General features: G+C 35.5%; 1 protein-coding gene across 3 annotated transcripts; it reads left to right on the top strand.

Annotated features, from left to right (window-relative positions):
• The first annotated feature begins 40989 nt into the window (after positions 1-40989).
• Positions 40990-142597, top strand: LOC149533332 (uncharacterized). Of its 3 annotated transcripts, XM_089804186.1 has the most exons (5): positions 40990-43459; positions 69675-70087; positions 70531-70740; positions 140570-140649; positions 142119-142597. In XM_089804186.1, exons 1-5 carry the CDS (start codon positions 41173-41175, stop codon positions 142135-142137), a joined length of 3009 nt encoding a protein of 1002 aa, XP_089660312.1. In that variant the 5' UTR covers positions 40990-41172; the 3' UTR covers positions 142138-142597. The 3 variants fall into 3 exon arrangements, with proteins under 3 accessions (XP_089660312.1, XP_089660311.1, XP_089660313.1); XM_089804185.1 differs by lacking the exon at positions 140570-140649; XM_089804187.1 differs by lacking the exons at positions 70531-70740; positions 140570-140649.
• Positions 142598-144179: the final 1582 nt, after the last annotated feature.

The following is a 144179-nucleotide window of genomic DNA, read 5'->3' as shown; positions in this document are numbered from 1 at the left end:
ATCACCTAATAGTGACTACTATTAATCAACTACTAATTTTAATCTCCTATGTATCAAATAAAAAAAGGGGAAATACAGGAGATCTACTTTGTACCTTTGAAAAGAGAGGTCTATATCATTTACACTTAATGTCTACTACAAATTTATAAAAATAGAATTTATAATAGAATTTATTTATTTTCAATGTAGGTACTTATTGACACAATTTACGAAAAAGGAAACAATGTAAATTGAAAGAAGTTAGCTCTCCCATAATTCAACATCAATTGTGGTCATAAAACCTTGAAAATCTCCCAAATGAAAAGTGTACAAGGTATAGTTTACTTCTTGAACTAAAATTTTTATATTTCACAACCATGTTAATGATATATTTAATATTTAAATATGCCTAATTTCTAATATTTTATATTCATTTTCAAAAATAGGATAATTTGAACAAGACTGCCAAAAGGAAGACATTACCAAATACAAAGAAAAATCTTGCTTCTTAGTAGTGGAAAAGATGGTTATGAGCTGGAAAAGTTAATTATATTGCAAGAAAACTATCAATAATATTTACATATAAGACTACAAAACTAAATATTGACTACTATAATATTTTCTACAATTATAGCTCATCAAGTCATCCAACATGCACAAATTTTGTGTTATTGAAAATCAATTGATGGAGTAATCCTCATACACCAAGGGAATGTACCCAAGGACACAAATCTCTTCACTCATACCCAAATTAGGAATTGGAATATCTTTACAATCTACATAATTAATCCTTCCTCTAAGCTTTGCACACCAAAGAAGTGTCATTTCTTAGATTGTTTATGACATAGGATTTTGTTTGACATTGTTAGCCTATAAAATCTTGCATCATTTGAGTAGACTTATTATGTGTTACATCAAATTTAATGGACATCATTCATTCATCTTTTGAGAAATATATACCAAATCCTAATATGAGCTAGTGTATCGTTGATCTACAGAATTGTACTAAGTGAAAAGTCAAAAGGTCATTCCTTGACAAAATAATAGTTTTCAACTTGGAAATGACTTCAATGTCTACATTTCTACAATTCAACTAACTGAAAAGGAAATGTTGAGAAAATCAAGTAATACAAGTAACTCTATTGGGGCTATTGATGCTTAATTGGTAGTAGAGCAATGCCATGTGGAAACTGAGACAGTATCATCCTCGGACCTACGAATGATTTTCTTGCAATAAGGCACTATTTGACTTTGTATTGGGAAAGGCCAAACTATATAGCTTACTATGACAATAGATTTAAAATCATGCTCTCTCCAAAGAGGAATGTTTAATTCACATGCACACGCTAGAATGAATGCTCCATTCAACTTCTCTAATGGAACATCATAAGAAATCTACCTCTTAACCTATGAATTTGTAGCTTGATAGTGTCATTACTAATCTTACCTACTAAGGTTGTCAAATATTATGTATTGTGGTTACCACCACACTCTTCCCCTCGATTGTACAACCATTTAACTATTCATTCTACACCATAATTCTTATACTTTCTTGATTTTCCATTAATATAGGTATTTATTTCTTCCCATCCTTGCACCACCCTTTCACACCTCATATTTCTTCATCCAGGCCTTGGGACTGCACAAATATATTATAAGAAAAAAGAGATTATGTGAATCTGAAAAAGGTAGTCTTCATTGATATATTCTACACATATTGGGTACAACAACCCATTGTAATATAGTTGTTCACAAACTTCTTATTGCATGATAAAAAATATTATGTGTATTCAATTAAAATGTATACAAACTATTACTTTAAGATTTAGGTCTATTGTATAATCTAGTAGCTAGTAGTAAATATATTTGGATTTATATTTGATGATAACATATAATATCATATCCAAATATTATAATTTTAAAATTGCATTCCAATTACTATGACAAATGTGTTAATATTAATTACTATTACTAATTAAACATGTAAATTAAAAAAATTATCATAAACCCCAATGATACTTTTCCAAAATTTTGCTAAACATTATAAATGCAAAAAAAAATCTTCATTTTGATTATATAATATTTTTTCCTTCAAAGTTGTACAACATAAAATAACAACATATTCAAAGATTAAAAAAAAATACTCCAACACGCAATGAATCAATCTTTATTTTATTGAACACACATGACAAATATTTTATATTTAAAAATTAGTGTTAAGTAGTTCAAGCATCGAAATATTTTCAAAGGGATTAAAAGTTTTAATAAGTTAACAATTATCAAAATTGTCACATCCAAAGTTGTCTATCAGTTGTTCCCTTGCACGTGTTATGGCACAAGTGCTAGTATGTATGTATGTACTAATAATTGTATTATTTTTTTCATTTAATCTAAATCTATTGTAAAAAATTAGCCGATATATAACTTTTTTAATAGTTATAAATTTGCTACATAACTATAAATAGTATAATATAAATTTTTTTTAAATTAAATGGAAAAACAAAATTAATAAAAATATTAAAATGTAGATTACATCAAATTTTAACTATATACATTACTTAAATTATTTATAAAATTTATTTATATTTACTTTTTGTTAAATTAAGTTAGACGAAAACTTTTAAATTTCTTATATGAATTATTTTCCTATACCAAAATTTAAATAAAGCTATGTGAAATTCCTATCATCTATAATAGCATATAAAATTTATGAATAATAATATATTTATTATGTAGTAAACTCAAATGAAATAATTCAATTTAAATATCATGTATGTTTTTTTTAAATAACAATAACAAACAAAAAACCACTTTGTAAAATCAATGTTAAGTATGAACAATTTAATGTTAGCAATCTCACATTAGTATGCAATGGGTACCTCAAAGAGATATGAAAGATCAACTTGGTATCTCTCATATTGTTTGTATGACCCTCTCATCCTCTTATATCTACCTTCTTATCCTCTATTGTATATTTATATATTCATCTTCTCTATCAAACACATGGTCGCTCTCTCTCTCTCTCTCTCTCCTCTCTCTCTCTCTCTCTCTCTCTCTCTTCTCTCTCTCTCTCAAAACTTGCAACTCTCTCTCTCTCTCTCTCTCTCTCTCTTCCTCTCTCTCCTCTCTCTCTCTCCTCTCTCTCCTCTCTCTCTCTCTCTCCTCTTCTCTCTCTCCTCTCAAAACTTGCAACTCTCTCTCTCTCTCCTCCTCTCTCTCTCTCTCTCTCTCTCTCTCTCTCTCTCTCTCTCTCTCTCTCTCTCTCTCTCTCTCTTCTCAAAACTTGCAACTTTCCTTTTAGGGTTTCTTATTTATATTAGAGTTTGACAAATTTATACTTTTGATAGTTACATTTCAACACTCTGGCTTATCAAATATTCATTAATGTTATGTTATGACATTTTTTTTAGCACGTAGATTGTGTCATCATCTTAACTTACCAACCTCGTCTTTAACAACTCAATTAAGATTATGTTTCTACTTTCAATATTTTTTCTTTTTCAATATAAATGTCTAACTTCTAGAGTCATTTTGTGCTCTTCTATTTATCCATGAATTATTTATAGTCCATTATCCTCCTTTGAAATAATGTAACAAGACCCAAATCAAAGAGAATGAGATCTATTTTTATGCTTATAATTATGATCATAAAGTTTATTTAAAATAGAAATAATGTTAATAGGCTCATAATATGTAAAAATTGTAAACAAGGCAGTAGATGCATTTTATTAGGAATATAGTGGAGATAGATTATTAAGAATACAATAACCAATAAATAAATTATTATCAATAATTAATAAATAACATTTTCTATATACTGCAATCAATTGATTATAAACATATTTTGCCTTTTTTTAATTGTACATTAATTTATAAAATTATTTAGTTTCAAATACTTTACTAATTTCAAATCAATTTTTATGTTATATTATTATTAAATATAACATAGTATTTACTTTTTAGAATAAACAAAAGATACTAACTCAATTATAAAGATGGTATTTCAGTCTTTACTCTACTACTTTCTTAACATTTACATACCAACTATGATATATACCTATTTACAAACTAATAGATATGCTTATAGATTTTTTATGTATCCACCGTTTTTCACTTTTGAACTTGTTCTAGTTTTCACTCCCGCTGGCTTACAAACCAAATAGTGTTGTTCCAAACTCCTTTGTGTTACATAAGAAACTAGAACATGTTAGAAGGCTTAAAAATTTGAAGATGTTTGATTTAACAGTATACAGTATTTAGCACTTCTAATTTTTAGATTTGATTGCATAAAATTTATTTTGTATTAAGATTGTAGATTACCCTATGTGATCCATCATTAGAATGATCTCATAATAGAATTAACTAAATTACTAATAACTAGTTATCTTTAAATCTACAAAAGAAATTTTAATAACTTTTAGAAATTCTCTCTTGCATCATATGTCTACCCAAGAGCATATTTTTCCTTTCTACATCTCAATAAAGGCTTCACATTATTCTAATCTTGAACTAAAACTTGTAGATAATAGAAATTGAATATCAGATGATTGAGACTCGTTTCTTCATCTCTTCTACATATAGTGGTAAAAGGAGATTCACACTTGCAATCTGTGGAACCCTTGGCCTCAAATGTGATTGGATACAAAAATATCACAAATTTCATACAAACAAGATGGCTTGATATATCATTGCACAATGCATACCATGCTATACTGGCCAATGACATCTTCACAATAATTCAGTCTTGGCTCAACATCAAACTCAGTTCCCTCCACATCCATCTTCATCCCAAAAAAAAGTGTCTGTAGAAATTATGTTCTTTAGCCACTACAAAAATTGAAACTTGGATTGTTTCAACATTATTATTGCCTGCAAAAACATTGGGGTTGTTGGTGTTTCTAGGCTAGATTCTGCTCATTCTTTTAGCTTCATGGTAGTTCCAACATCCCTGTTTATTTCTAAGCTCAGGCTCTCATTTCTCACTCAAGTCACATAGGGAAAAATATTAACCCCCTTTTTCTTCCTGTAATTTTCATACAAGGACTCAAGTGTACACATTGAATGTCATGTTTTGCTTTGGATACCTTTTCTTGAATCAATTGTTGATGTTGTATCCGTATGACTTAGCACCAACATCTACATAATGTTAATTTCTTTAGCTTCCAATATCTGCAAGCATTGAAAGGTATTTTATTTTCTTCACATTTCCATTCAAGCTCTGGATATAGGCAAAACTTAACCTAGCTATTATTTATCTAATCCAAAATCGTGAGATGTTGAAGTATCTTATCCACTTAGAGAAATAGTTTGGTAACAATGTCAAACATGAGTTTGAAAGTCACGTTGACCACCTCGTAGGCTTGCTCTTTTGATTCTTTTCGTATTCTACAAAAATGAATGAACAAGATGTATTTGATGGTCATCCGTGTCTATGGAGAAACATACATCGTTGAATGCTTCTCATTTTCAATTGTGTCAATTTTAATATCCACATTGTAGATCACATTCAGTGTGCTATTTTGATGATGGATCACAAAGTGTGATCTGAAATGTTGATTCAAAAACTTGACACAATTGAAAACCAAAAGCATTAAAATAAATAAAATGAATTATGAAAAATTGATGTTCTTTTTTTTTTGGTCGGTAATTTAATTTTATTAATATAAGGGTGTTAACATTACTTCAAAAAAGGCTCCAAACTTAGTCTTATAATCCTTATACATATCACTAAAACTTCTCCTATCTAAACCTTCTAAAGCTTTTTACAACATTTACCACTATATCCACAATATCAATTACATTGTTCACCATTTCAATATAACTCTACCAAAACAAAGGTCTTTAAACCTTTACACTAGTTGTCCATCTATTCATTCCCCGCTTCTGCCATCTTCAACTTGCATGAATTTCTATATTTTCCAAGAGGCTACACTGCATTTCCATCAATTTTCATAGCTTCTGCCTTTGTGCAGAAAAATTTAATTTTTTCCATCCTACCCAAACCTGTTTAGCATTGCCCAAAAAACTACACGTGCAAGGAACTCCCAAAACTATGTTGCAGGGATTTTGTTTATTGCATGCCCTTTATAGATTTTCTTATCATTATTTACAAGCTTGTGAAGACCAAAAACTAAACTAGACAAAATTTCATCACCTCTGAACATGACCACCACCTATCAATCCTCCACACTTACTAGGAATTTGACATGCACCACCCTTCGGCTTTTCCTATTCCTAGCACTTCTCCACTACTTTGGATGGGAAATAAGGAAACCCAACACCTTTCTTCCCTTCCCTTCATTAAAATTTCTGATTTCCTCCACTAGCTTGGCCCATGCCATTTTGATCTTGGCCTTATAAGTGTCTTTGTCAACCCCTATTGGCCACCAAACAAACCCAAATTTCCCCCATTTTCTGCCCTCCTCTATATTCTCAAAGCATTCACTATAGTCAAAACCCTTTCTTGGCCACACCCATTCTAGCAAGGAATCAATCCCTACAATCAAGTCTATTAGTAACAACATCTTTATTACCCATTCGACCTCCTCTATAGGAAAGGCCAACTCTAAGCCCCAAGCCATCACCATCGTCACTATGTCAACATTGATTTTCCAATGGTGGGAAGAGATTTGAAACAACTTCCTTGTTGTTTCCTTCAATGCTTCTATAACACCTTGTGTCAGGCACTTTAGCAGCAGTTTCAACGTCATATTTTGAACCAGACCAAACAGAGCTTTTTGTTGCCTATTTATTTTGAAAGTAAAGGTAGCTCTCATCCTTTCTATCTATTCTGTCACTTTTAGCACTATTTTGATTTACTATTTAGAATGTTGAAAAAGGCCTTTTTAACTCCTCTATTTAAAGCTTGTCAATGGTTTCCTTTCTTGTAAATATTTCCGTCACCACTCTAGTTAATCATGCTTTTTTTCTGTTTGCACATGCTTTTATTATGAGTTCATTTATTATAGATCTCCAAAATCTTGCTTATTTTGCTTTTACTAACAATCCTTTATGATGTCATTCTCCTTGCATTCGCACACCATCACATAACACATTGACTTCTAAAAGCATTATTCAATTTCACCTATTCCATCCTAATGGCTATACTATTTGAAACTTGACATTCCTTCCACATCAAAACTTGCCACCCATTTTGAAAGGGTGTCTGCTTCTTTATTAGCTTCTCTATAGACATGACAAATTTGAAACTCCTCTTGAGCATTTAACTCTTCATTTACACACACCAAAAAATTACCTAAGTGCCATGTTGCAATCAAGTTTTTTCTTACGACTTACACTACAACCATCAAGTCACCCTCTAAAATCACTTTACCTGCACCTACCTTTTTTGCATATTTTATTGCTAGGAGTGCAGCCTGAAACTCTACTTCATTGTTTGTTCCATCAGGTAATCTTAATGTGCCATAAGCCAATGTCACCCTGAAATGATCCTTGATAATACATCTTATACCTAATTTTCCAAGGTTTCCCTTCGACGCTCCATCAAATTTTACTTTGATCCAACCTTCTACTGGAGCTTCCCACTTTGCAAATTCCCTCTTATTTGCCTTAGAGAAAGACTTCCTTGTTGCTCCTACTACCCCAATTTTAATTCCAGACCATTCTTTCTGAATAGGTCTATCATAACTCATAAACACACATTTTGATAGATACTTCCCAAATACTACAGCATTAATAACTTCTTCTATTAAATGATCAATCCTTTTTATTAGTTGGTCAATTGTCTCTGACACTTCCTGAAAAATCCTCCTATTCTTCTCCTTCCATATTTCACAAATAATGATTGATGGACTCACCCACCATACACATTCAAGCATATCTTTCCTCCTCATTCATGGCCATGAGGTAAAGAACACCTTGAGAGAAGGGCTCCATAGTCCAAAGCACCCCAATTTTCCTTGAAGATGACTCCAACATTTAGTTGCAAAGTCACAATTTAAAAGTAGATGATCAACACTTTCCTCCTCTTTTCCACACATAACACATTTTGTAGGACCCTGGAAGCCAAATTTCCTTCTTCTATCCCCAGTTAGGATTCTACCTTGTATTGCTAGCCATGAAATTTTTTTTTCTTTTGGAAGTATTTATTTCTTCCAACATAAATCCCCACCTTCAAAACACGCTTCCTCATTATTATCAATTATTTCATAACCAAGTTTAACTCAAAACTTACCAGATGTTGACACACACCAACTTATCATATCTTCTCAATTACTGATGTGCATTTTTCTTCTATTAAAAATCTCCCTCAAAGATTGATACTATCCTTAAGAGAGACTATCAACTCTCCAATCTTTCCACACCCATTCTTTACCAAGGATTCCCTCTTTTTCCACAACTTAGTTTTTTACATTCTTTCCCCATAAATCACAAAACTTTCCCCATAAATCACAGAGTTTCTATTTCAGCTCTCTATCCACACCCTCTCCCTTTAGAGATTTATAACCATTCTAGGAGTCCTCCCAAAACTTTGCACGATTACCATCCCCTATGACCCATGAAATATGGTCTGTTATGACACGCCTACAAGATAAAATAAAGTTCCAGATTGATGAACCTCTTATCAAATTTTAAATTGTTAAAATCTTTGTGTTTTCATTTGAGTCTAAATATTTGGCCTTTAGGATCTTAATCCACATTTGATCACCATCATTTGACATTTTCCAAACCATCTTAGCACCTAGGGTAGTGTTCATAGTGTTCCAGTCTTGAATTCCTATTCCTCCAAACTTTTTTGGTCTACAAATTTTCTTCCACTTAAGCAATGGCCATTTTTTATCCTCTCCTGCACCATTCCAAAAGAATTTTTTAATCTTCTTTTCCACAATATTAATCACCTTCTTCAGGATTTTTAAGAACATCATTGAGAAAATAGGCACTGCTAAGACAACTGATTTTAGCATCAAAATTATGGCTAAAGAAGATAGCCATTTACCCTTCCACCCATCCATTTTCTTGAAACATTTTTTGGCTAGACCCTTCCACACTTCACTTTTATTCCTCCCTTGAAATAAATAGATCCCCAAATACCGACTTGGAAAACATCCTTATTTTATATTCAGAACTCTACCGCTTGCTATTATTTTATTAAAAGGAGTGTTAAAGAAAAAAATTCAAACTTTCCCTAGTTAATCTTTTGCCCTGAAACTTTCTCATAGATTTCTAGAGTCTTTCTTATGGGTCTTACTTCCTGCTCTAAAGCTTCTCAAGTTAAAAAAGTGTCATCCACAAATTGCAAATGTGAAATTGGGTCTACACCCTTAGGCACTTTAACCCCTTTCCAAACTCCACACACTTTTTTTTCTTTGATCAATGTCCCTAAAACTTTTGCCAAAATTATAAAGAGGGATGGGGATAAAGGGTCCCCTTACCTAATACCTTTTTTCTAATTCAAAGAAACCTTGGGGGCTTCTATTTACTAGAATAGAGAATCTAATAGAGCTTAGGCATCCCTTCACCCATTTTATCCATTCCTCATTTAAACCAATTTTTTTTAAAACTTTGAACATAAATTCTTTATTTACCTCATTATAGGTTCTCCTTCTATTCATTTTCACCATCATTTTGTTGATTTTTTTTGTTCTTATTGAATGGATCATTTCATAAGCAATTACCACTCCTTCAAAAATAGATCTTCCTAGAGCATATCCACTTTGTTCTTCTGAGATGACATCACCAAGAACTAACTTTAGCCTATTGGCAATCACCTTCAAAATGATTTTATATCAAATATTGCACAAAGAAATAGGTCTAAAGTCCTCAAAGGTTATACACTCTTCTTTTTTTGCAACTAAAGCAATAAAAGTATTATTTATATCTTTTTAGAACAAACCCCCCTCTTTTGGACTCTTCCACCATCTCCCAAATTTCCTCCTCTATGCAATACCATATTAATATGAAAAAACTCTTTATAAAGCCATCTGGTCCTAGGCTTTTATCATTTCCTAATCCCCATAAAGCCTTTTTAACCTCCTCTCTTGAGACTTCAACACTTAATGTTAAATTCTACCTATATGTTACACAAACTGGAATGCACTCCAAAACCTCCTCTACTAAAGCCTCCCCTCATCCTCCACCCTCCCTGTTTCTTTGAAAAATTATACTGCTTCTTGCTTTATAAACTTTGGATCACTTAGCACTATCCCTTTTGCATTCTTGATAGAGAAGATCTTATTATGGGCTCTTCTAATTGTAACTGAGTTATGGAAAAACTTTGTGTTCCTATCACCCTCCTTCAACCAAGTTTCTCTAGATTTCTATCTCCAAAACACTTCTTCTCTTAGAAAGATTTCATCATATTCCTTTTTCAACCTCATTTCTTCTAGGAAAATCTCCTCATTCACCGCTTGTAGAATTATCCCTTCATTCAAAGTTTTAAGAGATTCTTCCAATTCACCTTTTCTCTTAAAAATATTTTTGAAAGACTCTTTATTCTAGACCTTCAACTTTCCCTTTATATGTTGTAACTTCTTTAAAAAGTTGAAAGTCTTACTACCTTCCCATAATAGGGCCTCTTTCCACCATTGTTCAACCATCTCCTTAAACCCGTATGCTCTTAGCCACATTGTCTCAAATTTGAAAGGGCAACAATCAGAAGCACATTCTTCTTGAATTATCAAGCTTATAGGAAAGTGGTCTGAACCATAGATAGGTAAATTTCAACTTCTGCCAACTAGTCCACCCTTGTCCAGTCTCCCCCTAAAAGGAACCTATCAAGTTTTTTAGCTATATTAACAAACCCTAGCCTTTTGTTATTCCAAGTAAAATCACCCTATTTAAAGGGAATATTAATGAGACCATTTTCAATTACAAAGGATGAAAAATCTTCTTTTTTGGTCATTTTCCACCCCTTTGCTCCTTTTTTTTCTTCCGGGTAGAGGATAGCATTGAAATCCCCCCCCCCCCCCCCCCCCCACAAAAAAAATAGTAATTTCATCTTGCAGAATTTCTAAAACATATGTTAAAGTTTTCCATAATTTTCTTTTCTATCTACTTTGAACTAGGCCATATACATTAAGAACATTAAATTCATATCCTAATTGTTTGGAGGTTACCTTAATCCATTGCCAATTCTTTCCCATCTACATTACAATTCCAGCCACTATATCCATATTCCACAAGACACAAATCCCCCCTCAAGCTCCCTCTATTGTAGCCCACTCACTATGCCATTTTCCAAGCTTTCTCGTTGCACCTTCCACACTTTCCACCTTTATCTTTGTTTCTTGCATTAGGACCACATCTGGTTTTGATTGATCATTACCTCTCCTAATCAAGCACATTTTGTCAAGGGCATTACATCCATTGATATTCCATGAAAGGATCTTCATCCTTTCCAGGAGGGGTTCTTCCCCCTTCCCGATTTCAATTTTCTCTAGCTCCTTGCACTTCCTACAATTTGGATCAGTGCTTTTAGAGTTCTTCTTCCCCTTTTTTGGCTCTCCCCAATTTGGGCTTTATGTTTTTTACTTTGCCTTTTCAATGATTCTTTTTTCTTTGAGGGCCATAGTCTTCTTTACACCAAAAAAATATTCTCCCCCTTCAGCCTCCCTTTTTGAATCTTCCTCATTCAAACTTTCTTCGAGCTTGACTCCCGTGAGCCTCCTTTCAAGTTTTAAATTGAAGAGATTTCAATATCCTTAAAAATCTCTCCCATCCCTCTTTCTTCCTCCCCTTCCATAACCATCTGATATTCTTCATCTTTTTCCCACCCCTATTGTGTTCCCTCCATCCTTTCAGACATCTCTTCCTCCCTTACCCCATCTCCTTGGGGCATTTGAGGTTATTCTTGATCCTTACCCTCACTTTTTTCTCCCCTTACTAAAGCCCTGCTAACAACCCCAACATCCACCACTGGCCCTTGCCCCTACTCTACCCCTAGTTCTTTACTATCATGTATAACCCCCCCCCGGCCCATTGAGCCTCGTGCCCAAATTTTTCCTATTGTAATGTCTGTTGGGAGAAACTCCCATTAACATCCCCAAGGTCCTTCTCTTGTGCCACTTTCATACTCTCATATGACCTTTTCCCAATTTCTTGACAGTTATTTGCTTCTTCTTTTTAACATCATTTCATTTTCCACCTCTGCATTATCCTTTTTTTTGAGGTTTGCTACTGTATCTTTCTCCTCTACCCTTATTCAAGCCATCTCTATTACCTTATAGATTAACCTTTCCTCTTCTTTACCTTTTTGATGGCCTTCTTGCTTACAACATTTTGAATTGTGTTCCTCACACAAACAAAACTCACACACCATTAGACCTTATTCCAAAGACACTGGTTGTCTCCATAGTACCCCTTCAATGAAGATCTCAACCATTTCAGAATTGGGTGGCAGTCATTCCACATTATGAATAATCTTGGGAACATTTGGAGAGTTTCTTTATCCACCATTTCAAAATCTTTAATAAATGTGCCTAGCTTATTTCCAATAGCTTTATAATAGCGTTCCTGCCACTATTCATGAGGTAAATTTCTCAACCCCACCCATAGAGGGAATTCCCTTATTATTTCCTTTGTAGGATCAAAGTTTGGGACCCATTTTTTCATATAAAAACCAAACCCTTCCAAGAAATAAGGCCCACTATTCATAATCCAATCTCTATCTTGAGCCATTTCCACCATTTTCTAAAGTTTTGAAATCTTGCACCTTTCGCCACTTCTCATCACACCAAGTTTTAATCTTACCTACTGCTGGTCACAGTCCTCCCCATTTCAATAAAAAGGCATTTCCCTCCAACAAATCTTTCTTCTCCTTCATAGGGCTTCTATCGAGGATCACCCTTTCTACAGTGCATCTTGTCATTTGTTGTTCCTCTATTAGTTGCTTCTCTTGGTTTTCCACAATTTGTGGTTTCCTTAGTCTTTTGGAAATATTTTCAAAAACCACTTTCCCTCCAAGATTTATTGATGTGAATCTTTGCATTGGGTGATTTCTCTAGCCATTTAAACTATGACTCTCTCTTTCATTTTTCTATTTACCACCACTGTGTTTTCCCATTCTTTTCCATTGAAAACTTCCTTGAAAGTTTTAGCTCCCATTTTGCCACCTCCCATTCCTATTCCCCCAATAGTTCATGTCTTCATGTCTTCTAAATTGCTCTGAGTATCCCTATATTGACCAACACTTCCATTATTTTTGTAACCCTCAAAAAACCTCTTCTAGAAACCATTCCTCCAGCGCTCCGCTATTGTGGAAAATTTTCGAGAGGAAAACCACCAAAAAAGTTACAATTATGTATTTCTAGAAAATTGATGTTCTTATTTCTTCATATTTCTCTTCAAATAAGATTGTATTTGATATATATATAAAGAGGGAGGCAGGGGGGGGTGGGGTTAATTTCATTTCATTTATTAAATTACCTTTTCTCCCTTCTTTAGATTTCACTTTATACACCTTTTTTTGCATTCACATTTAATAATTAATTAGTAATTATTAAATAGCATTTTCCCCTTTTACCTTTTAGATTACCCTTTTTGGGTTTCGATCTCCTTCTATAAGGATAGATCTTTTGTAATTATCTCTTATCTTTTTCATTTCTGAGAATACAATTTGCATATTTTTAGAGAAAACTCTTGCCTCTTCTTGTCTTTTTCTTCTCTATGATAGGTTTTTACATGCAGGTATTTGTTAGACTTTGTGGATTTGTATTTGGTATTGTTAGAAATAATAAAATTGAAATGAACTAAAAAGTAAAGAATTATAAATTAATCCAAGAGAGTTTGTGATGAACATAATTACCATACTTTAAAGAGCTTTCCAAGATCAACACAAGAATGGAGGCACAAATTTTGAAAGGGGAAAGCAAAGAAAACCCCTTGTGAATTATATGAATGAGGCAAATTCCTAAGAATGAAGAGAGAGAGAGAGAGAGAGAGAGAGAGAGAGAGAGAGAGAGAGAGAGAGAGAGAGAGAGAGATAATGAGGAGCCATAGTGCTCGTTACATGAACTACATTATGATTGTGTGTTTAGAATGAGAGAGAAGCATCTCTTATAAAGAGATGAGAAGAGGAGTTATTTGTAACTCCCATGTGAATGATTGCCACATTCATAAATGTGTGCATAACAAGTGTCATAATCCTCTTAAGGAGGAATAAACTATTTTCCTTAATAAAGGAATTACAAAAAAGACTTGTCCTCACATGTGAACTAGAGGACAAACAACATAAGGGATACCCTGGTTTATCCCATTTAATAAATACAACCAAGGAAAGATTATAAATTCTAACACCCTCGTTTAATCTTTACTTGGGGAAATTACATCAAAGGGTATTAAACCCAACTTTTTGAAATGAAATTCTAAATAGCAGCAACTTGATCTTTGAGAATGTCTTCAATTATGCAAAAGGTCTCTTGTGAGTGTAGGCAAATCTTCATAGAGCCAAGAGAGAAGTGGATAGGTCATTAAAGTACACCAAATAATACTATCTTGTATGTGCCTGGATGGATTACCTAAAAAATATAGACACAAGAAACAAGACAACTATCCACAAGAAGTATTTCATGTTATATTCAAATTAGAAATCCTTTTGAATAAGGATTATAAAACTCTCATGGAGAAACAATGAGGAAAATAGAACATGTTACCACAAAGCAATGGAGATAACCTAATATCAAGATAAAGTATATGCTCAAAATATTATCAATAAGTACAAAAAAGTTTGATCAGTGTTCTCATGAAAAGTATATTATGCTAATGTACTAATGACCACAGACAAGGCCAACTAATGATACTTGCATCAATATTGCACCAATTACATGGATATAGACAATCCACTTAATGATTCATCCCACTACAAGTTAATGGTTGATCAATCCATAACATGCATGACTCATGATCTAAGCAATAAAGTATGCAGATCATTATCACATTAATATATGAAAATAAATTAAAAGGAGAGAAATACTGATCAAATTAGTATTATCATGATTTTTGTTAAGATACTCAAAGGAATGGATTATGAGGATTTAACAACATATTGCCTTCAAATTGAATCAAATCATCTAAATTTGGAGGGAAAACTCCAATAATAACATCCTCTTCATTGAGGAACAAAATGAAACAACATGGAGGGAAACTCCATAAATATCAACCTTTCAAAGTAGAGCATATAGAATCAAAATGGAGGGAATCTCCATATAAATATCAATCTTTCAAAGTGGAACCAATAGAACCAAATGGAGGGAAACTCCATAAAGATATTATCCTTTCAAAGTGGAATAGATAGAACCAAATGGAGGGAAACTCCATAAAATATCATCTTTTTTGTTAAAAATAACATAACCAAATTTTCAGAATGATGAAAGCCGAAAAAACATATTACATGAACAACAAAAAAAACTCTTATTTTTATGCATACATGGACAGAGACGTTAAAGAAATGATAGAAAAGTTTAGCAGTTACAAAAGAATATAACTAGAATAGATAGTGTAACAAGTGAATAATAATACAGTCCTGCAAGAAAATGTTAGAGGAATAATAATCCTACAACATAAGGAATCTAAATGATGCAAAACCATTATTAAATTACTAAGAAATCTGCAAATATCCTTTTTTTTTAAACTTTAAAGAAAACTATTTTAAAAGACTTGAAGTCAGACATATCTGAATATGAATTATAATTATAAAAGTCAAATGAATAAGTTATAAATGATTTAATAATGTAATAATTTATAACTTATATAAAATGAAATAAAATAAAGTAAATAACCAAACTTATACATTAATTTTATAACGGAGTTATAAATGTGATCAAAGGCCAAGTATAGAGGTTATAAATTTGGTTTTATAACCTACAATATGACCATTTGAAACTTATAAACGCTTAATGAAAGAAAAAATAAAATAAAATTACTACTAAAACTTGGTTAATAAATCAATTGCTCCTGAAGTCTTATTATGACATTGTTAGGAAACGTTCTAAGACTCTATACCTAAAGCAATAATACAATTTTTTGGTAAATTATGAGAAATGAGATTTACATGGGATTCTCATCAAGAAACTGTATAGGCAGAGAGAATCTATCTGAAGAGGTGCTGCAAAAGCGAGAAGAAATAGCAATAAGAAGAAAATGTAATAGGGAATTTCAGGTTTTGCAACAAGCAATATGGACATTTGGTGAATTGCCTCTGGTGAATTGCCTCTGAATTGCCTTTGGACATTTTGTAACTCCCATGTGAATGATTGCCACATTCATAAGTGTGTGCATAACAAGTGTCATAATCCTCTTAAGGAGGAATAAACTATTTTCCTTAATAAAGGAATTACAAAAAAGACTTGTCCTCACATGTGAACTAGAGGACAAACAACATAAGGGATACCTTGGTTTATCCCATTTAATAAATACAACCAAGGAAAGATTATAAATTCTAACAGGTATTGCTCAAATCCTTCATGGTATCAGAGTCAGATCTGCTATAACTTGTTCAATATTTGGAGAAAAAGGAGAATGAGAGTTTGACATATTAGATCTAGTGTCTTTTAGGTATTTTTTGTGAAAATAGGGGTCTCTAATTTTCATAGCACTTTGAGGCCAAACAGACCTCATGGTTGGATTTAGAAGACGTCAAAACCCTCATTTTCATATAAATTTCATCTATTTTGGATAACATTGATCTAGGAGGCAAAAAAAATTGCTTAGTAAGGTTATATGGCCTCCTGCATGCGTTACAAGGCATTTTTTTAAAACTAATTTTTTTTTTAAATGGCCGCAATGCCATTTTCCATCGCCATAGCCATTTTTCGGTGACACAAGGTGCCTTTTGGCACTACAAAAGTGCCTTTTGGCACCACTGCAAAGCTCCAACATCGACTTCTTCTACCGTCGATAACTCCTAGTCTGGTCGCTGTCAAACTGCACTCCAACTATTGTGATTTTTGTCAGCCTACCACTGTTACTCCACTGCAATCACCACTGCCGCTCATACCCACCACCGCCACTGGTGGCTTTACCCCTTCATCGCTTCGGCACCATTCAACCAAATGGTGATTTTTGTGGTGCATTTTTTTTAAATAATTTTTTTAATTCATTTCTAAGGGCCCTATCTTGTTTTTGTGATATCTTTTGCATATAGGGGTATATTTTTTATCTAAAAGAAGTGCTGGAAAGCTAGTTCCAAGATGGAGATGATGGATTAGGTATTTTTTGGAATGTTTTCCAATTTGATACCTATTTTTGTGCTTGAAGTTTGTTAATGACTTATATCTTCCAAGGGCATAACTTCTTTGTTATAGCTTTATTTTCTGATTCGAAAAAAGTGTCGAAAAGCTCTTCTTGAGAACTTTCTAAAAATTTTGTCATTTCACCATTATTTTGTACTAGGTATTTTTTATCGATTTCTAAATCTTTTTTTCTCTTCACACATTTTTGCATTCCTTCTAGTAGTTGGGGTTCAATTTTTGTATTGTGGGGGGTATTTTGTATTATTGTTTATGTTATTTACATCAGTAAATTAGAAAAAAATTATGAAGGTTCATCTTTTTTTCTACCTAACCTCTTTACTTAAGAACCAAGGACTAAGGGGTATCCATTCTGCCAAATTTGCCCAGGGCACGATCCTGGCCTCATCCCTTTTAGATGTTAGGGGGGCCTACACTCAGCAAGACTTGATCCCTGGTGGGCTCTTTGTGAGCCTTTCAACTTCACCAATAGACCAAGGGCCCTTTGACATCTAAAAGGGATGAGGTCAAGATCGTGCCTTGATGAATTTGGTGGAATGGATACCCCTCAATCCTTGGTTCTTAACCAAAGAGGTTAGGCAAAATAAAGGTTGAACCTCCATAAAAAATATTTATGGTTTACTAATGTAAATAACTAAAACAATAATACAAAACACCCCCCTCCCCCATAATACAAAAATTGAATGCCAGGTACTAGAAGGAATGCAAAAATGAGTGAAGAGCAAAAAAGCTTCAAAAATGAATCACAGATACCTGGTACCAAATACTAGTGAAATGATAGAGAATATGGAAAGTGCTCAAGAAGAGCTTTTCAGATTCTCTATCATTTCACCAATATTTGGTACCAGGTATTTGTGATTCATTTCTGAAGCTTTTTTTCTCTTCACTCATTTTTGAATTCCTTCTAGTAGCTAGGGTTCAATTTTTGTATTGTGGCGGGTGTTCGGTATTATTGTTTCTATTATTTACATTAGTAAACCAAAAATATTTTCAAAAACAATTCAACACCTTATAAAACAATGGTCGAGACCTCTTCTTCCTTAGAACTTTTGACCCCTTATAACTATCACACATGGAATACCTTAATGACATGACTTCTCCAGTCAAAAGGGTTGTGGTCTTGTTTAGATCTAGTGCAACTAGTTTTACAGAGGCCTTTTGAGGTCATACAACACAGGAACAAGATGGATGAGGCAATAGGATTGATTTTCTTATAGGTCTCCAATAGTCTACAATTTCATCTTGATGGGTGCAATACCCCTCTAGCTATGTGGACCAAGCTTGAAGGATTGTTTGGTATAGTGAATGAGTTTAGGGCACTTTAGATTAAGACATAGCTTACCTCTCTTATACCGCATTATTTTCCTTTCATTTGAGGACTTCTTGATGAAGTTCAATCAACAAAGATCTTTATTACAAGGTTGTGGAAAGATGAAGACTAACACTGAGTGTATCTACTTGATTCTTTCTATGCTTCATGGAAATTTCCAATTTTTTTCTTTTACCTTCTATTCCACCAAAGATGCTTTGGGTAATAGATTTGTCATGCCATCCTTTGAGGTTTTTTATGATCAGTTGACTCGAGAGAAAGCTATTCTCTGTCAATTGGATTCTCTCATAGGCTCACAGAATCATGCATTGGTAGCTCGCCCATCTTTAAGTATGAAGGAGAAGACTCAAAAATCTCATTCTACAAAGTCCCAGATTGATTCTAACACTCACAATTCATCAGGGACACCTCCTCCTAAAGAGGGTAAATCAAAACCAAAAATATCAAAGTGTGCTTATTGTAATAAGCCCAATCATGATGAGTCACATTGCTATGAGAAGAAGTTAGATGGCTATGCCAAATAGGTTTCAAATTTGATAGATCTTCTTTAGAAGAGCAACATTGATATTCCTTCTACTTCTAATAGACCTTCTTCATCATCATCATTTCAGTCAGATGGTAAAGATACAGGAAAGGGTCATGCACTATGTGCAATCACTCTTCCTCATTCTTTTAGATGGTTATTGGATTCAGGTGCTTCACACCCTATGTCATCTTCTCAGGATTTGCTCTCTTCTTTTGAGAGTTCTCCTACTCCACACACTTTGATGGGGAACAACACTGTTATGATTGTATGTGGGAAAGGTTCTATTAACATTGATGATGGTACATTTCATGATGTACTTTGTCTTCCATCTTTTTCCTCTAACCTTCTCTTTATTTATCAGATCACACACAGTGGGATAGGGAAGACAGTTAAGTTTGTATATGATTCAATGCACATTAGAGATAGTGATACAGACAATATTATTGCTACAAGGATTGTTGATCATGCTTCCCACTTATATTCCTTCTCACATTTTGGTCCACCATCTCCACTATCAGAGACTTGCTCTATTTTTTCACAAGAGTCTACTGAGTGAAGTCAGGTTGCTTGAACTTATGTGTTGTTCCTGAGACCAATGTTGTGACTTCTACATCTATGCTTCCTATTCAGATTCCATATCTTGCACAAGATTACTCTTTAGTATTGCCTATTATTGAAGCTCTAGTCATTGAGCCACCTATTGCAGTTGTTGAGGATATATCAAAGGAGACACATCTCCTCATCGATGACAGATTCAACACACATGTTATTCCACCTTCATTGGAGATTCCATTTTAGGATTCTCATGCTTTCTCCTTTGAACATCAGCTAGGACTTCCAATTGCACCTTACATACATGGCTTTTATCATCCTTTTCCATTGCCTTTTTTCCTTCATATTGTTTCCACATTGGTATGTTCATTGACACAGGAGTTCTACCATTTTGGAGGGGCTATGGAGTCTCAAGCTTCTATCATGGAGGCTTTCAGTGTATTTATGGTCTTGAGAGATTCTCTTGAGATGTTTCATTTGTGCATCCTTTTCTATCTCTTTTTAGAGTTCGATTTTTTCCCACTAGGTTTTCTCTATTTCTCTATTTCAGAGAGATTTAATTGTGATTGGGTACCTTACCAAGCCTTGTTACCAGGACCCACATTTGTTTTCAGTATTGTAGTTTTGTTGCATTGTTTGTTGCTTATCTTATTAAGCAAGGGTGTTAGAGAAAAAGGTTAATTTCATTTCATTTATTAAATTACTTTTTCTCCCTTCTTAAGATTTCACTTTATGCACTTTTTTTTTGCATTGACATTTAATAATTAATTAGTAATTATTAAATAGCATTTCCCCTTTTACCTTTTAGGTTACCCTTTTTGGGTTTCGATCTCCTTCTATAAGGATAGATCTTTTGTAATTATCTCTTATCTTTTTCATTTCTAAGAATACAATTTGCATATTTTCAGAGTAAACTCTTACCTCTTCTTGTCTTTTCTTCTATGTGGCAGGTTTTTACATGCTGGTATTCGTTGGGCTTTATGGATTTGTATTGCGTATTGCTCAAATCCTTCATATATATATATATATATATATATATATATATATATATATATATATATATATATATATATATATATATATATATATATATAATACAAATTAGTATTTTAAAAATTGTAATGAGAAAGAAAAAACTTGTCCTTTATACATTTCACACAAGCATTGCAGATAAATTAGGAATAATTTCGGTACAACATAGCACTGAGTTATTTGCAAGGGGGAGTCCTATCATAGGTGCAAGTATAACCATCGCTCCAAGATCTTGGCCTTTCTCACTTTGGCTATGAAACCACAAAGTATCTGTAGACAACTTGAAACATCAATTTCTTCAAAAAGTACTTGAAAAGGAAGGAAGCATTCCAACTTGATGGGCTTCATGTTTGTGGTAGCAAAGAAGAAATATTTTTTAAAAAAAATTTGGCCAAAACAATTGTATGCCTAACTGGTAGTAGAGAAATGCCATGTGGAAACTAAGACAATATCATCCATGGGCCTACAGATCCCTTTTTGGTAATAAGGTACTATATGATTTAATATTGGGAAAGGCCAAACTATGTAGCTTACTATGACAATAGATTTTAGATCATGCTCTCTCCAAAGATGAATGTTTAATTCACATGCACACACTAGAGTGAATGCTCCATTCAACTTCTCTAATGGAATGACATATGAAATCAACCTCTTGATCTATGAATTTTTAGCTTGACAATGTCATTACTAATATTACCCACTAAGCTTGTCAAATATTATGTAGTGTAGTTACCAGCACACTCTTCCCCTCGTTTGTACAACCATTTAGTTGTTCATTCTACACCACAATTATTATACTTTCTTGACTTTCCATTATTACAGGTATATATTTCTTCCCATCCTTGCACTACCCTTACACAACTCATATTTCTCCATCCAAGTCTTGGGGTTGCACAAGGATGTAAGAAAAAAGAGATTGTGTGAATCTAAAAAAGGTAGTCTTCAATGATACATTCTACAAATATTGGGTACAACAACCCATTGTAATATAGTTGTTCACAAACTTCCTATTCATAATGAAAAATATCATGTGTATTCAATTAAAATGTATACAAACTATCCCTTTAAAATTTAGGGCTATTGGAAAATCAAGTAGATAATAATAAATATATTTAGATTTATATTTGATGATAACATATAATATCATATCCAAATATTATAATTTTGAAATTGCATTCGAATTACTATGACAAATGTGTTGATATTAACTTAATATTTACTAATTGAACATGTAAATAAAACAAATATCACAAACCCCAATGATACTTACTTTTCCAAAATTTTGCTAAATATTATAAATGCAAAAAAGTATCATTCTAATTATATGATAATGTTTTCTTCGAAGTTGTACAACATAAAACAACAAAATCAAATTTATTCAAAGATAAAAAATACTCCAACATGCAATGAATCAATGTTTATATATTGATCACACATGACAAATATTTTGTACTTAACAATTAGTGTTAATTAGTTCAATCATTATAATATTTCCAAAAGGATTAAAAGTTTTAATAAGTTAACAATCATCAAAACTATCACATCCAACACCTCCTATGGCGCAAGTGCTAATATATATACTATATTAAATATGTTACATATTTTATTGGTGCGATTTAAATAGTTTTTCTTTAAAAAAATGAAAAAGAAAGTATATTATTTGTTAAAAATAATAATGATGTTTATTAGTATTCTTTGGAAAACAAGTCAATGAGTATTATGAAAGAAAGTATTTACTTATTAAACAATATGAACTAAATCAAACTTTTACAACCAATAATTGATTCTTATATTTCTTGACTGAAAATTATTAATAATTTAAAATAATAGTTTTCAATGTTAATATTATTTAACATGGTTGCTTTCTTTTAAAGAAAATATAAGTCATGTTGAAGTTAAATATTTAGTGACGAATCTTTGTCAAATTTCAATTTGAAATAAGAATTAACTAAATATTCAATTAAATAAATTATGTATACGAATCTAGTCATAAATAAGGAATTTATAATGAATGATTGAGTGTTTTTAAATAATAACATTATTCAATGATTTAGATTTAAATGTGTAAAAGTTTATAAAATTATATCAATAATGAAATTAGAATTTTAGATTTGATTATATTTGAACAACCAAACATTTACTTTAAGTGAAGGATTTGATGACAACAAATCCACAGATCTAGTAGAACACCTACATGCAAGAACCTGTAAGAGAGAAGAAAAAGACAAGAGAAGGCAAGGGTTTGGCTTTGAAAATATGCAAGAATATATTATCAGATTGAAAAAATGAGTAAAAATTTACAATTGATCAATCCTTATAGAAGGAGATCGTAAAACCTAAGAGGTAAATGCCATTTAATAATTAATATTTAATTATTAAATGGGAATGCATGTGCATAAAGGGAAATCTTAAGAAGGGAGTAAAGGAAATTTAATGAAATTAAATTAAATTAATCATTTACTCTAACACATCCCCCACTTAAGATGACCAATAATGTAACTACAAACAATGCAATAAAAGCAAGGAAACTACAATGTTGAAAGAAAAAATGGGTCTCGACGACATGGCCTGATGAGATACTTAGCACAACCAAATCTCTAAAAAATGGAGAAATAGGAAAAACCCCTACTCTAGAAAAAGATAGAAGAATGCTAAAAACAAAAGAAGGAAGGAATAACTCATCACTGAGACCCCCCAAGGACAACTTCCTTCACCCCAAGCATAGAACGCATCTAAAGATACCTCAAGGATCTAAAAAGTTTAGTGAAGATGCCTACAACTTTCTTAGTAGTAGGATATACTCCAAGCTAAGACATACATCCTAAATCAAATGTGTGATGAAATGCATGTGAAACTCAATGTGCTTGGTCCTCTGATGCTCAATTGGGTTGCAAGATATGTGTATAGCACTCTAATTGTCACACTAAAGAAAGGTAAAACTATCAAAGGGGAAATCCAAACTCTGTCATCAACTGTCAAAGCCATAAAACCTCCTAACTAGCTAGCATAGTTTCCCTGTATTATGCCTATATAGATGATAATGCATGAGCATTCTGCTTCTTACAAGACCATGAGATAAGACCCGAATCAAGACAAAAAAATAAAACTAGAAGTAGACTTATGATCATCAATATCACCAACCCAATCTGAGTCTATATAACCAGCAATGTGAGGTCCCCTTGATGTATAGTGAATGCCATAACATGTAGTACCTTGAATGTACCTCAAAATACATTTGGCATATTGCCAATGACTCTCATGAGGATCATGTGAGAAATGACACACAAGTACAACTGCAAATGAATTATTAGTACATGTATGTGTTAGGTACAATAAACTACCCACAAGCTGTCTATATAAAGTGTAATCCACTATAGGAGTAGAGCAAGTAGTAGATAAAATAACACCTAACTAAAAAGGTGGGGGAGAAGGCTTACAATCAAGCATGTTGAATCCCTAAAGCATATCAAGAGAATACTTATGCTGGAGTATGGCTATCCCATTCGAAGACTAAACAACCTTGAAGACTGAACAACCTATAGACCCAAAAAATAGTGCAAAAGTCCAAGATCTATCATCTCAAACTACTCTCTCAAAGCTCGTTGAACACTCAGAATCATAGAAGGTGAGCTACCTGTACTAATGAGATCATCAAAATATAGCACTAGTATAAATAGATCAGCTACATGATGTTGAATGTACACTATAGGATCAAAATTACAATGTGTAAAGTGTGATGCAAGGAAGAAGGAATCCATCTTCTCATACCAAACCTGAGGGGCTTGTTTGAGACCATATAATGACCTATAAAGTTTGCACACCATAGAAGTGTTCTTCATAAAACCTTGAGGTTGCTCCATATAGATCTCCTCATGAAGGTCTCCATGCAAAAAGACACTCTTCACATCCATCTAAAATATTGTCCATACCTAAGAAGTTACAAAAGAGAGTACAAGGTGAATAGAATTCATCTTGGCAACAAAAGAAAAGGTCTTAGAGTAATCAATACCCTCCACCTATGAAAAACCCTTCACAACAAGATGTGCTTTGTACCTATTAATAGAACCATCTGCAACATATTGGGTATGGTACACCCACCTACACAAAACCAAATTTCTTCATTTTGGAAGAGGACAAAGATCCCATGTGTGGATCTTTATCAAAGAAGAGTACTCCTCATTCATAGTCCAATTCCAATCTAAGTGTCTTGTCATATGTGAAAAACTTTGTCAATCATCTGAAATGGAATGACTCAAAAGTCTAGTACCAGATGTATGAGCACGAGTGCAACAAGAATCTAATGGATCTCCTATCATAGGTCCAACTACATGAACAATATTACAAGTCCACTTGGGTACTTGCAGAATATCAAGGGGATAAGGGTAAGGTGGATCATCATCAAAATATTCCTCAAATGATAAAGAACCTTTTAGAGAATAGGAGGAAGTACTAGGTAGTGATGAAGAAGTTGGCAATGGAGGCTCCATCAAAGGATAACACTCATCAAATTGGACATCTCATCGAAATAAGACTTCTCTAGAATCAAGATCAACCAATCTATACACCTTCACATCCTCACAGTAGCTAGCAAATGTGAGTGGTCATCTCTTACTCTCCATGGATTTATATTGTGCATCTAGAATAAATGCCCAAGCCTCACTACCAAAAATACATAATGTAGAAATATTGGGCTTGACATGAGTCCAAGCCTCCTCAGGACTCAAATGTCACAATGCCTTGTAAGGCATCCAATTTTGAATATAATTGGCACAATTGATAGCCTTATCCTAGAAGGTAGGACTCATATCTCAAGATTGTATCATACAATTAGCCATCTCTCATAATGTTATGTTCTTTCTCTTAGCAACCCCATTCTATTGAGGGGTGTGTAGAACTGTGAACTAATGTTGCAAACCATGCTCAATGCAAAAATATCTAAAAGGTTGATTCACATATTCCCTATAGTTGTCAATGCATATACACCTGATGGAAAGATCATATTGCTTCTCCACAAATGTCTTAAAGATTCAAAATTAATCAAAGATATCAGACTTGTACTTCAAAAAGTACACTCATGTGTGTCTAGAGAAGTCATCTATGAAGGTAAGTACATAGCGAGCACCATAAAAAGATGGAGTGGGGAAAGACATAATATTACCATGTATCAATTTTAATGGTGCCTTAACACATGTGGATCTACCTGTTGGAAAGAGATCTATGTGATGTTTTCCAAGTTCACAACCTTGACAAACACTGCCAATACCAAAGATCTAAGGTAGCCTAGTCACCAATTCCTATGTACTCATCTCTTGTAGATATCTATAGTTAACATGGCCAAAATGCTCATGCCAAATTTTTTCACTGTATCTATATGAGCAACAAGAGAAACACTTTTAGAATCAGAGCTCTTGAAGTCATCAAAATGATATAAGCGAGTCTGTAAATAAACACTCCCAATAGAAACAACCAAATAAGGATTGTGGAGGTCTCAAATAACCACATCATGTGGTGAGAACTCAATCGTCTTACCAGAGCTAGAATGAAAAATCTAATAGATAGAGAAGAAGTTTGTAGAGTTAGCCCCAATAGAACATCCTATACGAAACCACCCTCCAAAGAGACAATGCCAGAACCTGAAATTAAAAGTTGCACAGAGTCACCAACTACAACATGCGTAGTAAGACTCTAAGCAAATGAGGCAACCAAATCAAGTGAGTGTTTTATATGGTGGGAAGAGCCTCAATCAATAATCCAAGTAGAAAAAGAAGACAAAGCTTGTCTAGGAAGAGCATGCCCTTTCCTTGAAGTGGTAGGTGGTAGCTTCATAGAAATAATACTACATTGTTGGATGGCCTCCTCTAAAGTTTCAAGATGTCTCCAATACCTAGAAATTGGATGTCCTTCCTTACCACAAAAACTGCAAGGATCACCTAAAAATTTCTTAGTCTTGGAGGAAGACTCATGAGACTTTGAAGGTTTACCCTTCAGAGTGGATTTCCAAGAAGTTGATCTAGGAGATGGCTTGGAGGAACTCTCACTACCAATTGAACTTGTTTTCCAATTTGATTTTTGCTTTGGTTTCCCTGTAGATGTCTAAGCAAATGATGCCTAGTTCTTTGACCCTATTAGAGAGTCCAACTATGTAAGCTTAGCTTGCTCTCTAGTCAATCAATCAGAAAATACCTCAAATGTGGGCATGGTAAATTTGGGTCCCAAAGCATCCATGGTGGAATGAAAGGTAGAAGAGAAAATATGAAAGTTCCCTTAAAGCTTTGACAAAATCATATAAATGCACTCCTTATTAGTCTTTACTTTCCCACTACCATGTAATTAAGTTCTCTATTATTTAAATTTCATCAGAGAGTCATCAATTGAGGGAAAAGCATCTGGTACAAGTGATGCAAGCTCTGCCTCAATTTGAAGTGCCCTGAACTCATTCATTGTACCAAATAAGCCCTCTAGCTTAGTCCACATATCTTAAGGAGTAGTGCAACCATCAAGATGAAACTAAAAATTGTCAGATACCTACAAAGCAATTAGCCCCATGGCCTCATCCATCTTGTTCCTGTGTTGCATGACCTCAAAGGCCCTCTGTAAAACCAACTACAAATCATTTAAACAAGAGCACAATTATTTTGAAGGGAGAAGCCATATCACAAGGTTTTCCATGTGTGATAGTTATGTGGGGTTACAAGTGCTAGACAAGAAGAGGTCTTGTCCATTTGTATATAAGGTGTTATATATATATATATATATATATATATATATATGGTTTATTGAAGTAAATGGTAGAAACAAGCATATAAAACATCCCCCACAATGCAAAAAAAAAGTAGGAAAGCATATACAAGAATAGAGTGTAAAAGATTCACTTTAGAATAATGTGTAACTTTTGAAAAATATTGATGAAACTAACAGATAATCTAGAGAGTGGTCAAGAAGAGCTTTCTAGTGCTTCTTTTAGATAAAAAAATGGAACTAAAATGAGCAAGTTATGCCTCCTAGAATGCAAAAAGAATCATCAAACTTAAAAGTAGGTACCAAACTAGCAAAGAATCCAAAAAATACCTTTACCATCACGTCTTTCTCATAATCATCTTTTTTATGATATCTCATTTGCCCAAAAGTGCCTCTATATGTTCAAGTTAACATAAAACAACCAATAGGTACCCTGTTATGCCAAACAAAATGGAAACCCCCATTAGATGCCACAAAATTAGCCCCTTTGGCACTCATGTGACTGTGGGATGGGCTTGGGTAGAGTCGGAATGGTCACAGGGCAACAGTGTTGGTGGTGGCAGAGCGACGGTGGTCGCAAAGCAGAGGGAGCCAATATCAATGCAATAGGGTTCTGGCGTGTGTGGGGGTTGCTAGAGGGTTGCTTAGTGGTGCAATATTTTTAATATCCTCCACATCTTTTTAAAAATGTGTTTATATATATATATATATATATATATATATATATATATATATATATATATATATATATATATATATATATATATATATATATATATATATATATATATATATATATATTATTTTCAATAAAGAATGCATTGAAATGTGTACCAAGGGTTGTACGACTCTAGTAGGCAAAATCTTTTTGCCTCCCCTATCAACTATGGCCAAAATTGAAGTATTTTACATGAAATAAGGGTTTCAACATGCTCTGAATCCAACTGTGAGGTCTTTTTGGACTCAAAGTGCCCCAAACTTCAGAGACCTCTCTATTTCCATATAAAATACCTAAAAAATGTCAGATCTGTTATGTCAAACCCTCATTCCTCTTTTCCTCCAAATAAGAACAAGTTACAACAAATCTGATTCTGATACCACAAAGGATTTGATGAGAACAAATCCACATATCCAATAGAACACCTGCATGCAAGAACCTATCAGAGAGAAGAAAAAGACAAGAGAAGGCAAGGGTTTGACTCTGAAAATATGCAATAATATATTATTAGACTAAAAGAATGAATATAAATTTACAATTGATCAATCATTATAGAAGGAGATTGTAAAACCTAAAAGGGAAACCCTAAGAGGTAAATGACATTTAATAATTAATATTTAATTATTAAATAAGAATGCATGTGCATAAATGGAAATCTTAAGAAGGGAATAAAGGTAATTTAATTTTATTTAATTTAATTAATCCATTACTCTAACAATACTATAATACCTATGTGTGATTTTTGCATTCTTAATGTTGGGTATCAGGGATTATAGTATACTTATTAGGAATGTAATCCAAGGGCTCAAGAAGTTTATTTTGGGTGATATAATTATAACCATTTTTAGTGTCAATTGGATCATTAATTATTATGTGATTTCTTGAAGTGTTTTCATGTACGTAATTGTGCATCGATCTTTATTTCTTTTGGCCATTAAAAGGTGAAAACCATTATTGTGTTGTATATGATTTACTCAGTCACCTTCTGTGCAATATTGCAATAATCCTATTGCATGACTATTTATCTCTATGAAATTTCAACACTTCATGTATGGAGATAAATTTTATGATGCTCTAGTTTGGAATTATGTAGCCATGAATTGTTGTTAAACTTGAGATGTCCATTATGGGATGGATGTACATTAATTATGTCTATAATGAGATAAACAGTTTGGATCCCTATATAGGATGTGAGAATTGGACTTGCTCCATTATTTTACTTGATGAGTATGATGATCTTTGATTTATGAAAGTTTTTATAAACTTTGATTTTGTTTTCTCTTTTACTTAATTGAACCTATGGTGAGTAGTCTAGGTGTGTAAAGGGGGAGTGGCTTACAATGAGAGTTGACCCACTAAGTGGAAAACCATAACAATTCATTACAAGTTACTTAATATAAGTGATAGAAAAATATTCATGTGGTTTTGGATTTTAAAAAGAATTAAAAAGATGTGTTCCTCGCTCATGCCTTGAGTGCTTGTAAAGACTAGGATGGGAGTGGGAGAAGATGTTAGGATTAACCACAAATAGAAATAACAATTACATGCAAATATAACCAATATCAAAAAATAATAAATCACACAAGATTTAACGTGGTTAACCCAAACTATGGGCTATGTCCACCAAACAATAAGTCTAATATTATTATGATCCAATGATTACTACTTGATTACAATTTGTAATCACTTACAACTCAATACCATCGTAAGAAGTAATTTTCGCATCACATATTATGAAATCCCTAACCCTAAGCCTTTTTTATACAAGATTTTTGCCATTGTAGAGTTATAATTAATTATAACATGTTGGCCCAAAGTTCTTGATAAAATAGATGAAGTATGTACAATACTTCCCTTATCAGTCACCACAAACTAACATAAGATGCTTGCCTATCTAGAGAGACATTTAGAAAGCATAGTTGGTGACCTTGGCTATATGAAAGGTTACTAATGCCACATAGAGTCACTTGGAGTAGGGGTCTAGAGAGACTGTAGGGTTATCATAAATTTGACCCATGTGATGACATTTCCCCTTATGCATCATCGATTCATGCATGTGTTGTTACCTTTGGAAAAGTGAAGTTATCATCCTTATTATGTTTATATAACCATTGTGTAGAAAACTTTCAAGATTGTGAAACCTAGTTACCTAGTTGTCTTTTGTGGATTGATTCTAAGAAGAACCTAATGTTATCTCCTTGGCATGGTGGGAGTGGACCATTTAGGCTCACGAGTTCAGGTGGTAGTGGATATCTTATCATATGAGTTTTGACATGGTTGTACTAATGCTAGTGCTCAAGATTCCTTAATTCATGCTAACCTTACTTGGAAACGTGTTCCTTTCTCTTGATGTATTTAATTTATGTAAAAGGTTGTATAATTGAAGTACTTTGGATATTATTTTTTCTGTGCACTTGTATGATTCTGGCATACCTTGTGACTTGTGTAGTGGATGTCATGTATTGAGATTATTTTGTGGAATCAATTTAAAGATGAAACTTATATTGCAATAATGGTTCATTAAGTAAGATGATTTATTTATAATCTTTATGGTTGTGTAACAATGGTCTTGTAATGAATGTAGACACTTAATTTATCAAAACTTGATGCATATGGTACCTTGTTTAGGATTCTCAAAGGGATGTAACCTATGTTGATGACATTAATTATGTGATTGTGATATGTTATTTTTGCATTGCTTCCAAACTCTATTAAATGATGTTATATAAACTTTAAAAAAAAAAATTAGTCAACTTAGTGACTTTAAATGATTAATTCCTCTAGGCTCTCAATTAAGGCTCTACAGAGATGAGGGAGGGAGGGAGGGAAATAGGAGAAAGAGGGAAAGTCTAAGGAGTAGAACATAAAGAAGGGTGGGTGACCCAACAGGGATAAAGGGAGACAAAAGGGCTAGGGGGAGAAGCTAAGGCCCAAGGAGAAAGACAAGGAGAGATATTTAAGGAGAATAACAAGGGTTACCACAAACCGCGTAAGCTCAACCATTCATCATGATTAAGGTTGGAGGGGAACTTGTTGATAATAATTGCCTCTTTGGGATTACGATTGTAAAAATGATCTACCTTGAACATGATTTGAGTATCCTCTAAATATATATGATGTTTTGTAGTTGGCAGAATGCTCAATCAGGGTAGATTTAATAATGTGCTCATGCTTAATATCAACACTATGCTCCTTGAATTTGGTGCACAAAGAGCGACTCATTTCCCTAATATAAGGGGTACCACAAAAGCAAGGAATTTTATATACACCAAATTCCAAGAATATATCCCTATGGTCTTTGAGGCAAGGTATATGTTTCCTCAACATGGACAAGGGATGTAAGGAACTAAGAAGATCATTCTTGTTAAGAATTTTAGAGATATGATGGATGTTAGAGTAAAGTGTTAATTTAATTTCTTTTATTAAATGCTCTTTACTCCCTTCTTAATATTTTACTTTATGCACCATTTTGCATTCTCATTTAATAATTAATTAGTAATTATAAAATAAAATTTACCTTTTAGATTACCCTTTTTGGGTTTCGATCTCCTTCTATAAGGATAGATTGTTTGTAATTATCTCATTGTCTTTTTCATTTGTGAGAATACAATTTACATATTTTTAGAGCAAAAGCCTTGCCTCCTCTTGTCTTTTTCTTTTATGACAAGTTTTTACATATAGGTAATCTTCAGGCTTTTTGGATTTGTATTGATCAAATTCATCATGGTATCATAGCCAAATCTATTGTAGCTTGTTCATTATTTGGAGAAAAAGGAGAACAAGGTTTTGACATAATAGATTTGGAGTTTTTCAGGTATTTCTTGTGAAAGTAGGGGATCACTAATTTTTAGAGTAGTTTAAGTCCAAATAGACCTCATGAATGGATTCAGAAGGCATCAAAACCCCCATTTTCATATAAAGTTTGTCAATTTTGGACAACATTGATCTGAGAGGCAAAACAATTTTGCCCAACAGGGTCATATGACCTCTGCACGCACTCTAATGTGATTTTAAAAAGAAAATTGAAAAAAATTATCAAGTGCCACCACCATGGCTAGAAAACTGCTAGCAAATGCCGATGTGATTAGTTAACTGCATCGGCACCGCCGTAGTCACCGCAGCAGCTACCATAAGTGGTATGTGGTTTAACAAATCACACTGCCAACCACCATTAGCGACAACTCTTTCCTGCCACTGTGGCGTCACCTCCATTTGTAGTGTCACCAATAAGCTTTTCTTCGCTTGGGGGTGTTGAATTTTTTTCATTTTTATGCTCATACGGGGGCCCTGTCCTTCATTTTGTGATATCTTGAGCATACGAGGGTCTTTTTTCGATCCAAAAGAAGTGTTGGAAAGTCGGTTCTGAGACGCAGACGATGGAGTAGGTATTTTTGGGAAATTTTTCTAGTTTGGTACCTATTTTTGTGCTTTAAGTCCATTGATGACTTCTATCTTTTGGAGGACATAACTTCTTCGTCATAGCTCTGTTTTTCGTTCCAAAAAATGTGCCAGAAAGCTCTTCTCAAGCACTTTCTAGATTCTCTGTCATTTCACCAATATTTTGTACTAGGTATTTATGATTCATATCTAAATATTTTTTTCTCTTTTCTTGTTTACACTTTCCTTCTATAAGTTGGGGTTCGGTTATTTGCATTATGGGGGTGTTTTTATTACTTTTTGTTATTATATCAATATATCAGGAAAAAATAAAAAACCCCTTCTAAAACAATGGCTGAGACCTCTTCTTGTCTAGTACTTTTAAGCCTGTACAACTATCATACATGGAAAACCCATATGTAGTGGCTTCTCCTTTCAAAGGGTTTGTGGTCTTGTCTAGAATTAGAGTAGCCAATATTTACATGTCAATAGCAAACTTTGCAGAACATGAATAAGATGGGTGAAGCCATGGATATGATTTCTTTGAGTGTTTAAGACAACGTAGAGTTTCATCTTGAAGAGTGTACCACTCCTAAAGAAATGTGGGACAGGTTTAGAAACTTGTTTGGCACCATCAACAAATTCAAAGCACTTCAGACTGATGCAAATCTTACTTCTCTTGTACCCGATGCTTTTCCCTCTATTGAAGGCTTTCTTATGAGGTTCAAACAGTAGAGGATTTTGTTACTAGGATGCAGGAAAGAGAAGACAGACAAGGAGTGCATCTATCTGATTCTCTCAAAGCTTCAAAGAAAATTTTAGATTTTCTCTTCTACCTTCCATTCCACTATGGATGTCTTGGGTCCTACATTTACCATGCCTACTTTTGAGGTCTTATGTGACCAGTTGACTAAAGAGTAGTCCAAACTTACATAGCTAGATTCTATTACAAGTTCACAGACTCAGGCATTGGTTGCTCAAACATCTACAGGGAAATAGAAGAAGAAACCAAAGCCCAAGAGAGATTTAGTAGGCAGTGAGAGTTCCTCCAAGCCTACTCCTAAATCAGATGCTAAGAAACCCTCTTAGAAGGGTAAATCTTCTAAGTCTAGCGTGTTTTCCTCCGAGACTAAGAAGTTCATAGGTGATCCTTGCAATTTTTGTGGCAAGGAAGAACATCCAATTTCCGGGTGTTGGAAACTTCTTGAGGCTTTAAAGGAGGCCATGCAACAACATAGTATTACTTCTTCGAAGCCACCACCTCCTCCCTTAGGGAAAGGACATGCTCTTTCTGCACAAGCATTGTCTTCTATAGCTACTTGGATTCTTGATTTCGAAGCTTCACACCATATGTCACACTTACCTAATTTGGTTACCTCACTTGCTCAGAGTGTTACTACATAGATTGCAGTTGATGATTCTACATAGCTTTCAGTCACAAGTTTAGGAACAAGCTCTTTAGAAGGTGGTTCACTACAGGATGTTCTCTTAGTTCCAACCATTTCTACAAACCTCATGCCTGTCTTTCAGATTTGTCATTCAGGCTCTAGAAAGACAATTGAGTTCTCACCACATGATGTGGTTATTCAAGATGTCCATGATATTGACATGGTTATTGCTATAGGGAGTGTTGATCTTCAGTCTTACTTATATCAATTTGATGGCTTTGAGAGTTCTAATTATACAAGTGTTTCTCTCATTACTCATGTAGACTCAGTGAGAAAAGTTTGGCATGAATATTTTGGTCATGTCAACTATAGATATCTACAATAGATGAGTACATAGGAGCTAGTGACTAGGTTGCCTCCAATCTCTTGTACTGATAGTATGTGTCAAGGTTTTGCACTTGGCAAACACCACATAGATCCTTTTCTGGTAGGTAGATCCACATGTGCTAAGGCACCGCTAGAGTTGATACATAGTGATCTTATGTCATTTCTGACTCCATTTTTTTTAGGTGCTCGATATGTGCTCACCTTCATAGATGACTTCTCTAGATGCACATGGGTGTATTTTTTGAAGTACAAGTCTGATGTCTTTGATTCTTTTCAAATCTTTAAGATATTTGTGGAGAAGCAATCTAGTCTTTATGTTAGGCATATACACACTGACAATGAGAGGGAATATGTGAATCAATCTTTTAGAGATTTTTTCACTGAGTATGGTTTACAACATCAATTCGCAGTTCTCCACACCCCTTAGAAGAATGGGGTTGTAGAGACAAAGAACAAGACATTACGAGAGATGGCCAATTGTATAATTCAATCACGATCTATGAGTTCATCATTCTGGGTTGAAGCTATCAATTATGCCAATTATATTCAAAATCTGATGCCTCATAAAGCATTGCGACACTTAACTCCTGAGGAGGCTTGGACTCATGTCAAGCTTGATGTTTCTTCTTTTTGCATTTTTTGTAGTGAGGCTTGGGCATTTATTCCAGATTCTCAGCAGAAAACCATGGAGAAGAAGAGCCAACCACTCATCTTTGTTGGCTACTATGAGGATGTGAAGGCATACAGGTTGTTTAACCCTAATTCCAGAGATGTCTTGTTTTGGCTAGATGTTTAATTTGATTAGTGTTATCCTCACATGGACCCACCATCACCAGCTTCTTCCTCACTACCGAGTACTTCCTCTAGTCCTCCATAAGATTATGAATCCTCTAAGGATGGTCTTGATATTCATCCCCCTTCACCACCTCCACTAGTTGTCCAGTGAGTGCCCAAGTGGACTCGTGATATTGTTGATGCAGCTAGACCTTTGGCAAGTGATCCTACAGATGCTTGTCACACTCGATCTCAGACTGCAAGTAGTGGCCTTTTGAGTCATCCCATTTTAGATGATCCATAGAGTTTTTCACATACAATAGGACACTTAGAGTGGGATAGGGCTATGGATGAGGAGTACTCTTCTTTGATGAAGAACTACACTTGGGATATTTGTCTTCTTTTGAAAGGAAGAAAGTTGGTTTGGTGCCAGTGGGTGTATCGTACCAAGTATGCTATAGATGGTTCTATTGATAGGTGCAAGGCACGTCTTGTTGCAAAGTATTTTTCATAGGTTGAGGGTATTGATTACACTGAGACCTTTACCCCTATTGCCAAAATGAATTCTATTCACCTTGTACTCTCTCTTGCAGCTTCACAAGGATGGACAATTTTTTAGATGGATGTAAAGAGTGCCTTTTGCATGGAGACCTTCATGAGGAGATCTATATAGAGCAACCTCATGGATTTGTGCAGGACTCTTCATTAGTATGTCGACTTCAAAGGTCTTTATATAGTCTCAAACAAACCCTTAGGGCTTGGTATGAGAAGATGGATGCCTTCTTGCTAGCTTCACAGTTCATTTAGTGTTATTTTGATCCTACCATTTACATTGAGCTTCATGGGGTTGACTTATTGATACTTGTGCTTTATGTCGATGACCTCATCATCACAAGAAGCTCAGTCTCCATGATACAAAGTGTTCAATAAGTATTGAGAGAGGAGTTTGAGATGACATACCTCAGACTTTTATACTATTTTTTGGGCCTACAGATTGTTCACTCTTCAGATGGGATAGCCATACTCCAGTAGAAGTATGCTATTGATATGCTTCAGAGATTCGACATGCTTGATTGCAAGCCTACTCCCATACCTTTTCAGTCAGGTGTTGTCTTATCTACCACTTGCTCTACTCCTATAGTGGATTCCACTCTATAAAAATAGCTCGTGGGCAGTTCGTGTTGACATTAAGGTTAATTTGTCTATTAGTGACTCACACTTAGTCAATATACAGTTGCTACCAAGCTTCATAACCTATGTACAATTTATGTCGAGTGTAGCAGTATTTATCAAGTTGTTTAGTGCAAGTGATGGAAACTATAGTGTTGACTAAGTTCCAGTGTTAACTGAGTTTCATAGTGTTAACCGAGTTAACCATGTTCTCCAATGTCTACTGAGCCAACAATGTTAATGATGTGAATCTAGTGTTGATTAAGCCATGGAGTGTATGTTGAGTTTCTTAGTGTCCACCGAGTCACATGGTGTTGACCAAGTTCAAGCTACTTGGAAGTGATCAGTATGAACCAAGCCTCTTTGTCAATCAATTGCCAAACAATGCCGAGTGTTGACAGTGGTTGCCAAATATCATAACATCACCTAGTTTGTTTTTAGAACTTGAGTTATAGTGGTTGGGCCGACTTTGTGGATTTTGGTGAAACTTGTATTGTAGTTGACTATAGAAAGTTGTGATTTGGATTGGTATAGATGTAATGCATTGTATCATATCCAAACATGAAGAAGTGTAAGCATATGACGAGCATAAGTGTGAATTAAAGAAGGCTATAAGAAGTATAAGGGACAACAAAGCATTATCTATCACAACAAGGTGATCATTACAATTCAAGGAATCTCAACTAGCAAATCAAAGTTGTAGATCAGGGATCAGTCATTGGTTCATCCTAATAGGTGCATCAGTCAAATCCTTTAACAGGGTAGACTTAACAATCTTTGATAAATCTCTTTACCGAGTGCATGCTTCATTGTATGTTTTGTAAATCCTTTAACAAGGTGGGCCTCACAGTCCTTATTTCTCCTAATAGGGCAGATCATCAGAAGTGATCAATTGTAAGCCTTAACAAGTTAACTTTATACTGCAGTACTAAAGCTTGTGGGTATCATCCCCACCCCAGTTTTACTTTCTATTTGGAAGGTTTCTGGGTCACCATATCTTATGTCAAATTGCTATGAATGTTTATTTTCTTTCATTCTTTCATGCACACAATTAGATCATAATATTGTATGAAGGATTAATTGGTGAAATAAGAATAAGTTTTATTGGTTCCTGATTCACCCCCCCTCTTAGTAACCTTGCCTACCTCATATTTTCAACAGTTTGTTGTACCTTACACATACTCGTCCTGATATTTCCTTTGTTGTTGGACTTGTCTCTCGATTCTCCCATGATCCTCATGAGAGTCATTGGCAAGCATCCAAACATATCTTGAGGTACATTAGGGTTACAACAAGTTATGACATTCACTACACATCAGAGGATCCTCACATTATTGGTTACACAGATTCATATTGGGCTGGTGATATTGATGATCGCAAGTCTACTTCTAGTTTTGTCTTTTATCTTGGTTCTGGTCCTATCACATGGTCTTGCAAGAAGCAACATGCTCACACATTATCATCTACAGAGGCAGAATACCGTGCAGTTGTTTTGGCTAATCAAGAGGTTTTGTGGCTTCGATAGTTGATGACAGAGTTTGGATTTCCTCCTGATAGTCCCACCTTTCTATGGTGTGACAATCAGAGTGCTATACACATTTCCTGCAATCTAGTTGAGCATTAGCGGACCAAGCACATCGAGCTTCACATGCATTTCATCAAACATCTTATTCAGGATGGTTCTTATTCTTACTACTTAATAGGTTGCATACACCTTCACTGAACCTTTTGCAACCCTGCAATATCTTGAATTGTGTTTTATGCTTGGGGTGAAGGAAGTTGTCCTTGGGGGGTCTTAGTGATTAGTCCTTCCTTTCTTCTTTTTCACGCTATCTCTTTTTGGAGTAGAGTTTTTCCCACTGGGTTTTCTCTATTTCTCTGTTTCATAGAGATTTGGTTGTGATTGGGTGCCTCATCAAGCCTTGTTGTTGTGACCCACGTTTGCTTTCAGCATTTGCATTATAGTTTCCTTGCTCTTTCTACATTGTTTGTAGTTGCATTGTTGCTCATCTTAAGGGGGGGTGTTAGAGTAAATTGCTAATTGGTTTTCATTTATTAAATGTGCTATACTCCCTTCTTAATATTTTACTTTATGCACCTTTTTGCATTCTCATTTAATAATTCATTAGTAATTATTAAGTAACATTTACCTTTTAGGTTACCCTTTTTGGATTTCAATCTCCTTCTATAAGGATAGATCATTTGTAATTATCTCATTATCTTTTTCATTTCTAAGAATACAATTTGCATATTATCAAAGCAAAACCCTTGCCTCCTCTTGTCTTTTTCTTCTGTGATAGGTTTTTACATGTAGGTATTCTTCGGGTGGATCTGTATTGATCAAATCTTTCAATGGGAAAGGCCTTTGACATAAGGGAGGGTGACAAACAAATGCCATCCTTTTAGGAGGAAAGAGGACAAGAGGAGACAAGAAAATATAATTTGGCTTACTAGAAAGCTCTAGAGATATACCTATCTAAAAATTCATTCCACTCCAAAACTTGTTGGAGGTGTATGCTTTCTTGGTCCAAGCTATCATCACCACAAACCCTATAAACCCTCATAGTAATGGTTTTAAGGACCCCTCGACTTTTGGCTAGGGTGGCAGTGAGAAGAAGCATGAAGATAAAGGTTGGTACAAATGGCTTTATGAAAGACATAATGACCAAGAACTATTGGGCTTCTTGATGATAACAACATCAAGGAAAGGTAATTGGTTGTCTAATTCGATCTCTTTGGTGAATGAAATGCAAGGGGAAATATTGTGATATTGCTATCAGGGTTGAATTGTGTAGTTTTTGAGTCAAACTCATTGAACCATGTTTTGTGAGTAGCAATTTATATGAAAGCATCTCTCATAAGAATAATGGAACACTTAACACTCATTGGATCTAGGTGATTGCTCACAGAGATAAAGCATCGTGACTTCCCGAGAGGTCACCCATCCTAGTACTACTCTAGAGCTTGAGCACACTTAATTATGGAGTTTCCTAATGATTAAACCCATTCTACTTGCAACCTCATTTGCAAATCCTTCACTTGCTATTGAAAATATCTCCTACTTATCAATTGATGAGCTTAAGGAACTTTCTAATGAATGGTTCATAACGCACAACACTTGGTGAAGGTTTTGCAAATTTGACTTGTGGAAAATATATCCCACTTATCAATTGATGAGCTTAAGAGGCTCTCTAATGAATGGTTCACAAGACACAACACTTGGTGAAGGTTTTGCAAATGGGGTTGCAAGCAAAGTGAGTTTAACCATGTAGGGAACTCCATAGTTAAGCGTGCTCATGTTGGAGTAGTACTGGGATGGGTGACCTCTCGAGAAGTCCTGATGCTTCACCTCTTGAGCATCACTTAGAACCAATGAGTGTTAAATGCCCCATTTATTTTCATGAGAGGTGGATTCATGTGAATCACTACTCATTTAACATGGGTCAATAAGTTTGTCTCAAAAACTACACAATTTAATCCTAATAGCAATACCACAATTTGACTTGTTGTAGAAAATATCTCTTACTTATTAGGGGAAATATTGTTGATATGAGCATGGAAATCTTCTAAGGCATCTAGACCATACGACCAACAAACATAGGTGCCATACAAAAATCTCTTCCATCACTTAGGCATGAGAGGGAATGAATGGAGGACCACCTTCTTAAAGTGCTCTATATATAGGTTACCAATTATTGGATATAGAGGGGAACCCATGGCAACACCACCAACTTTTTCATAAATGACACATTGGAAGGAAAAGAGGGTGGATCTCAAACACAACTCAACTCAAGAGGCTACCTCCGCATTGGTCTTACATTTGACAATCTCAATGGAGTTGGGAATAAACACTTTGGTGAAAAGGGACATGACATCAAAGCTGACCAAAATGTCAATGTTCTCAAGCCTCTTGTTCTTGATAAATTGGACAAAATGGTTGGAATGTTTGATATGAGAATCTGGATTACTAATAAGAAGGACAAAAACTTGGCCAAATAGGAAGCTAACATGTAGGTTGGTGAATCCATTATGTCGATAATAGGTCTCAATAAAACATTAGCTTTGTGAATCAACCTCATAAATACGTGGCAATCAAGTTTTTAGAAAATAAGAGACATCTTTTGGTGGATGCATTAAGAGAGAACCCCAAAATAACCACATAACTTATATAATTAATATCATTTAATTTTAGAAAATTTAAAAGTGCAATTTTTTATAGATAGGGTTTAGACCTACAAGGCAACCCAACAGAGGCACAAAGTCTACGAGTTACCAATCAACAAAGGCCACCACAAAGGCATTTTAGCAACTAGTTACAAATGCACTCGTACTTGAAACTAGTTCGACTTAGAGCTAAGGACCAAGGGTATCTATACTACCAAAATCGTCAGAGACACAATCCTGGTCTCATCCCTTATGAAGATAAAGACTTGCATTCGACAAAGACTTCATCCCTTGTAGGCCCATTGATAACTTTTCAAGACCAAGGACCCATTGACTAAAAATACAATATTAAACTATAGTGACTAACAATTTCTCAACGATTGCTCAAGAGAAACTAAACCCTATTATGCGTGGATGCGACAGAGAAATTGTAAGTTGACCAATTATAAAAAAAAATTAAAAACATCATAGATTTTCTGAAAATTTCAGCATTCCATCTTCATGCTCTAATAGTTTGTAGTCGAAAATAACAAAAAATTTAGAAAAAAATCACTGTCGTAATTCTGGAAAAACAGGCTCGACTTGTTTTGTCTTTAGTGTTTTAGCCTCTCCCATTATGCGTCCCTTGTTATCATTACCACAATCATCTCTCCTACTTTTCTAAATTAATTAATTTAAAAAATTGAGTAGCGTGGATTCTTCTCGACGGGAAAATCTACCGAGCTACTCCTTTCTCGACCTCCTCCTCCATCTCTTCTCAGTATGCAGTGTACGCAGGTTTCTTCCTTCCATGAAGGTAAGAGACCCGCCTAATATCCTTTCTCGCATTTGCAATGCAAGCCCATGGCTCTTTTGTGTTCAAATCATATTCATTCTCTTTTTGTAACGGAGCAACTCTTCCTGTGCAATCTCACAAGGGGTTTTCCAAGGTTCCCTTTCGAATTCAATCTGGAGGACATCTTAAACAGAGGTCTGTTGCCAAGGTAAACATTACTTCAGCTTTCTCCGCAAATACAAATGCAAATTCTTCTCAACGCGTTGCAGAATACAGGCGTTATGGCAGCAAACGCACCAGACGAAGAAACAAATTACGCCCAAAACTATTAAAAACATTGCCGAAAACCCAAACAGAAACTATTATTCACACCGGTCAAAGGACAGAGGTAGAATCAGACAATTCTGATTCAAGAAGTATGGGTTTTAAGAATTTAGAGGCGAGTACATCTTGTGGTGAGTTTATGATAGCAGCCATGGATGAAACATTTAGCGCGGAGGCCGTGACAGCAACTATTGATGAGACATGTAGTAGACTAAATCTACAGGATGAAGATTTTATTAATGACTTCACAGATAAAGATAGATATATTACTGATTATGATATACATGAGATTAATGTTGAAAAAGAAGCTTTGCAAGATGACTCGAGCTTACAAGATAAACTGGGAAAATTGTTGGGGTCATGGAAAGATTGGTATGTACAATACAAGAGAGATGTTCTGGCATGGGGTGTTGGTAATACTCCTATTTTTGTGGTGTATGAAAGTGAAAATGGAGAGGTCAAGGTTTCCATTAACGAGGATGAGATTTGTAATCGTTTTGCAGCTTATCCTTTTGAGAAGCATGAAACCAGGACAACGAGTTTAAGGTTGAAAATAGCAGAAGCCAAACAACATGCGCGTGCGATAGAAAGAGGAGTAGTCAAACCGCCAAGAAACAGTAGTACATACCAATTTTTAAGTATAAGTAAGGAAAAAGGGGGGATATTGGAGTCTGTTATCAATCGAACTACTTTTAGTTCTGTAATTGGTACTCTCCCTGCGCGGCGTGTACTGGGAAATTTGCAGTTTGGCTTTTTTGTGCTCTCTGGATTGGTTTTGGTTTGGGCAGCTTGGAAAGTTGCTTTGGGATATGGCAGGTTCTCAGCAGAAAAAGATAAAGTGAAGAAGAAACAATTGGCTCGAGAGTCATTAAGGTCCTATATGGTTAAGAATAGGGTTGAGTTCGAGAATAGGATTCTGCAGGTTCAGGATATGGCGAGGCAGGTTCGCAAGATAGAACAAAATAGTTTTGAGAAGTGTGATTTGAAAACAGTGGGAACAAATGGCAATGAGGGGAGAAAAGAGGGAGGCAAGCCATTAGATTCTAAGCAATTGAGTAAAAACAGTCACGATGTTAGCGACCCAGATGCATCAGATTTAAGTAATATAGGTGGCAATGACAGATCGGCAATGCCAAAGGAAGTGAATATACACGTGGAGAATAGACATTCATTTCAGCAAGGAAGTGGTTCTATTGATTTCAGAGAAGATAGAAATAGAAACCAGAAATCCAAAAAGTCTATGCAGCCAAATATAGATTTATCACAACATAGACAAAGTTCTGTAGAAAAGGGTGCTTGCAATGCAACAAAAGAAACAGTGAGTGCGCTACATACCGATAAAGGCTTAGACAAGGATAAACATTTTAGTCGGAAGAGACCTGTAAATGGTTCACAGAAAAGCACGCTGCCAGTGATTACAGGTGCAAAACAACCCCGGGAAACAGTAAGAGAAAAATATGGAAAATGCAATAACAAATTCACAGATGCCTCAAAATTAAGTAACAAGAGTACTTTTTATGTGGATCCAGAGTGTACCAAACCAAAGGATGCAATATTCAAAGAAAAAATGAATTCAAATGGGAGGATTAAGAGAAAGAAAAACAGAAAGCTGAAGCCTCTGTTCAGAAAAGGAGCACATGTGTTTGAAGAGAATATTGGTGGTAAGAAAATATTGGAGAATGTTTCGGCAAGTTGTTTAGGAATTGCTGAAAGCAAGACGAAACTGGATTTGATAAATACAATGGGTAAGAGATTACAGATTGAACCAGAAAATGGTGTTCTAAGTGGAGATTATGTTTTGTTGCAGAAAGAAGAGTTTAAGTGGATGCGGGATGAAGTTTTGAGAAAAATTGTCTCCAAGGTCCAGACTAATAATATTGCTGGAAGAGAGCTGTCGGATGGCTTAGACTCTGAGGAAGAACTGCTATTTTTTAAAGGTCTGCAGAGAAAACTTGAGCGGGAAGGGGAGAGCGTTCAAGCATGGATTGAGAAGAGAGTGGAGAATCTGGACTATGACAAAGGTAAACATTAAAAGTAAAATGTACCTTTGCAAGAGGTAAGTTTTCATATTGAACATGTATTACATGGAGACATTTAGAACTGTTCATAGGTCAATGGTCTATTATATATGTGTCCTGTAAAACAGTAAGGTTAAGTGTCTGTCTAGTTTTAGTAGCCGGTATTCTTCCTATGGCCAATTCTAAAAGGCATGGCCATGCATTGATAAAAGATTGAAACACTCAGAAGAATATCATAGGCAATTTTGGCTCTCCACATCAATGTCGTGAGTGTTAACATTTCTTCAGAACCTTCCTATGCATTTAAAGCTGAGATAGCTTCGGTATTCAGTATTTTTCCTATAGTCAGTTCAAATTGTTAAAGCATGTAGCTTTGATCAGACAAAAACAATGTGAATAACAAATCTGAACTGTATATGTATATACATATCAGTATGACTTGCATACTGACATGTATATACATGTACTGATCATTTATATGTTTGATGTTTTTCTGATATTATTCGGAATGTCTGATGCATTCCATATATATTTCATTGAGACAAGTTCACATATATTTGATATCATTATCGGCTTGTCTGAAGATGCCAATCATTGTCTATTCATATGTTTATTGGCCTGTTTGAATAATGCTGATTTATCATTATCGATCATGCAAGTTCTATGTGCGGGCAATGCACAATATTGAATCGGTGCTTATACTTATTGATTATCATTAGCATTTGTTAAGTGCTAAATATCTATGAATAGTTATGGTGATGAATGGTCATGTCTCTATTTAGATAAATGGCCATTCACCCCCGTACCTACACATACGATATATATATTCAAAGGAACTCATTCTTTCTGGCATCGAAATCTATTAATGCCAGCAGATCCGAAGGAACTTTTAGGATCACAGTTTATAAAGAAAATCTCATACATATTACTGTAGAGTATCACATATATTCTGAAGTAAATCAGTGTTCATTGTCATTAGAGTTTGAACCTGCAAATTAAATCATACAAAGTCATTACTATTTTGAAATCTGACAGAAACTTTACGGAAATTTTATGACAATGCATTGATAAACAGTTGAAGCGAATTCAGAAGAAAATCCCAGGCAGCATTTGCTTTCCACATGAATGTTATGAAATTTAACATTCTTCAGAACCTCTCTGTGCACTTAAAACTAACTTCAAAAGATGGTTTTGACTTGATGGCTCCCTAGACCATTTTGTTTGTGTGGAGTTGGTGAAGGTATTTCATTTTGTTAGATATCAACGCTTCCAGGCTTTCTCTGTTAGCTTGGCCCTCATTATGTAACTGCTTACGATGGCACATTGATGACTCATATATTGAGTATAATGTATGTTAAGGAAGCTTGCAGAAGCAGTTCCAAATGTAAGGCTATTGTATCCTGTATTATATGTATTAAATGGAATTTCTATATTGCATTTATGTGACGTATGAATGCAATATGTCACTAGTGGCATGATTTTATTCAAATGTCAGATTATGAAATTTTGAATGAGGTTTCATTTTCCCTTGTAGGCCAATGATGGTGTGAGGTGGTATGCAGACTAGATAGAATAATTTGTTGGAAGTCCAATTATTTGGATGAGTAGGCACGAGAAGTGGAGCAAACACTTTTCTTCTCAGGCAAGCCAATTGACAACGGTCAGAACTCACATAAGTTGTCAGAGACTAAGTTATCTAGGCAAAGCAGTCAGACACGGGAAACAGCTATTAGCCAAGTAAGCCTCCTTAAGGCGATTCTTTATTCCAAACCTTTACCAAACAAAGTTTGGCAAGTGCTTTTGCTTCCTATAGTCTTCATGCTCATTTTGGCAGGTTGATGCATGAAAAGAAGTAGGTTGCACGGAAGTGCTTTTTATATTAAAATTCTGAGGAGGTAGCTGTGCAAATTTCAATCTTTTAACAATTATAGAAAGTAGAAGCACATTTAAACATAAAATAAAACGATATATACCATAATATAGGTGTATGTGGAAGAAACCTGTTTAAAAGAAAATCTGAGACTTTAAAGCATCTCAATGCATTATTCAGTGAACTACAATTACAATACAGTTGTAGAGAAAGCCTTTATAAGAGTATCATCAACTAGAGATTTGGAGCGGCTGAAAAATATCTACAAAATTCTACACAACCTCTATCTTAAGAGCTTAATAAATAGAAGATACAAAAACTGAAAATGATTAAATGGTAGTAAAAAATCTATGACCTAAAACCACCCAAAAGTGGTACTCAAGTTATTTTTCAATCAAAGATACCTTACGATGTGTCTTAACATGCAACATAAGTTGGTCAATAGCTGTAACTTTTTACATTTCCTATGCAAACTATTGGAGGCTATAACTTTTGTTCTGGTAGGCCATTTAGGCCTTCTTAGTTTTTTTAAATTGAAATACTCAAAGAGAACTTTGCAATCAGGAAAATATACTTTTCCGAAAAATCAACTCTATGCCCTAAAAATTGAGTTTTAAAAGTTTTTCCTTTTGGTTTTATATTTGAAAACCACAGTATATATAATCTTAACGTTAGCAGCAAGTTTGAGATACCTTTCTCAGCATCCTCCCACTTTTTGAATACCTTGCAAGAGCAAAAGGATTATGAACACCATTACCAGATTGCTAGGGGCTAAGAGGCCCATAAGCTAATAGCACCACTTCAATTTTTCTGTGCTCACTAGCTTCATTAGTGCATCAAAACATTCTTCAAAGTATCAACATTTTTACAATCACCACCTCACATCTTCTACATATCTCAAACAAAATGGTACTGACATCAATATGCTTAGTCTTCACATGAAAGGTTGGGTTCTCTAGTAGACATATGACGTTTTGACAGTCCCAATGAACTATAATGGTTCCAACTATTATGATATTAGATAGTTTCTATTTACTATCTCTTCCGTCTTTTTCTAATGGTCACTCTTTTTGTAATGTTTCATTAAACTCCTTTTGTTCATTATGGAAACTTTCTCTCTCTCTTCAGAATGTTTCTATTTCTCTCTCTTTTTTCGTTATAGAAACATTTTTGTGTATACATGTATATATAGATCATTTATGATCTTTGTTTGATAACACATTCATTATTTTACCATAATATGGTATCAGAGCAAATTCTTGGTCTCTTCGAATTTTTTTAATTTCTTTTAGAAATTACTAGTTCAAAATTTTCAAAATATTTTCCGAAGTGTGTTCAAAATTTACATCTTTTTTTCCTCCAAGCCCAACTAGGGATTAAGCGTCTAGATTTATTTGCAATTTTCTTTGAGCATAATTTAAAATCTGCAATTTTTTTTTCCAAATCCGTTCTCTGTTGAAGAACTCTGCGAAATTTTCAAGTTTTTTAATCCGGCTTAGGTTTTTTTGAAAACCCTCGATTCTTGTGTCATATTAACAACATTTTTACATACTTCTATTGGTTTTTTGTAGATCTCAACTGTGTTAGTCTCGCTTTTTTCTAGGTGCATCATTATTAGTGCCTCAATTTTTGAACCAGCGGAATAAAAAATTGGCAGTAGATTCTATGTGCATTATTTGAGCTCTTATTTGGGTGTCTTCAAATTTTATGGGTCTTTCCTCGATCTATCTCTAAGTTCGTGCCATTTTTGATATTCACATTTTTTTGCATCGATAAACATGTCATAGCATCTCTCACCAATCTTCTCTTGGAAGGCAGTCAATGATTCAACGAAAAGAGCTACAACACCTACAAGTAGAGAATGATGACGATCTTCAAGTACCGTCACCTTGAGGCGCTTGTTCTGGGTACCGAGACTTGTCCTACCATAGTTGATGCTACTCAAGAGAAGTTTGATGAGCATAATCGTGAAGTGGTTATGCTTATTAAGATTTCAGTTACTAATGATTGACTGCCTCAAGAATCGTTTGACATTACAACTGCAGAGATCTAAACACTGAAGGACCTCCATGAGACATCGGATAAAAGCAGAGTCTTCTTTCTGAAGAATCGAAAATTCTTTATTCTCATGGATGAGTACATGACCTTACAGGAACATCTTCTAAAGATTAAGGACATCAAAGATCAGCTTGAGGCCATTGGCCATACAATGGAGGAAGAGGATATGGTGGTCATTACTTTGAAAAGTCTACCATCATCCTATGAGCACTTTATTGAGATGGTCAACATTACTGCAACTAATGTTGACCTCAAATTTCCAGATTTGTGCACCAAATTTCTGCAGAAGGACTATTGGAAACAACTGTTTGGCAGTAGTGCTCCTTCATCCTCCTCTGAACAAGAATTTTCAACCTACTCCTTTAACAAGGATAAAGGTCCATCTCAGTCATTTGCTCAATTTCGGAATAGCTCCAAGAAGAAGCAAATCCGGTGCAACTATTGCCACAAATTTGGTCATGTGATCGAAGAATGCAGGACTCGCAATGCTTTTGATCAGCGGAAGTAGGATGAATCCTAGTCACAGGCCAACATTGGAGAACATGTAGGCCTCTCTGATCAACTAGAGGCTGCCTTTTATGCTTTTTGAGGACATTGAAATTTCTGTTTTTTGACAATAGGTTGACCATTAAGGGAGGGTATTACAATATTAGATAGTTTCTATTTACTTTCTCTTTCGTCTTTTTTAAATGGTCACTCTTTCTGTAATGTTTCCATAAACTCCTTATGTTGTTATGGAAATTCTCTCTCTCTCTCTCTCTATCTTCAAAATGTTTGTATTTCTCTCTCTTTGTTCGTTATAGAAACATTCTTGTGTATACATGTATATATAGATCATTTATGATCTTTGTTTGATAACACATTCATTATTTTACCATAATACCAACCACTAGTCCAACATTTGAACACTCTCTCTTAATTTAGATAGCTTTGTTACTAGTATGAGCTGTTGCCATTTACTATGCTTCATAGTGGACAAAGTGACCACAACTTGTCACTCGCTCATTTAATTGATTGCATCACCAAACATAGTGAAAACATATCCACTGGTGGATATTCTATTAGCGATATCTCTAGCCCAATCTAAATCCACAAATCCTATAAGTTAAATGGAATGTCAATCCTCTACAGGATAACCGTGCTAGTATAAGGAATACTTATAGCTACCACACAAATACTTTAATACCGCAGAGTTAACCTTACAAGGTCAAGCAACCAACTCTATTTGACATAACACTCACAACTTCCCTACTCATGGGAACAATCACCCTAAATAGTATTCACAACAAGACCTTACTTCCCAGCATGTTCTTTATTGATTCAACCCACTCTTGACCACTACAAGAATGTGACTTCACAAAGGAGTTTTGGCAGACTCAAAGACTCCCATATCTGCCAAGTATATGAACTCTAAAACTATTCAATCTTTCCTGTTGTTTTTCCTTCCAAGACAACAACCTAGAAACTTGGTATTATGGGGTTTAGACACCTTAGCACAACCAACATGACACGGACATGGAACAATATGTTTTTATTCTCAAATGGACCATTACAACTTTGTATCACCCATCAAACAAGACCCAGTGACCCCTTTTATGCTACTTGCTTCTAAATAGGCCTATTTCCTTGAAGCTCTATTCAGCGGGTAATTTGACAATAACTTGCAGACCCCTGATCTTATGACCAAACAAATCACCTTTCTTGATATGATTTTGGGAGTTGTTTAACATATGTTAGAACCAACTTTTGGCTCTTTGTTCTGATGGGCTAGTTCAATCAAGGCATGTAACACCTTTTGATCAATCCGACAGCACATTATCTATCATGGATCAATGCCTAAACCCCTCGGAATTACTTCTGCAACACCAATTGTATCAAAACCCTTAACTAGGCCTGCAACATAGAGAAATCAGAATGTAAAATGCCAAAAACATGGTTTCCACCTTATTCGTCCACTCCAAAACCTCTAGAATCCTAAAATAAATAGTACAACCTTACGTTCCCCTAAAACTTTGGAAATTTTCAACTGTGGAGCGTCATGTTTTTAGGCATTTCTTCTTCAAAACCCTTGTTTTGAGGTTTCCAGAGCATTTTGCAGTAAAATAGCTATAACTTGCACCAATCAAAAGGAAATGAATTCTAAGCAACACCAAAATAAAATTACATCAACAGATTATCTGATCATGTTCATTGCAACACCATGCCAATCCGCACAACACAACTGTTTGCAAGAAAAAATGGGAAATTCTGAGTATTTTATTGAATAGCAATCACAAACACTTCATCATTGCCTCGACCCAAAGAGGTGTACATAGACATAATCTAACTTCTGCAACTAATTCCAACCGGTTTTTGAACCATTTGACTGCTGGGACCAAAGTTGCATAATTTTGCTTGAAAGTTGCTCAACAACTTTTTATTTGCAACTTTGCAACTGTTTGAGATTTTGTCACCTTATTACATCTCATATGTGCCAAACGTGGTCCAAATGACTCAAAAACACTATGCTTACACTATTCCTTAATGTTTGACCAATATTGACCCACGAGGTCCTGATTAGCCTTACAAGAACAATTTGGCTCATTGCCTTCCAAAGTGACTTCATGTGTTTCCAAAAGACTCAAAAATGGTCCTAAGGACATTGTTACTTGCTTGATCAACTATAAGAAATTAAAACCCTTAATAGGCCTTTTGACTTATAGGTGCTCCTGCACCATGCTCCCCAGGTGGAAAGATCTCAAGTTCTCTTGGAGAGAGTTCTTAAATACTGGTTCCGTGTTGTTTGATATCATCTTCTGACATCTTTGCTGCATCTTCTTTAGGCAATCCCTGCCACTTAACCAGGTGTTCTTTATAAATCTTCCTCCTAGTCTTCTTGGCGTCGCTACTATCCACAATACATTCCAACTTCATAGGTTGGTTTGTAGGCAAGTAACCAATCCTATCCTGAGCGTCTTTGGCTTCTTCACCTGTGTCTGTACCTGCAATCTTAGTGTTTTTGTAGGAAGACAGATCAGATACATAAAAAATGGGGGAAATAGCAATGTTTGGGGGTAGTTCAATTTCATGGGCATTTTGGCCATATTTGTGCACTACTCTGCAAGGCCCAATCCTTTTCATCATCAATTGTGTATCTCCCTTTAGGAATTCTGTCTTTGTTTAGGTAAACCATGACCAAGGCCCCAACTTTGAACTGCAAGTCTCTTTTCCTGATATCTACCTTTCCTTATTTCTTTCCACATTACCTTGGAGCATCTCTTTCACCTATTGATGAATGTCCTGCATTACGTCATCAAAATCTTCTGCCTAAGTACTTCTTTTGTCCATTCCTTGCAAATCTCTGAGCTCAAAGACCCCTCTTAGATGAATGCCATAGACTACCTCAAAAGGGCTACTTTCTGTGCTTCTATTAGTAGAATCATAGTAGGCATACTTTGCTAATGTATTATCATATCCCAAGCCTGCCCATGCTCTTTTATCAGGCATCTGAGGAGATTGCCCAAAGACCTATTGACCACCTCAATTTGACCATCTGCCTGAGGGTGGTATGTAGTAGTTGGTTGTAGTTTGTGTATAAATATGCATTGCTTATGCCATTTTCAATAGACAAAATCAGTGAGCTCTTCATTTGCTTTGATACCATATTGGAAAATAGAAAACAAAGACAATGATGCAGTCAGATTAATAAAATACATTTATTATCTACTGTCACCATTGTCTTTGTTTTCTATTTTCCAATAGTATGCAGAACTGAATGCTAGATTAGTTCCCAACTTCTTCCACAGAGCTCTTCAAAAGTGCCCTAAAAACTTGGAGTCTCTATCAGACACAATGTTAAGTGGCAACCCATGTATCATGACAACCTCCTTGAAGAATAACCCTGCTATGCATGATGCATCCTTTGTGCATTTACATGGGAGAAAATGAGCCATTTTCTTTAATGTCTCTACCACAATGAAAACACTGTCATAGCCTGCTTTGGTCCAAGGAAAACCTAATACAAAACCCATGCCAATACTTTTCCATGGTCTACTGGGAATTGGGAGGGGTGGGTATAAACCTGCATTGAATGAAGACCCCTTTGCCATTTGATGAACAATACAACTTTCCACAAATCTTTTATCATCATTTTGCATTTAGGCCAGTAATAAAACCTTCTTACCTGGTCTAAGGTCTTATTAAAGCCGAAGTGCCCTCCTAGGCTTCTACTGTGCGTTTCTTTTATCAGATTTTCCCTCATAGAACATCCTGGAACACACAACTGACTGCCCTTAAACAGTAATGCATCTTGTAACATATATTCAGAATATTCATTATGAAATGAGTTAGAAAGCTTATCACAAACCTCATATACCTCATGGAAGTCCACATCATCCTTGTGCATATCTTTGAGTGACTCAACTCGTATGCTCTGCAACTGGATCTCTTGGACTGCAAGCACTTTCCTGCTCAATGCATCTTTCACCTTGTTGGCCTGCCCCTTTTTGTGTTTTATAGTTAAGGTATATGCCTGCAATTGTTTGACCCATTTAATGTCTTTGACTTAATTTGTCCTGCCCATACAAGAAGCTTAAGGTGTGATTATCAGTATGTACAATAAATTCTTCGAGTAGCAGGTAGTGCCTCCATTTTTTAAGTGCTTGTACAATGGCATATAATTCTAGGTCATATGAAGAGTATCTTCTTTTTGTTCTATTGAGCTTCTCACTAAAGAAAGCTACTGGCCTCCCCTCTTGACTCAAGACTGCGCCTATTGCTTGGTTACTAGCATCATATTCTATGGTAAATAGCTTATTGAAATCAGGCAAAACCAAAATGGGTCGTTGGGCTACCTTTTGTTTCAGGTATTCAAAACCCTTACCTGCAACATTTGTCCAAGAAAATTTGCATTTGCCTCCTCCATTGATGGTGTACAAAATGGGTGCACAGATATGGCCAAAGTTCAAGGTTCCTAATGAACTTCCTATAAAAGGTAGCCAATCCATGGAAACTCCTCACATCACTGACTGATCTTAGAGTAGGCCAGTTTAATATAACTTCCACTTTTGAGGGGTCCATCTTTAGATTCCCCTTGGAGATGACAAAACCAAGGTATACAAGTTCTTGCTTCATAAAATCACACTTCTCTAGATTAATCATTAGCCTTTGTTCATGTAGTCTCCTCAAGACCAAATCCAAGTGCTTCAAGTGCTCCTTCTTAGACCCATTACACAAGAATGTCATGTAAATATACGACCACAAATTTCCCGGTGAAATCGTGCAATACCTCATTCATTATTCTCATAAATTTACTTGGTATATTGGAGAGCCTAAAGGGCATAATCAAACATTCATAGAGACCCTCATTAGTTTTAAAAGGTGCCTTCCATTCATCTCTCTCTCTCTCTCTCTCTCTCTCTCTCTCTCACACTCTCATTCTTATCTTATGGTAGCCACTTTTTAAGTCAATTTTGGAGAAATAAGTTGCCCCTCCTAGACAATCCATTAGGTCTTCCATTCTAGGCATTGGAAACCTATACCTTATGGTGATTCTATTTATTGCTCTAGAATTAGTGCATAATCTCCATTTCCCATCCTTCTTTGGTGCTAGAATAATTGGTACTGCACATGAACTCATTCTTTTCCTTCCAATCTCCTCATTTTGTGCTTTGGTCATCTTATATGCTGCCTTATTAGTGAGTGTAGCTCCTGGTTCGAAGTCTATCTGATGGCTTATGTCTCTAATTGGGGGCAAAGAGTTAGGGTCTCTTTCAAACACTATACCTATGTATTTGTCCAACAAGTCTTTCACTTCCCTAGGAACCTCCCTTTGTTTACAGTTTTTGGTTTCAAGATTAAAGCAAATCCTTGGTTACCTTCTTTGATTGCCTCCAAGAATTTTCTCTCTCCAACCATCATTATGCTAGGTCCTTCTTGTTCTGGTCTATCCCCTTCTTTGAGTGGCAACAAGTTGTAGGCTACCCCATTCTTTAGGATTGAATTAGTATTCTTCTCTCCATCATGCTTTGCCTTCATATCAAACTGCCAAGGTCTTCCTAGTAGAAAATGACATGCATCCACATGGATGATGTCACACAAGAGTTTGTCCTTGTAGGCCCCCTATATTAATTCTATGCATGCTTTTTCACCCACTAATACTTTTTGCCTCTTGTTCAACCGGGAGACCCTATAAGGATTAGGGTGAGAAATTCTTCTTAGATTCAACTTCTTTACTGAAACAAGATTGTTTGTGGAACCAGAGTATATTATTACCTTGAAAATGGTACCTTGCACCTTGCATTTGATTCTAAACAATGCCTTTTTGTGTGGTGCTCTTTGATGATGTAGACCTTGAGCAATGTTCTTCTGAACATAAGAGCTTCCCCAACCTCTGGAGCAACATTCACTATAGGTGAGGTTACACTTTCGTCATCCTCTTGTATCAGGTGGCTCCTTCTCTCTCCTCCATTAGAGGTAGATGCTTATTTTTTAGGACATTTGACTGCAATATGGCCCACTTGGCTACAAGTGTAACATCTAGTAACAAAACGATTTTAACCCCTATTTGGCCCATCAAAACTTCCTCTCCCATTTGGTCTCCTTCTCCTATAGCCCCCTCTAGTGTTTGAATCCCCACTTTGCTCACTGTAGTTGGATTCACCATTAGACCTTTGGTTTTGGTTCCTTCCTCCAAAACTGCCTCTGCTCCTTAAGTTTCTTCCACTTTTGCCTCTACCACTTTGTTCGCTCATTCTCTTTAATTTGTCCTCTTCTCTCAAAGCTATCTAAAAATATTGATCTACTATTCTAGGTGTCATCAAACTGATCTCATCTTGAATGGCGAACTTTAGTCCATTTAAATACGTCACGACCTTCTCCTTGCCATCTTCATAATGGTCAGATGTAAGGTTCAATTTGTGAAATTCCTTTGTATATAATGCTTACATCTAGATCCCTTTCCTTTTGGTTCTGCAATCTTCTATAGACTTGCACCTCATAGTCTGCAAGCATAAGGCGAGATCTTATTTTTGCCACCATCCTATCCCAGGAATTGATCATGCTTCTTCTATTCTTCACTCTCTCACCTTGAGCATAATTCCACCATCAACCCCTTTCAATTTAGTCTTGGCAAGTTTTACTTTTCTGTCACTTGATACCTCATTTTACTAAAGCCTCTATCCACTACATAACTTCCTCTGCATTCATCTGTCCATTGTACATAGTGAGATAAATCTTCATATCAAAGGATTCCTTGCTGACTATTTTGAAAACATTGATGAGCCTTCTTTCATCAGCAGGTATCTTTTCTTCCTACTCCTGGGGTCCACCATCTCCCCATTCCGCTTCTTTTCCCCCGGTCCCACTATTCTCCTCTTCACCTCTTTCTTTTCTCCTCTCCTTGGTCTTCCACTTGGCAATCTCCTCTTCTAAGGTCTTTAGCCTTCTGTCATATCTGCCCATGTAGCCTTTTGGAGGCATCCTTGTCAACTTCTTACCTCCTCACAATTTTCTTCTCAACCCAAACATTTCAGGCTTTGATACCAATATGATGTAGAGTGAACCTTACAAGGTCAAGCAACCAACTCTTTGACATAATGCTCACAACCTTCCTACTCATGGGAAAAATCACCCTAAATAGTATTCACAACAAGAGCTCACTTCCTAACATGTTCTTCATTGATTCAATCTACTCTTGACTACTTCAAGAATGGCTCTAATACCAATATGATGGAGAGTGAACCTTACAAGGTCAAGCAACCAACTTGTTGACATAACACTCGCAACCTTCCTATTCATGGGAAAAATCGCCCTAAATAGTATTCACAACAAGACCTTGCTTCGCAGCATGTTCTTCATTGATTCAATGCACACTACAAGAATGTTACTTCACAAAGGAGTTATGATAGAATCAAAGACTCCTATACCTCCCAAGTATTTGAACTCTAAAACAACTTAATCTTTGCCAAGATTTTTCTTTCTAAGACAACACCCTCCAAACTTGGTATTATGGGGTTTAGATACCTTAGCACAACCAACATAAAAATGACATGAAACAATATGTTTTTATTCTCAAATGGACCATTACAACATTATATCACCCATCAAACAAGACCCAATAGCTCCTTTTATGACACTTGGTTCTAAATAGGTTTAATTCCTTGTAGCCCTATTCAATGGGTAATTTGGCAGTAATTTGCAGACTCTTGATCTCATGACCAAACAAATTTCTTGATACCCTTTTGGGAGTTGTTTAACAGATATTAGAACCATTTTTTTGATTTTTCGTTTTGACAGGTTAACACTTGTTTTAGTGACCTTATTGGGCTATTAGGTCTCCCTTAACAAAGCTACTCCCCTTGTAACTCCTTAAGTCCTTCAACCAAGGCATGGAACACCTTCTGATCAATTCTAAAACACATTATTATTATGAAGTAATTGGAAAATATTTGCTTGTTTTAAACAGTGATCAACAGATCAATTTATACAAGAGACTAAACGATGTTTTCTTAAGAAACAATCATAAAGAATAGAAACATTCTATTCTAGAAACAAAAAACTAAATGTTAGAAACATTCTAATATTTACAAAAGATTACAATAGATAACCATTAGTTACTAAACAACGATAATAGAAACTATCTATTATTGTAATACCCTCCCTTATTGGTTAATCTATCCAGAGCACGAAGTTGTCAAAAAGCTTAAAAGGAAGATTCTATTTGCTCAAGAATGCTCCACATTGTTCGGTATGGGTTGCGAACCAGATTGCTTAGATAGGGCAGCTAAGCGCTTTCGACATTTAACCTTCAGATGCCCATACTTGTCGCAATAGTTGCATTGAATGTTCTTTTTCTTGGAGCCTTATGAAGTTGGAGCAGAGGACCTTTGCTGAGAAGACTACTGATGGTACTTTGGATAATGCTCCAAAACTTTGCAGATGAGCATAATGCTCCAAAATGCTCCAAAACAAACCGCAAAAGCCATAATTTTTTAGGTGAAAAATCAATCAAAACCCAACTTGATTTTTATGTTGAAAAATCAATCAGAACTCAACATGATTTTTGAGGTGAAAAATTAATCAAAACCTAACATGATTTTTGAGGTGAAAAATCAATCAAAACCCAACATGATTTTTGTGGTGAAAAATAAATCAAAACCCAACATTATAAAGCTTAGTTTTTTTATAGGAAAAACAATAAAACCCAAAAGATAATTTTTGAGGAAAAATTAACAAACCCACAGAGGAATCTCACACAACTTTGTAGATTACAGAATCATAAATTTTTAAGGGAAAATTTATAGAAACCCATAAAAAAAATGAAAACCCATTAGAAATATTTTTTGAGGAAAAACTTTATGAAAACCCACTAGAATTTTTTTTTGAAGAAAAAAATTATGAAAACCCACTAGAATTTTTAAGGGAGGCAAAACATGAGACTTTGCATGGTAAAACAACATATGCAAACAACATGCAAGCACATGCAACCCTAAAAAAGTAGAGCTTTAAAAAATTTGAAGGGTGAGCCAAAAGAGAGTTTGGAAACCCCAAAAAGAATATGTTGTTGGTTTTTCGATCAGCTGGCTCGAAAATTCAGGCACAAAAATCGGGGCATCCAAAAAAATAGACAACCCAGTTGAGATCTCAAAAAACCCGCCAATACTCTGTAAAAAAGATTTTGATCCAGTACAAAAAATTAGGGTTTTGAACAAAAACGACCTTGCTGCAAAGAAAACCACAAAAAATGGTGGAATGTGCAAAAACTAGACGGATTTGGATAGGAATGGGTTGCAAAACTGAACTAGAAGTCGGTGGATTCAGATCTCTCATAATAGAAACCCTAGTCGGATTATAGAGAGTTGGAAGCAAATATTCATGTAAATAATTTAAAAAACAAAAGGCAGATAATTTCAACCAAGAAATTATAATTATTTTTGGAAAAATTTAGAGTATTGGCTCTTATACCATATTATGAAGTAATTGGAAAATATTTGCTTGTTATTAACAGTGATCAAAAGACCAATTTATACAAGAGACTAAACGATGTTTCCTTAAGAAACAATTGTAAAGAATAGAAACATTTTATTCTAGAAACAGAAAACTAAATATTAGAAACATTCTAATATTTATAGAAGATTACAATAGATAACCATTAGATACTAAACAAAGATAATAGAAACTATCTATTGTTGTAATATTTATCAATCATGGGGCAATGCCTAAACCCCGTGGAATTACTTCTGCAACACCAATTGTTTCAAAACCCTTATCACTAGGTTTGCCACATAGAGATATCAGACCTTGAAATGCCAAAAATTTGGTTGCCACCTTATGGGTCTACTCCAATCCTTCAAAATTCTGAAATGCATAGTACAACCTACATTCCCTTTTCAATGTTAGGTTTGTAGGCATTTCTTCTTTAAAACCCTAGTTATGAGGGTTTCAAAACAATTTGCAGTAAAATGGCTATAACTTGCACCAATCAAAAGGAAATGAATTCGAACCAGCGTGACGGGAGATCAAAAGGTTATTTGATCATGTTCATTGCAACACCATGCCAATCCTTACAACTTTGTACAACAAAATTGTTTGCGAGAAAAAAATGGAAATTCTAAGTATTTTATTGAATGGAAATCACAAAACCTTCAACAACCTAATTGCACAATTACGCCTAAATGTTTCTCAACAGCAATTTTTTTGCACTTATTGACATTTTGTCATTTTGACAATACAATGAACCTTATTACACCACATGTTCCAAACAAATCAAAAACATCATTTCTACACTATTCCTTCATGTTTGACCAGTTTCACCAATTTTGACCTACTAGGTCTTGATTGGCCTTACAAGAACAATTTGGCTCATGGCCTTACAAAACGACTTTATGCATTTACAAATGACTTCAAAATGGTCCTAAGGACCTTAGTGCATGCTCGATCTTAGAAATTAAAAAACCCTTAATATGCTCTTTGACCTATAGGTGCTCTTGCACCAAATACCCTCTTTGATGTAATCTTATGTACTTGTCCAAGATTAGCCATAAATCAAATAAGGACTACCATTTCTCAAGCAATGTTTGGTCTTGTACAAATCATAGTATACATCAAACTCTAGATGGTTCTAGCATAAGATGCTCTACTTGTATCCTCCATCTTACTAGGAGAAATTAGACATTTCTCAAAGATAATGTCTCCATCGTAAGAGGAACACATAGTGCCTTGCAATTTGTCATATTAAATATGTCTCCAACATTGAGTTCACATACTTTGGTCCAACCAAAGTTTGTTGTTCAGTCAATCTCTTCTGATATTGATGCCTATGATGCACCTGATTGCCTCTAAGTACTACATCAAATCTTGTCAACTACCAAAAACCAACATATTATCAACATATCACACAATAATTAGATTACCGTCTCATAGAAAATGCAATGATTTGTTTGGGATCTTAGAAATCCCAAAAAACTTAAATGCAAATTTTTTAATCTTTCGGGACCACATCCTATGTTCTTTTCCGACTATACAAAGATTTCTTCAATTTGCAAACCAAATGTTTTTTTCTTTTTTCAATATAGTGCTTCAAGTGTGTTATGAATCTCTTCCTTCAAATCACTATGAAGGAATTCTGTCTTTACATCTGTTTGCTCAACCTCAAGATCTTTTGTTGCAACAGGAGACAATTTAAATCAAATAGATAGCTTTTGTATTGGCTAGAATATCTCACATTATCTATTCCCTTGACATGGAAATGACCCTCTGCTACAAAATGTTGCTGTGTACTTCTCAATGTTGCAATCAGACCCTATTTTTGTTTTGAATACCCATTTGCAGCCAATAGGATTTTGTCTATCAAACAAAGATACTAGGTTTCATGTGTTATTTTCTTCAAAGTAGCCATCTTGCATTCACGAGCAACTTCTAGTACTCTACATCATCCACACCTATAGCCCACTTTATGTCCCAGACTGTTAAATGTTAGCAATCAAAGCAAAAGAACACCTCCAATCAGGAGTATATCTTTCTGGTTGCTGTTTTTGTGGAGTGGATCTCCTCAATAATTGGGGTGGAGGTTGTATCTATTCTTCAGAACTATCTGAGCTCTTTTCATTTCGAGGTTTTTTGTGATCTTCTGGTTTGAGTTTTAACTTTCTCAAACTTTGGTGTTAGTTGAATTGCATTATTTTTTCAGTCCGTCTCTGATTACAATGCTATGGAAGAAGACTCTTAAGGATAACATTTTTGCTATACAAAACTCTCTCAGCTGTAAGGTTCCAAAGTTTGTATCCTTTTATACCAACATCATATCCAATGAAGATACATTTTACAGCCTTATTCTCCAACTTTGATAGTTTCTCTCTAGGCACATGTGCATATACCTCACAACTAAAGACTTAAATATGTCTCAATGAGTGTTTTCTTTTCATGCACACTTTACTTAGGCATTTTACTAACAAGAGATGATGTAGGAGACTTGCTCGCTAGGTAAGAAGCTGTGGTGACTGCTTCTGCCCAAAACATTTGTTTCAGACCAGTGCTGCTAAGCATACTCTTAGCCCTCTCTGACAAAATCTTGTTCATTTTTTCTGCAACTCCATTCTGTTGAGGAGTGTAAAGTTGTCTTATATCTTTCTATCCCATTGCTCTTACATAGTCTATCAAAATTTGGTAAACAAAACTCCTGCCATTATCAGTCCTCCTAAGTCTTGATCTGTCTAACAATTTGATTCTTTACAAGATCTTATAGCTCCTTACAATCTTTGAAGGCTTCATATTTACTTGAGGAAATACTCTCGTGTCATACTATATCACCTCTAAAAGAAAAATAACATAGATTTGGGTATTGAAGGAACAATTTGATGACCAAATACATTAAACTGGATAAAGTTGAACAGTCTAGTTTTGTTTTCTATGTACATAGTGTTCGTATAAATCAAATCCAAAATTACAAGCATCTAACCGCTCACCAAGGTTTTTGATTTTCAGGGTCCTTAATCCCTTCTTACCTGTTTAAACCATCTTTTGGTGCCATACCGTTATTATTTTTGCTTGTAAAAGCTCGAGCACCCTTAGGTATCCAGCCATTAGAATAAACACGATACACCTCTTTGTCATTTGTTCATGTGAGGTCATGTGTGGCCTCAACAGATGCAGAGAGAATGGTTCTTGATGAAGACCTTAGAGACAGGATTTTGGAAGAGTTGTAAGTTTACAAGGAAATTGAAGGAAGCTTATTTTCTCATATCTATGCATTCAAAAGGACTATGACTAGGTGAAAAATATGAATGCTCATTGTTAAGTAAATCTTTATTTTAATCACTTTAAATTTTAGTTTATTTATCAGTTTACTGAATGACTTACAAGTTATAAATTTTTCCCTTATAGATTTATGGTGGGAAACTAATGGTACAAAAAGCACCCAATATTTTTAAATGTCACCATGTGCTTTTTCCAACTCTATAGCAATTTAGGGCGTGGTGCATCTGGAGCACACTTGAGGTCATTCACACCAAGAATGAAATTGTTAAGAACAGAATTAAGAATTGTATTATCAATGCACAATTAAATTGAGTTTTAGAGATGCTGATAATAGCGTGAACCAAAAAGAAAGTTTTCTAAATAACGGCTACATCTAAAATAGACTAAATTAAGACAATAAAAAAAGAAATCCTAAATGACAGTTAACTAAGATTCTAGAAGAACTAGCTAAAAATGGCAAGAACCTAGGAGGCTGAAAATATAAAAAATATTCTAACACCCTCTCTTGATCGTTTTTATATTAACTACACGAAGTTGCTCCCTAAAATTGACAATTTTTTCTGGACTGAGAGACTTGGTGAGAATGTTTGCAGTATTGTCCTCAGTGCGGACATACTTCAACATCACAGATCCATCTCTGACAAGCTGGCAGTTGCGACAATGAAGGTCTGCATGCTTTGTCCATTCATGGGAAGATTGGATTCTCGGCTAACTTTAAAACTCCCTAATTATGACATAACAAGGGGGTACATCCTGTTTGAGGCATAGGCAAGTTGGCAAGTATCTGTGGATGACAAACTACCTCACAAGCTGTCTTAACTATTCCTCTATATTCAACTTCGGTAGAGAAGAGTGATACGACCTGCTGCTTCTTGTTAGTCCATGTGACTATGCACAAACTGGAAACATACCCAGAAGTAGACTTTCAATGATGAACAAAACCTCTCAAATCTGATTTTGTATAACCAATGATCTGAGGATCTTGACTTATGTTTTAGAAAATACCAAAATCAGAAGTGCCCTACACATATCGCAGCACATGCTTTGCGACAACCCAATGTTCAGGCTTAGGGGCTGTCTTAAAGTGAGAAATGTAACTGACATCATAGCTGGTGTTAGGTCTAGTGGTAGTGAGATAGATAAGGCTGCCCACTAGTTTCTTGAATGTTGACTCATTCTCCACCACTGGTTTAGTTGAAAATGTCAGCCCTTTCTCCATAGGTGTAGAGGTGGGGTTGCAATCATGCATCCAAAATTTCTCCAATTTTTTTTGGCATATTTTGACTGAGAGATGACCATGGAAATATTTGTCTTAATAGGGGAGTCTCAAATCTGTCATTTCAAATGTCTAGCACAATTTTTTTGGCCCGCTCAACCAAATGTGCTACACAACCAGTACTGATCAGATCATCAACGTAGATGACAAGAGTAAGAATCTCACAATTGACATGCTTGATGTGCAGATTAGAATTAGAAGGATTGTACTGAAACTCTTGATCAGTCAAATAATTGCGTTACTGGATTCGTCCCCTACTGCTTGGATTCGGGTCCGAGTTTGGGTTTAGATTCATGTCCGGGTTTGCTGTGGGTCTGGGCAGGGTCCTTATTTCGGACTATGGGTTTGCCCGAGTTCGTGCTCGAGTGAACTGGGGTGAACCCACAACGAACCCATGGTGAACCCACAACAAACCCATGGTGAACTTGGGAGGACCCAGGGTAGTAGGGTCCAAAATGTGAAATAAAACAACTTTGAAGAGTTTTAAATTTTTATTTTTTATGTAACCCTAAAAGGAACCTAATAAAAAAATATTTCACTCGTTTAATCTCTAATGTTGAGGAAGAGGAGGATGATATAGCAGCATATGGGACTAGTGGAACTGGTTTGGGTTCCAATGATGAGGATCTAGATATAGTTGCAGCCAGGGATGAAGCCATTGATCCCTCATTTTTTGATGACCCATTTGACTCTTGAAAGGGATTTGATACTATGATCATTCATAAACTACTAAATGCTTGTCATTTATCATTATGTTTCAAACTTTATTATTTGATGAACTAGTCTATGTTTTGCTACTTTGTTTTGTAATTTAGTAATTCAATGTGTGATTTTCGTTAGAATCATGAAGATAGATTAATGAGTGAGTATTTAATGTTTATCGTTGACATTTGGCATTGATCAATGATCAAGCAACATATATTCATACTGTGAAATGACTTAGTTTTGCAATTATGCAAGTTTCTCTTATTTTTTTGTATACACACACACACATATGTTTATGTATATGTATATATACTTACGAACCCTCCCACGAACCCAAATGTGAATTTTTTTTTGCTTGAATCCATGAACCCGAACGCGAACGCGAACCTGAATTTGTCCTCGAACCCGAATCGACAACTTAGTCAATTACTTATTCTTGATGTACCATGCATGGATTGTACCTATTTGAGGCCATATAGAGCTTTTACCAATTCAAAGACCTGATGTTCGTTACCCGCAGCCTAAAATCTTGGAGATTGTGTCATATAAGCCTCTTCTTTCAAATCACCTTTGAGAAAAGCACCCTTGACATCCATGTGGATGCACTAACCAAACTGAGCTAAAAGGGCTAGGACAAGATGGATGGTACTCATTTTGGCAGTGGGACCAATTGTCTCCTCATATTCCATTCCCTCTATGAAAACCCTTCAGCAGCTAACTGTACCTTTACTTATCAAGCATGCCATCAACTTTATACTTGACCTTATAGATCATTTTGCAGCCAATGGGCTTCTTCCCTAATGGAAGATTGGACGACATCCTAGTGTTGTATTTCAGGAGAGTTTGATGTTCAACTGCCATAGCCTATGCCCACTCGGGTATACCCTTAGCCTCTGAATATGTTTGGGGCTGAAAAATACTGCGAATATTGGGCATAAGAGCAAAATTGACTATAGTATGCTTCTTGCTCTTATTCTGAACAGATCTACCCCCACCTAGCTCATCATCATGGAGATTACCAATAGTCTCGGCCTACCACTTGGGTTAGAGTGTAGAAGAACCAACATCCATTGTAGTAAGAACAACATGACCTAGAATCACTGGATGTGGACCTTGAATATCCCACGAAGGGACTGGTGACACACCATCAACTAGATCCCTCGCATTAGGAGATCCAAATCAAAGACGAACATCCTTACCTAAAGCCTGTGGAGGCTAATCCTCATGGCTAGAAATTGGAGAAGACTGAAATAGACCTCAGTCTTCATTAAATATCACATGTTGACTGAATATTAGACGATCAATATCAACATCAATTAATTGATAAGCCTTATGTGTATCACAATATCTTATGAACATCAATTCCCGAGTCTTGGAATCCCATTTGGTGCACTTGGCATTTGGGATCAAAACGTATCTTGTAGAGCTAAGACCCTACAGATGACCGATTTTGGGCTTTCATCCAAACCAAGCTTCCCATGGAGTCATTATCTTAACGACTTTTATGGGAGACTGATTGAGAAGATAAACAACTATAAAGATTGCCTTTGCCCAAAAATTCTTTGGAACATTGTGATGCTCCAACATTGATTGAGCCATCTCAGTGACTATATGATTCTTGTGCTCAACAATATTCTAATGTAAGGTGTAAGGTGTAGTACGCTGATGTTTAATCCCATGCGATGCATAGAAGTTAGGGAACTCAAATGAACAATATTCTCCAACGTTGTTGGACCTAAGAGCAACGATCTGACAACTTGACTCTTTTTCCACTAAGGCCTTGAACGTTTGAAACATGCCGAACGCTTCTGATTTATGCTGAAGAAAACACACCCACATTTTCCTATTGAAATCATCAACAAACAAGAGAAAATACTTGCATCTTGTGATTGATGGACTGTTCATGGGCCCACAAACATCTACATGGACCAACTGCAAGAGCTTAGATGCCCTCCAAGCATCGTCATCTAAAAACAGAGTCTGATGCTGCTTCTTAACTTGACATGTTCCACAAACTCCATGATTTTGTGCCTGAATCTCAAGTAACCCAACTACTAGATTCTCTCGTGCCATCTGAGAGAGATAGTGAATATTCAAATGCCCATATTATTGGTGCTGATTGCTGATGGAAGTAATTTTGGCTGTCATGGCCTACTTTGAAGATTCATATGTAACAATGAGTCTATATAGACCATGATCTTCAAGACCAGTTGCTACTGTAGTGTGTCGCTGTCAACAATAGTACACCTATGCAAAGTGAAAACAACTGTAAGATGAGGAGAACAAAGCATAATTTGAATGATTGACAATAAATTGAGCTTCATACTTGGAACAAAGTACACATTGAGAAATGTCAACTCCCTCCCATAAAGTGAAATTTGTATATTTCCTTTGCCAACAATTGTATGCTCGCCTCCTCCGAAAATAAAAAAATTAGAGAAAGGCGTGAACTTTGTGAACCAATCCTCACAATATGTGAAATGCCAAGACACACCAGAGTCAATGTACCAAGCTAAGGATGTTGCATGATCTGATGGGCATGTGGCCATGAATGCATATGAGGTACGCTCCTAATCAAAATGCATTGCAACTTGGGCCTTCTGTTGATACCCTTCCTTGTGCCGCTACCAACTGTTTTTTGCAGTCAATCTTCATGCGACCAAACTTGTGACATAATTGCACTGAACATTCTTCTTCTTGGAAGAGGCTTGAGGTTTACCTTTATTCTTATTTGAGGCTTAGGTTATGAAGGCCACTTGTTCAGAAGATAAGGAACTAAAATGACTTCTAAACTATTACTTCCATCTATTTTGCTACAAAACCTTGGTGCAAAGATCGAAGAATGTCGTATTGAGCATCTCTTTGAAGTTCTTGTAGTATCAAGACAGGGGTTTTCATTGTGATCACTACCATATCTTCTTCCTCCATCTTGCGACCAATAGCCTCTAACTGGTCACATATGTCCTTGATTTTCACAAGATGTGTTTAAAGAGATTCCTCATCATCCATCATAATAGAAAACGACATATTCTTTAGAAAGAAAGCTAGGCTCTTGTTGGATGTCTCATTAAGAACCTTCAAGATGTCCTAGATCTCTTTAGCTATTTTATCAGAGGGTACCTAAGGGCGCTGATCATTGGTATTAGAAAAGTATCGTGTGGCCCTGCTTAGTATTAGAAAATCGCTAATAAAAAACGACTGAAAATTGCGTGCTGGTTTTTTGTAAGTCGCACGGGTTTTATTGCCGAAAACACATAATGGTGCAGCGGAAATAGGGGATAAATGAAGACAATGACAACACTAGTGTGTGAAGAGAATTGCGTTGTTAGCTGGAAGAGAATATTGCCAAAAATGTGGTGCTTAGACAAAAAGACAAAAGCCCATGCGATTTTTTCTGCTAACACAATTTTATTTCAGAATGCTTGGACCTTTAATATTTGGTGGCAGACTCGTGATTTTGACCCACATATTGACATGCAATTATAATTTGGATGTGCAGTAAGTCCAAAACAGGTTTGACCTAGATTGCATAAAATGTGGTGAAAAATTAATTTCAAATTTCACCTCAAGGAAATTCGCCCAAAAAAATTTACTCTCCTATACCTTGAAATTCTAACAAACGGAATGAGGAATTGTAATAACAATGCACAATTAAATAGAGTTTTATAGATGCTAATAATAACATGAACCAAAAAGCCGATTTTCTAAAACAGAGACATCTAAAAATAGACTAAATTAAGAAAATTAATAAAGGAAGCCTAAATGACCATCAACTAAGATTCTAGAACAACTAGCTAAAAATAGCAAAAACCTAAGCTACTAAAAATATTAAAAATACTTTAATAAAGAAGTGTAATAGGTTGACTAAAAAAACACATGAATGACCTTGTTTTCGTATCATGCAACTTTTATTTGTATACCAAGTGGTGTAGGGAAGAGACATGCCATTCCATTGACCTTGATGATATAGATCCACATATAGATTTGATTTCTGATGCTGTGTCAATAGTAAATACACACACCAACACGTGTAACTTCGTTTTATCACTCATTTTTGTGTCCAACATGTAGTTACTTTTTCAATTTCAGGAGATCCAACTTCTAGGGGTCATAAATTTTGAACTGTGTACCTCTTTTGGGAAACCTCTTTAGACGCTCTACAATCGAGACTGCATAATGTTGTCGTGAACAAGTTTTGATCCCTTCTAGAACCTCTAAGGCCTTTGCAGTCGAGTTCAAAGTTTTACACCTAAAAAAATGCCCCTAGGCCTCCAAATTTGAGTTCAAAGTTTTATACCTCTTAAAACTGGCTGCCACTTGTGACCAAAAGGTTGAGACGTTTTCCTAAGAATCTCCCCCTTGTCGAACACTTTGCAAGAGAAAATGGAGCATCTACACCATGGTTTAATTGCTTGGGTTCGTGAGTACTATAGACTCTGAAGACGATCTGAACTTCTCTGTGCTCACAACCTTTGTTAATGAATTTGCAACATTCATCAAAGTCTCTACCTTCACTAGCTTTATCCTACCTTCCTCAACCATATCTCTGTCAAGATGATATTGAACATCAATGTTCTTGGTTTTGGCATGAAAAGTTAGGTTCCTTGCTAGGCAGATTGCACTTTGTCAATCACAATGGGCTGTTACCGCTCCTTGTTTTAGTCCAACATCTGAACACAATCTCTGATCTCAAATGACTTCTTTATAAGCATGAGTAGCTGCCATATACTCTGCTTCTATAGTGGACAAATCAACTACAACCCATTGCTTACTTTTGTTCGTTCTCAAAAAGAGGTCAACTGATAATTTTCTTGGAGTGAACAATGCTTTGCATGTGGAATTCCATCCATGGTGATTAAGAGAGCCATAGATGGATTGTTGAGAAAAGTGAAATCCTGTTGAGCTAGGCAGTTGACGACTAGGCCTTGATATTTGTACCTTCCTAGAATCTTAGTGGTAGCAATTCTCTGCAACATTTTGCATTGAGTGTAAATGGACATGGATCCCACTTTCAATATCCAAATGAATCTGTGCTTGTTGGTTCCAGCCTCAAGGCGAGCTCTCTGATTTTCTTTGTGAACTAGTCACTAGACAGTGGAGCCCATGAAAACAAACAAGATTGAACATTCAAGCTTGTTTTCAAGCCATTGCTCACACATCAATATCTCAAAGTTTGATCCATAGTTGGAAAACGCGGACTCGACAACCTACCAAAATTGGACTCAGGGTCAACAAAAACTCTAGAAAGGATTCGACAAAAGAAAAAACAGCATTTTTACTAAAAATGAAAAGAAATTAATGCATTTAGAGAACATAAGAGCCATAAGTGAAACACTACACATCATATGAAATCCAAACACTCAATATTTGAAATTTCATCATTCATATTCATAGCTTTTAATAGCAGCATAAGTTTATAAATGTTTACAAAGTTACATATATTGATATGGCCAAATGTAAAAATCGCGAACTAAAGACTGCATCTTCCTCTTTCCTCTCCTAGCGGCATCTTAATGATGAGTTGATTCTTCTTCTTCAAGATCAAAGTCCTCATCTTTGTCTTCTTCCATTTCATCATATCATTTAATGTTGTTGTTTCTACTTCTGCCACTCCTTGTAATTCCCCCATTTTTGCCAGCATCATAATTATTGCAAAAAAAACTTTATTGCCTTTGATTGATATGTCAACAAAGTTATAAACTTTATAACTTTTATTTTATAATTTTATTTTAAGTCTGACTTCCAAGTGCAGAGCCCACAAATGGGTCAAAATGTTTCTTTTAATGTTTTTTTGGGTTTAATATATATTTTTAAATTAGAAACTTTTAACAGTCCCTGGGACGGATAGGAAACTTCAACATAGTTCTCAGGACAGTCAACATGATTTGGAAACTCGTCGACCATTTCTAAAGTTTTTGGGAGGTGTTTCTAATTATTCTATTTGAGTGGGGACGGCTTGGAAACGTCCCCGACTGCCCCCCTGTCCCTGTTTCTGAAACCTAGGGCTTAGGGCTGGAAACGTGTCCCTAGGTAACATAGATCTTATATAAAGTTTGTGTTTTTTACTGGCCCCAAACAAGCTTTGCGGAACCCATAAAAAATAATACTTGTAATCTTTTTCGCCTCAGCTCTTTAGATAATGCATATGTCAACTAAGCATCAGACACAAACATTTGCATAAGATGAGAAATGCGACCAAGAATGTTTTGCAATGTGAGGAAATTACTAACAAATCGTGTTACTCCTGGTCGAACAAGGTCTTTGCCATTTCCGTGTTTTCTGATCAAAGAAAGAACCCAAGTATGGTAGTAGATGAATTTGGTGGCACTCTAAGCATCTTTGACTACCCTTTTTACCTATCCAATCTTCTCAATGTCCAGAAATGCGTAGCACAAGGACTCCATGTAATCGTGGGATCCCTCTTCATAAGCATTTTAACTTTAGCTACATATGCAGCTGCATTGTCTATGATAATTTTGATAACATTCTCAACTCCAACATCTTGTATCACCCTATCTAATAGAATACACAAAGTCTCAGTGGTTTTGATTTCACGTGAGACATCAGTGAACTTTAGGAATACCATTGCACCATTAGAAACCACCAAGAAGTTGATGAGGGCTCTATTTTGTCGATCTGTCCATCCATCCGATAAAATGCTACATCCTTTTTTCCTCCAAAATCTTTTTTGATCAATCACAACTTGTGTATTTTTTATGGATTGCTCTAACAATGTCCCACTGAAATCTTTAGTTGTTAGGGTCTTAAACCACTTGCCCACAACTGTAACTGCACAAAGCAAACCTTCCCAATATGGGCTGCTTGCTGAACTGAAAGATAAATTTTTATAATACCCAAAATTTGCTGCTTCTATTATTTCTTTCTCACATTTTTCTCTATTCTTTTGGATACCTTCAACTGAAGGTTGTGCTCTCGGAACATTGCATGGAACAAAGTAATGTACCTTATATGTCTTGTGTAAGAGTCTTACATGATGGTTTTAGTTATAAATTCAGGTAGCATTTGAGAAAAATTAAAAAATGAACACTAAAATTCATGTTTCCTTTGCATTTCAGGTGTATCTTGGGTTAATGCGCCATCTATGTTCTCTGCAATATTTTTGAAGCATGCTACAAATGAAAACAGATCTATTGTGTCTAGTAAAAACAAGGATCAGAAGATATTAACAACAGAGAAGATGAGAGTGGATAAAGAAAGGCCATCTTTTATTTCAATGCCAATGTTGACTTCAACAGGCTTTTCGAGCATGAGAATGAATGCAAACTGCACTTCTCATAGTACGCTGGATATGCCACCTGCAGAAGAATTAGTAGAGTATGCTTCATTTCCTACAGAAGAGAAACTTAAAAATAGTGAAATTATTAGAGACCCTGAGATGTTTGTGCAGAAAACAGCGATTAGTAAAAACCTTGAATATAAGCAAGAAATGAAGAAACTTCCATGGTGGCTGGATCTTCCGTACATGTTGGTATGTGTAAATTTTTAGTTTATTGATGAACATAAAATTTTCCAAGTCCATGGAATTTATGCAACAAGTGTTTTTGGATACAACTGTAATTTTTGGTAAGTTGTCTTGAATGTGTTTTATTTTTCCCTGCACTTCATTCAAATCCCTGTTTCTTGAAATATCTTCACTTGAAAATAATTTTGATGTTTTATAGCACAACCCTTTGATTTTGGTAGTTTCTGAGCTACAATAATTTTTGGTCAACCCTTTCAATTTTGATCCCTTTTGTTATCACTTATCCATCTGCCATTTCCTGGTCTTTAATGTTCATAAACCTAGCCTTCTCCAACCAAAATATTTAGTGATGCATCACTACTTTAAAACTCTACTCAATTATTTATTGTAAGGTTTTCCAATCATCCTATATCACTTGTTGATGACATTATATCTGCTGTCATTTGCAGTGCATTGGTCTCCATAGAAATGATGATGATAATGCGCTGAAAGGCTTATATTCTCTACAAATGGCCTCAGTTTCTGAATGTCCCTCTAGGCCTCGGCACACTATTACTTTTGAGGATCATGCCGATGCTAGAAATTTCTGCTGCATCCTGCAATCACATTTTCATGAACTGGGAGATACCAGTGCACTTGTTATTCCTCTGTCAACTAAGGTAACAAACAGTGAAATTTTATGCATCACTCCTAAGTATTCTGTGTTCAAAGTTTTGTTTGCATTCACATCTCATCCCTAAACATTGAGAAAAAATGAAAAACCTTCAGATGTTACAAGCAGAATGTACCTACTTGAAAGCCTAAATCTCAAAGCAGTTATTGTGATCTTTATTTTCTCGTTTAATGTCGTAATGAATATGGATAGTTAAAAGTGATGGTTTGGAAATATTATTTACTTTAAAATTCTGCACCAAGGCTATTGAACTCTTAGATTCCAGAGTCTATCCACCAATAAGTCGTTATGATCTCTTAAGAGAAACCCCTCAAATAGAAGAGACTTAATAGTATTTGCAATTTAAATCAATTAATGGTAAAACCAACTGTAACTACCCTGTTAATTTTAATTTCCTTAGTTAATAGAAAAATCAAGATCGTTCCACATGCAAAAGATATGAAATGCAACGTGATCTGAGGGCAAAGGGGTGACACGCACACTTTCATACTGGTGCTATCTGATCGGTTTCCCTGTTTAATCCCAACTTTAGCTGGCCACTTCAGTGTCAATCCCTAGCTTGATTGGCACTCTTAAGCTGGCTCATGACATAGAAGGATGGAGCTTAGGTGAGGCTCACTGCCAAACCTTGATGTCACCCTTTGTTGGCACTCAAATCTATTGGCCCATCCCTAGTTGGCACTCTGCATCAAAGTGTTTGTTGATGCGAGTTTTGTGTCACTACATAACATATTAGTAATTGGATGCTTGATACAGAATATCAAATACACAATTCCTCTCTTGAAAAGTTATCTCTCATGGGACATGAGTATAACTCCAATGTTCCTTACACCGTTGGATACTCGCTCAGTTTTATCAATGTGATTTGCTGGTAATCACGTAGGCGGCCTTACGTTTTCTTGTTTGAGAAAAATTTGGATCTTGGTGAGAAAATGGAGATGGTGGTTCGGTGTGAATGCTAGATGATGTTGATGGCGCGATGATGGCAATGTAGGGTGAATGGCGATGGAAGGTGAGAATGCCGATGTTTTGGTTTACTTCTCCAACTAACCTCTTCTAAGCATGAAATTAGGCTACTCAACTACTCCTACTCCTAAGAATGGAAGGTTAGCAGATGGACGGGGATCGAATCTAATGAAGGCTAACCAGCGGCCCTACCTCCATAGATGCAACGCTTCAAAGGAAAGTAAACTAGATCACCACACAAAGCCTCCCAACCGGCCGCTAGGATGCTAGTGGCCTAGTGTTGACCCCTATCAAACATCTACCAAAGCTACCATGCAACTATCCATTTTATTTTACTCTTACTCTAACAACTTGAAATGAAATTGCTTCAACTTGAAAAGAAAATTTAACTATGTGGAAGTAGAAAACATGCAATAACACCCAATGTTCTTAGTCAACATGCAATGAAAAAGAGAGCACTTTGGTATTATTTTCGCAACAATTTCTCCAACCCCCCCCTACTACAAATGAGAGCCAATGGCCTTATATAGAGGTCCAAAATACAATGGACGGTAGAGATCAAAACAAGATCGACGATCCAGATTGGATCCCAAAACCCTAATTAGGGTTGCCACCCCATCGGCCAATGAGAAGATGCCACCTCATCAATGGACCAATGAAAAAAGTGCAAAAGTGGCAACCAATGAGAAGGCACCAAAATGGTGGCCAATCAGAAACAAACACTTGTCCTATTCTAGAAGAAAGAGAAAGTTGCCACTTGGGCTTACATAAGATGATCTTCTAATATAATTCTTCCTTTTTCTTTTGTTCTTTTAGCTAAGGCAATGAACTTAGCTAGCCTTTCGTTAACTTCTTCCATAGGAGGACAAGGTGTGTGCTTCGCTCGGAGTTCTGCTGACTTTGCCACGCTGTTTGCTGCTTGTAGTATCCTTTCGTGATCCTTCTCATATTCCTTTGCAAACCCAATAAAAGCATTGAGGGAGGAAAGGGTGTTCAGATGTTTCCTTTTGACGGCAGCCTTTCCTAACTCATCCAATCTCGATCCAAATCCTGTCTCACTGACATCCTCCTCTCTAATACCCTCAAAATCAAGCGCCACCCCAACGTCGCTCATCATGGTCGAAATGGAAGTGTCGACGCTTGGGCCGTGTTGTGCAATCTCATCATGAATTTCTTCAAGTGTTCTGAATCTGGTAGTCAATGCGACATACCAAGATTCAACTATGCTCAATCCTCTCTCATCAACCAACCAGGCTCTTTCCAAATATGCCTCCGGTAGCCTAATGAACACCTGCAGCCTAGGAATAACCAAATCCTTGATGGGAAGAAAATTCTTCCATTCCTCTTCAAATAATCTGAATTTGTTTCTAACAGTCACCAATGACTGGAATGTTGAGATGAAGGAGGGCAAGAAATTTCGCCCATCTTGGATTGTATCATAGATCCAACCCCTTACTTCATGTAAGTGAGCTGATACCTCTTCTGAATTGCTCCCGCTGTCTTGAGGAAGGGCTGCCTGATGCAGCTGTTGGATTGGCTGGCAATCTCTCCAATATTTGTTTTCGGCCTCCAACTTTACTATCTTTTCGTTTGCCTTCCTCAATCTCTCTCTGATTGATGCTATGCCTTCCTGAACCTCCTCACATTCCATATCATCTGTATTTCTTCCCAAATTATGTTCTACTATTTCGTACTCCTGGGCTGCAATCTCATCCGCTGCCTTATTGACTGTTGGTATAGCAATCGGAACCCTTTGGTGACCATCACTGTCGCTTCTGATTACCCTTGCCACCGTATTTGCCATCTGTTTTTGGTTCTCGCTATCATCCTTTTCTATTAGTCCTTGGATATCATCAACTACGTGAGCCATTACCACCTCGCCTCTCGGCATAAGCATTTGCCTTAACCATAGTGGTGCAGTGCATCTCCCCAAATCCGGATTCGGTTCGACCAACAAAGCATCACCAACGGCCTTAGAGGCCTGACTTATCTCTTCAATATCAATCGGCCCATCTTCTTCTCTACTAGTTTCTGCCATATTTCCTTGCTGGTTCTCCGAGAGAGGGGAGTACTCCGTACTTTCACTGTAGCCACTTGATTCCGAATCAGAGCTCACCTCCACTGCGGCCCCTTTATCACTCGAATTGACCTCTTGGCTTCTAGCCTTAGTTATACTCTCCCTTGACAGCGCTGCCCGCTGTCTCTTGGCTGGAGGTTCCGAACGTTTTTGGCTTTTCTCTACCTCCAAAGCCCTCTTCTTGCTATTTCTAACTGTCTCCGATTGCCGGCCACTTCCTTCACCCTTCTGTCCGATTGATTCTACTAGACCTTCCTTCAGTTTCATCATCTCATAAGTAAGGAGAACCTTTTGTCTTTGTAGCTTTCTCATCTTGGCATTATACCACGACTCGGTATGCAAATCTACTGTCCTTGTGACTGCCTCCAAGGAAGGATCCTGATGATCGTCCCAATCCACTGGATTCAACTCTGTTCCAACTACTGTCTCATAGTCTTCTCTCAACACACTACGATCATCCTCCAATTGATCGGGAATATCAAGGCCTCTCCATCTGATATCTCTCATCATGTTCACCGACAATCTCGAGAAAGCTAGCTTTCTCACGTGAAAATCATCCTTTGCATTGGCCCAAAAGTCCTCTATAGTGGGAACATGCTTAAATTCGCTTCCATGAGATGCCTTGATAAGACCAACAGGGTCGAATCCTTGCCTTGCTCTGTACCATCCTAGATGATACCACTCCAATTCCTTTTCCGCAGCCTCAAAGGTGGCCCGATTTGGGCAACTATCATTGCCAATTATAATTGAGAAGGAAACGCCTGTTTTCCCCTCATTCCTCATTACTCTATCATAGTGCTCAAGCTGCCTAGCCAATTCCATCAAAACTACCTTGTCGGGCGGGTATCTTGGAAGCCTCTTGGGACAAACTGTACTTCCTGCCACTCTAATGTATGTGAATTGCGGGAATTGGATGAACCAACTCCCAAACTTCTTAATCCTTGCTTCTGCTTCCGATGAAAGTCTCTTAGCAGGCACCCCTTGTAATACCCTTACTGTCTTCATGGCGAATGCATTGCAAAACATCTTGTAATCCTTGTTATTGTGCAAATGAAGCTGCGGATAGCATTCATGCACCAAATATTGCCCCGGCCCATTACCAATCTCTCCTAAGGCCCTAAGTCCCGGACTCTCATACAATCTAGCAATTAAGTAAAACAGATAGGATCCCATGTAGAATTGCCTTTGGTTTTGAACTGTTCTAAGTTGCAACTCTAAATTTTCACTTATGATCCTAGCCCAATCAAATTTTCCTTTTCCCTTTTCAATTTCATCAATGAAGAAGTACATCCAGTTTTCGAATTGCATAGCTTGAGCTAGGCCCATGATCCGGCTGAGAAGAACAATGAGATTGCCATATTCCGGCTTGAAATCTGCCACTGTAAGCCTTGTTGATTTGTTAACTCCTTTCCTTCCTTCGTGTATCCAATTCCGCTTTAGATGTGAGAAGTAGGCCTCTTGGTTACCTTGAAATGATTTGGCCGCCTGATCCACCATTACAACTGTCATGCCCTTGCTCTGGGGAATATTAAATGTCTCTTCAATTGCTTGTTCGCCAATGTTGGCCAACACTCTCTTCCCTTCGCCAAAAATGATGGATTTACTGTCTAGATCAAATCTGGATGCACACTCCATAATCAATTCCGGACAAGGCAAAGTAGGAGGAAAAGCTGCTGCATGTACAATTCCGCTCTTGTATATCCTCTTTGCCAAGGGGGATTGTCCTTCCTTTAGTCTGTCCCTCATCCGTATCATGTCCACTGTAGCGATATTAGTATCGGTTATTTTCTTCATTTTCGAGAAGAAGGAAGTTTTGGGCGTCATATCCTCTTTGTCTTTCTTAGCGTTTGCCCGCTTGGGATTCTTACTTGCACTATCATCCTCCATGCTCGTCGCCCTATTACGGGATGGTAGAGTGGTGGACCAAAAGGCAAGAAGAACCAAGTAGTGCAATTCTTAGAAAAGAGCGAAAGAATGGATGTCAGCTTAAGCACTCCTTGCAACTCTAGATGATGACTTTCACCTTAACTAATAATCTTACAGCAACTTTTCGGAACCCGGGATATGACATCAAAGAATTACAAATCCCTTTGCAAATTAGAAAACAAAGCCTCTAAGCTTATCCAACACTTGCCTTCTATGCAAAAATCAAACTTTCATATGTATCTCTTCTCCCAACAAAATTGCCCAAATCTGATATAAAAATTGCAGGCCCTCTAGAAAATCAGAATTTTGTCTTCCACAAATTTCGGCGCTCACAAAATTCGGCTCCCACAAAATTCGGCTAAGCATGAAAAAAAAAATCTGCCCTTCCACAAAATTCGCCCAAGCAAAGAAGGAGCAAAATCTGTAAAATCTGCCACCTAGGGCACAAATCGCAGCCCACAAAGTGGAGCAAAAATCCCCAAAAACGCAAAAAATCTGGCCCTTAGACAAATCGCCCAACAATGGCAATGGAGAAATTGCCCAAAAATCGTCAAAAAACTGCCTTTCACCAATTTTGCCCAAGTCTGGAAATCTGCCCTTGCTTCAAATTCGCCCAAGCATGAGGAGCCAATGAATTGATGAAAATGAAATGGGAGGGGACTCCCTTTATAGCAGCTTTCACCTTCCTCCCAGGCTGGCCGACTTGGTCCTATAGAGGGAAAAAAAAAAAAAAAAAAACCAAAATTAAAGCTAAGTTAGTGGCCCACTTTAAATACTTTGCCAAAATTTTAATTTTCTAAAATGAAAACTGCACTTTTAATTTACTAATTAACCACAAATTGCAAAACGAAATTGAATGGTGCCTTGGGGATGCTAAAAATTTCTATTTAATGAGGGTTTGCTAATTAATACATCCTTGAAGTTGAATTTTGGCTAACCAAAAGCCATTTCTTAATATTAATTTACCAATTTCATTAAATACCAAAAGCTTTCAAGGCAAATTTAATCTATTAAAGCCAATTTTTGCAATTTTCCTCTAAATCGATTTTGCTAAATAATTAAAATTTTATGACAAAAAATAAAATTGCCTCTAGAGTAAAAATCGATTTTGCAATTTAACTTCATCTTACAAAATTAAATTCTATTTCACCAAAAAAATAAGATTTTCCAAGAACCTAAGTCTAACGAAAAATTTCCTTATTTGAAAATCATTCAAATTTACAATTAAATCCAAATTTTCAAAAGAAATCGTCTAAGTACAAAATTCACAATCTTATCCTGCCAAGTTGAAATCAATTTTGAACTTATTCGGCCTAAGGATAGAACTGATAGCTCTGGAAATCTCAAGTTGAAACCGGGCGAAAAATACATCTAACCTTCTCCACTGGCCCTAAAGGCGATTAAAAAAGGGGGTCCCCAAGATTTTGGGGCGATGTGTGAAAACCTCACAACAGTGTTTAACACAGTCAAAAAACTGTGGGAAGCCTCGTTGCCACATTTCACTATTCAGGTTTGTGCAAAGCCTTACAGTCTTTATCATCAATTTTCTCAAGGTCCTTGATGCCCATAGATTGAACAAGGTCTAGTTATAATTAATACCTACTTCTATTGAGTGCCATAAATGTTGCTGCCTTCATCCTTGAAGGTACTTCCCCGTTTAGATTGCTCATTGTTTTACACTCACCTTAAGAGATTAACACCTTGTTTCATAGCTTTGCATTACACACAGTGCATTTGGATCCTCTGGAGTTTGTGCATGGTATTAACAATCTGCACATTTCATACACCACATAGGACCTTGGCACTATCATGCCATGCTTCTTTTCACGCCATGTCAGTATGCCTGTTTTGTATTTTGAATTATTATTTATTCAGCTAAAGAGGTTTAAATAAATTATAGAAAAATATTTAGATTTATTTTCCACCTCATCCTTACATGTGAAGGATGATTTTTGTTATTAAAGCTGATTTTTGGAATGTTAGATTTTATAGTTGAATTGGTTTAGACATAGGAACAAGATTTCATTGTAAGATCTCATTCAGATTGTTCTTCAATGGAAGGGAAGAGTAGTTTTTTGATGAGTAAAATTGAATATAAGATATGGCTGTTGTACATATCAACAAAGTTAGTTCCCGACAGTGGACAATTGCCAATGGATGATAGTTCTCAATAACTGTTGGCTTTCTTGTATACACTTTTGTTGGCAACTTAATTTTGGAGACTGCGATTGTGGAGCTCTGCAATTATATTATAATATCTCCTGAATGAATGAAGGAATTGACAAACTCTTTGGAATTGGGTTCATCATAATGTTTAGTTTGCATAATCAATTTAATAGCACTAGGCAATAGAAACTTGGTGTCATTGCCTCTTTGAATCTTGGTAAACAATAAAGTACAGATGAGAATTGTGGCAATGTAATGGGATAGCTTGTGGATGGACTTGTGCAAGCCGTAGACAGCCAAATCTGATCATTAAATGTTTGATCATATTAAATTGTCATAACTTATTCCTCTAGAGTCGTGTTAATTTAATAATTTGTTTATTTAATTGATTGTCTATGTCTTCTAATTCATTTAATTTATCTAATGTCCTGGATCCTATTGAATTAAATGAGCCTCCAACTTTGTTTAATTATATGATTAATCCTGATTCTTTTATATCGTCTAGTTGATTAAATAGTTTGTATATTAAATCAAATCTCCATGCTTGCCAATCCACTAGGTAAATGTTAATTCTATAACTCTGATATCATATTGTTCTGAACAACAGACCGTCAGATCTTGTAAAGGATAAATATCCTTAAAAGGATTTACCTTTTATGTAACCTTATATGGTTGATCAAATCCACGTCTTTCCTTGGAACCATTCAAATGTTCTAATTTGCATAAATTATAGTTAGTTTATCTACTAACTAATTGTAAATTTGGGAGATGCCGTACTTGGCAACATAGTTAGGATTTTGTATAGAGGGCCGACCTAGCAAGAGCCATGTCCTTTCTAAGGACATGCCTCTTGGGTGCCTTCTAAGTAAGAGATAGGAATGTGGATAAAGGACACATGAATACAAGAAGTCTGCACCTTTAGCATTCTCTGCCTCATTCGAATTACTAGCATAATTAATTATATTATTGCAGAACTATACATCAGATATAGGATATTGTATCTACTGTATAAGATTGATATGGATCATCTTCAAAAAAGTACACAAGGCATATATCAGTTTGATTGTTCAGAATTTGTATAAACTCTACATGGTATCAGAGCTCTAGTAGTTGAATCTAGGCTCTGCAAATTAACACAAATTCCTATAAAGGTAAGAAGAAGCACTTCAAGAAGAAGGGTAATCAAAGAAATGACAAACCTAAGAAAGATCTATCCAAAATAAAATGCTTCAAATGAGTAAAATTTGGACACTATAGATCTAATTGCCTTGAGAATACAAAACAACAAGTAAATTGTACAAACGTTACCATTGAGAATCGTGTATTGTATTCTGCATTATCAAATGAAGTATCAAGCAAAGCATGGGTAATTGATAGTGGATCATCTTGACACATTACAAGATACAAAGAAGTACTAGATTCAATATCAGAAGAAGTTGATGACGAAGTTACCATCGGTGATAATTCCTCTCATTCAGTCAAAGGAATTGGGAATTGCACCTTGAAATTGAAGTCGGGTATTTCTATACATCTCAAAAGTGTACTCTATGTACTAGGAATAAAGAGGACTCTAATCTCTATTTCAACGCTTGAAGATGATGGACATAATGTTGCATTCATGGACGATAAAGTAATGACCCGGTCTAAGAACTCTTCATTTAAGAAATCAAAGTTAATTGGTCAAAGAAAGGGATTCTTGTATGAATTACATACAAAACCTAGTTAACCTATTCAAGCCTTAATTCATGAAGCTGCTGATATAAACGAAATATGGCACAAAAGGTTAGGACATCTAGTTTCAAGGCCTCATCGACTATGGAGAAGATGGTTACTGGTTTATTTAAGTTGAATAAAGATCATTCAAGCATAAGCAAAGGATGCACTTTGGGTAAGAACACCAAAAGTCCATTTCATGGTAGCACTAGAAAAACTAACAATGTTTTGCAATTAGTCCACTTAGATTTATGTGGACCTATGTCTGTTCCTTCTCTTGGAGGACTCTGGTGCTATATACTTTTTATAGATGACTTCTCTTGGATTTACTTCTTAAAATGTAAAGAATCAGAAGAAATCCTTAAGAGATTTAAAGAATTGAACCTTAACTGAAAACCTATCAGAACACAATATTAAAACTCCTAGGACTGATAATAGAGGGGAATATACTTTAGATTTGTTTAAAGAGTTTTGTAAAGAAGCAGGAATTAAGAGGGAGTATACTGTTTGTTATAACTTACAACAAAATGGGGTAGTAGAAAGGAAGAATAAATCAATTATAGAAGCCGCAAGAGCTATGATATTTGATCAAAATTTACAATATTATCTTTGGGCAGAAACCTCTTGTATTGCTGTCTATATTCAAAACAAAAGTCCTCACTCTCACCTAAGAGATAAAACTCCCAAAGAAGTCTTTACTAAGGTTAAACCTAATATAATCCATCTTAGGATATTTGGGTGCCGAGTATATATACATGTTCCAAAAGAAAAGAGAACTAAGTTAGAACCCTCTAGGAGGAAAGGTATTTTTGTATGGTATAGTTAAACATCTAAAGCATATAGAATTTTCATACCTAGTTAGAAAAATATTGAACTTAGTAGGGATGTAATATTTGAAAAAGATTTAGCATTCAAAAGAGCCCTAAGTTCTAAAGATCCCACACATTTTTCTGAAGAAAATCACGAATCTGAGTTTCAGAGGGAGAACATTGAAGAAATTGAAGATGAAATTTAAAACCTTAATCTTGAGGAAACTCAAAATCCTAAGAAAAGACCACTTTGGGCTATTAAGACTATAGAGGAAGCACAAGACTTTGCTGCACCATCTGGAACCTTCAGAGTAAGCAAAAGACTCAAAAGATTTTATAGTAATGCAACAAACATGAGTGATTTATCTAAATTAGAACCAACCAATGTTTCAGATTCTATTAAACATACAGCTTGGAAGGATGCTATGACGGAAGAATACCAATCCATTATTAAGAATGATGTTTGGGAAATTGTTCCAAGACCTAAAGGAAAATCTCGTGTTTCTTCTAAATGGATAATTAAAATCAAGCATGCTGTTTATGGTAGCATTGAAAAATATAAAGCCAAAATCGTAGCCAGGGGATTCTCTCAAAAAGAGGGAATTGATTATGAAGAAACCTTTGGTCCTGTTGCCAGATACACCTCTGTAAAGGTAGTTCTAGCTATTACAGCATCGAAGGGATGGAAAGTACGTCAGATGGATGTGAAAACAACATTTTTGAATGGAAAGATTATAGAAGAGGTTTATTTGGAACAACCTGAAGAATTTGAAACTCATATCACTAAAGTTTTTGTTTGTAGGCTCAAGAAAGCTCTCTATGGACTTAAACAGGCTCTAAGGGCATGGTATGAAAGAATTGATAAGTATCTCTCTAGTTTAGGATTCTCCAAGAATGAAGTTGATCCAAATCTCTATTATAAAAGGGATAAAGATGACATGATAATTTGGATACTATATGTTGATGATTTGCTAATAACAGGTGATGATTATCTTATAGATCAATGCAAGAAAGATCTAATCAGAGAATTTGAAATGAAAGATTTACGACTCCTTCATTACTTCATAGAACTAGAAGTATGGTAGAATTCTGACAACATCATACTTAATCAAGGCAAGTATAGATTAGCCATCTTGAAGAGATTTGGAATGTGGAACTGCAAACCTATGCCTTATCTACACAAACTTAAGGAAGGAAGCAGTTGCAGAATCACCTTCCATAGATTCTACTCTTTACAGACAGGTGATTGGGTCTCTTATGTATTTGGTAAATACAAGACCTGATATTTGCTATGCTATTAATGCCTTAAGTCAGTTTATGTGTGAGCCAAAAGAGATTCACCTAGTTGCAGTGAAATACATTATGAGATACTTACAAGGCACTCTTAACCTTGGGCTCAAGTATGAGAAAGTTGACTTGGACTTACATGGGTACACAGACTTAGGTTGGGTTGGAAGTGTTACTAATAAGAAAAACACTTCAGGATGTTGTTTCAGTTGAGGCTCAGCGATGATTTCTTGGATATGCAAAAAATAGACATTGGTAGCTCAGTGTTCCACAGAAGCTGAATACATTGCCGCAGCAATGGCCTCTTCTGAGGTAGTTTGGCTTAGAAAGTTACTTTTGGGATTATTTGGTCAACCCATAGATCCTACTATTATTCATTGGGATAATCAGAGTTCTATTAAGCTTTTTGTGAATCCAGTTTTTCATGACAGGTCCAAGCATATTGAAATTCCTTACCATTATGTAAGAGATACGGTAGACAGAAATATTGTAAAATTAGAATACATTTGCACTGCAGATCAGACAACAGATATTCTTACCAAACCTCTCTCAAGTGAAGATAGATCACTTCAGAAAAAGACTTGGTATGGTTGAATTATAATACATTTGTATTCTTTAAATTATTAATAAAATACTTTTTATTGTCAGGCTATTGACTATTATGGGCTTCACCATTTGTATTCATTATTTAAGAGGTGACGATCTCCAAGATAATGAACACTTGTATAAAAGACATTATGAGAGATGACGATCTCTTAGATAATGTACTGAACAGTAGAGAACTACTGTCAGATTTGAATGAGTTCAAGATCACATTGTGATATAGACATTTCTATGCCTATGGGTCACAACTTGGATAAAGTTAGAATTTAATCATTCTCTGAATTATATCTTGTGAACTGATAGATCTTAACTCAGGATCATATTGTGATATAGGCCTGCCTGTACCTATGAGTCACAACTTGGATAAAGGAAGAATTTAATCATTCTCTAGATTTTATCCTGTATATTGCATTCCATGCAATACTGTTATCACAAGTATAAGTGATAAGTCATATCACAGGTATAGTAATATGACTTAGTATCATGTGTTCTATGATACCATATGCTTAGAAGATTCAGATAAATATAGAGTATCAATCTATGCTTATTCATCTTGTTTGATGGTGCTAGTTATGTTATCTCTCAATATGATTATCAAGTTAAGAGGGAGTGTTAATTCTATAACTCTGATATCATATTGTTCTGAACTATAGATCGTCAGATCTTGTAAAGCGTAAATATCCTTAAAAGGATTTACCTCTTATGTAACTTATATGGTTGATCAAATCGACATCTTTCCTTGGAACCATTCAAATGTTCTAATTTGCATAAGTTATAGTTAGTTTATCTACTAGCTAATTGTAAATCTGGGAGATGTCGATCTTGGCAACATAATTAGGATTTTGTATAGAGGGCCGACCTAGCAAGAGTCATGTCCTTTCTAAGGACATGACTCTTGGGTGCTTTATAAGTAAGAGATAGGAATGTGGATAAAGGATACGAATACAAGAAGTCTGCTCCTTTAGCATTCTCTACATCATACAAATTACTAGCATAATTAATTATATTATTGCAGAACTCTACATCATATAGGATACTGTATCTACTGCATAGGATTGATATAGATCATCTTCAACAAAGTAAACAATGCAGATATCAGTTTGATTGTTCATAATTTTTAGAAACTTTATAGTAAATTGATTTAATTTATCTGAAGTCCAACCTATTTTAAGTAAATAAAACCATCTATTTAATTAACTGGTCTCTATTCTATTTTGAATTAAAAATAATTCAAATCATTTTTGCACCTGTAGTTACCAGTACTACATTGTCTGACATGTCATAATCCTTTTTGCAAGACTCTACAAGTCCTATTCTCTCATTGTTGTCCAGATCAAGTCTTATTTTGGCTAGTGCATCATCTAGCATACCTTTGCACTCAAGAACACCTTTTGTCCACATCTCTCCAATAATTGTATCAAGTTCACTAGGTATCAGCTGCTGGATGGACACTTGTGTTCGATTGGACACTCTCTATTAAACATTCTCAGGCTTACTAATACAACATCAACAATTTTATCCTTGTTAGTTTTGGCGAACTTGAAAATCTATTCTTTAAATGTATTATAGTTCCCATTATTCTTAATATCATCGAGAATGTATTTGAATGTAAGTTTCTTACCTTCTTTCATTGAGTTGAGGCTTATTGTCTTTGTTTCCTCTTTTGATTCTTCTTCCTTCGGTGAAGTTGGAGGCTTCTTCTTCTCTTTCTTTGTTGTTTTCATTTTATATGTTTCTACTGTCAAGGGCTTCATAGTAGTGGGGCTCTTCTTGCCGGTGACTTCCTTTTCCAGTTTTGGTTTGGGTGAAGACTCACCTAAGGGTTGTAGGTGAGAACTCTTCTCACCTTCTTCTTCTGCTTTTTCCTCTTCAGTATGTTGCATGTTTTGACGTCTTCTCTTCTTCTTCTGCTGCTTTTTCTCCTTGACAATTGCTTTTTGTTGCTCCTTGAGCTCTTTTATCTTTTCCTCGGTTGTTCCATTTTTTTTGTTCCTAGACAATTGGTGTTGCCAGTAGCTGCTCAATGTGTTTCCTTGTTTATATCTCGTCAACTTCATATGGTAGCTCCGTTAACTAGTGGGTTCGTGGTTGAATCGCTTGAACAATGCACATGTTTGTGCTTGCTAAGAAACAAATTTACCGTTTGTAGTCCATAACTAGACTCGAGCGTATCCTCTTCCTCCTGTACATCTCTGATTGAAAGTTCTTGAAGTATTTGTCGACTAGGTCAGGGGAATCATTACCCAACCCATTTTACATATTTGTCACTTGCATAGTGATACAACTCTTTGATCTCTGCTGGAATTTCACAAATAAAATAATTTCATTGTTGAAGTGAAAGAATATACAATCCAATATTGCACCATATTTGAAAATATGTGGATTGTTGTCCCTTTTAATCTTTCACAGATTCTCCATCATTTGCATATGTAGCCAACCACTAAAGTGAGGTGCCCTCAATTTTTATTTGGTGTGTTCCATACATCCCTCCACTTGTTGTGCTGTTGATCCCGCTTGACTGATAGAGCAGGTGAGCGATCACCATTGCTGCAAACTTCACCTTTTCATTTGTGATGTCCTTTAGGGAACACATCTTGTCGTCATGATGGCATCTGGTCAAATCTACGACTTCAGTTGGCTTATATTTTTTGATAGTCAAGTTTGTTCCTATTCCATTGAACCTTGTGACTCTCAATCACCTGTTTTGTGATTTTATAGGGTTTGTCGAGCCACATATACTAATCGTGCACCCTGCTACGCATGGATCTAACCCGCTCATCCTTAAAGAAATTTGGGATGTCAACTGCACAAGCTAGGGTTGTTTCCTCTAGCTCTTTGAATCTTGGTTTCCATTGGTTATTGTGATGGAACTCTTCATACTTCGTTATGATTTCTTTCTCTCCTAACCCGCATAATTCACCCTTTAGATAGGTGTTTACATCCTCAAATAAGTAATACATTGGCTGGGAGTGTGGATAGGGCTCCCATCATGTCTTTTTAATCTATGCTCTTGGAAATAGGTTCATAGATTAGTGGATCATTTTCCTTTCTGTCCACCAATTCAACTTCATACAGTTCAGAGTAGTGTTCCTCTGCCATTATTGGTCGATACACTGAATTGATTACTTTTACACACTTGATTGCACTTGTCTGGTTCTAGGGTTGTTTATCACTTCTTTCTTAGATTCACACAAAAGTTGCACTTTTGATAACTAGGGTTTGGCGAATGTGAAAACTCTCGAGATATCAAGTTTGCAAAGTGATGTTTACTATGTGACATGCCTATTTATAGATCCAACAAAAAAAGTAATTTTGAAGCTCTAACGGTAAACTTGTCTCTTACCTACCTCTGGCTTTGTGCGATAAATGCTTTTTTGATGACACGCCCAACGATCAAGTTCCATTCCTTCTTCACAGGCAAAGCATTTTAAATAGGCAACCACTTTTCAGTCTACCAAGGCATTGCAAGACTTGCTTTGCTTACATAACCCTTAAGCTTTTCTAACTTAACTTAATTGAGAAGTCTCAACATTTGCCGATGAGCCTACAACCTCTTTAGGTTTGTCTTCAACATCTTGTTAGAAACAATAGTCCACCAAGATAACTGAGAGGGCGGGGGGGGTGAATCAGTTATCCAACAATTATAACACTTATCTTCTTTAAACAAACTTAAACATTCAACCAAAGTAAACAACCATACAAAGATGCACATAGACAATTACACCAGATATGTTGACTAGGGAGACCCTTGATCAAAGGGAAAACCCTGGTGGGAATGATGCCCACAAGATGATGTACTAATATAAATATTCCTTGTTAGAGGATAGACCCTGTTAGGACTCTATTACAACATTTAGTACAGTGAATTCCTGTTAGGAGACTTTGAATCCATGTAAGGAGATTCCAACCCTGTTAGGAGTTGTATAATGTATGAAAGAAGAGCCCACTACCCAAACATGCAATTTCAACTATAAGAAGAGCTCACTGCTCAAACAAGTAATTTACTGGTATCTTCTTCTTTCCTTTGTACTTTCCTCTGTCCTGTCAACCTGACCAATCACTGTCAGACCTTGTAGACTAGGTCACGAACCTCGGATCCAAATACCAAACCTCGGATTACTCAGCAAAACCTCAGCAATGAAGTTTCCTTCACTTCCGCACTGCTCTGCTCAACTTCACATTTCACACTCTACTGCTTTAAGAACACTCACAATTTTCATTGATCCATTTCACACATATCATGTTAAAGGAAAATGTCGTTCTTTTATATCGAGTCCATAAATCAATTCCCTGAGTTGACTGTTAGTCCTTCTCAATTAATTATTATAGGACCTCACTAAGAACACGTTACACTTAGCGATAACCTTAATCTTCCGCCTTGCAACTTGAATATCTTTCCATACACGCAATATTGTGACGAGCGAGCTTAGCCATGTCATCCTCAACATGTCTTCTTCATGTCCTCAACCTTGATCCTCAAGATATCAACTTTGCTAAGAGATATAACAAGTTTACCAGAACATGCCTATGTAAACTCTATCTCAGAACAAACATCACCAAAACTTACATAACTTCTTCTAGACTTATCCTTTCTACTTCCGACGTTAATTGCATATACCAGATACTCCAAAATATCTCCCATAACCTTGGGTGGTTATCATGCTCAACTAGCCGTCCATACTAACCAAATCTTTCCGTTCTTCTGTCAGATACCATAGAAGACATCAAACATGCTATGTTGACATCAATGAAAAACTTAGTCATGAATGTAACATATCATCATCAAACCAATCTCTCCAATCTTGCTAATCTTTCAACAATCTCCCCCTTTGGCATTGATGGCAACATAGATGAAAAACATCTAGTTCCAAGAATACCAACAAAAGACAAACAATCTTCAAATCCTCTTCATCAATCATACTCCCCCATTGATATACCTTAATGTACTCTGTACCAAACTGTTATTTCAAATTCATGCCAAACTCTCCCCCATACTTATGCTGAACATCATCTCAGCATAATGTTTTTCATGCCAATCTCTCCCCCATTGACATCAATGTCAAAGGTTTCAGCAACCAACATCTCTGTATCAAACTCTGCAACAACTGATGCTTACTAGCTCGAGTGTCAAAAGACACTTTTCAGAACAATATCAACAAGAGCCCTAGATGACTTTGTCCATCATAGATACTCCCTCATATAGGAAGCATTAGCATCCAGTCCAGACAAACAATGGTGCTCTGCTACTTTGGACTGATGCACTCTTGCATCTTGTACTCTGATGTAGGAAGGGGCATAACCCCAAGCATACCTCACAAATACTCAAAAGTCTCTTTGGGAAGAGGCTTAGGAAATATATTTGCAATCTTCTCTTTAGTGCTCACATACTCCAATCTGATTTCCTTTTCTGCAACTTTTTCTCTCAACATATGATACTTAATAGGAATGTGCTTCGTCCTCGAACGCAATACTGGATTCTTAGACATATTTACCGTGTTTGTGTTGTCACAATGTATAATAACAGGTTCATTGATTTCTGTTCTTATATCCTTCAACATTCGCTTCATTCAAATTACTTGATTGCAATTATTTGCTGCTGCAACATACTTTGCTTCTGTTGTACTTTGAGATGTACAATCCCGCTTCTTGCTTAACCAAGAAACCGGTCTTCCTCCAAGAAAGAAAGCTCCTCCATTGGTGCTCTTTCTGTCATCCATATTGCCTGCCCAATCTACATCAATATAAACATTTAGAGTAAAATAATTAGATTTGTCATACCATAATCCAAATTCTGAAGTTCCTTTCAAATATTTAAATATCCTTTTTACTGCTGCATAATGTGTTTCTCTAGGATCAGCCTAGAATCTTGCAACAATTCCGACTGCATTTGCTATATCCGGCCTTGTGCGAGTCAGATATTGCAATCCTCCAATCATAGATCTGTACTTCTGTTCAACAGTAGGTGTCTCATCCTTAGTAGATAACTTGTGTCCAGTTACCACAGGTGTTCCAACAGGTTTACATGTTTGCAAACCAAACCTTTTTAGTAAATCCTTAAGTACTTTGTCTGAGAAATAAAGATTCCTTTATTCTGTACTATCTGCAATCCTAGAAAATATTTCATCTCTCCTATCATACTCATTTCAAATTCTTTTTTCATATCTTCTGCAAACTTCTTACTTTCTTCATCATTACCTCCAAATATAATGTCATCAACAAATAGTACCAAAATCATCAAACCATCATCAGTTTCTTTCCAATACAGATTACTATTTGCCATACCCTAGCTATATCCGAGCTTTGTCAAATGCTTGTCCAACCTTGCATACCAAGTTCTGGGAGCTTGCTTCAATCCATACAATGCTTTCTTCAGTCTGCATATTATGTCCTTGTCATTTGTCAAAGGACATCCTTCAGGTTGCTCAATGTATACCTCTTCTTCAAGTTCTCCATTCAAAAATGCTGACTTGACATCCATCTGATACACTTTGAATTTCTGTTGTGTTGCATAGGCTAAGAATAATCATACTGCTTCTATTCTAGCCACTGGAGCATAAATCTCCTCATAGTCTTTTCCTTCTTGCTGTGAGTAACCTTTACATACCAATCTTGCTTTGTTTCTTACAACTTCGCCTTGTTCATTCATCTTGTTCCTGAATACCCATTTAGTTCCTATCACATTCTTGTCTACTGGTCTGGGGATCAATTCCCATGTTTCATTCTTTACTATTTGATCCAATTCCTCTTTCATAGCTTGCTTCCAATAAGCATCTTTACATGCTTCATCTGCATTCTTCTGCTTAACTTGAGATATCTAGCATAGTTCTTCATTCACTCTACTTCTTGTCATCACACCTTTGTCTTTGCTTTTGATGATCTGTTGGATGGGTGATTCTTTATCATGTTCTTTCCTGAAGTAGGAGTTGTTATCTCAACTCTTGGCTCAACTGAAGGTTCTGAGCTTTGTTCCTGCCTTTGGTCTCCTTCATTCTGCAAATCATTGTTAGTCTCAAGAAATACCTCATCATTCCTTGGCTTAGTAATATCATCATCATTATCTGAATTGTAATCAACTACTCTCTTTTGTACTCTGAATTTCTCATCAATTCTTACATTAGCACTTTCCATAATAGTCTTAGTTTTCTGATTATAACATCTATAAGCCTTGCTTTTCAATGAATAACCAACAAACATACCTTCATCACTTGTAGCATCGAACTTACCAATGTCATCATCTCTCTTTATGTAACACTTTACTTCCAAATATTCTGAAGTACTTAACTATAGGTGAGTGACCAAACCATAGTTCATAATGTGTCTTGTTTGTGTCCTTCCTGACTTGAACTCTGTTCATAGTGTAGACTGTTGTATTCACAACTTCTCTCCAACATGTCTTGGATACATCATTCTCTGCTAACATAGCTCTAGCTGCTTCAGTTACAGACTTGTTTCTTCTCTCTACAACACCATTTTGTTCAGGTGTTCTTGGAGTTGATAGCTGTCTCTTAATTCCATTTTCCTCACAAAACATGTTAAACTCATTTGAAGTAAATTCTCCTCCTCTATTTGATCTTAAACATTTAATCTTTACACCAGATTCATTCTCAACTCTATTCTTGAATATCTTAAACTTGTCAAATGCCTCAGAGATTTCTCTTTAAGAAATGAAACCCACATCATTCTAGAAAAATCAGCAAGAATCATAAAATACTTTTCACCATAGAACCCTCTAGTCTTTGTAGGACCGCTGAGATTTGTGTGTACAATCGCCAACTTCGTTGTAGTGGTAAACTTCTTGCTGGGAAAAGAAGTTCTATTATGCTTTGCCAAAACACACTCCTTGCAAATTGTGTTAGTAGGCTTTACAATCTTCAGCAAATCTCTAACAACAAACATTTTACTAGTTCTTATAATACTATCAAAGTTTATATGATAGAATCTTTTATGCCATAACCAACTGTTATCTACCTTTGGAACCAAACATGTCATTTCAGTAGGATTCAACTGAAATACATTACCTCTAGATTTGGTTCTTGTTTCAATTACTTTTCCATCTTTATCTCTAATCATGCATGTCTTTTCTGTGAACTACAACTGATAACCTTTGTCTATTAGTTGTCCAAACACTCAAAAGATTGTGCTTTAAACCATCAACAAAGTATACATCCTCAGTATTAGTTTTACTGTCAAGAGTTATAGATCCAATACCTTTTACTTGGCATGCTGCATTGTTTCCAACTCTGACAATTCCTCCATCCTGACTTTTGAAGCCAACAGACTTGTTCATGTCACCAGTCATATGATGTGAATAACCACTGCCAATTATCCAATTAGATTTCTTCTCAACTTGTGATACCAAAGCTACCTTCTCTGGACTTTCTTTTTTAATTGCCATGAATCCAATTTTATCATCACTAGCACTTAATGCTTGATCATCAGAATCATTATCTTCATTTGCATACAAACAATCTCTCTTTTCTAGGCTTATGATTTCCCTTATACTTTTTCTCCCTTTCAGGACACTTAGATGCATAATGACCATATTCATCACAAGTCCAACACTTAAAGATTTTCTTACCTCCTTTCTCTCTTCTTACCAGAAGGGCTACTACTTCATCAATCTTTCTGTCTTCCTCATATCTACTATTGCTAGCAAAATCTCCTCTAGTACTTGTGCTTCTTGATAGGTTAGGTCGAATATTCAAGGCACTCAAAGCTGTCTCTGTTCTAGTTAATTCTCCATACTATTTAAGTTCATTTTCAACTGCTTCAAGTCTTCCAGGCAATGTCTCCTTTGTGAAATCTTTGGTACATGATATTAACAACTCTATCATCTGAACTGCTGGCTTAAATGGTGGTGTTAGAGTTTTCAATATCTTCCATACAACCTCATCATCTTCTTTGTTTACTCCTTGAGCTTTAATACCTACAGTAATTTTTGATATCCTGCCTATATATGTTCTTACAGAATCGTCTCCCATCATCTTAACATCTTGAAACAAACAAATCCAACTTTGTAGCCTCAACTTCTTAGAATGTGCATCACTTTCAAAACTAGTTTCCAAAGCTTTCCAAATCAAATGTGAAGTAGGAAGTGATTTTACCTGATTGTATTCAATCATAGGAAGTGTAGTCAATAGTGCTTCCCTAGCTTTCATGTCACACATGAAAAGATCTCTTTCTACTTCGGAGCAACTTTCCAACTCATTTTCTTCGATGATTGTTTTCGCTGATTTTGTCAAGATCCAATATCCCGGACCCATACACAACAAATGTGTTTTCATCTTTTCTTTCCAGCTGTCATAGTTTGTTCTATCAAACTTCAAACTATCTTTCCTGAACATCTTCGCCATGTATCTCCCAAAGCTGTTAAACTTTTTCTTCAAGGACCTAATGCTCTGATACCAATTGTTAGAAACAATAGTCCACCAAGAGAACTGAGAGGGGGGAGTGAATCAGTTATCCAACAATTATAACATTTATCTTCTTTAAACAAACTTAACCATTCAATCAAAGTAAACAACAACCATACAAAGATGCATATAGACAATTACACCAGATATGTTGACTAGGGAAACCCTTGATCAGAGGGAAAACCTCGGTGGGAATGATGTCCACAAGATGATGTACTAATATAAATATTCCTTGTTAGAGGATGGAGACTGTTAGAAGTCTATTACAACATTTAGTACAATGAGTCCTTGTTAGGAGACTTTGAATCCTTGTTAGGAGATTCCAACCCTGTTAGGAGTTGTGGTATAATGTATGCAAGAGCCCACTGCCCAAACATGCAATTTCAACTACAAGAAGAGCTTACTACTCAAATAAGTAATTTACTGGTATCTTCTTCTTTCCTCTGTACTTTCCTCTGTCCTGTCAGCAGACCAATCACTGTTAGACCTTGTAGACCAGGTCACAAACTTCGGATTCAAATAACAAACCTCAGACTACTCAGCAAAATTTCGGCAATGAAGTTTCCTTCACTTTCTTACTGTTCTGCTCAGCTTTGCATTTTGCACTCTCTACTGCTTTCCGAACACTCACAATTCGCATTGATCCATATCACACGTATTATGGTAAAGGAAAATGTCCTTCCTTTATATCGAGTCCATAAAACAATTCCCTGAGTCGACTGCTAGTCCTTCATAATTAATTATTATAGGACCTCACTAAGAACACATTACACTTAGCGATAACCTTAATCTTTCGCCTTGCAACTTGAATATCTTTCCGTATGCGCAATATTGTGACGAGCGAGCTTAGCCATGTCATCCTCAACATGTCTTCTTCATGTCCTCAACCTTGATCCTCAAGATATCAACTCTGCTAAGAGATATAACAAGTTTGCTAGAACATGCCTCTGTAAACTCTATCTCAGAGCAGACATCACCAAAACTTACATAACTTCTTCTAGACTTATCCTTTTTGCTTTCGATGTTAATTGCATATACCAGATACTCCAAAGTATCTCCCATAACCTCGGGTGGTTATCATGCTCAACTAGCCATCCATACTAACTAAATCTTTTCGTTGTTCTTTTGTCAGATACCACAAAAGACATCAAACATGCTATGTTGACATCAATGACAAACTCAGTCACGAATGTAACATATCATCATCAAACCAATCTCTCCAATCTTGCCAATCTTCCAACACATCTTCCATTTTCTTCTTGGTCCATACCTTGGCAAAGCCCTCGCTAACTTGCTCGATATCAATGGTCTTTTCTTTTCCTTTCTTGCCATTATGTTGTTGTTTACGTTTTCTTTTGGCCCAACAATTCTTGGTGATATGGCCAATCTTATGACATCTGTAACATGTCATATCCGTATTGTTCCATGGTCTAGTGTTGTTCCTATGACTTTTTCTCAACTTGTAGTGGAATGCAAGAGGACATCGTTTCCATAGGTGGAGCAAACCTATTCTACACACTTGTTGTACCTAATGTATCTCCCTGTCTTTGGAGATGATAGATTTGATTGAAATTTTGATTTATAATCCATGGCGTTATGACCATACCTATTACAGTGATAACAATAACCTTCTGCTATTGCGTCATTTGCAAGATCCTTGCACTCATGTGCGCTGTGTCCATATTGGTGGCATATATTGCAGTAGTCTTTGTAGGCATGCTCAATATCAGACACTCTTTGCCTGTGCTAACAAATGTTTGAAGTGTGTCCTACATTACCACAACAATAAAAAGTAGGTTTGTTGGATGACATACCTCTCTCTGGTGTCTTCTTTTTCTTTATGGGGTTCAAGTCTTTTGTTCTTGAAGACTCTCCTTTCTTTGGTGTATTGATTCCTTCAAATCCTAGACCAATTGAGTTTGCGGTCCTCCTTTGATCTTTGAGTTGCTCTTCCAGCTTCTTGGTGCTTTTATTAGACTTCATTAGTCTTTAGTTTTCCTCTTTGATGTCCTTTAGTTTGTCCATTGGTTGATCAATATGCTTTTCCATCTGCTTGCCTTCTTCATTTAAGACTTCTAGTTGTTTGGATTTGTCATGATAGTATTCTTGTAACACACTATTCTCCTATCTTATATATCGGTGTTCTTCTTCCATCATAGCCATTTCTTCTTCCTTAGCTTTCAAGAATTCTTCAACTTGTTGTTTTGCTTCTTGGGCTATTTTGAGTTCTTCATAGACTTGATCTCTTGTAGGGATGGTATTTCTTTTCTCATCTTGTGCTTCACTCATTCTTATTGTTGAATGTTCTTGTTCCTTTTTCATTGTCCAATTTCTTCTTGTAACTTTTTATTCTCAGCTGTGAGTTTAGATATGGCTTCCTTGGATTCTTCAGATCCATTTTTCTCTTCAAGCTTCTCTATTAGCTCTTGGCTTTCACCAACTTCTTCATTAGTTTCTTTCTTTTTGCTAGGGAGTCTCTCATCTTTCAAGTCTTCAATAGTGTGAAGGGCATCATCAAGCTGTCTCTGAAGTCTAGTGGCTGCCATTTGATCTTCCCTCAAGATGTTAGGCTTGTCACTGCTAGGGTTTGATACCAATTGTTGGTTCCAACCGATATTGGGGTTGGGTGGTTGAATCAATATGACCAATTCTACCGGTTATGACAATAACCTTGTTCACAATCTTTGTTACTATTGACACAAACACTCTTGCTTGAGGTATGACCCTCAAGCGACCTTGTGTGACATGGAAACAACCTCCAAGTGTGAGACTTGTGTTTTGAGGTTGAATCTCTGGAGAAGTCTTACTTCCTTACAATCAGGATGTACCTACACTAGCACTTTGAGGGAAAAGGGAGAAATAATGCAAGAAAGGAAATTGCTGAAGGGAAAGTGGGTGATGCACCAAGATTGAAATGTGGTTACAACTCTGTTTATAACTACACTACACATCAATGAAAGAACCAAAATACACTAGTTGAACTCCAACCTATCTTCTAAGGAATCACATGCAGGTTTGAGAATGATGAAATGCTGAAAGGAAGAGAATCTTAACTATGCAACAACTATCAACAACTTAACACAACATGTAGATCTAAAAAGATGGGAAGGAAACATTCACAAGGCAATAAACATGCGCAAATCAATGAATGCCTAGAATAGGTAAAAACAAGGTTTTTTCATTAATGGAAGGCAAAAGTTGCAAGGCATAATGCCACTGCAAAATACAAGCAGAGAAGAACCCTTTGCAAGATATTTACAACTGCCTTTATAGATTAGGCATAACTCTGATTTGACTTGATGTTCGAACCCCACAAGATTGGAGTTGAGTTGTAGAGGAGCAATAACTGATTATCTAAATGAAATTTGATCATGAAATCAGCTTGTTGTTGGAAGGGCGAAACAATTGCACTCAGCTGTTGAAGGGATCCAATCCAAAAGATTCGATCACTACAATCAATAAAGAAGCATGGAGTGCATTTGTGCCGTGGAAACAAGGCCCAAAATGATAGTCTGCATTAAAGAAACGGTCCTTGTAATGTGTCATGGCCGCAACAGATCAATTCGCGCCGCTGTTAGAAAACGCGGGGTGGGATAAAACGTAGGTTAACCACCCGTGAAAAATACAGAGTTGACCCGCGTGTAATAAATCTGATTTGCCTAGAAAAGATGTGAACTGTCGATGAAGATCTTCTTTTTGAAATGGATGACCCAATGCTACAAGAAATCTCCCCAATGCATGATTATAACACAACCGTCGATCAAGATTTCCGTTAGATCAAACAGACGACTGAGATGCATTAAAGAAATCCCCACAATGAGATCAAATCTAATGCCTATGGCATGTTCGCAAGGGAAAAAAGTAGCAATGCGAAAATGCGAGAGCCGTCAGGTCAAAAGCAACCTAACAAAAGAAGAATCCACCACGTGGCACAAAACTGACGGTTAGCACATTCCCCAATGCATGGTGGAAAAGACATCAGTTTCGCGATTTTACAGGCCACCAAAAATGAGCCTTGCAAAATGGTGAAAAGTGGGATAACGCACAAGTTTTCCGACAACCACGTGGCACAAACCTATTGGTCGCAAACTCAATTTTTCACGGAAGAAAGAAATGAAGCTTTCTGAAATATAGCAAACTTCACCTTTTTTGGAAAGAGCACAAAGTGGTCTTCCGAAATGGCAAAATTCGCTATTTCAGAAAGGGCCAAAAGGTGACTTTCCGAAATGGCGAAAAAACAAATAACATGCAACTTTGCCCACAAAATAGCGTGTTGACCCGTGAAAGATAGCGTGTTAACCCACAACAAAGAAATTAGCCCATTGAAGGTCTCTCAGATCAGTTATTAGTAATGGGCTAAATGGGGGGCAAAAGGGCCAACAATTGCTAGTCCTTTAATTAGTTGAACAATGACAAAGGCAATACAGTAAAACCACAAAAGATCACATAGAAAAGCATTCATCAATAACACAAATATTTTTACGTGGAAACCTCCAATGTGAGGGTGAAAACCACAGTGGGAGTAATATACCCACTAGCCTTTCCTTGCAAGTAAAAGGGTGCCTTGTTAAAGACTTACATCTGTTCCTTCAAAGAACTCATCCTGTTAGGAATGAGCATAGTTTGTTAAGATTACAAGAGTCAGTTAAGGCTACCTTGTTAGAGAATTTTGATCCCTTTATGAGAGATACCTTGTTAGAGGATTTTAAAGATTTATTACAAGTTTGCCTGGTTAGAGGCTTACAATAGTTTCAGTGGTAAGAAAGAAAACTAAAAATTAGATCCAATAATGTGGCAGACCTTGCCTTGTAGATCCACTGTGATACCCTACGAAGATACTCTGATCTACTTCCTCTGTTTGGCTTTATATAGTGAACTATCTTTGTCCACTTCCTCTTTCACGTGCTTGAGCACCAGTCTGTTGTTAGCTCTCTGTTCTTTTTCACATCTGCTTCCCACAGATCTTTGAGCATAAACTAGCAGTAATAACAACTTCACAATGAAGTTTGAGTGTCCTTAAAACCACTCGTCCATTTTGGGTGTCGAAATTCTAAAAGTTATCCTGCTCAAATCATGCATTCTAATTTGAAATACACAAGTGAGCTTAGTCACAAATTACCCGTGACTAGCTATACATAGGTACCTATATGCGTAGCCTTGTTTGTTTGTTTGTAAGTCTACATCTAAACTTGCGTCCTTGCTTTCCTCTGTCGCTTCTCTCTGCATGCATGTCAGCCCACTATCAAACTATCCCATATTCTTGTCACATCAGTGGTGACTTAGCTGTGACCAACTAACTTCTGCACTTGTCTGCCGGTCATAGGCTCGTCTACATCATGTTCCTTGTAGTGATTGGTATGCCAATCTACTAGTGGTTGCACTGCCTTGCAACTCTTCAATCTTCTTGTTAACTGTTTGCAAATCAATGACAACACTTCAATGCTTACTCAGCACTTGAGTCCTTGTGATGCTACTGTTACTAAATTTTGCACGTGTAAAATTTTAAGCATACATGCAATGAAAGTACAAAAGTGCTATTCATTTCATTCAAACAATAGAAATGTCCTTGTATTATTTACTTTCAAATATACATTGATGTTTTGCTTAACAATGAAATGAATTAATATGCTGAATAGAAATGATCTCACACAAGCCGTGAGTATAGCTCACTGTACTAAATTTCTTTCATAAGGAAATACACAAACAGATACATATGAATGAAAGAAATAAAGAGTAGAGATAACCAGCCATTGCCTGTTGGTTTGACTAGTTATGAACCCTTTCCTTGGCGCAGCAAAATCCAGCTCCGAGCTCCGTGATCTCCAGCAGCTGCAAAAAAATTGAAAGCAACTGATGTTAGATCCCGAAGGATCTAAGCAATGACTACCTATCTTTACGACTACATACTCTATCTGTCTATGGATTTCGTCATGAAAGAAAAGTAAGTAGTGATATTGAAATCTAGTGCTGAAAGAAATAAAATCATTTATGAGTGTCAAAAGCCCGTGCTCGAACCTCATGAAGGATAGCCTAAATATCACATGAAATTCAGAGTATCCTAACAGTTAGGAGAGCATCATTTCAGCATGCAAAGACAGAGAGTATTCAGATGAAATGAGTAAAAAGAGATCCATCAACATCTATAACATAAGGCAACTTAAAAAGAATGGAAGGGAAGCCATTGTACAAAGAGAGTGGCAAAGGCAATGAAATCCTCGCTGAATTGTTCTATACATGAAGGCTCCTACAAAGATGATATGCCATGTAAAAGCAAGTGAAGAATAGAATGTATATGCAAACTATGTCAAAAGATCAGATGACTGCTAACTCTAATGAATCATCACCAATTATAAAGGCATGTACCATGGCTGTATTTAACAAGGAACATCAGCTATTATCAAGAAGGGAAAATATAATAAAAGAGGTCTTATACATAAAAGGTCTGAGACAATGCAAGTTCATTCATGACTGGAGATTGCCCTTCCAAGAGAAACGTGTCAACAAAAGACAACATTTTTGTGTGATGTCATATGCTGATTTTTCATAGATACTTATATACATACTTTTGAGAAGGTTTCTAAGCTCTGTTTCAACAAACTGTCACTCTAAGGGCACATTAATAAAGCCCTTCCAAAAGGATGCCCTTCAACCATTAGCATTACCTAAAAAAAAGAATGAATATCAGAGGAAGATGTGCTTTTCTTGCAAAGAGTCATGGAAGTTAAGCAAAGAAATTTCACAGAGGGTTCTTTCGAAGAGGATTCAGAATTTGAGGACTAATGCTGAGATGAAATCTGGTAGTGAAGTAGAAGAAAAGATTCCGAGATGCAATCTTGCTGCTCTTTATGTTGGATTAGGGCACCATCATTTCAGCATTAAGGGAACCTTGCAGGGGTTTGTGACTGACGGCTTTGAACAACACTGTCATCTGTCAGAATTTTTTAAATGCAGATTTGGTTTCCAAGACAAATTTGGATGTGGAGAAGATGGATGGACTAAGTGTTAAATTTGCATTTGGTCACATTCGTCCTTGTAATAAAACCAGATAAAGTCAGCACTAGCAAATGTATTTTCTAATACATTATCTATTTTTCCTGTACAGTCATGAAAACCCAGAAAGGAAAAGAAAAACAATGAAAACAAACTCTCAGTTTTGTTTTAAGTAATGATAACATATTTTCAAACCCCGACCAGCAGATTCAACAATGAAAAAACCCCAACTTCATAATAGCAGCGAAAAGAAAAGTAATGCCAGCATATTTGGAGATAGATAAAAGCATATTCTAGCAGTCATGGCGGCTCCAAGTTTCAGCACAACAAATTGAAAACAAAGCAATATTCTCCTTTCTAACAAAGCAAGTTCTGAAATTTGTGAAAGGATATAATAAGAAGGATACAGTTGAAGGAAAAGACCTTGAAAGAGAAATGGTAACTTTGCATCACTGAATGCAGACACATATGTTTGCACATACAGACCCAAAATTTCATAATTCAAAGTTCCTCTAGCTTGTTTCCAAAATGAATCATGGAGAGTAGACAAAAAGAGCAGATATAAGAGCTCAAGGATAAATTGAAAAGTGCAGAAGAAAAACTTCTTGCAAAAAAGAAAATTCGAGCTTTACAAAAATCTCCACCAAATTCCTCTCAAATATACAGTGTCGCCAAGCAGGCAAGTAAAAATCCAGCAGTTAAAGTTTTCATGGCATGCAAAAAGTCAAGTTCGAACTTCATACAAACAGCAAAAGCATTATCTTTAATGTTTAATATAAAAACCCAGAGCAATTCCTTCCAACAGTAAGCAGATATCATTTCATGGCGGTTTCATTTTATGTCTCCAGCATGTATTCATGGCAGCTACTTAAAACCAACAAGTAAACCCTTGATATTGTTCCAGCAAATGATATTTCACGATGACATGAACAGAAAATCCAGCAAAAGATACCAGTAAAATATACCTCTAAGCAGTGGCTCGATCATAGAATGGAAGCAAAAAACTCAAAACCTCACTTCTTCTTCACCGCAGATCCAGATTCTTCTTAATGCGGAAATGCAAAATGAGGAGAAGTTAAGGTATTCACATCATATAACGTGCCTTTTCTATATTTCATATTCTTTGAAATCCGCCAGGGGGGGTCTTTTATGGGATTTGTTCCCTTTAAACTTTATGTTTTTATTGTGTCATGATGAGGAATTTTAAACTTTGGTTAATCCTTTCTTTTTGCATGAATTTATATTTGTTAAGAAAATTATTGAAGTGATATAGTTATAAGTCACTTAATATTTTTCTATTTTAATGCAAAATGAAGGAGTTAATGAAAACAGTAAGAGCCTTTTTAGGAAGGAATCTGGGGTTGACTTTGAACTTATTATGGCAATTGAAGAGCCTATATTGACTGTTGGAGATTTTTTAGGGCCATTTTGAGTAAGTCATGGGGTTCATTATGAAGTAGTGGCTCTTTCTCAGGCATAGGACTTGATTTCATGTGTCTTTAAGTCCTCTTTTTTGTGCTATTATTCTGAATATGACCCAATGAGTTGGGCATTGTACTTATTGAGTTGGGAAACTCATTTCGGAGGCAATTCTGATTTTGATGATAGAGTTTTGAGACCTCTTTTTGAGTTCTAAGCTTTATTACAAGGTCTGTAATTCAATATTTTGGAGAGATAATACCAGCGACAGCATTGTGATCATGTTTTATGAAGTTAAATGTTAAGCCTTTTCCTTTCTGCAAATTCTGTGTGCGTCTTTGGATGATTTGATGGATTAACTTGAGAATGTTTCATTGTTCCTTGTTTTCTGTCTCATTTTAGCACCCGTTTTGTAGAAAAGTAAGTCTGCGTGCAGGTTGTGATATGTGTTTATAGGTGAAATTAATCAAAGTGAGGTATTAGTTTATCCTCCTTTTGTAGTTTCAGTATTGAAACCTTATCATAAATCACTTGTGCAAGCCTTTACAGGAATTTGTGCTTTATATGTATTTCATATAGCTAGATAATTCTTTCTGTTACATGTGTGTTATGTCTTCATAATAATTTCTAGTGTATCACCATCTCCTAGTTTAGGCCGTAGGTTTAGTTTGTTTAAGCAACTTCTTCCCTTTTCCCTTTAAGTTAAAGTTAGGATCTTGGAAATATCACTGAATATCCAATCGGAGCCGGCCTAGAATCCGGAGGTCTCATTGCATTTGCATGTCCCACGAAGTGAAGTGATTCCCATGTTAAGTAAGGATTACTGAACTCTTTCAGTTCAGTATTGGGTGCAAATCCTGAAACTTAACAGTTACAACTTAGTCATCACCACTTCGCTAGTTAATCATGCCAATGTGACTAGTTAAGTCCAACACAAAATTCTTGCGATACTTCATAAATACAATTGCAACTCCAGTCTGATTATAACCTGCAAAAGAAATTAGACAGTAAGGATATCATTCAAGAGACATGAAAAATTAAAGAGATACATATTCTAATATGCATTAAATCTAGTCCAAATTAACAATGATCAATTATTTTCTACTGTCGAGGAACCAGAGCTATTTGTTGCAGGAGTACCTATTACTCTTGATCCACTGGAAGAAAATGAACAGGAAAAAGAACAAGGAGAAGAAGGGGATATAGTTAAACCCGATGATGTGATGAAGGAAGAAGAAATTAGAGAAATAATGACCGGTAAAGGCTATACTGATGATTATCTTGTTGAGGTAGAGAATGATAAGGAGATTGATTGACATATTGAAGATGTTCAAGACTTAGGTGCCATGGATAATGAACCTGCAGATCAAATTAGGACAAAGGAAAATTAATCAAAAGATCATACTGAGTAGATGCGGCCAAAGGTTGAGCCATCACTTGGAAATATAGAATTGTTGGCAAGATACTCAAGTAAATTTATTGTTGTATCTGTTAAACAAGTTCAAGGTCCTATAGATTTGGACAATCTGGATATAAATGGGCTAACAAAAATACCAATAATTGCTCATACCAAGGCTAAGGAAAGAGCCTTGTGGAACAGTGAAAAGGAATGGAGATTATTGTCTAGTGCAACAAATGTGCCAAAGAAGATTGTGCTAGTTAAGTCTGAGATTGGTGATTCTTCTGAAGATCAGTTTGAGAAAGTACTTGACTCTTTTGATGCACATTTTGAGACTTTGGAAAAGTCAGCTCTGGTAAATGTACAAACATAATTCATGCAGCATTGATATAATCGATTGTGTGCTCTTATTTCAAAGGACATGCCATCATTTGATACTGCAATTACTCAAATGAAGGAGGCTATAACAATTAGAAGTAAGGTATACAGTCTGTGTGTAAACTTTCGTACACATATTTGTGATAATGACAAACTTATTGAGGAAGGAGAAAATCAGCTTGTGGGCTTATCAAGGAAATTTGATCCAAAGGATATGCGTCAAAACAGGCAACTGAAGTTCTTAAAGTCAAAGATAAGATCGAGATGCTTGAAATTGAGAGACAAAGAATGAAAGGTAGATTTACAGAATTAGAGAATTTGATTGTTCCGTAGGTTTGATTTGATGCAGAGAGCTTCTATAGAGGCAGTTAAGGCCTACGAGAATTTCAGTCTGCTGAACCTGATCGAAGTTGAGAGGTCAGCATATGCTATATGTGGGCAGATTCAAATCGTGCAAAGTCTTTGGAAGACTAGGGATGGAGACTTTGCAGCTCCTAGGAGCAACTTTTCAAATGTATTTTAGTTTTTGTAAGTATGACATCATATTTTTTATATATGTGGACAAGATAGGAGTTTTGGAAGATAAATTTCAGTCCACCGAACCTGATCGAAGTTGAGAAGTCAGCATATGCTATATGAGGGCAGATTTAAATCGTGCAGAGTCTTTAGAAGTCTTGGGATGTAGACTTTGCAGCTCTTAGGAGCAACATTTCAAATGAATTCAAGATTTTGTAAGTATGGCATCATAGTTTTTATATATGTTGACAATATAGGAGTTTTGGAAGATAATTTTTTCTTTTTGAACTGCCTTTGCCATTGATGTCAAAGGGGGGAGAGATACAATGGAAAATCTATGTATACTTTAGGAGAAGAGATGCATACCGAACGGGGAGTATCGATTTTTGAAGGTATTTTTGATACTTGGCATTTTGACTGGACAATCTTTTTCACTAAGTGTTGCTATGTCATGTCCCCTACCTTCCTCCAGTAGAATTTAATAATGAATGATAATAAAATAATGTTAAAATAAATAAGTAAATTATAATATAATTTATTATTCAATTAACTATATATATTGATTAATATATTAAAGTAAATGAATAAATATAAATATAACTGATTTTACAAAAGTCAATCTAAGCTTTATGGCTTTATGTATATTAGTGTATACATATATAGTGTAATAAATAATAAATGGACAAAATATAATGTAATTTATAAATACACATTATATTAATAACAATTATTAAAATATTAATAAGTAAATAAATAATAGTTTAATATAAATACTAACCTTAACAAAGAGACGTGACTTTCTAGTAGTACTGCCCCACAAGATATATTAAGAGGGGATGGACAATTTAGTGAGGGGACCAGGGTGAAGTATTTATATTATAAGGAATGGACATATATCAAGAATAGAGAGAAGAAGAACATCAGACTCAGTAGAGGAGAGAATAACACGGGGAATGTAACGCCCCGCCAAGGGATCCAAAAGAAACAACCTAAAGTTTTACTAAGTTTGCCAAACATTTTTTTTTTTTTTGAACAAGAAAGATAAAACATACACATCAAACACATAGTAGCGGAAGCAATAACATACAATCATCTATAAACATACATAATAGGTTACATTCCTTAAGGATCCCATGACGTTGAATCACATTTAAATTTAATTAATACTAAGTCGAACAAACACCACATCCATATGAAAGAATAATTAAAAAGTCCAATGTCCATTTAAATAATATACATTTGTTTGGCATGCCTCTTGGCAATAAAATTCAGAATGCTCAATCATCCACTATACATGTCACAGGGTATGAAAGGCTAAAAGAATATACATATGTAGAAATAGAAATACATCATCTTCCTCGGATCCATGATACAAGTACAATAAAATAAATGAAACCATCCACCATACATGATATATCCATCCATCATAAAAGATATAAACATCCATCATAAAATATAACCATTCATCATAATGATATATAGATAGAATGAAAGGAAATGCAGACAAGGAATGCTCTAGCCACGGTGACTACGGACGAATCTCAATGCTAAGAGTAAAACAAAGCACTACCACCTAATCGCGTGGAACCTAAATGGCCCACTCCCACCACGTTGAGGAGATAGTCTCAAGTCCCAAAAAATATATCAAACCAAATATCAAAAGTACTCTCTAAGTCCAGGAAATCCTAAAAGTATTATAACTCAAAGGTTTCAAGATAAGTCGACATCTAATTCCCATAGGCACACAAAGACACGTAGGAAACCTACTATGTAAGCGGGCAAGTGTAATTGCACGAATCACGCTAGAGTTACCCTGGCAGTCTCTCAGGACCCCGACCCCCTAGTGATCCCTATGCGGCCACTAGTATCCTCTCGTACTGACAAGTCATACTGCGGATGCAAGGTCGCAACCAAGTGTTCTCTCTACTCCCATCCTAGTCTGTACTTGCACTCGAGGCATGGGCAAGAACATACAAAGACTCTTATTAGGTTCATTTTATTCCATCTCGTGTAGTGTTTTCACTTATTAAACAACTTACAATGGGTTACCCTGGGAACCACTTAGGGCCCCGACCCCCATTGCAAGCCACTTCTCGACATTACATATAGATAACCTACCCTAGGCTCATAAAAGTATAAGTCAAATAATCATATAAAAATCACCTCAGTCTTATACAAGTGACTGGAAAGCATCAAGAGATAATTCACAGTTATCACATCAGTTCTCTACGAGCAACTGGAAAGCATCCCAAAAATAACTGATTGCAGACTCAAAATGGTTAAGTTAGGTATTTCATAAACATACACCTCAGCTTCACACAAGAAGACTGGAAAGCAATAAAAAACAGTAAATACATCCCATCATAGAGCATATTAAACACATTACCATGGTTGGGTTTAGAAAGATCGAGAACAAATCACCATATCATCACAATCACAGAACCCCCAAGCCTCTGGTAACATCCTAAGGTTGGTCAACGCTAGATCAACCTAAACACAAAGCACAACATCAAACAAATAATAGTGTTGGTCATAGTTTGGTTTAGTCTTGAAAACACATAGTTTCAATTTACAGTAAGGTTTCAATTTTGTTTCAGTATAAGTTTTCGAGTACATAATAATAACATTTTAACCCTTACTATTTACCCATTCTTATGTTCGAATAGAATACAAAAATTACCCCTATTTGATTTTAAAATAATTTTTTAAAATACTTCTAGGATAATTATTTATTTAAATTATTAAAATATACTTATTGATTTTTATTAAAATCGAAGTTACTAGTATTAATTAAATGGATTTTACAACTTTATTACAAAACCTCCATTATTAAATAAACTTAATTAAATTAAATTAAATTAAATCAATTAATAATTATACCAAAACTAATTATATTACCATTCATTATTAATTTATTAAAATTAATAATTAAATTTCATTAATAAAATTAATAATTATCATTAAACAAATTATATTAAAACTTATTAAAAACTTAATAAATAATTATTAATAAACTTCTTAATAAATAATATTTTAATTAAAATACATTTTAATTTTAATAAAAATTAATAAAAAATTTCATTATGCATTTTTAGAGGCCCGTCGGCTTGTCACCCTACGGCTATAGGTACGATTGCTGCCGTGTGCAGCCATAAAGGCCGCGGGCAAGGGTTGGGGAGTGCGGTTTAATAGCCTCGCCCCCTCCCTTAAATATATATATTTTTATGTATATATATATATATATATATATATATTTAAAAAATGCATACAACAATATCCTCCTCCCCCAGGCACACAGTAATATTTAATTTTTTTTTTTTTTAATAAACATTTTTAATTTTAGTCTGATAGGAGAAACACGATTTGTAGACACCTAAAAATCCTTTAGAAAATAAAGTATTTTTATTTTCTGAAAAATTCCTGATGACATCATCATTTATTAATTAATTAATTATTTAATTAATTAATTTATTTTTATGCCATTAAATCCCTTTTATCTTAATTAAAAATATTTAATTAAGAAATCCCTCCCAAAAATGTTTAAATCTTATTTAAACATTATTTCCTTATTTATTAATTATTTAATTAATAAATTGACCAAAAATCATTTAGAAAATAAAGTATTTTTATTTTCTGAAAAAGTCCTGATGACATCATCATTTATTAATTAATTAATTTGTTTTTATGCCATTAAATCCCTTTATCTTAATTAAAAATATTTAATTAAGGAATCCCTCTAAAAAATGTTTAAATCTTATTTAAACATTATTTTCTTATTTATTAATTATTTAATTAATAAATTGACCAAAAATCCCAAAATAAATAATTAATTTATTTTTTTCCCAAAAGTTGGCCAATTTCCTTAAGACCAATAACCTCTTCCAAAATCTTCTAATCCTTCTTTAATTTTGATTAAAGGCTAATCCCATCATTTCCTACCCCTAATCCCAACTCAAAATATTTAATCAAGATTAAATATTAATCCTCATGTTTATTAAAAATATTTTAATAAATATCTCCTCAACCCAAACCCTTGAAATAAATAAAACTTTATTTATTTCATAAAATCTTATCCTACGAAGTTCTAGACTCTTCTAGAAAGTCTTCATCCTCATCCAAAGCCTAGACTCTTCTAGAAGATGTCTTTAACCCTAATCCTAATCCCCTCCTAACCTTGTCACATTCCTTAAACATGGGTTAAGACTTGCTAACTCAAGCCAAAGTTAACAAATATCTCCTCCTTCACCCACCCTCATTAATTGCAATCCACTTGCCATCCACTTACCTAGTCCTAAGCCATCTCTAACCCTTCCTCTAATCATTTTTACAACCCTAAGCAAGCTTAAAACCCCCCTAAACCCTCAAATTCGAATTTCATGGTATCTCTCACAAATATCTTCAACCACAAAACTTTATAAAGCCCACAAAGTCATAAATGTTCTTACAAAGCACTTATGAAGGGTCTTTATGAAGATTTTATCCCTTGAGCCTCCTTTGTTGACTCATCCTTCCCCTTTCCTCCATCCTCTCACCATGTGACATGTGTCACTCCTTGATTGGTTGTAAGGAAGCACAATCCATGTGCTCTCCTCTCATGCAATCTAAGCCCTCCATGAGATTTTTCCCATCCTTGCATCTTAGCCCTCAATCCCTCAAGCCTCTTGCCTATAAATTGGATCCTTCCCCTTTGCAAAAGAACACAATCCATGAAGTAAAGTTATAATGCTATTTTGAGAGCCAAATCCATACTAAAGCCATCTATCCACACCAAAAATTCATAATCATCCATTGAAGCCTTTGGAAGCATATTGAGCATACATCCTATCCATTTAGATAAAGCCACTCAACAAGAGAGCTTCTCATTGAGAGAGCCCATTAATGGCTCATATTTTCAATTGAGAGCTCATCTTAGTCTATCTTGAAGTTTATGAATTTTGTTTAGTTTGTAGAAGCTTTATTTAAATTTGGTTTCTATTAATTTCTAAATTAAAATTTTCTTTTTAAATCTCAAAACCCTCCCCGGTGTAATATCTAATCTGCAAATTTAATGGACGAGGATTCTAAGAGGTATCAATCTCTACGTATTCAAAAGATTTAATCATGCATACTAGAATTTCGAAACATTGAAACACTCGTCACAGAGAAATCTTCAGATAACCATTCATCAGACACGATGAAGACAGGAAAGAAAGAGTGTAATAAATTGAGCGAATAATCAAAAGCGTCTACCTGGATTCCGATGCTAATCGTTACGCCCCAGAAGATTGTAGAGAAATTCCTCCTCTCAGAACCTTCTCCTTTTCGAAAATTCCTTCCTCTTCCAAAATTCGCCATTCCTTCCCAAAACTTCTATCCTTGAAACTAAACTCTCTATCGGTGATAAGGAGTTCTCTCCTAAAATTGGGGCACTAATTGTGTGTTCGCCCAAGAGGACTCCTTCCTGACCAGACTTCAACTCCTTATTAACTTTTCTTTATCTTTCTTTATCTTTTCCATGCACGATTATTGAATATAAAATAACTTTATTTAATTTCACTTGACTTCTCTTTTAATTTATTTATTAAGTTTTAATCTCATGCACGCATTATGCAATCTTTAAATTTTTAATAAATTAATATCTTTTTCACTTTTTAATTAATTTTTTATATTTTAATCTCATGCATGCAATTTTAAAACTCTTAATAATTTAATATCTTTTCATGCTTTAATTTATTTTCGAAACGTTAATTGATAAAATATTTATTAACTTAAATAATAGCATTTAGTATTTATTGAAAATGAATTCTAAATATATTATTATTAAATTAAATAAATATTATCATGTTCTAAAATTAAACTCCTAACTTTCATCTTTAAATTTAATTCTTTTTATTTAATTAATGTCTCAATTAATTAAATATTAAAAATTTCATAATAATTTTCCATCAAATTAAATTATTAATTTAATCTTTTAATTAGACTTAATTAATAGAGAATTTCACCAAAGACTCATAAAATAAAATACGAAAACCCATCATAGCAAAACACATACAAAATTAAACTAAAGGGTCATATTCACGAATTAACGTCATTCGACGCATTCAAAGGGTAGTCAATCTCAGATACTTGTCCTAATTTTTTAGGACAAATGGCTTAAAGGTTTAGGATTTGGACTTAAGAATTTATCTCCCCTCTTTTACCATTGAGATAATGCAATAGGGTACACTCATCCCGACAATTCAGGGAAGTTGATAACTGGTACCTGCAACCTGCATAAAATCCATGCATGTACAAACACAATATTCTAAGCTAAACAGACAATGACAGGAAGTGGTGCATCGTGTAGATCTCAACTAGCAGGTGACTACGACTCCCTTCAGTAACCACATCAGAAACGCTATACATAAAGAAAACATACACGCACACCATACACATGCAGTATGGGGTAAGTATCCATAAGAAGACACATAATAATCCATCTAACTAATCATTATCAATTATTGAAATCACTGAATAATCATCATGCATACATGAAATATAGAGTAACAAGTAATCTCATCATATATCAACTGAATCTGAAACAATATCTGATAATCTCTAAACAATGCTACTAATAATCAAGTAGAAAACTGGCCTAAAAGAGTTCGGCAATAATAGCAAAAATGTAAACTAGGGGTAGGCGCTACAGGGAATACAAGCAGCAGATGTCGAACAAGAATAAAAAATTGAGTTATCATGGGAAAAATTTGGATATTTTCTAGAAGTTTAGTCTCTATTTTGACAGACCACTATATCATTCAACAACGTTGAGAAAGGAGAAGAGGCGTTCCTAGCCAATGAGGGGTATGCCGCCTATGAGGTAGGAATAATTATTAATGAAGAGTCTAAAGTCGTATGTATAGATTTTGCCGTATGCGGAAACTAAATCAGCATCGAGATACTCATACACTCCGGTTCCACCCTTCATTTGGGGGAAGCCATCAATTTAATAAAGAGCAGAGGCTGAATCCAATCCATGCCACAAATTAAGATATAATAGGAAAAGCCTACGCACAAGGAGAGGATACTGAACTTAGCACTGATGGGATTGAATAGTCAGCAAGTAATAGAAGTAATCAACGAAGGAAGGCAGCGAACCATTTTTCAATCCAATATCGAAACTATCGACAATAATTGGTAATGAGAGATTAAAAATCAACTCATCCAAAGATGGACTAAGGCACAAGATATCTATCGACGGGTTTGACAGAATTAACACAGTCATATCAATGAGTGTACATAATAATGTGTAATTAAATTGGAATTCCGTGCTCTCTATACATAGAAAGTCACCCGAGTTATAGAATCATCCAGTCATTGAGGACTGTAAAGAAAGATTGCAAAGGATTATGTCTACCATGTATGCCTGCAAACCATATATTAAATATAGAAATACAGTAACCAGCCTTACTATTCATACACAGATAAATATATAATGGATCAATATCCCAGACTTCCAAATCATCACACAACCTAAGAAATTGACAGGAAGCACTACCAGTCTATAAGCCATGATGTACACAAAACCAGTTAGCAATCTGTATCAACAAATATAAATGGGGAGACTCATCTTGAACAATACGAATCGGATTGAGAGGTATTGAAGCATTTATGAAAACTATGTAATAGATAAGGTAATCTGAGATATAGAACCACTGCTTAAGAAGAGAAAGGCAACAGACAATCAAGTAAACAATGTCTACCCCGGATTAAGAGATAATACTATATGAAGATCAAAGCACACTTCTGGGAGAACAAGAAGGGAAGTGAAAGACGTGTCCTTCATTAAATAATAAACAGAGGATCATTGGGAAATATTTTAACAATATAAGCAAACTGTTCCAACAGCAGTGTATTGGAAGAATACGAATGAGACGGCTGGACGGTCAATGCACAACCGGGAAAATTAGGGGAGATGACATCACAACTTGATTCACACCAAGGAAGGTGTAAGGAACAAACACCATCCACTTCTGACAGGAAATATTCGTTGTGTCCAAGGTACCCATCGCATAGATCCAGATACAGTAACCAGATCCTTATCAACAGATAGGGAAGTATATTAAGTCGAAGTCAACATAGGGGGCAAAACTAAATAAGAATTGTTTTTCCATCTTGAAGCTGTGGATACTCAAGGTAGTGAACATAAGGAGTCTAATATAATATAATATCTCACAATTGAGAAATCTATCATTATCATCTTGTATACTCAATATCAAGTATCAAAGTTCATAGCAAGAATAGAGAAGTCTTTGACCAGTAATTTTGTTGGCTAATAATTAAGAATGAAGGATAAGTTCTACAAATACTCAAAAGATATATTATTATTTAAGTGAAGCCATTGACTACAAAGAAATATTTTATAACCAATTTGAAGGAATCAGTACCAAATCTAATAAGCCTAGACAAGGGGACATTAAATGCTATCAATGCTAGAGAAGGAGATTGTTGTCTAGGGACACCTGATAATGCATAGTATGTTGTCTTTTATGGCATTTACACATTTATTGTTTAGCCACCTTAAAGGATTTTGGTCTACAGATTGTTTAGTTGATGAAAATCGACTAAGTATGATGGACTGTGCAAGAAACAGGCAGATTCTTTTGATCAGTATCGACAAAGGTTAGAGAGTTATGAGCTGCGCTTCAAGATTCTGATGGTAGACATATTGTAGTGTCTAATTTGATCCTTGCATGATATAGTGTTGAAGGATGCATGAGATATTCTATTTTGAGTATTGGGTTATTAGAAAATTGTCAGGAATAGGAACATAGTTGAATGATTCCATCAGTAAACTTGGTAAATTGATGAGTTAGTTTGTTTTGGCAATTGATCATGTTAGAGCCGACTATGGAGAGTATTCTATTTGTATGGCAAGTTATTATGTGATGATAAAGTTGAGGTATAATGGAATCTTGTACATGTTTCTTGATACACATTTGGGCCAACTAAGTTATGTTTTTGGTATGTATATGAGATTGAGCTTTTGGGATTTTGGAGTAAGATATGCTAGCGATAGGATCAACAAAGAATATACTTTGTTTGTGATCGTTTGTTGGTGTGAAAAGGCAAAGGACAATAAGAAGATTAACAATATCAGATTTCCACAACCCATTTGAAAGCAAATTGGTTTCTGGATTTGATTGTGTTTATTTTTTTATCATCAACGTTTCGGAGCACACTCTGTGATCCATCGTCAGGATGTGAGAGAGAAGGATAGAAAGGTATGATGCTATATAACAAAAGATTGACTATTTTATTTCACTTGAATTGATTAGGCATATATGATGCTATACAATAGTTCTATTTAGGATTGTAGTCCAAACTTGGGTTGTAGCCCAAATTGTTTTGTAATTGAATGAGTTGTTGCTCATCGGGTTGTATCACTAACTATTGTAATTGAGTAGTGAACTCTAGGCGAGTGCCTGATTGCATTGCATCGAACCTTTAATAGGGTTCACATTGTATTGAATCCTTTAACTAGGATGATTACTTCTACAAAGTAATTTCGTGGGTCACAATTCCTACTATGGTTTTCTCCTTTGTAAGGTTTCCACAATAAAAACATGTTATGAGTTCTTGTATGGTGTACTTGTTATGTTTCAGTTTACTTTTCATTTCAGTTTTGTTGTGGTTGTGCTGTCAGTTTTATTTGGTTCATAGTGTTGGAATACTGATTCTGCCCTACTCTCAGTATTCCTCAATCGTAACATATACATATATGTAATCAATTACGAACTATGGACCTTGTACACTTATTACGCATATGTAAATGCATATTTATATGTAGACTTATACTATGAATACATATACACACACACATTCGCACGAAACCAACATGAAAAGTACCAAAGGAAAGATGGTCGGACATGGTGCAAGTTAGAGACACTGTAATCTAACTACTCCAAGATTATCATCAAAATGATTGGGAGAACAACACAAACAACAAATACTACAATGGTAAAAAAAAAGGAATCGAAGGGAGGGAGAGGAATGTGAGACAGATGAAGTTGTGTTCCCATAAATTAACGCCCTTACAACCTAGTAAAGAGGGGAAATGAGTTTCATGCAGCCGCAAATCAATAGAGGGAAGAGTAAGAAGGTCCCTATGGATAGCGATAGAAATGAACAACAAAGGAGATTGAAGGAAATTGCAAAAGACATTGAAGTGGTTTTAGCAAAAGTTGAAGCCCACCAAGAAGCAATAGTTGAAGCGTTAGTCAAAGCTACAATTAGTTGAGGAAAACCTTCACTATTGAAGGGCATATGAAGGGAGAGTGGGAGGAGAGTGTAAAGCATATACCTCTCCCTTGTGTAGCATACTAAGAACTTGTTGACCAAGCAAGAGAGCTATTCATACCATCAACGTCAAATGTTGAGGAAAAAGGAAAAACTAAAGACAAATCAGCTAAAATATTTGAAAATTGTGTATGCCACACTGAAGAACTATTGCTTTTAGAAAATCAAGAATTAGAGGAATTAGCTGAAGATCCCTAGACAAAGGGAGTATAGAAATGATGCCAAGGACGACTCAAGTGCAAGGAATACTATAGGAGCAAAGGACTCTTACGTGGTTGAGAGTGCAAGTGAGGCACTGAAATCTAGAGGTCAAAACTATACAATCAGGATCAAGGCATAGGGACACACCAAAATACATGTGAACTTTTGAAGCTTGAAAATCTAGAGGTTAAAATTGTTTAGTTGTGATTTCATTGATGGAGGCAAAGTGAATTAGAATGTGTGAACTTTCGAAGCGTGAATGCAGTTACTATCAAATACCCATTCCTAATTTTTCTCACATATTCAAATCTGGTTGAAGTGGTTGATCATGAAATATGCTCTTTTATTGATGGACTCTCAAGGTACAACCAAATAAGTATTCCCGAAGAAGATAAGTTAAAAAGTCATTTGTGGCTGAAGATGTGTATGCATATAACCAAATATTGCTCTGTTTATACAATGGCTCGATGACATTTCAAAGAATCATTCTAGTTACATATTTTTGACAAAATGTCCATGGTATAGTTTAACGCATATTTGAATGATTGGTCTTTCTTCAATGGCTAGGATAATTACTTAAGAGCACTTTGAGAGTGTATGGAACAATGTAGAATAGCTGGATTAGCACTCAATCCAATGAAGTGTGGATTTATGGTAGCCCAAGGCAAGTTACTTGGCCACATTATTTGCAAGGCTAGATCAAAAGATGTGGATCCTGTCAAGGTAAATATATTAATGCAAATCGAAGCACTAGAGAATATCATAGGGGTCAAGTCATTCTTGGGCATGTTGGTTACTAAAGAAGATTCATTAAGAATTTTGCTCAAATTTCTTACCCATTGGTCATATTGATGAGGAAAGACCAACCCTTTACATGGACTGAATACTAGAAGAAGGCCTTTTATGAAATAAAGAAAAGGTTGATGAGTTTGTCAATCTTGGCATAATCGTACCAAAGTCGGGAATTCGGTGTACATTTGGATGCATTAAATTATGTGTCTGGGAAGGGCTAGACCACCAAATATTTTTCGTGTTGTCAAAGGTGGAGAAGAACTACAAAATGATGTACTCAATGCAAAATTTCAGACAGTATATGTTGGCTACAATACCTACATTCTATGTAAAGCATCAAGTCCTAATGTATCTAGTGAACAAACCAATTATCTAGGGATGAGTGAGTAGATCATTTTTTACTTCTAGGGAGTTCACATACACCATCATTGTTAGTCTAGGGAAAAGCCAATGCCAATTAATTCTCAAGGATAAAGTCAAGAGAACTTTTCCAGGGAGTCAATGAGGATTTCCCTGACACTAATTTCAAATTGTGGCACTACCACCTTGGTATGGAAATATTGGAGATTACTTTTCCACAGGCATGTTCACAAGAGAAATGCCTTCAACAAAGAGAATAAAGCTTACGAGGAAGAGCAAAATATTCCAACTACTAAGTGAGTTATTATAAAAGATGAGGTTTTATAAAGTTCCCTAGTGATGTGTAATGCAATACAAAATACTTGGCATTTTTAAGAAAGTGCACAAAGGTGATGCAAAGCCATAGGGAAAAGAAAGCATATCCTATCATAAACCCATAATTTATCGTTCCAAGTAACAAACAACTACTTGACCACCCTTAGAACTTTTGGCACTTCTTTTGGACCATTTAAGAGTCCAAGGCTCCTATAAGCCATTCTAATTACAATTTGTGGGGCAAGATCCTATGGATATTTTCCTAGACCTAATCCCACATAGGCTAGGGTTCTACTTATAGGCATACAACGAACTAACAACTAGGAGAATAGATTAGAGTCTAGACATCCATTCCATACCTATTTGATTGCCAAAATTCCACCCACAATGCTATTTTGGGAATTCTAGGTAAATCAATGTTACTTGCCTATGAGAGACCCAATTCTCTCATAGCCCTATCAACTCAATTTTCCCCGTACAACTTTGCAACTTCCCAAATGACTTGTGAAACAAATCAAGTTTTTAGATACCCTTGTGGATGTTGCATAAACTACCACAAGTGGAGGTCTTGACTTGTTCTTATGATGGCTAAGTACTACTAGACTACACTTACCTAATAGGCCTATTTAGGAATGGTTATAAAGCAAGCTAAAATGATATATACAACCAAGACAACATTTGCAAAAGGTTCAATCCACCAAGTATACACCAATCCTTTCACTCATTATTTCCAAACCACCATGTTCATTTGCATACCAATTTCTAATCTTCTATTGGCCAGTCATATAGAGAACCCTGAGTAGGGCTTGCTTTGTTTCCTTAGAGACATGATCTTCCTTCTTAAAGCCTTTGGAAATTTATAGTATATTCCTTGCATTTCACCAAGGGCTGTGAATTTCCAATTGTGAAATCTCAAGAAGACATTTTTTTGTGCAAAAAGGGTTTCAAACCCAATCTTAGAAAAAATGAGACTTCTCCCTCCAAACTCAAACAATCTTCACCAAATCAGGTTTAGATAAAACCTTATTCATCTTCCTACACACTCCAATTGTTTTCACACCTTCCCCAATTTGTACAAGACAATGGCAAATCGATTAAACATCGAAATTGTAGAAATATTAGAATGCTTTATTTATTCAAAACACAAATTACATCCTCTTTGATAATTTTCAATCCAAGAGCCCTTAAATAGACCAAATGCAACTTCCCCAACCGAAATTCGAATTCCCATGATCGTTGGGAGAAGTTGGGCGAACATATTGCAAATGTTGTCCAGCAACATTTTCACAACTTTTACACAAATTGTACAACTTTTTCATTTTTGTTTCCTATCACATAAGACTCATCACAAATTGGTCCAACATCACAAAAAATACTCCTAAACACCTAATCTAAGTTTCCTGTCATCCTATTGAACCATTGACTAGGTTTGACCATGTTGACTTATCAATGCTATCATGTCAATGGCCTTACAAATGAGTTCTATTATATTGCAAATTAGGTCCAAAAGACCTTATGATCATTATTAAATTTATTTACATCTTTATTACTCATGGCCACAACTTTGAAAGTTCAATTGGCTGTGTTGTGGTGGCTAACTGTGCACATTGATGCCTAAGAATGGGTATATGGTGTGACACCCACCAAAGAATGGGAAAACATCGTAAGGAAGATTATATGTCATTCCCTTCGCAATATTAGGAGTTCTTTGAGAGCTGGGGACTAGCTTTATGCTCCACTAAAGATCAGTCAACTACATTGATGCTAATACATAGTTATAGTAGTGAGGTATCTAACAAAGTGGTTGTGTAATGTCCTTGTTTTTGGCAAGTCTACGTAGTTGATGGAGTTAGCTCATCATAGCGACCCTCGCGAGCTGACAGGGTGTTTTGGGGGTCCGAGTTGTGGACTTACTATTTTGAGTAAATCTATTTTTGGCAATTGCTATTTTTGGCAGCGCAGTGGGTGGCTTTGGTAGTTGGTTCATCCTTAATGATATTCTAATGACAACAAAGGGTATTTTTTTACAAACAATTGCCTTGGATTATCATCAAACATTTGTTTTTTAATTACTATGAAGCTCCCAATCTTAATTCACAATATAATAAACAATTAACTGTCATTAATTTGTGTTTAACTCATCATTCTTGCGCAGGCGACCCAAATCAAAGGAACAAATATTAGGCCAGTATCAATTGTATCTAGATGTGTTGCTCATTTAATCATTTTCCTGCAGTTCTTTAAGTGTTCAATATTTTTTGAGTGTGTAATCCTAAAGAGTCAATAATCACTTCTCATTTTTCATTTGTCCTGAATTTAGAGAATAAGCTATAAAGTCAATTTTGTTTGGCATGACAATGTTATGTAAATTGTACCTTTTCTGCTTGGCTACAACACATTACTTAGAGCCAATTCCTTTACATCTATAATGATTGATAATATCATAATACTATAATGGTAGTGATAGAATGCAAGTTAGTTGTCACTTGCAGTAAATAAGGTCAATAATTGCATGAGCTCATGTTTATTCAATAATTATTAAGTTGCATTATTATAATGATATTTATATTATTATAATAATAACATTAAGATATATTTCTAAGAAGTATGTTGGAAAGTTTCAAGTGTTGAGTTCTTTTGGGAAACTTCCACAATTTCTGAAGTGAAATTTTTTAGGAAACTTTGGCCAACGAAAGATTATAAACAAGAGCTCATTTCTTTGAGAAAAGCATGCTTGGATAATTTATTTGCTTTTGATGCCTTTGTGGCTTTTTCCTGAGTTCTGATTTTTCTGCCCTTGCTGAAGTATAAGGCTCTGAATTCTGAGTAGTTCCATTGGATCTATAGCTGGAGTATTGTAGATTCAAATCTGAGATTTGTTCCGAGTGTTGTGCAAATTGGTGCTGATCTATAACAATTTACTTCTTTGCTCCTATACGATCTGTGTCTAAGGAGATTAGTTGTTGATGAGTTCGGGGGTTTGTGGAGAGATTTCAATCAGTTTCGAATTGTCAAAATTACTGAGTTTGGTGGAAATTTGAATTGGGGGAAGAATTGACAGTTGAACTCACTCTGGAAGGCAGCGTTTCTTGTTGGTGTGAAATCTGGGTGAGTCTGGAGCCAATTTTCTTCCTTGGATTGGACGACATTGTATACTGGGTATGCACTTAATTACAAGTCGTGGTGAAACTGCCCTATCAGCCGCACACAATTCAGCAAGCTAGGCGTCCACCATTTGTAGCTGCGATCTGCACTTGTGGAAACACGTGAACATATTCAGTTCAATGTCCAAGCATTCACACCTACGATTCGGCTTCAATTGCATTTCCTCCATTAACGTGTACAGGAGGTGACTGGATAAAATTGTATTTGATCTTTGGGAGATCTTCTTGGAAGTTTGGATAGGGATTTGCTTGTCAGTTTGAAAGATCAAATTGCCTTACAATCAGGTTCTAAGTGCTGGATTTTTTCTACCTGTATTTTATGCAATTAAATAAAACAATCATTTTGACTTTCACTTTTCAGTTGCATCAGCATTTTAGAGACAATTTCAGAATTCAGTAAATTGGCTTGTCCTTCATCATGATTATTTAGAAAATTGCCTCTATCTTTTAATATTTTGGGTGTGGTAATTTGGTATTGAGAAAATTGCAAATTGACAAACATTTGGAGTTCCTTAATATTGTTTGCTAAGTGTTTGACTAAATGCCAAATCTTTGATTAGTAAGGGAAGTTGATGTTTGTTAAAGCCATAACCGATGGGGGTTATTACAGTGGTATCAGAACGCTTTCCTGCCAGCCTGTAGGAATTGGGCTTTATTTGATCATAAGTTGATTTTGTAAATTCCGCAATTTGTGACATGGATGGTGAACGAAGATTTGTGCCAGGTATGCACTATACCCGAAAGGGACATAATTTGCCTCCCAAGGAAGGAGAACCAAAGATACAGTTTGGTTCAGTTGGTAGTCCAAGTGGTTCTAGTGGCATTGGACTACGACCCACGGATGCTGAGGTTGATAGAGATGCCTTGCAGGCATTTAGGAATATTGCAATGGGGAAATAGCATTTGACAGGTGTATTGCTGCAGTTGTCTAACACTTTGCAGCATATAGCACTCCCTTGTAGACAAAGGAGGGAGAGAGCTCAGGATGTTTTTGTTGGTTCTCATAGATCTTGCGTCGAGGATAGAACCCGAGATGGTGATAGGTACAGAGATGCAGATCGGGTTCGAGTTGAGGATTGTGTTGGGTTAGCTGATAGAGCTGACATATATAATGACACTCATGATAGGCCGTAGAGGCCCACGTTTCTAAGACCTGAGGTGGATGTGGTTAGTATTGAGTTTGAGGCTGCTCCTTTTTGTAGCAAATGGTTTTTCATATAAAAAACAAAGACGGTTTATAAAGAGATTTTCCAAACAATCGTTGAACGGATAATTGAATTCCTTATCATATGACATTAATTGTTTTAACCATCAAAGATTAACTAAAATAACCATGTTCAACTGAGTTAACTATATCAATGATCAACCGAAGTAACTAGATTTACAATTAACTGAAAATAATTGTATCAATGATCAACTGAAATAACTAGTTTAACGATTAACTGGAAATAACTGTATTAATGATCAACTGAAATAATTGAAATAACTAGGTTAATGATTAACTGAAAATAACTATATTTAACAGTAACTATAATAATGATTAGCTATCTTTTCTACATACAAGTAAAGTAAATGCTTATCATGGAAAGAAGAAAAGAAATATACAAGTATCATCCGGTGGGTCTTTAGCTGGTTGTGCAAGCCTCAGCTTTTGGTAAGAGGAGAAGCATTGTCTTAGGCTTAACCTCCCAACCTCGGACCATACTTATCCCCACACAATCTATTGAATTAGAAAGGCCCTCCCTACCCCAAGATCGAGCTTGGGATACTCTTAGTCCAACCACCTGAGCATTCTGGTGTTTAGAATGTCCACACAGTTATGGACGAACATGTCTGCATAACTGGCACCATTGACATCAAGTGATCAATAGATGACAAACATGCCTTTAAACTACCTTGGCCAAGGTTTTCTGATGGGTTCAACAACCCGATTACCACTGCTCAACTTGACAATAGGAAACATTAATAGGGACGAGCATGAGCTATTAAGTAAGATTATTTAATTAGATTTAATGTATCATGTCTGATTTCACTTTCTTTATCCTTGCAGATTTCATCTCACCTCCTCAACTTTTTCATGGCTAAACAGCCGGTGAGTCCTAGGTGCTCGGAATCTTAGAGCAAACGGCTCTATCTATAGATTCATGAAGATTATATACTTCCAACATTTCACAATCTATGATTTGAAAGATTATATTCTTTAAAACTTGTAGAAATAAATATCATCCGATTCTAATGTCTATTGGCAAAAATAACTTATGATTCCATGTTATAGATACTTTACTATGCTTATTGGTAAGCAACTCCCTAAAGTTATTTAGTTGTGAATGAGGATAATTTGTAGCTTATTGCTATGGAAATCGAATTGTAATAACAATTTTTAATGGAATATAACATTAATTGGGAATGATTTACCACATAACCTGGTATAAATCTAGAACTGTCTGGAGTCTTGCTAAACGAATTGTATCAGCTCTTCTTCGGTTTGCTTTCAGGCGTAACCACAGTGTATAAATACCACTTCAATCCTTAGCAAAGAAGGAACACATATGACAGACTGTATTAAGAACGACACTGCTATGAAATGTAAAGGTTTTCGAATGGATTTTGGCAGAATCTCGATCGATTTTAGCAGAGTATCGGTTGTGGAAGGCAATCGAAATGAGCAAGGAAAAATGCGATAATAATAAAGGAAGTCGGGAACGAGATTTCTTGTATATTCCATCTCTCGACCTCGTAATATAAAAGGATTAAAGGACTCTTTGACTTCCAAGAAGCCGTAACATAAAAGAATGTCTTGGCTCTTGGACGCCAAATAAATGTGCCAAGTGTAAAATCGGTTATAAGCAAGAAAAGAATAAAAGGATGGAAGAAGATTTTGCAGGTTTAAAATCAAAATTATTATGGTTTATACCTATCTACGTACACGTAGATATATATTGGTGAGGTGGCATCATCTTATTATAAGAAAATAATATGATGCTATCACTTCATTTTTATATCTATATGTACGTACATAGATATATATTATAATATATTGAAAGATCATTTAAAATCCTTTGAGGGACGTATTATATTTTAATTTAGTTATTTCATGTTTTAAATTGTTTATTTAATAGCTCATGTGGTCCTACAGATGTATCCTGAAGTTCAAGTTGCTAGGTGCTTACCAAAGAAGTTTATGGTCATACCTATCAATCCTATTGACTGGACTAAGCTAGTATCCCATTCTGTTGATCCCGTTTAGCAATGCTCCCTCCTTTCATCTTCTCCTACAATCACCCGTGAAACACTTCCACCATAATAACAAGTTCCATAATAATTTTTATATAAACATCTAAAAGAATTTGATTATTAACCATAATTTCAAAATCAAACAACTGCTAAACATCATATAACAATAATGGATAATGACCATCTTCATTAACAGTTAATACAATGAATATAAATAACTACCTACTTCACATGATTATGAAAGAAAAATCCGTTCAATTTAACAGCTATGAGCAAATTTAAAATTTAGGTCAAATATTGGGATAACACTTTTGCTGATGACGTGGTGGCACACTTTGCAAAGTGGGATGCTTTACCACAGGCGATTAAAGATCATTTGAGTTTTGATAGGTTCCTGACTCAAAAATGGGAGCATTCCAAAGTGAGGATGACACTTGAGAGACAACGACCTTGAGTGACTGAGTTACAAGAAGTTGCCAATAAGATGACATTGGAGCATGTAATATCCCTTTCCGGATATTATACCAAAAAACGGATATATTTTTGCAGATTTCAAATCCGAACAGTAACCCAATATTCAAGATAAATTCCAGAATTTAAATCAATTTCTAATCAGCACATTTGCATACAAGAAACTCAGAAAGATCATTTTATTTCCCCAATATTCAGGAGCTTATACATAAACCAACAGATTAATACAAATAACTGTCCAATAACGTTACTGTATTATACAATAACATGCAACAATCCCAATAATCCAATCTTATAAACAAAAATGACAGTCAGATTGGAAATAAAAATAAAACCTGTAAGAAGGCTAGGTTTGCATCCAACCTTCAAATGCTTCTTCAAGGGTTTGCGTCCTAGAAGAAATAACCAGCAACTGTTTTCAGCTCCTAGATTAATATTTGTTTTCAATATTATAATCTTCATATATATATCCTCCCATGTAGAGTCTGCTGTACCTTTATCACTTTTTCCAATGGGATGCATGCATCTTTAAGCAATGTGGGATAAAGCACCTTTTTGTCCTTTATTCACTTAAATGAACATAGTACTTTTTAAATAAAGTGACGAGATAAATAAACTTTTAAAGTCACTTAGCCAGTAAACCATATAATTTTTAGGCATTAAAATAACTGACCAAACAAACTCAGATAAGCACGTGCAATAGCTCGTTGGAAAGCTCTCGGCGAGATGCTTCCAAACCAACATTGAGATATCATGAATACTGAGCTCCGTTTACTTACTAAAAATAGTAAGCATCCAGACAACCTGCCATAACTGCTCTGATGGGTCTGAAACTGGAAATGTCTAAGCCAAATCTCGAACTGAACCCCAAAAAGAACTTTCTCGCTCCGAAACCTAGGCGAAGTGAGCCGGCACCATAGAATTATAATGTCCCAGAAAAAGGGGACATTACAAAGCCTCCCTTCTCAAAGATTGTTTGCCCTCAAGCAATCTGCTCATATCTGGAGAAATCAAATGCCAGGATCCCATACTCGCCTCGAGAATGAGGTTCTACTCCTCAGTCAATATACCACGGCATGCATTTTCCAAAACTTAGAATGGTGAAACAGTACAATAGGAACCAATGTGCCAAACAACTGAATGCCAGGATCCCAAGTCTCACCATAAATGGACACCAACTGCCCTGTGTGCCAAAACCCTCAGTCGGGATGAAAGTCTCCCTCCATGAATGACCCTATGAATCTCTACTGTCAAATGAAGATGGGAGCTCAACAATATACCAATATCCACCCCAAGATGATAGCAACCCAACTCTCCAACAAGCTCCTCGATAAAAAGCAAGCCTTTGTGACTTTTTCTTAAGTTCTGATTTTTGTGCCCTTGCTGAAGTATAAGAGTCTGAATTCTGAGTAGTTCCATTGGATCTATAGCCGGAGTATTGTAGATTCAAATTTGAGATTTGTTTTGAGTGTTGTGCATATTGTCGCTGATTTATAACAATTTGCTTCTTCTCTCCTACTGTATGATCTATGTCTAAGGAGACTAGATGTTGAAGAGTTCAGGGGTTCGTGGAGAGATTTCAATCAGTTTCGAATTGTCAAAATTACTGAGTTTGGTGAAGATTTGAATTGGGGGCAGAATTAATAGTCAAACTCAATCTGGAAGGCAACATTTCTTGTTGGTGTGAAATCTGGGTGAGTTTGGAGCCAATTTTCTTCCTTCTTGGACTGAATGGCATTGTATACTGGGTCTGCACTTAATTACAAGTCGTGGTGAAACTACCTTATCAGCTGCACACAATTCAGCAAGCTAGGTGTCCACCATTTGTAGCTGTGATCTGCACTTGTGGAAACATGTGAACATATTCAGTTCAACGTCCAAGCATTCACACCTACGATTTGGCTTCAATTGCATTTCCTCCATTAACGTGTGTAGGAGGTGACTGGATAAAATTGTATTTGATCTTTGGGAGATCTGCTTGGAAGTTTGCATAGGGATTTGCTTGTCAATTTGAAAGATCAAATTGCCTTACAATCAAGTTCTAAGTGCTGCATTTTTGCTACCTGTATTTTATGCAATTAAATAAAGCAATCATTTTGACTTTCACTGTTCAGTTGCATCAGCATTTTAGAGACAATTTTAGAATTCAGTAAATTGGCTTGCCCTTCATCATGATTATTTAGAAAATTCCCTCTATCTTTTAATATTTTGGGTATGGTAATTTGGTATTGAGAAAATTGAGAATTGACAAACATTTGGAGTTCCTTAATATTGTTTGCTAAGTGTTTGACTAAATGCCAAATCTTTGATTAGTAAGGGAAGTCGATGTTTGTTAAAGCCATAACCGACAGGGGTTATTATAGGTTGGAAGCATGAGCATTACCGGACAACATGGTTGTGAGTACAACAAGATTTATCTATGAGTAGATTGTTATGAGGTATGGTATTTCAATCCAGATCACCAGTGATTGTGAGTACAACGGGGTCCATCTATGAGTAGATTGTTACGAGGCATGGTATTTCAATCCATATCACAAGTAGTTGGGGAGTACATTTTTTCAATCATGTCATTATGTTGACGATGGTAGAGTTTTGGACTTTTCACAATTTCAAGTCTATATGACCTAAGAGAAAGCAATCAGGCCAAATCAATGAATAATGTATTTGAATTACCAATTGCACTATGGGCCTAGAGAATGACATACAAAGTGACAACAAGGCATACAACCTTTAGTTGATGTATGGTTAACAAACGATTATCCCTATTGAGTATATGGTACCAAGCTTGAGAATAGTAGTGAACGAAAGACTTGGGGACATGAAGAGTTTGAAGGAAAAACTTTTTCATTTGAACAAACTGAGAGAGGGAAAATCACTATTGTTTCCCTAAACAAGAGGCAAGAAATCACTTGCAAGAACCCACAATTTGGAAAGTGAGCAACTACTAGACATAATAAAATATTAGATCCCTTGAAGTGACTTCAACGTGGGTGCCGTAACCATAGCCACTCAAATCTTTAACCTTTTGGATTTTGTGTAACTCCTAATGACTCTTCGGATCTCCCAATAGACACTTTTGCTCCTCCCAATCTTAGGTGCCCAATGCATGACCCGATGTGGACACCTAAAGAGTAATTTTTCCATTTTAATTTATCCTTATCTTCTTTACATGTCCAACTCTTGAAAATGCAATTATAACTAGCCATAAAGTACAAATATTTAATATTTTTCTCTCACTCCCATGAAACACTTTCCAAGGAACATGGAGACATATGGATGGCACATGATTGCAAGGTTAATGCCACCTTATTCTAACATTTTCCCACTTGAGATACATTGCAATTACATCCAAGAGATACATAAATTAATTACAAGGCCTAGGACCTATTGGAAGATTGTTGGAAGCATGAATGCGGATGATATTCCTATGGGGGAATACTACTATGATGATATGTTACATTCATGACTGAGTTTGTCATTGATGTCAATATAGCAAGTTTTCTGTTGTATCTGACAGAAGAACCACTGAAAGATCAAGTTGGTATGGATGGCTAGTTGAGCATTATAATCACCCGAGGTTATGGGAGATACTTATGAGTATCTGGTATATGCAGTTAATGTCGGAAGCAGAAAGGATAAGTCTAGAAGAAGTTATGTAAGTTTTGGTGATGTTTGTTTTGAGATAGAGTTTATAGAGGCATGTTCTGGTAAACTTGTTATATCTCTTAGTAGAGTTGATATCATGAGGATCAAGGTTGAGGACATGAAGAAGACATGTTGAGGATGACGTGGCTAAGCTTGCTTGTCATAATATTGCGTGTACGAAAAGTTATTCAAGTTGCAAGGTGGAAGATTAAGGTTATCGCTAAGTATAACGTGTTCTTAATGTGGTCCTATAATAATTAATTGAGATGGTCGAACATTCGACTCAGGGAATTGTTTTATGGACTCGATATAAAGGAAGGACATTTTCCTTTATCATGGAGTGTGATGATATGAATTTATAATCGATGACAAGCAAGAGAGAGTGCGGAATGTGAAGTTGAGCAGAGCAGTACAGAAGTGAAGCAAACTTCATTACCGAGGTTTTGTTGACTGATCCGAGGTTTGGTATTTGGATTTGAGGTCTAATAGTGATTGGTCTGGCTGACAGGAGAGGGGAAATAACAAAGGAAAGAGGAAGATAATAGTAAATTACTTGTTTGAGCAGTGAGCTCTTCTTGTTAGTTGAAATTGCATGTTTGGGCAGTGGGCTCTTCTTGCATACATTATACCACAACTCCTAACAGGGTTGGAATCTCCTAATAGGGATTGAAAGTCTCGTAATAGGGACTCATTGCACTAAATGTTGTAATAGACTCCTAACAAGGTCCATCCTCTAACAAGGAATATTTATATTAGTACATTGTCTTGTGGGCATCATTCCCATAGTGGTTTTCCCTCTGATCAAGGTTTTCCCTAGTCAACATATCTAATGTAATTGCCTATGAGCATTTTATTATGGTTGTTGTTTACTTTGGTTGAATGGTTAAGTTTGTTTAAGGAAGTTAAATGTTTTAATTCACCCCCCTCTCTCAGTTATCTTGGTGGACTATTGTTTCTAACAGGACCACCTTGCATCAAGGGAACTTTTTCATGGTCATTAGTTTTATAAGAGAATTTGCAACATTATTCAAAGTGTCAACCTTCTCTATCAAGACCATGCTATTCTCAACCATCTTTTGCATAAAGTGATATTGGACATCAACGTGCTTAGTACGAGCATGATGCATAGGATATTTGGCGAAGCAGATAGCACTCACTATCAAAACCAATGGCAATTGTCTTTGTAACCACATCATCTCCTTAGAGGCACGTGTAGCTGCCCTACACTTTGCTTCATGGTGGACAAAGCAATTGTGGGCTGTTTTCTTACTCGTCGAAATCACTTCTAAACAAATCAAATACATAGCCACTAGTGGACCTTCATCTATCCAATTTAGCTACCCATCTGAATCAACACATTCCTATACATCCATTGAATTAACCACCATTAGTACCATGATAAACCAAACAGTGATAAAAATTTCCTCACCAATATCTAAACACCTTTTCAGAATAGTCCAATGCTCTTTTCTAGGATTAGATATAAGCCTGCTCAAAACTCCCACTACTTGGGCTATATCAGGTTCAATGCAAACAGTTGCATGCATTAAACTCCCAACAGCATCAACATAATGAACTTTAGACGTATCTTCAAAATCATCATTAGAAGTCAAACACATGCCTAAACTCATCTTAACACCAACCATAAACAAAATACAAACGAGCTTATAGTCATGCATATCAAAGCTCTGCAAAATAGTATTAATATAATCTGGCTTAACCAACATTTCCTAAGAACCTGACTTTTGCTAATTACTATCCAAAGAATATAGTTTGCAGCCCTGAAATTCTTCATATTTAATGTGCCAATAAGTTGAGCCTTGAGTTCTCTAGTCATCACCTTCCTGTAACCAATAAACATGTCATCAACACACAAGACAATAATTAGTCTTTGGTCACCAACTACCTTTATATAAACACAATGATCCTCCTCACTCCTCATATAATCCAACTTCAATGCAAAAGCATCAACTTCTAGTAACACATCCTGGGTGATTGTTTTAAACCATACAAAAATCTTTTTAATATGTAAACTTATTGTTCTTTTTCTTTCAAAACAAAACCATCAGGCTATTGCGTATAATCTCCATGCAAGAAAGCAGTTTGAACACCCATTTTCCTTGTCTCAAATCAAAAGTAGTAGCAATAGACAATAGGAATGTAATGGAAGTAAATTTTGCAATAGGAGAAAATATTTCACTGAAATCAACTGCCTTTCTTTGGGAGTAACCTTTGGCTACTTGTTTAGCTTTGTATCGTTGTAATCAATTGTTTGTTTCAAAAATTCTGAACACTCATCTGCATCCAATGGTTTTGTTTGGGCAAATTGACAAGAGGTATCATGACTGACCAAAACCATCATCTCCTGCATGGCCTCCATCCAAGAGACTCACTTTTGTCCAAAGAGAGTCTCCTTGTAGGATCTTGTTTCATTGTCATTTTTTAACAAAGTGAATTGACGAATCTGGTTGGTGATGTTAAATAATGAAGGATCTCTGCAAATGTAATGGATCTCTGTAGGTGATAATCAATATAGAATGGATTAAAATTAATCCAATACTGAAAACTGTTTTCCAGGTCTGAATATATAATTGGATCACTGATTAGAAGCCCCAATCTGGAGAGATAGAATCATTTATGAATTTCAATAATCTATTTCTTGTGATTGGTCATCTTATATATTGCAATCAAGAGGCATATGGGGGGCGGTTGTGACTGTTCAACTACATGTCTCTTTGAAGAGATACAAAGGCATAAACTTAATTAGCCAACAAACCCAAAGGTTATCAGGTATGATTAGTCACCAAACAAATTATCAAGAGACCCTATGGTTATTGGACATGATTATTTGCTAAGCCAATTTCAAAAGGAAAGCCTCTGATCTGAATATAGAGGATCATAACTTGATCCCATATGATTGTCATTCAATCAATCTTGATCAGGGTTTACTGCTTGATCCAAGAGATAGATATAATCCGATTGCTCAGATTTTCATACTTAGTTTGATACTGATAATATCAGTTCAATACAAGGATGATCTCGGCAAGATAATTTCAATGTCTATGCATATGTGTGTGTATACATGTATATCAGTTCACATGGTGAACTGGTATACATACATGCACACATGTGCATACAGTTGCCATGCTTGTATATCCTTGAATTCTGACCAACGCTATCACATCTTAACACTCCCTCTTAGCTAGGGAAGATAACTAAGTATGAACTAGTTTAGATATCACCTAACACGTGATATCAAGGAGTATATGGAACATCAAGTCACATGACATTCATATATCCTAGTTATGGTATGTGCATTGACTTCACGTCACATGATGTCTACCGTAACTCATCATGGCATGTCCACGGATATAACATCCATAGTTCCAAGAATCATGGTGATTCACACGATTCAACAATTCGATTCAAGCCAAACGATTTTTTGTGAATCAGTGATAAAGGGTTTATGAAATAAGTTACTAAATTTCAAGGGTTTTTTAAATTTGCCATTTCGATTCCAATTCATGGCCGATTCACAATTTGATTCGAGCTTGCCGATTCCGATCCGATTTCGATTCTTGTTACTTTGATAACGTCACATAATATCCACCATGATTATCTCGTTAAGAACACATTGATACACAACCGATATCAAGTCAGCATGATATCTATCAATAAGTTCAAGAGATATTAACTATCAAGACATTTTCCATGAAAATCAAGTCAGCATTATATTTGTCATGATAGTGAACATTTTAAAGTCATCACCTTACAATGTTGTATACAAGTGTACATTATTAGAAAGATCGTCACCTTATAGTAATGTACATAGGGGCCTCATAAAGTTATGGAGTCACACACATGACAACAAAAGACATTACACAGAGTTACCACGGATTCTCTGACGTGGTGTTGTCATGTCATCACACACATGACATCCACCATTAACGATATTAGAGGGTGGATCCACTGTGGCTCAATCCATGAAGTGTAAATGATGACTTTCTCCTCAAACTTCTCTCTCAAAAGAAAGAATATGCAAGTATACAAGTAAGAGATTACTGATGCTGAAGTTCCTTTTCAGTTAAGGCTTCATTAAAGTACACAAAAATTCTCTCTAGAGAATGTTGGCCATATGTTATTCAGTGATAATGTACCTCAACTGGAAGATAGAAAAAAAAAAAAAAAAGCATTTCATCGTGGTCTACTCCTTCTGAATCAATATCATTGGATGCCAACAGATGTAGATCCTGATGCTGCTCCCTCTGTCACAAAGGCATGATTTGTTCATATACTTCAATCATGGAAAATATCTTGTTTGAAAGGACTCATCATTAGGGACATTTATTAGTTTTAATAAACACCACATTGTTCACAAGAGCAACTTTCCATACACAAATGAACTTGTCTGATTCCATAGTAACATGAGTGAACGTAATTAATTGTGGATTTATCCCTTGATTTGGCTACATTAGGCATTCGTGCTAATTTGACTTCCTTCTGAAGCTCCAGGTACATTCCTCAACCTTTTGACCTCCTTGTCCAAGGTTGCTTCTATTGTAATGTTATTTTCTTCTCCTTCAAAAATTTTTCAGCCATCAACTTAGTCACATGACTATGAGACTTTAAGTATCCATCTATCCTTGAAGATCAATTTAATCAGATCCTCTAGCTGCTCCCTCTTGTCATAGAAAGATGTCCAATCACATGACTGGGAGCATTTAAGTATCCATCTATCCTCAAAGATCAATTTAATCAGATCCTCTAGCTGCTCCCTCTTGTCATAGAAAGATATCCAATCACAATAGATAATTTTCTTTAATAGACTCACATCTAACGTACCATTCTTCTTTTCTTATATGCACATCAACATCCTTGATACAGGTTGCTGTTAAATCTGTAACTTCGATCTCATACTGATATGATTACAGATCATACAGATCTATTCTTGCATGGAAAGCCTATATATTATTGTTCCTTGTTTAGGCATGATCAGCGTCTCCCTTGGATTATGGCAGTTTAAGTTTGAACTTAACTAATCTTAGTTAGTTTGAATAAACAAATATAACCTATTACTTCTTGACGCTGATTATGAGAAAACATGTAGGGCCGACCTAGATAGGGTCATGTCCCTTCAAGGGACATTGCCCTTTGGTTGCCTTATTTATATAGGGTATGGTTGTAGATAAAGGACACACAATTAACATACAGTCTGCTCCTTTAGCAATTCTGCCCTATATGAATTATTGCAGAGATAAAACAATTTTCAGACTAGCATTTAATACTTTTGGTAATTCTTCATACAAGTCTGATTTATAGAAGATCATTTTCAGCAAAAGGAAAAGCATTCAAGGTATTATCTCAGTCTGATTTACAATAGAATTTGTAGAAAATTTACATGGTATCAGAGCTCTGGTAGTCAAATCTAGGCTCTGCAAATTAAAGGCTCAGACTTTCTATATCTAGCAACATCCTTCTATCTTCAATGGCAAGCACAATCAGACTCTAGGACAGGATTGATGGGAAAAAACACTTTGTTGCTTGGAAATTAAGAATTATGATGATTCTTGAGGACAATGATGTGAAACAGTTTGTTGATTCAACATCCAAGCAGCCTACTGTTGACCCCAATAAAACTATCTGGAGTAAAGGAAATAGGAAAGCCATGCAGATCATATTAGATGGAATGAAAAATGAAATAGTACCTATGCTAATGAAACATCAAACAACATTCAATATGATGAATGCATTATTAAATGCATATGAGGTTAACAAGGCAACTAGAACCCTTGCACTAAAAAGGCAACTAAATCATAAAGAAGGGAGAATTGATGAATTCTTACTTCTTAAGGGTTGCTAGTCTAAGAGACGAACTTGCAAGTATAGGGACCATAATTGAAAACAAGGAACTAACACTTATGGCTAGAGATGGGGTACCGGATTCGTGAGAAACATTCGCACAAGGAGTAAGTGCTAGAGACAATCTTCCTGACTTCAATAGATTTAAGGGAGACTGCCTTCAAGAAGAATCTAGAAAACTTAAGAAAGGGGGAAAGTTGAAAATTGAAGATGAAGAATTTCATGTTCTCAACACAAATTCCTATAAAGGTAAGAAGAAGCACTTCAAGAAGGAGGGTAATCAAAAGAATGACAAACCTAAAAAAAGATCTATCCAAAATAAAATGCTTCAAATGCGAAAAATTTGGACACTATAGATCTAATTACCTTGAGAATTCTAAGCAGGAAGTAAACTATACAAACATTACTAGGAAAGAAGATAACTATGATCTTGAGAATCGTGTATTGTATTCTACAATATCAAATGACGTATCAAGCAAGGCATGGGTGATTGATAATGGATCATCTCGACATATTATAGGATACAAAGAAGCAATAGACTCTATATCAAAAGAAGTTGATGGCGAAGTTACCATCAGTGATAATTCAGCTCATTCCGTCAAAGGAATTGGGAATTGCACCTTGAAACTAAAATCGAGTAGTGTTCTACATCTCAAAGGAGTACTCTATGTACTAGGAATAAAAAGGAATCTAATCTTTGTTACAACACTTGAAGATTACGAGCATAATGTTGCATTCATGGACGGTAAAGTAATGACCTCGTCTAAGAACTCATTTAAGAAATCAAAGTTGATTGGTCAAAGAAAGGGATACTTGTATGAACTAAATATAGAACCTAGTCGACCTATTCAAGCTTAATTCATGAAGCTGCTGATATAAACAAAATATGGCACAGAAAGTTAGGACATCTAAATTTCAAAACCTTATCAACTATGAAGAAGATGGTAACTAATTTACCTAAGTTGAATAAAGATCACCCAAGCATATGCAAAGGATTCACTCTGGGTAAAAACACCAAAAGTCCATTTCATGATAGCACTATAAAAACTAACAGTTTTTGGAAATAATCCACTCAGATTTATGTGGACCTATGTCTGTTCCTTTTCTTGGAGGATTCTGGTACTATATACTTTTTATAGATGACTTCTCTAGGAAAACTTGGATTTACTTCTTAAAGTGTAAAGAATCAGAAGAAATCCTTAAGAGATTTAAAGAATTCAAAACCTTAACTGAAAACTTATCAAGACACAAAATTAAAACTCTTAGGACTGATAATGGAGGGGAATATACTTCAGATTTGTTTAAAGAGTTTTGTAAAGAAACATGAATTAAGAGGGAGTATATCATTCCTTATAATCCACAACAAAATGGGGTAGCAGAAAGGAAAAATAGAACAATTATAGAAGCAACAAGAGCTATGATATTTGATCAAAATTTAAAATATTATCTTTGGGCAGAAGCCTCTTGTACTGCTATCTATATTCAAAACAGAAGTCCTTATTCTTACCTTAAAGATAAAACTCCTGAAGAAGTCTTTACTAAAGTTAAACCTAATATAAGTCATCTTAGGATTTTTTGGTGCCCAGTATATATACATGTTCCAAAAGAAAAGAGAACTAAGTTAGAACCCTCTGGGAGGAAAGTTATTTTTGTGGGGTATAGTGAAACATCTAAAACATATAGGATTTTCGTACCTGGTTAGAAAAACATTGAACTTAGTAGGGATGTATTATTTGAAGAAGATTTAGCATTCAAAAGAGCCCTAAGTTCTGGAGAACCCTCTCCCTTACCTAGTTCTGAAGAAAATACTGAATCTTAGTTTCAGAGGGAGAACATTGAAGAAATTGAAGATGAAATTCAAAATCTTAATTTTGAGGAAACTCAAAATCCAAAGAAAAGACCACTTTGGGCCATTAAACAGTAGAGGAAGCACAAGACTTCGTTGCACCATCTGGAACCTTTAGAGAAAGCAAAAGACCCAAGAGATTTTCTAGTTATGTTGCAAGCATGAGTGATTTATCTAAATCAGAACCAACCAATGTTTCAGATGCTATTAAACATTCAGCTTGGAAGGATGCTATGATGGAAGAATACCAATCCATTATTAAGAATGATGTTTGGGAAATTGTTCCAAGACCTGAAGGAAAATCCGTTGTTACTTCTAAGTGGATATTTATCAAGCATGTTGCTGACGGTAGCATTGAAAAATATAAAGCCAGATTTGTAGCCAGGGGATTCTCTCAGAAAGAAGGAATTGATTATGAAGAAACCTTTGCTCTTGTTGCCAGATACACCTCTGTAAGAGCAGTCCTAGCTATTGTAGCATCAAAGGAATGGAAAGTACATCAGATGGATGTAAAAACAACATTTCTGAATGGAAAGATTACAAAAGAGGTATATTTGGAGCAATCTGAAGGATTTGAAACTCAAAAAAGCTCTCTGTGGTCTTAAACATGCTCAAAGGGCATGGTATGAAAGAATTCATAAGTATCTCACCAGCTTAGGATTCTCCAAGAATGAAGCTGATCCAAATCTATATTATAAAAGGGATAAAGATGATATGGTAATTTTGATACTGTATGTTGATGATTTACTAATAACAGGTGATGATCATCTTATAAATCAATGCAAGAAAGATCTAATTAGAGGATTTGAAATGAAAGATTTAGGACTCCTTCATTACTTCCTTAGATGGCAGAATTATGATTGCATCATACTTAATCAAGGGAAGTATGCATTAGACATCTTGAAGAGATTTGGAATGTGGAACAACAAACCTATCTCTTCTCCAATGGAGCCTAATTTACACAAACTTAAGGAAGCAATTGCAGAATCACCCTCCATAGATTCTACTCTTTACAGACAGATGATTGTGTCTCTTATGTACTTGGTAAATACAAGATCTAATATTCGCTATGTTGTTAATGCCTTAAGTCAGTTTATGTGTGAGCCAAAGGAGATTCACCTAGTTGTAGTTAAACACATTATGAGATACTTACAAGGCACTCTTAACCTTGGGCTCAAATATAAGAAAGTTGACTTGGACTTACATGGATTCACAGACTCAGGTTGGGGTGGAAGTGTTAATGATAGAAAAAACACTTCAGGATGCTGTTTCAGTTTAGGATCAACAATGATGCCATGGATATGCAGAAAGAAGTCATCAGTAGCACAAAGTTCCACAGAAGCTGAATACGTTGCAACTGCAATGGCCTCTTAGGAAGCAGTCTAGCTTAGAAAGTTACTTATGGGATTATTTGGTCAACCCATGAATCCCACTATTATTCATTGTGATAATCAGAGTTCCATCAAGCTTTTTGAAATCTAATTTTCTATAATAGGTCCAAGCATATTGAAATTCCATACCATTATGTTAGAGATATGGTAGACATGAATACTATAAAATTATAATACTTTTGTATTGCAGATCAGACAACGGATATTCTTACGAAACCTCTCTCTCGAGTGAAGATAGATCACTTCAAAAAAAGACTTGGTATGGTTGAATTATGAAACATGTATTCTTTAAATTATTATTAAAATAATTATTATTGTTAGGCTATTGACTGTTAGGGGCTTCACCATTTGTATTCATTATTTAAGAGGTAACGATCTCTGAGATAATGAACACTTATAAAAGGCATTATGAGAGATGACGATCTCTTAGATAATGCGTTGAACAATAGAGAACTACTGTCAAGATCTGGATGAGTTCAAGATCACATTGTGATATAGACAATTCTATGCCTATAAGTCACAACTTGGATAAAAGGAAGAATTTAATCATTCTCCAGAGTTCATCCTATGTTCTGGTCAATATTTGTCCTAAAGTGCATTGTGTTTGTCTTCTCCTTTGGTTGTTCTTCACTTGAGAAAGCTCTATACTCCTTGAAAATAACATCTTTAGAAAATATTTGCATGTCTGTTTGAGGATTCCAAAACTTACAGCCTCACAACCAAGGACCCTTAGTGACAAGGGCACAACTTGAGACAAAAATGAACACAAAAGAAAAGCGATTTTTCTATTATTTGAAATAAGAAGCTAGTACATGCATTATAGTAAAAATAGAGCCAACTGCATATCTTGTGGGCTACAATATTATTAGATTATAGCAACGTAATGCCATTGTTGGGGTATGTCGGGATGAGTTTTCGGGACAGGGGAGAAATGGGCCTCATTTTTGGGACGATGGGGTACATCAGCAAGGGGAGGATGGGACAAGTGTTGTATAGTATATAAATAGAACTTGAAATGCTTGTTATGAAATGATGTTTCAGTAGAACATACCAAATTAAAATACTTGAACATAGAAAAATTGCAACATGAACTAGAACCATTAAACATTCAACATAGTAACATATTACATACCCAATAGTAACATTCAAAAATCAAAATTCAAAGAAAAAGCCAAGTCCCGATTCCAGCGGTAACATGGTTGTGGAATGCAGAGGTGGGGGTACTTGGGTGCTGGAACATCTTGGGGACGGGTACTCCGAGGTTTGGAGGGAGGTGTGAGTCCCCGTGTAACACTGGATTATAGAGAAAACCCATTTCACAGTATCTTCTCCCAAACTCCACAAAAAATTGCCCTTGTCACCTCAAGGGTGGGCCTTAAATAGCCTATCTTAGTTTTAGGGTTAAGAATAGAATTTACATTTTAACATTTGGCAACTGACGCCAAAACAAAGTTTCTAGAATTCAAATTAGAAGTTGGTGCAAAAAAAGAGGTTCTAGTAAAAGTAGTCCAACTTCCGGAAAGCATAACTTTTAATCTGAGACTCTAAATGACGAACCATTTACATTTCCAGAAATCTCTCTGAGTGCTCTATAGCATTTTTGATGACTACGACCGCCCTCCATTTTTTGGGGATGTATGAGGCTGTTGAGTTCCTCAAATCTGACTCCAAAGCATTTTTAGGTCGTCTTCGAGCAACTTAAAACTGCAATAACTTCCAACCAATGAAACATTTTGACCTGATACTTTTTCTAGAGTGCTTGAAATTTCAATTGCAACCTTCCCTCCAACTTACACCTTCTAATTCTTCATAATTATGGCTCGCCAACAAAATAACCCATTTTCTGCATTTGCACATATCCTGAGGTGTGCCAAAATACTATTTTGGAAAAGTAACAATGGAAATTGGAGATTTGCAATCTCTATTTTGCCCAAATGGTATCCATAAATGCAAACACATCAAACATAAAGTATCTCTAGATGTATTTTTGGGTGATATAGATTGACCTTATATCTCTGGATGTTCCTGTATCACTTAGGTGCAAAACCAAAGGCTATAGATAAGGAATTTTGCCAATATGAGCTGAAAAGGGAGATCTATCAAACAAATAACAAGCAGTACCAACAACTTCTGCCCAAAAGAGCTATCAAGCTTAGCACCACTCAACATGCATCTAGCTCTTTCTATTAAGGTTTTTGCTCTTTTTGCCATTTTATTTTATTGGGAAATGTACAGAGCAGTTTTCTATTGAACAATACTTGCATGCTTACAAAATTTGTTAAATTCCTTGGAATAATATTCATCCCGATTGTTAAATCTGACACTTTTATCTTATAATTTGATTGCTGCTCAACTAAAACCTTAAATTTCTTTAACTTAGTGAAAAAATCAGATTTAGAACGCATAAAATAAATCTATATATCTTGAGACATCATTAATGAAGGAAACATATAACTGAGATTCACTCAACATTTACAAGTGAACACACATCTGATTGAATAATTTCTAACAATTTCTTTGCTTTATAAACTCCTTTAAGAAATGACAATCTATTCTATTTAACAAACACAATGCTGTGATATTGCTATCAAGATTCAATTGGGTAGTTGAGTCAAATTCATTGACCCATGTTTTATGAGTGGTTATTCACACAAACTCATCGCTCATGAGAATGATTAGAACATTTAGCACTCGTTGGATCTAGGTGATGCTCACAGAGGTGAAGCATCGAGACTTCCGGGGAAGTCACCCATCCCAGTACTACTCCAATTTTAGTCTACTTAACTATGGAGTTTCCTCCATGTTTAAGCTCACTGTGCTTGCAACCCCATTTGCAAAACCTTCACCAAGTGTTGTGCCTTATGAACCATTTACTAGAAAGCCCCTTAATGTCATCAATGAGGAGGAGGAGATATTTTTCCGCAACAAGTCAAATTGTGATATTGCTATCAGGATTCAATTGTGTAGTTTTTGAGTCAAACTCATGGATCCAGTTCGCACGAACCCATCTCTCACGAGAAAGAATGGAACACTTAGCACTCATTGGATCTAGATGATGCTTAAGGAGCCTCACACAAACCTCCTAAATATATCTCCTCCTTATCGTTAATGACCTTAAGGGGCTTTCTAGTGAATAGTTCATAACGCACAACACTTGGTGAAGGTTTTGCAAATGGGGTTGCTAGCAAAATGGGTTTAACCTTGGAGGGAACTCCGTAGTTAAGTGCGCTCAAGTTGGAGAAGTACTGGGTTGGGTGACCTCCCGGGACATCTTGGTGCTTCAGCTTTGTGAGCACCACCTAGATCCAATGAGTGCTAAGTGTTCGATTCATTCTCATGAGAGATGGGTTCGTGTTAACCACTACTCATGAAACATGGGTTAATGAGTTTGACTCAAAAACTACACAGTTGAATCCTGATAGCAATATCACAGTTTGACTTGTTTTGAGAAAATATCTCCTACTTAAACATAATGCTCTCAAAAATCATTTTTAACAATAGAATAATAAGAAAGACAGTCAACCAACTTTTTATTCAGAAATGTCTTAATACCTTTTTCACCTATGTGACCTACTTCATGGTGCCATAACACATGCATTTTCAGTGCTAGTTACATTTGACAGAGTTGCTAAAAGTGGAGGCAATTAGCCTAAACAAAGTTCTATTTGTGATCCTTTAGCTATCACCAAGCTTCCTCTTACCAACTTGCAACCAGAATTGTCAAATGTCACGTGCATTCTAGAATCATTCAATTTGGATGCAAAAATAAGATTTCTAGCAAGTCTAGGAATATGCAAAACATCATCAAGGGTTTGAACTCTTTCATCATTGAAGCACAACTTTACATTTCCTTCACCAACAATCTTCTGTGTTGGGACCAAAGGAAACCCGTCCCCCATCATATGCATGTAAGAAGAAAACCGCTCCTTGTAAGGAGTCATTTGTCAAGATCAACCTGAATTAATAAGCCAACGATCATCACTAACAGTGTTAGCTGAAATAAACAAAACTTCAAAATCATCATCAGAGGTCTTTTAAGCTGAAAAATCATTTTTTGTTTACATTTACATGTTTTTCTCACATGCCCTCTTGTACGACAATTCCAACACAGTGCTCTTTTCAGGGGCCTTTAGATTTATCTTTTTTTTTTTAAATTTGCTTTACGCCCTTTCTCTTTGGAACTTCCTGCACATGCAAGGCACTTTGGGAGCCAGCATTCATAGACTTCTGCTCATCTCTTCTGAAAGAAGTATAACAATCAAGTTGTCCATCTTTGGCTTTGCATTACCACTTCTAATGGCATTAATTAAATTTTCACAAGATTTGGGTGAAGAGCAAAGAAACCAGATACGTTTATCTTCGTCTTTTATTATAATATTTACTGCTGCAAGCTGACTTAAAATCAGATTAAATGAATTCAAATGATCAGTAATACTGTAATAGAATCAACATATTTTGTTTTGAAGAATATGACATCCTCGTGAGATATAACTTATTCATCAAACTTTTGGTTTGATAAAGACATTCAAGAGGGCAGAATCAGTAAAACAACTGAATGGTTCCTTGTGCTTTTTTGTCCAATTCAATTCTAAGCAGCATCTTCATAGTAGAGTCCTTTGGTTTCTTTTCATGGGAAACTGACAACGAACCACCTCTTGAGATATAACTTATTGATCAAACTTGTGGTTTGATAAAGACATTCAAGAGGGCAGAATCAGTTAAACTACTGAATGGTTCCTCGTGCCTTAATGTCCAATTTAAGTCTAAGCATCATCATCATAGTAGAGTCCTTTGGTTTCTTTTCATGTGAAACCGACAACCATTGACCTCTTGCTTTCTAAATATCTTCCAGCTTCAGTCTCCACATCTCATATCCAGTGCCATTTAATTTCTCAATGTCCATGTGGGAAGTAGATGTGATGGATTTTAATCTTTATCTGAAATCTGCAAAACCACACAGCACAAACACTGAGTACGGCAAAAAGCCCTTCAACACTTAATAGAAAGGCATCCTCCTCTCAACTGAATTATCAACTCTAAAGGCTGAGAGGCAAAGTGAAAGAAGCTTGCAATAAAGCATATATGATTGCAAATCTGAAATAAGATAACCAAATCTGACATATGAAAGTGATTGCAACATCCAACAACAATATAAAATCAGCATAGCAAATGAGACACTAGATTTATGCGGAGAAACCTTTGTAGGAGAAAGCTCCACAAGAGAAAGAGGGCAAGCATATTATTATTCTTCAAAGAGAGAATATCACAATAATACACTAAATTGCACTTCTCTAATCACACTTAAAATAACTTGGAAGCCTACAATAAACTGATGATCAAACTACTAGGCCATGGCTCCAATATATAGCAAACTAGGAGAGGGTAAATGCCTGTTGTTTCCCAAAGCAAGAGGCAAGAAACCACTTGCAAAAACACATGCCTAGTAAGTGAACAAACAATAGACATAATAAAATAGTAAATCCCTAAAAGTGACTCTAACCTGGGCGACCAACCAATAGCCACTCAAACCTTTAACCTTTCCGATGCCCTTTAATTCCAGATAACTCTTTGAATCTTCCAACAGACACCTTCTCTCTTCTTGATCTTGGGCGTTCCATGGAGGAACTCTCATATCCCAGATGCCTAAATGTTAAAGTAATATATAGTATAATGGTCAAGTAACATTTTTTAAAGTAAACTAGCTAGTTTTTAGTAACTTTATGTTCTTTAAGTTGTTTATTTAGTTTAGCGATTTTCTATTTTCTCTTTAGTTCTCAATTGTTTCTGTCATGGAAATATTTTCTTGTAATTGATTATATAAGGAGCATTCCTCTACTTTTCTTAATATTCAATATCTACAATTGATTATCATTTCTTGGTATTAGAGCAGAGGTTGGTTTTATGGTGAAGTTTTCCAATTAAACAAAAATCATGGGGTTTTTTTGGGGTAATTTTTATAGAATAAAACTTGAGGTTTTTCTCAAACATTCTGTGAGGAAATTTTCAGGAGATATTTTGCTCTCAGTTTTTGGCAAAATCGTGGTTTTTTTTACATCTGCAAGGGTTCTTTATTCTTGTGACCAAGGGTTGCTGGTTTTTCTGATCTCAGAGCATTTTGCACATTTTCTTTCCCAGAAAATTGTGATTTTTCTGATTTAATAGGGTCTTGAATGATTTTTTCCCTAAAAATCATGATGGATTTGCATGATTTTATTTTCTTGGGGTGTGGGTTTTGCATGATTTTTTTCCATTTTGATTTATTCTTATCATCTTTACATGTCCACCTCTTGGAAATGCAATTACAATTAGCAATTATATACAAATATTTAATATTTTTCTCTCATGTCCTAGGGAACACTATTTAAGGAACATGAAGACATATGAATGGCATAGGATCACAAGATTAATCTCACTGTATCCTTATATTTATTAGTTGGAAAATTAACAAGAAACATAAGAGAAGGAATTTATATTGAAATGAATTCCGATGGACCTCATAGATTCAAGTAGATTGGGTTCGACAAAAGCAGAATTGAATTGTGTGAAGATTGATTGCAGGGATTGAAATCAGTAAGATTTAGGCTGGTTGTTTATCCAAGAGGCATAAGATTGCACTTGCCTTTGAGAATAGCGGATAAGTAAGTTTTGCTTCTCCCAGATTTTGGATTCCCTGGGGTAATCTCTTGGATCCTATATTTTTAGTATAGATTTCTTTCAATTTCCTTCCAAATTTATTGTTAAATTAATCTACTAGAAAGTGCAGCTCATTAAATTCTTCTTTTAGTTCTGTGTGCAGTAAGCGGTGCATGACATAGTTATCTCAAGTTTACCAATCACATACTTACAAATATTTGAGACCCTAATCAAGCAGTACTTTTCACCTAAACTCTCTATTTCAAAGAAATCTACTATCCATGGTTTTAGAGCCCTCAGGGAAGCCCACTGATAGTGAGTATCATAGCTCCATGATCTTTCTTTAATATATTATTAGGTGTTGTGAATGGTAAGAAAATACCTGACCCTTCACAGAGGTGTGTGTCTTTTTGTAGAATTCAATGGTAATTCATACAGAAGCCTAGATCTAGGTGACTGCAAAGGATGACATAAACTGGATGTAAACTTATATGGTTCAGAAGACGAATATCAGTGACAATCCAATATTGAGGATGCGGATAAAGATCAAAAATAAATTTATTATGAAATAAAGGAATTTGAATACATCATTTTGAACTTTGGAACAAATCAAAGAGACAAGTTCACCTCAAGTGAATGAGTGTTGGATTCAACATGAAGCTCAACTAAGTCATTTGAGCCAAACCTGAAGATCAAGTGAGCTCAGACTTGATGTGAAGGGCTCATTATTTCTAAATCCACTGAAGTAAAATAATAATAATAATCACCAATGTAAACTTAATATAAGAGGCAAATTATAAAATTACACCAACAATTGCCAACGTTTACAACCTTAATCTACGTATCCTTATCTATTCATTTACATAAGTGCAACTTATGCATGCCTATGAGAGTGCCACAACACACTCTATTACAATATTGGTGCCAAAATTGTATAAACACAAAAAACGAAATTAAAAGCAAATTTTCAATTACATAGTTGAAAACAAATGGTGGAAAAAAGTTTTAAAACTGGACTTCCCCATTTTGTTCTTTCCGTGTGAACTGATGAACAAATCTCAAAAGGTGACAGACAGTTGTTTTGCAGCAGTCAGTTTTATAAAAGGGAAAATTTCAGTTGTTAGAAACATGAATTATACTCCTCGATCTGTGATAATCAATTGAATCTGTCTGGGCCTCAGTCATCCAACCTGATCAAGTTCAAGTAATCCCATGACTTCTGGATTTCCTACTGTGGTTGTATTGATGTTCCTTAAACTTGCTAACCTCTGTTTTTAATATTTTTACGTTTACTGCATTCCATGTTACTTGTTCTTGTAGTTTCTATATAAAAACTGGAAAGGTGATTATAGATATTAAATTATTAATTATATTTTGGTTTTTGCCTTCAGAATTGAATAGTGTGCTAGAGAATAATTAGATTCTTGTTGTTGTGCTGGGACAAGCATAATGATTCTGGTTTTATTGCTGGCAGGATTTTTATGAGGAAGTGAAGTTAACATCTTTAGAGGTCATTGTCATAAGAAAAGGTGCACTTCTACTTTATGTTGGGCAGCCTCTGAAGGAAGTTGAAGGAAGAATAATTGACATTGGGACTGCGATTTACAATGAGAAGAAGAGAGAGGACGATGAAATTGATTCATCTGCGAAAGATGCATTTGGTAATAAAAGATCTATTACTGAACGCAATGGAAGAAAATCGGCATAATATTTTTAATTATTTATTTAAAAAATTGATGCCAAAAGCAGGCTTATTTGTTCTTCTTCCGAAAAACCTTTGCTATTTGAGCTCTTCTATTTTTTTGTATTCTAATTTTACATTTAAGCTAATAATGCTCTTCCACTTTGTAGCAAAAGATGGCCAGACGGGAGGTCTTAAAACTCATTTATTGATTGTATATAGCATTTTCTATTCATTAAAAGGCAACATCTCTCTGGAGAATTATTTCAAAATTTGCTTAGGGTTTACATGATCGACAACTCTATTGTCGGGAACAAAAATTGTCTGAAGATGGAAACATTTGGCATGTAGCAGGTAGACTACATATTTTTGTTTTTCAACCCAGGCATACTGGTCAAGATAATAATGGTAACTGCTTCTTAAATTGTCTTAAGATTATAGGAACAGAAGTTGTGGTCTCTTTGTCTGATGATGTTACCAAAATCTTAAGATTTTGTATGTAGGCTTCTAAGCTGGGGTCCCATGGGGGGCTTAAGCTTCCATTTTAAAGGAATGAGAGGTCCCATAGAGAAAAAATAAAATTGCAACTAGATAAATTAGAATCTTGTCCAGGAAAATAGGAGCCCCCCTCCATAGGACCCCACCCTAAGACAGGTCAGTTTGTCCGAAGGCTAAAAGCGAATTACTTTTTGGTAAATTTTGCATATCTACTTATTGCTTCGTTCTGACAGATTAGCAGCACTTTGTTGGAGCTAATCCTTTTAGAGTTCCATATCAAATATTATTATATTAAGGTGTACCACGAATGGTCAGTAGATTTTGAGATATTTAAAAGTGAATTCCAATGACCAGATTGATAATAATTTACACGGCATTGCAATTATAAGACCTACAACTTATGAGATAAATTCCAGATTTATTCATGATGTTCACAGCTGTTTGATGGCGTATGGTATGCACATCTCCCAGGCATTCTATAACTCAAAGATACAATATGAACTCGGGGGTGAATTTTGGTTTTATCCTATGAAAACTAATAACATCTCGAGCCTTATTGGTTGGGCAAGAGTTCAACACTGTGAATGCCATTAATTGAAGTATTGGATATGGAAGCTACTGAAGTGGTATGATGAATTGCTTTTGTCAGATACTTTTATACTTCATCTAATCAACTGCCTGGATTGCCCACACTACAAACCATCTTATTTCACGTTCACGCCTTTTCCTTATCCCATCAGGTGACTCTTGGAATAGACTTTGCTTGGCGTAGAGGATTTTTGACAACATGCATTCACTTGATTTTTATAACTTGTTGCAACCTTTGTACTTAACGGGAATTCTGTTTATCCAAAGCACATTTTATCAGCTGACACTCTGGAATTATATTTGCAATATTAAAGTATTGAGCTTATTTTATCATTTTGCGACTTGTCAAGTACTTGGAACTAAATGATTTCTATATACCGATCGCCAATCTTGCAAGGGATGGACCCCCATTATACTTATAAGCGTACGGTTTATACTTGACAATTTCCATTAACAATGCTGATACTACCACAAATTATTAAAAGATTATGGCATATTCTTTCAATTAGAATAGACTAGAATTCTTTGAAGATAGAAATAATAAAATTTCGAACCATATGGACTTATTTTAAGGATATTAATAAGAGGGACGTTGGTCATGCTCCGTAATATGATTATTCTTTATGAGATAGAGAACAATAATGAGATTTCTATGTAAGTCTTCTGCAATTAACAACATAGATGCACCATTAATAGCTATCAAGGGCTAATGGCCAAAGAGGCCGCAACGTGTAAACCTGTTGTAACTAATGCATCTTTGTGCAACAA

Source organism: Cupressus sempervirens, chromosome 10, assembly GCF_028749045.1.
Source record: "Cupressus sempervirens isolate cs-2001-9-10 chromosome 10, ASM2874904v1, whole genome shotgun sequence".
NCBI classification, from domain to species: Eukaryota; Viridiplantae; Streptophyta; class Pinopsida; order Cupressales; family Cupressaceae; genus Cupressus; species Cupressus sempervirens.
Note: the sequence above shows the minus strand (reverse complement) of the source record. Positions and strands in the feature narration are given on the sequence as shown.

Coding starts and splice junctions, on each gene's coding strand:
- LOC149533332 (XM_089804185.1), top strand. CDS start 41,173: ATGCAAGCCCATGGCTCTTTTGTGTTCAAATCATATTCATTCTCTTTT. Junction 70,088..70,530: donor TGGATCTTCCGTACATGTTG/GTATGTGTAAAT, acceptor TGTCATTTGCAG/TGCATTGGTCTCCATAGAAA. Junction 70,741..142,118: donor TTATTCCTCTGTCAACTAAG/GTAACAAACAGT, acceptor TATTGCTGGCAG/GATTTTTATGAGGAAGTGAA.